Raw genomic sequence first — 144,179 nt, 5'->3', positions numbered from 1 at the left:
AGGCTGTCAGCTATGAATTATTGCTTTAAATCAAAATAAAGCGTGTCACAAAGTTACTCTTTGTGTTGCTCTGGAAATTAACTCTTGTATTTGGCAATGAACCCTAATTTTCAGGATATCTGTGCATTACACAGCAGTTCTTTAATTTGAATTTTGTCTGGATTTTTACATAAGACAACACTACATTTGCAAAATACCTGGCATAGGCTTAAGTGAATACATTTGAACCCAGAGTTATTCTGATGCAAATATCCTCTTCAGAAAAGAAAGTGGGGGCAGAGCTTCCTTAATAAATAATAAGCCTACCTTAGCAACAATGATTCTTGTGATTCTGTTTTGAAGAGAAAACAGAACAATAACCCTGAACAACAACAAACAAAAAAAAAAAAAAAAAAAAAACACACTGATAAACCCGGACAGAATTAGCAAAGAATAAAACTAAATCAAATATTTATTAAAAAAAAAAAAAAAAAAAAACTGCCCACAGCTTTTTTATTTGTGACATATAAAAAAGGACGAGTCAGCAGTTCAACTGATTATTTTTTAAGTATGTGCATTCATGTGTACGTGGTAGGGGTGGGCACAGAGAAGGGTAGTATTTATCTGTTGATTTGAAAATATAATTCCACCACAGGAAGGGAAATCGCTTATAAAACAGAACTATAGGGGGCTCCCGAATGGTGCATCCGGTAAAGGCACTCTGCATGGAGTGTAGGATTCGCCAGTTCGAGTCCAGCCTATTCCACTGCTGACTGTGGACAGGAGCTCCCAGGGGGCGGCGCACAATGTAAGCTGGCTGTAAGCTGCCCAGAGCTGCATTGTCCTCTGATGCTGTAGCTCTGAGGTGGCTGCCTGGTGGGTCTGTAGTGTGAAAAAAAAGCAGTCGACTGACAGCACACACTTCGGAGGACAGCGTGTGGTCGTCTTTGCCACTCCCAGGTCAGTGCGGGAGTGGTAGTGGTGAGCTGAGCATAAAAATAATTGGCCATGCTAAATTGGGAGAAAATGATAAAAAAAACAACTGGCAACTACTAAAAAAATTTAAAAAATGGAAAGCATGGTAAAGCCCAGTGAGGTACGGTAAAGAATATTTTTTTTAAAAATGGCAAATCATGGTAATCTACAGGAAAAGCATAGTATAACCATGGGAAAATCATGGGAAACTGAAAAAATACTGTGATTTTAAAAGGGATATGAGCAATGACCTCCAATATTAGGTTTAATAAAATAAAGGTAAATAGCACAATTTTTTTAAAACAATTATTTGTATTAATTTCCAAATTTCTCCCAATTTTTTGGAACGTCCAATTATTATTCAACCTGGCTCACCGCTGCAACTCCCAAATGAACTCAGGAGAGATGAAGAAGAGCACCTGAACAGAGATGAAGAAGAGCACTCGCATCCTCCGAAATGGGTGCCATCAGCCGTCCGCTTTTTTTTTTCACTCTTCAAGCCCGCCATGCGGCCATAACCAGAAATTAGGGAGGACGGACCACAGTTCTGAATTGCACAGAAGCCGGCCTGCAGGCGCTTAGCCAGACACAGGGGTCGCTGGTGTGTGGTGAGCCAAGGACTCCACAGCAAACCGAGCCCCTGTCCCGCCTAGGCAGCGACAGGCCAATGTGCGCCGCCCCATGGGAACTCCCATCCACGGTCAGCAGTGGTGACCTCTAAGCTATAGAGCGCATCCTGCACTCCGAGAGGAGTGCCTTTACTGGGTAAGCCACTCGGGACCCCCATATTTGCTTGTTGATTGTTTTCCATGCATGAGATACATTTCTTATGATTCACCTTGTGCACCATTGAATTGCTCATTAAGTAGTTTTTTTCCTTTTGTATGTGACTTTTCTGATCTGGGTAGAAAAAGCCATCTCATTGTGTATGGCAGCAGGTGGCTGCTTTTTTTTGGTCTTTGTTATGTGTTTGAGTAGATAACAGAAGAGAGAAAGGCTCATGCTCTGCCCATATATGTGCTGAAAATTATTATTATTATTATTATTATTATTATTATTATTATTATTATTATTATTATTGTTGTTGTTGTTGTTTATTTATTTATTTATTTATTTATTTATTTATTATCAGATGCCCTTACCCAGGGCGACTTACAGTTGTATACAAAAAATACATATGAAGAATTACAATACAAAAGTGCAGACTTCCTGAAGAAGAAGGCATGTCCTTAACGTTTTAAAGCTAATGCCTGAGCTGATGATGTTCATAAAGTAATGACGTTAATATTAGCATCAAAAGGAACGTTCTAGGAAAAAGGCCCAAATACAGTATGATACCAGTGTTGCTTTGTATCTCTGGATTCGTTCATTAGACTATTCTATCAGCTGGTATTATAAGCTTTATCCAGTGAACTATGTGTAATTGTAATGTACTCTGCTTAGATTAAAGATAGACCTGCTAGCTATTTAAAGTCAAATTAGTAGCTTTAATAGTACAGTCACTGTTCCCCGTATGTCTATACAGATTTACTTATATCTCTTCATGTTTCTCCTCTTATAGCACTGATTCAGGGGACACATATTAATTAACACACCCAGATATTTTATATTGTAATGAGCATGACTGACTGCACACTGCTGCACTGGCTGGATACTGTGTGAGGTGACGTCTCAGGACTGCACATTGCGTCGCCAGCCAGAGGCTGTGTGAGGTGACGTCTCAGGACTGCACTCTGCGTCGCCAGCCGAATGCTGTGTGAGGTGACGTCTCAGGACTGCACACTGTGTCGCCAGCCAGATGCTGTGTGAGGTGACGTCTCAGGACTGCACACTGCGTCGCCAGCAGAGGCATGTATTTGCACAAAGGATGCTGGAATTGCTGAAAATTGTTGTTTACGTAAGTACTTGATTGTTATTATTTGTTGTTTTATTGCTCTTGTATTGTTGTCATGTTCTGTTATTGATCGAGAAGGTTGTTTTGTTTCATTGTTGTTTGTCACTGTATTAATGTGGGTTAGGAGAATGTCTGAGTCTTGGACTAGTGGGCTGTCAGCATGCATGAGGAAGTGAGTGAGTGAGAGTGGTTTTAAGTCATTAAAATCACTTTGTGTCTGCCTTTCTTCCCTTGATAAACAAACCAAAAACAGTGACTATAAGCGCCAGCACTGTTACAATATTTTACAACAACCACACACCATTTTCCCATTGTCTTCAGGTCAGTTTTTCTGTTGTTACTCAACAACCTGAAGGTAACTTATTGATTATGTTTGCCCTACTCTCTTAGAACCATCATGTGTCAAGTCTATCTTACCCATGCAGCTGAAAGACCTCTTGCAGATCAAAGACTGTGGTAATGATGCAATAAAGCAATAAAGGTTATAAATATGATTGATTCTCATAGACTATAAAGCTGTAAGAATGCCAACAAAACATGTGTTATTCAGACGCTGCTCCCAAGCAATCAAATACATTCATATGAATATTCAGCCATTATTGTAAAAGTGTTATCAAAATAATTCAAAGCCAATGAATCCCAGCAGAACTGCAGGAACAGCAGCTATGCAGAGGAATTCATAGGCCCTTATTTTAAAATTAGAACAGTATTTTGTATTGAGGATGCTATCTAAAACTGCAGTATTTGGAGTGAAGGGCTGAGAGGCTGAGAATATTGTGTGGAATCATTAATATGCATAATTAGTTGTTTGTATAAAAATAACTGATGTTGCGGTGCAAAAGTGAAAAGCTGTAGGAGGAATAAAATGGCACACTCGAGATACATAGCAGACAGGGACATCGATTTATATCACTGCTGTCCTTCACTTGTATAAGCACCTGTTTAACTCCATAATTGCTATATGGAATTAAATTCTGTGAATATATGTGAATTCTGTTTTGATTATTTGTTATTTTCTTGTAGTATTTTGTTTGTGGATGACTCTAATGGCTTTTTTATTCTTTATTATTCCAGCATCAAACACTGTTTTCCTTCCATTTCTTTTTCTGTATTACATTTTTTTATTTTCTTGTGTATGGCTTTTGTATATGGAACTGTTGTTTGTGTACTGCAGTGTTTCCCAACTGGTGTGCAGTTAGGCATGAACAGATGGGCACTGAATTTATTGAAAAACCGCATGTGAGAAAAAAAAAAACTAAAACCAAAAAATCACTCACCGGATGCATTCTGTACTGTTGCTCTCCGGGTGGACATGACAGACACAACATCACACGACGCTCATATTGCCATTATGGGAGTCACGTGGTGGTCAGAGTTCAACTCTTACAAATCTCAAAAGTTCAGGAGGGCCATTATCCCCGAATGGAGCTTGATGTTGTATTGGAGGCTCTCACGATGGTCCAGTTTGATCCCATACACTCCATAGAGTTGAAGAATCTGTCTATGAAGACAGGCTATGGCGCATACATTCTCCAGGTTCTACCGCTTGAATGTGGTAGATCCTTCCTTGCCTTCAATCGGCACAAGGGTCCTTGAGGTTGCACACTCGAGCCGCTAACCTTGGGTTAGACCAAAAGATAAAAAATAAAAACAACAACACAGTTTCCAGAATTAAAACAATATCCAGTCAGTATTCAAAATTGCAAAATATAGTGCTTTATAAATATGGGGTGCCATATGTAAAAAAAAAAGCGTTAATATTTTTTCCCCAGATTTAACTTAAATCTTGTATTTTTTCCCCAGATTTATATATGTTGTGAAAATAAATAAATATTTTTTTAAATGTGTATATGCAGATATAATTTATAAATCTAATTACAAGATGTAACATTTAGCTAAATATTTAACTGGCCAACTAAATCTGGAGTTTGTATGCAAATAAGCTCCGCCCAGTCAACAATTTTATTCCTCAGTTTGCCTCACGTTTGGTTGCAGGAGCAGTCCTCACATCTTCAATTCATGATCTGAAACATTGTGTTGGATTCTACTTAATAATTTCAAATTGCCATCCCATTCTTGGGATTGAAGTGGACTCCAAGGAAATCGAGGCATGTCTCCCCCGAGACAAATTACATTGTATTTCAGACATCTTTAAATCCTTTCAGGACGTAAAATCCTGTACTAAAAGCGAACTCTTCTCTTTACTGGGTCATCTTAAATTTTGCTACAAGCACCGATGCTGCCCCCTCGCTGGACTTCGGTTTCCAAGTGGTTCTACGGGAAATGGCCCCCCGAATTCTCGTCCCTACCTTCCACAGAACAATCTTCAGCACTGTTTGAATTTTATCCTATTATTGTCGCAGCTGTAATTTAAATGGTCAAAAAAGGTCATAACATTTAAAGTAGCTTTCGTTAATAAAGGCAGATCATCTTCCCCTATAATCATGAAACTTATGCGAAAACTCACCTGGGTTTCAGTGCTGGGAAACTTTAGAATTCAGACAAATCATACCTCGGGTTAAAAAAACAAACAAAAAAACGCTGACTCACTCTTTTGTTTTAATTTCCAGAAATTCCACGCTCTGAGCCCCTACCACATCCATGTCCACAATCAAGGAACTCATACTGTATTAAATCAAGCATCTCCTAACATCCAGATGTCTGAATCTGCAGTCAATCTCATGAATCAATCAGTTTCACCAAACACAAGAGCTGCTTATAACACAGGGTGGCAGTCTTACACCAAATATTGTTCCATGTTACATTCATGCCTTACTTCCGAATCTTCCATTATAGAATTCATCACTATTGTTTTTTAAATCTTAATCTCTCCCTTTCCACCATACACCGATACTTGTCAGGTCTACAGTTTCACTCTCGCTTGCTCGGGATCACTATCCCTCCCACATCTCATCTTCCTCGGATACAAATGCTGCTCCGTGGGATTCAGCGAACTGCTTCCAAACCTTCATCCTTCAAATTGCCGATCACTAAGGAATTCCTGGAATCCATAATTCACACTCTACGCTCAGGCTGCTTTTCCCCTTAAAAGATGCCCTCCTGGAAGCAATGTTCGCTTCGGCCTTCTGCGGATTTCTATGATGTGGCGAGATCACATGATGTAGCCAGTCATTTGACCCATCTTCGGACCTCTCCATAGGAGATCTCCATCGCCAATCCCAAGTCACGTACTCCTTACTTTTAAAACATTCAAAATCAGACAGAGGAAGAAGGGCGTGCATGTTTATTTATCCAAAACACATTGTATTAGTTGTCCTGTTTCTGCTCTTTTCAGCTGTCACTGCGTCCCATGGCCAGCAACCAGGATCTCTTGTTTCTCACCCCAGTGTGGATAGTCGTGTCCAGGAATTGGTTCAGCGACCTCCTTCATCTGCTGCAACTTCTGCTGCTTCCAGGAACATCACTCCTCACCTAATCAAGGCTATGGGGAGATGGTCTTCCAGTGCATACAAACTCTGCATTCAGGAGAATGTCGCAGACCTATTATCGGCACAAAAAATGTTATGTGGCTAACTGGATTAGTGGAGTCATTATTTTAGAACCTGGAGGAAGAGTAACCCTCTGCCATGGATTCCCTAAGGTTTCCCCTTATTTCTGGTGAGTATCGAGTTTTTCCTTACCTGAGCGCTGAGTGATTTAGATCTGCAGGGTGGGTGTGGCTTAGGTTGCCTTGTTCTTTTGGGGAGAAGGTGCCCTGAGTGCCACTTGTCCAGCCAATGACATCCACATTCATCATGCATACATATAAGAACATAAGAACATAAAAAAGTTTACAAACGAGAGGAGGCCATTCGGCCCATCTTGCTCGTTTGGTTGTTAGTAGCTTATTGATCCCAGAATCTCATCAAGCAGCTTCTTAAAGGATCTCAGGGTGTCAGCTTCAACAACATTACTGGGGAGTTGATTCTAGACCCTCACAATTGTCTGTGTAAAAAAGTGCCTCCTATTTTCTGTTCTGAATGCCCCTTTGTCTAATCTCCATTTGTGACCCCTGGTCCTTGTTTCTTTTTTCGTCCCTTGGGTCGACACTGTCAATACCTTTTAGAATTTTGAATGCTTTAATTAGGTCACCACGTAGTCTTCTTTGTTCAAGACTGAACAGATTCAATTCTTTTAGCCTGTCTGCATATGACATGCCTTTTAAGCCCGGAATAATTCTGGTCGCTCTTCTTTGCACTCTTTCTAGAGCAGCAATATCTTTTTTATAGCGAGGTGACCAGAACTGCACACAATATTCAAGATGAGGTCTTACTAGTGCATTGTACAGTTTTAACATTACTTCCCTTGATTTAAATTCAACACTTTTCACAATGTATCCGAGTATCTTGTTAGCCTTTTTTATAGCTTCCCCACATTGTCTAGATGAAGACATTTCTGCGTCAACAAAAACTCCTAGGTCTTTTTCATAGATTCCTTCTCCAATTTCAGTATCTCCCATACTGTCAGTATTAGGCAGCGTTTAGCTCCTTGAACCAGGCAGGACCAAAGTAATAATCATGCTCTATTTCCATTATATCATTCTATCCTGCATTCATCAGTCTGGGCTATTGATTGATCATATAGTTAATTTTACACATTATCAATGGACATTACCTACATTCCTCAACACGGGTGATTGGTAGCTATGCAAACAATTGGCAGCAGCCTTATTTATTTTGGGGGAAGGTGGCCCAATTTGCCACCTGTCCTGCCCACTGGCCAAGCCATTCAAATCACTGTATTGCATTCATCTCAGCTCGGCCAGCATAGGGGTGGCTATCGAGCTCCAATGGATAAGGCCATGGGCCAAAGTAAAGTGAATGTATTATGTATCTGTGGGGTATCATGTTCATGTCGGGCATATCTATTTGCCAATTGTTCATGTGCCATCAGGCATATCTTTCACAACCAATAAACTGTTATTTTTACTACTAAGTGGATGTTTTCTTTCTGAAAGACTGATTTGGCATTAGACAGAATTTTTTAATTTTTTTTTTTTTTTTAAACGCTGGGCTGTGACAGATATTCAGATAAATTGTAACATTGAAGAGATCAGAAAACTAGTGACGGAATCCGAAATCATGTGTGACGCATAAGTGCATTAAGTTATTACATGTATATAATGGGTATTGATTTTATTCTTAATACAAGGGCGGTAAAACGCGACTGACGCGTATCTGGGTAACGCATATCCGACTGCTGATTTTATAGGTATCCTTATGAGCAACCCACTACTTCAGAATAACTATTTATCAAATACAGAGTGTTTAAATGCAAAAACCAGTAAATAAATAGAATAATGAGTGGAATAAAACCACACATACAGTATGCATTGTGTAAGACTAATTATCATAAATGTACTAATTATATAGTTAACCCTAATATTTTGCTAAATACGCAACAACATTTCAAAGCCTATACAGTCTGTACCTATAATGTGTACATTGGACGTTTCCGTCTGTACTTTCCAGGGTTACCAGGGGATATTAAGAATATCAAAGTGAAAATCTGAAGCACTTATAGAGAAATTTGAAACCTAACAAACGCGCAGATTGGGGCTTATATTCTGTTCCTTGAATCACTGTCACTGCCTTTTTCAGAGGGTATTATTACTGAGAAGAATGGAGCTGTGGTTGAGCAGTTGGTTGAACAGTTGGTTGTAATTTATCTTAAGTGGGACTCAAGGGCCTTTCTACCAAGATAATTTGAATGATCTGAAAAGTACAAGCATCAGTAAGTTTGTCAGTGAAAATTGTAACCTATTGAGGTTTACAGTATGAAAACAAGTTGTATTAACATACACACACACACACACACACACACACACACACACATACACCTATATATATATATATATATATATATATATATATATATATATATATACACTGAACAAAAATATAAATGCAACATGCAACAATTTCAAAGATTTTACTGAGCTGCAGTTCATATAAGGAAATCAGTCAATTGAAACAAATTCATTAGGCCCTAATCTATGGATTTCACATGACTGGGAATACAGATATGCATCTGTTGGTCACAGATACCTTAAAAAAGGCAGGGGCATGGATCAGAAAACCAGTCAATATCTGGTGTGACCACCATTTGCAGCAGCGACACATCTCCTTCGCATAGAGTTGATCAGGTTGTTGATTGTGGCCTGTGGAATGTTGTCCCACTCCTCTTCAATGGCTGGGCGAAGTTGCTGGATATTGGCGGGAACTGGAACACGCTGTCGTACACGTCGATCCCTCCCAGAGCATCCCAAACATGCTCAATGGGTGACATTTCTTGTGAGTATGCAGGCCATGATAGAACTGGGATATTTTCAGCTTCCAAGAATTGTGTACAGATCTTTGCGACATGGGGCCATGAATTATCATGCTGTAACATGAGGTGATAGCAGCGGATGAATCCCGCATGACAATATGAACAGTCCCAGGTAGAGAACTCGACTGTCTCTACCTGACGATGGATGGCCTGACATTCTCCTGTAGAATTCTCTGATACAGAGCAGAATTCATTGTTCCTTCAATTATGGCAAGTCGTCCAGGTCCTGATGCAGCAAAGCATCCCCAAATCATGACACTACCACCACCATGCTTGACAGTTGGTATGAAGTTCTTACTGTGCGTCATGCAGTAGACAGGCATCTGTCCATAGAACATTGTTCCAGAACTCTTGAGGATCATCCAGGTGCTTTTTGGCAAACTTGAGATGAGCATTTATGTTCTTCTTAGTGAGCAGTGGTTTCTGCCTTGCTACTCTGCCATAAATCCCATTTTTGCCCAGTGTCTTTCTGATGGTGGAGTCATGAACACTGACCTTAGCCGAGGCAAGAGAGACCTGCAGATCCCTGGATGTTGTTCTAGGGTTCTTTGTGACTTCCTGGACGATTTTACGCCTTGCTCTTGGAAAGATTTTGGCAGGATGGCCACTCCTGGGAAGATTCACTACTGTCCTAAACTTTCTCCATTTGGACAATATGGCTCTGACTGTGGTTTGGTGGAGCCCCAGAGCCTTAGAAATGGCTTTGTAACCCTTTCCAGACTGATAGGCATCAACTTTTTTTTCTGGAATTTCTTTTGATTGTGGCATGATGTGCCTCTAGAACCTGTGTGCTGTTAACTTCACTCTGATGGTAAGGCCCAAAGTTAGTCAGATTTATATTGGGCAGGGCTGGCCCAAAGCAGGCCTGACTGTTAACCATAGTATTCAAACAGCTGACTCTAATTATCCCGTTATTTGGCTTGAGTTAACTAGGGGGGCAATAACTTTTTCACACCTGAAGATTGCATGTTTGATTACCTTGCACACCAAACAAACGAAAGAAGCACCAAACTTTGGTGTCATTCTTTCTCTGAAACTCCCTCTAAATACAACTACAACCCACAAAAATATCTGACCAAATTCAATAGGAAAAATATGCAAAAAATGCAGAAATATATATATATATATATATATATATATATTATATATATATATTATATATATATATATATATATATATCAATATATTATATATATATTATATTCATAAGATAAATTTGAGAGAGGTCTAAAAAACATAAAAATATGACATTATTCTTACTTTTTCAGTTTTAATAAATTATCCTTCAGTTTCCTTTTCATCACTCAGAACAATAGAAATATCATAAACAAAGGGAACATAGAAAGGACATTTAACACAAAATTAAAATGTACTTTCACTGTCTTCAAATATTTAAAATGATGTGACACCTGGAATCTCTCCCCCATAACAAACTACAATGCCCCATCACATTGTAATAACACACAATTAATTGTTTTGACATCTGATGGTCCAGGCAGAGCTGAATAATACCAGAAGATCAATCCTGTTTGTGTAAAGCCATGCAGCCTAGGTCAAAGAGCATTCATTGTTAACAGCACTGTTTTACAAACCGCTGTCCTGTCCTGATAATTCCTGTTCTCTCTGTCTCTGAGACTTATATTCCACAACCCTACTTTCCCTTTCAGAAAAAATGTTGATAGCAGTAAAGGTATTGCAATAAGGTTAAGACACATTCAAAATACTATGTTTTGATTTTTTTTTGAAAACTGCAATGTGGATGAAGATATTTGCATAGCTAAATTAGAATTAACAAAGAGTGCTATGACATTTTAATTATGTCTCTTTATAATCCAGGGCTGGCAATGGAATGTGAAACAAGCAATATGATTGGTTGAGCAAGGTTCCAGCTGTCCGTATATTGGATGGATAAGGACCATTAGAGCCTTATCACATATTCAAATTCACTGCACTACCTCACAGAATCTTAAGTATCGGTAGCCATCTTGCTTACAGTTACAGATGTACACTGTAACTATGAAACTGAGTGACCAATTACTTGCAAAAAATCCCAATAGTAGTAAGTAGACATGTCAATTTGTCACTTAAATAATCTATTTTTAGCGGTTTGTAAACGCTAAAGAAAAACACAAAAATACATTTGTGCACATTATCCACCCCTCTCTGACACAGACCTTGATCAAATTATTGAAATCCGAGACATCTGTTCTGCTCAAACAGTGTGTCTGCACAGTGACAAGAAGAGAAAAAAAATAACTCAGTGGTGTCTCAATGCTGCCCCCTGGTGTATCTTTTCAATGGCAATATGCACAATATCAAAAACAAAGATGGACTTTTTTTTGCATGTTTTAATTAAATTGATTTACTCAACTTAACCATGTGTAGGTCAAAGTTATAAATGGGATTACTTCAATGGTGTAAGGATATTTCATTATTTAAAAAAAAAAAAAATAGATTATAAATGCCGAAAGACACTTCAGGGTGTCAGTATACGTTGAATATATGAACTTCTCGGCGGTTGGAGGAACTTGATTTTGTCTGTATATTTGACATATACGGACACCCTGTCGGGCCTTATTGCATACGTAACTAACAGGTGTGCTTTGTATATACCACCTGTGTTCCAGGTAAAAGCCACGGGTTGCTTCTGTGAATGCATCTACCACATTGTTAAATGTAATCTGCACATTTTCTTTAAATCTAGTAACTGTAGCATAGTACTAGCAAGAGCAATGCTCCTTAACTGCCATGCTTCATTACCTTCTCACAGCTTCAGGCATTATACTTAGAGTGAGAAAAGTAGTTTTATGTAGTAAAAGTTCCAACAAATCTGATGTTCATGTAGTGCAAACTTGTTGAACAGGGGTGGTCAAAGTTGGGCTTTCTACTCCTGGTCTTTGTAAATTGTTTAATTAAACCAATTACACCTCCATCCAGGCCCTGAAGTAGTTAATTATCTAATTTCACCTGTTAAATCTGGAGTGGAATGGCACCCTATGACAAAGTGGCTGAGTGGGAGCAGGTGCAGGACTGATGCAGTGCGTGAAAGAAACAGACAGAGATAATTGTAATAGGTTGGGAAATGTTTTATTTTGGAGATTTCAGGTCTGGCGACCAAACAATAATTCCCTGGCAATACACACCAATGTGTACAGCACAGGGTACATAACAAGAAAAAGATAGACCCAAATAATAAATGATATCCGCCACAAACACAGTCATCAGTCTTGGGTGCATGCAGTAGTGCTTGTGGTGGGTGATACAAGTTTATATTTGTGACAATGATGCAGTGTTGTCCAGTTTAAAGCTGGCCCTTGGAGACAGCTCCGGAACTGTGTTAGCTGCCTAGTAACATACAAGACAAGACAAGACAATTACAAACACACAAAATACAACACTCACTATTTCAGTTTAGGTATTACTTTCACTGTCCCCCTCAGTTCTACTCACATTAAACTAAAGCGAATGAACAGATTACGATTCTCTGTCCCCTTTTATGCAATCACACATGACCCCTTGGTAAACGAGTGCAACCGGCTCTCCAATCTGCGGCTGATACGTCGTTTCCCTTCCGGGTCAATGCATTAATATAACAGAGTCTCGCCCCCTTCCTGGCTGGCTGACTTCCTTTGAACCCTGGGAAAGAACTGTCAGGCCAGCCCGCCCAAGGAACTCTGTTCTCGCTGCTTAGTGCCCCCACAGGTTGGGAGGGTGATTTACAACCAAGAATCATTGTATTTCTGTCACACACCCCTGATGTAGAATGACTGAGGGTGAAGTATTTCCTGCCTCCTAATGAAACTGTTGCAGGGAATGTACTGTATGTTACTGAAATACTTTCACAATATTGACATGCAGTGCAACATATTAACATAATGAGTAATGATATGAATTGTGTGTTAGTGTGACATTAATGGAAAGAGTTTTATGGATATAGTCCTAGGCGTGTTATATTTGGTTACATTTTCTGTTTTTACTGAGAGTAACGGGTTGACTGTTGACCCTGTCTTACAAGGTATAACAGTTTCTTCTCGCTTCATGGTGCTCCTGCCCACTCAAAGTGCTCACAAGAAGATGCTCTTTTACCATAACACACATGGTAAAATGTACAATGATATTATCAAAATGACATCAATTAGACCAACTGCATTGTGGTTTTGAAACATAAATATTGTTCAACCTTGCCAGTCAAATAAACCTCTTAGTTAAAGCACTATCAAGTGAACATTTTGTACCGTTTATCATGCTGAGATGAGAACTAAAACATTATTTTTCTATTGTGTGCTGAATTTACACCTTCGTGAAAACAATTCTCATGCTTTCAGCCACCCAGCAGCTAAATAATGCTGCTGATGTTTGTTATTGTGCTTATTCATGCCAATGTCCTGCATATCAGCCAACATTCTGATTCCAACTAATTGTGTACTGTATATAGCCAAATCAAACCAAGAACAGCCCTGATATAATTTAAGATTATATTTATTAAAAGGAGTTTCAAATGAGCTGCATTCTAATCCTGCATTGCCATTGATTGTATATCCAAAAGAATTATAAATGTGTGCCAATTAATAAGGCAATCAAATGTTCCCACACACATAGCAAATTACAAGATATAGGTATATGCAAATTCATAAACAAGTATCACATATTATACGTAAAGTAGTTAGTCCCTTTGTCGCCTGTCAAACTGACTTGAACTGATTTGTTTATTGGTTCAATGACTGAACTATTGACTATATGTAGCTTCTTTACAGCACAATCAACTGTTTTACATATTGGCACGTAAGAGAAATGGATACTGGCAGCAAAAAAAGGGGTCAAATAAAAAATAAAAACTACAGACTCGATCTTGACCAGTAGATATCAGAAGCTGCTTAATTCTTTAAAAAAATATGAATAAGCATTAATGACTGAATCGTCTTCATTTGTAGTGACTAGTGAAATATATGATGGACATTGTATTAGGCAAGTGGTGTGGCCCTAAAGTTTAAAATATTTTAAATATGTTTTCATGAACAGCTCTGCAGCAAACCTATTTCTAATAGTATATCAATAACTAAGTAAAGAAAAGGGCAAAAGTAGCACATTTGTATCAGTGTATTGAAATAAATCTGCTTCCATTATGTGGTGGCATCAGATAGCAGCACGGTAGGTTAAGGAGGGACTGCACAACTGGATTGTCTCTGAAGATGTTTTCAGTTATTTAAGATGAATCCTGTAGAAGATGTTGCGCTGCGTGTAGTAAAATGGTATGACAATCATTCAGTCACATTACTGAGTTCATGTGTTGTGGCAAAGCCACTTGCAGAAGTACAGTGATGGGGTCGGTTTAGAAGCACGAAGGTTTCAGTACAGTGTCCTGCCGCGGTAAAAGAGTACAACCACTACATGGGAGGAGTACATCTCTTGGACTCTGATTGCTTTTATGCCAGATTAAGATGCGGTCTTAATTGGGATTGCAGTGCAAAAGAAGTACCCAAAGCAGAACAGATGAGGCTATCAAAATTCAGGTCCCAATTAGCAGAAGCACTGTGCAAGACTGGAAGGAGTCTTGAAAAGAAGAAAGAACACCTTAGCACCAGTGTGCAAACAGAATATGAAGCAAAGAGAAGAAGGGACCAACAGCTCAAATTCCTGTTGCTGATATCCGTTTGGATAACACCGCTCACTGGCCCACATTTTGTGAAAAGAAGGGAAGATGCAAGAAACCAGGATGCAGAGGCACTCCAAAAGTAAAGTGCTCAAAGTGTGATCTGTATCTCTGCTTCACACCAGCAAGAAACTGCTTTCTGCTGTTCCATACTGATTAAAGAAAATCAAAAACAATGCATACATTGCACTAATTTACCTCCTGAAAGTTATAAGAAAAAACATTTTTATAGTTTTAAAAACATGTTATTTTCATTATTATTTTGTTTATTGTAAATATTAAAAGCTAAATCCATTCATCTATGAGTATAACTATTTATTACAGTTTGAATATTGTATGTAGTTTGATTTGTGCAGTGAAACAAAGCACTAAAATGAAATGTGTTTGTTTAGTTTGTACTGCCTTAACCACACAGCTTTGCTCTGGAACAAGAAGTTAGATTAATGACGGGGGGGGGGCCCCCCCCCGTTAATATAATATACCGAGAATTGGGGATGTGTGTGTGTGTGTGTGTGTGTGTATATATATATATATATATATATATATATATATATGTGTGTGTGTGTGTGTGTAGGTATATATATACACACACACACACATATATATAATATATATATATATATATATATATATATATATATATATATATTTATATATATATATATATATATTTAACAGGAAAACAGAGGGGAATCCCTTAAACAAGAGGGGAATCATGCAATAGAGGGTTAATGTTATAATAGTTTGAGAGACATGAAAAATCTTTGTCCATCATGTCATGATAACAATTGATGGCTACAGTTTGTTTAACTATCTAACAGAGCTACTTCCCAGAGCTAAGCTTAATGAATCAAGGGAGGAATCATCGTTTTACTCTTTATATTACCTGCTTTCCAACTGATATCCTCTATAATAGATTGTAATCTGCAATTCATATTGAGGTTTCCTCAAAATAGATATTTTGTTGGTTGGTTAAATCCTCGATGCTTATGATTTAAATTCAATTGAGGGAGTGCTGTAAATATTAGACACAAATTTTCCTGGACTGGGTATACGTAACAAGATTTAACTTTGTGCTTTTAAAAATAAGTATCACTTAATTACCTGACATTCCTTTTAAACCTTTTAAACTGCCGAATTTACTGTATGTACATGGCATATTGCTTCCAAATTAATACTGAGGTACCACAGTACAGAACTGTAGACATCTCATTGATTTTGTTAAGAATAAAAAAACAATGACAATCATGTTATAGTATATTTTACGTTTTAGTTTTCAAATGAAATGTTCTCTCTCAATATGGAATCTGTAGCTTTGACAAAATATATTGCTTTTAAGGTTTAGGTTCTGGATTTTAAGGTTAAGGCTCTATTGATTGTCAGATTAATGAGCTTTTTTTATTCATTCGTTTGACCCAGTTGCCACAGCAATATATGCATTAGACTGGGATTGAGGCACAAGGTGAAACACAATGGCCCCCTGTGATAGAGAGTGAATGAATCCTAGTCAACAATCTCCCTCCCAACCTAGGAGGGGGCTGTATAACAGAAACAGTGTGCCCCGGACTGGATGGTTTAAAAGTTTATTCCAGGGTCAGTTGGAAGTTGGTCATATAGAAAATGGGCGCAGCCACAATACCAGAAGTCATTGCCTTAATGCGGTAGGCCATGTGTCAGTCACGGATTGGAGGATATGTGATTGGACTCGCCACTGAAGGGGCCATGACTGAGGGTATTTCAGGGGATATGGTCAAGTGATCTGTGCTTTGTATTTGTGATTAACTGTTTATTTGTAATTATTAGAAGGCTAAGTAAACGGAGGGCTGTGCCAGGACATTGTCTTTGTGTATTATTATTTCAGGGCTGAAACCCTGTATTGTTTGGCTTTGCAATTACACATTGCTGTGTAGTTGCCAGCATTATTATTTAACGGTGCCAGACCATGAAAACAAATTAGAGAAACTGTTTGGACAGTGAACCCTGTTTGTTGTCGTTGTTTGAGCACTGCGTCACCTCTACACCTGCACACTACAAGCCACTTTGCCATACCCCCTTCCTTGTCCAAACAACAGGACATTATTTTAACCTAAGAAGACAATAGTCTTAAGTTTAGGGGGGAGAAATGAACTGTCAGTGAAAAACACATTATCGTGTACATTTTGTAAATGCGAGTCCACGCTTCCATTTTTACTAGTCAGAGAATTGAAATCTGCATTTAAAATTATAATAAATAAAATATCAACCAAGACTTACACATTCCTAGTGTTCCGTGTTTATTTTACATATATTAAAATAGGGGTAAAAAATCGGTAAAAAAAAAAAAAAAAAAAAAAAAAAAAAACTGTTTTAATTGAAACATCAGTAAAAATCACTGGGGGGGGGGGGGGGGGGGGGATCTCAGTATACACACTTTACATGTGAAATATATGATGAGTAGCAGTTCTGGTTTCTGATTAAGTTTAATGTCCCTGGCATGTATGAAGCACAATCTATGCAAGTTGAAGCCATGTTTTCCTCGTGTTAGCTGGTACTTTGCAAACGTTTGGGCAATCGCTGTGCTAATGTAAATAGTATCAGAAGATATGAACATGATATCAGCACAAAACAAACCAGGTTTATTCGCCTTGAAATCATAAAAAGAAAAGAAAATTGACAAAACTGGGTGATGCAAGCCATCAGGAGACGTCCAGTTAAAAAACAAATCCTGTAATTTTTCGTTAAAATTTGGAATAAACTGCAAACGCGGAACACTACACATTCCATATGAATAAAACTGATTTCAAATCTTTTGTCTGCTGCCTTTACCTGTATTACTCTCTTTATATCCATTTTTTTTGAAGAGTGCAACTGAGTAATCTACTTTACAAGGGCTATGATTATTACGCTTTTGTTAGAAAGGAATAAAGGTTGCTGTTTTAAATAACCATCACCCTATTCCATTACTTCCCTTTATTTTTCAATGTACTTGAAAATATTGTTACAGCTCAACTGATTGCTCCTTGCTATATCCATGCGTACTCTGTTCATCAGAACAATGGGTTCCATTTTAATGCTGATTGCTGTTCATTTGTTGCTACCTTGAATGCCATTTCATATCACACACTCCTTATTAGAGGATCTTAAATCACATGTTTTTTTTTTTTTAATAAAATATTCATGCAACAGGTCAGGAGAACAGAAGGACTCTGGCCATTCTCTAATCCCACTGCCAAATCAATCACTCTTGTATGGAGCGTTGATTTTTCCTCTCTAATCCGGGGGTGTGCCAAAGTCAGTGCAAAGCATGGAAATCTAATGGTTTCCTAAAAGTTTTTATAACGTTTCCCCATCTCTCATTTACTTAAATATTAGAAGACACTAAAAAAATTCCCTTGTGAGGCTTGGATTAAATGAAAACCAGAGTAGAAAATGATCAATTATAGAATAATAATCACCCAGGATTGTTTTCTAGGTAAATTAACATCCTCAATACTTACAGAAATTCAATTAAATAATTCCATGAAAATACTTATTTTTTAACATTAGTGCAAAGAAAAACAATGATACGTTGAGTAAAGCAAAGTCTTGGCATCAAGTTAAGCAAGTTGTGGCTCTTTAGGTCAATTCCAAACCAGGGTCTTGTACAGTATGGGCCAATTATACAACTGAAATGGATTAAAAGAGCCATACATTATGTGCCACTGTTCTAGACTACTTGCCACAACATGTATGAGCTTTTTGCACAGATATCTTTTGCCACTCTCTCAGATCAGTTTCAACTGCTCGGTGCTTAAACTATGTCTTTTTTTCCACCTAGCACTTCACCTTGATCCAGAAACGCTCAATTATATCCAAAAACTGGAGGTCTTGGCTATGAACTGAGCACCTTTCCAAACTAATAGCCTCATTAAATGTAGTCTCAAAAACTCATCAAAATGTAGTTTCTGAAATTCACTTGCTAAAAAACAGAACAGCTGATTTGGATGTGCCAGGCTAAAGGTCCAGCTGTACTCTATAATTGTACGACTGTGGGTGTCTGACAGAAAAATGAATCCACATGTGCCATGTTTTTGGCAAAACTGCCACCACCACAGGGCCAAAGCATCATACAATACCTCAAATAACAGGTTGTGGCAAAGTGGTTTGCAGTGCGTAGGTGTAGAAGACAGAAGACAAACAACAAAGTTCATGGTCCAAACAATGACTTGGTGTACTGTAGCTCCGCCCTCTTTCTATATGGCCGACTTCCGCCTAACCCAGGGAATTAATTGTCTGACCATCCAGTTCGGGGCACTCTGTTCCCTTTACACAGTGCCCTCACAGGTCGGGAGGGAGATTTATAACCCAGATTCATTCTGTCTCTGTCACACAGGAATATAAATCCTACATGCAAAATGTGTTGGTGACCATGACGTTGATCTCTCACCTAATATGGCTGCCATATTGAGACCATAGAGCCAGTACACTTTGATTTATTGTCTTAATGTTTGCTACACAGCTGTATTCTTTTCCTTACTTAAGCTCAGTATACAAACCCTTTCACAGACCATTGCTTTAATCTCTTTATTACAGTTTTACAAGCCATTTGATCTTAGATTTTGTCCCTGGCATATCTATTTGGGAATACCAAAATTATTGATGAGAAAGGGATCTTGGTTTAATGAAATGGGCCATAAACGCACATTTCCAGTTATACAAAAAAAGTCAGTAACATTATGTCCCCTCTGGATTTCCCCGGATAGAAATTGCTCTGCCCGTTCTGGGATGATAAAATTCTTTCATTCTTCTTGTGTAACAGCACTGAGTATAGTTGCCACATTTAAAATTACCAGGGGGCAATGACAGAGTGGAGACACTAGACCCATTACATGACTCATCAGTTCGTACCAAAAGATCTTTTAAATTCCTAGCAGTTGGCAGTTGCTCAAAAGTGTTACCAATTGACTCCTAAGAACATTCAATAGCTGTGGATTATGTGCAGTATACGTGGTGCAGAACAAAAATTTGTTTTGTCTGAGTTTACGTTTTTTAGAAGATGCAAAAGTGCAGTTCTCGAAACATCCTTAAGTTTAGACTCAGATATATATATATATATATATATATATATATATATATATATATATATCTATATATATATATATATCATATAATATATATATATATGCTATCTATATATATATATATATATAATATATATATATATATGTATATATCATACCCTAAGTGGATCATAACTTACCTAAATGCCCTAAGTGGATCAAACTACTAATATGATGAATGAATTACCGGAGGCTGTGTGGTCCAGTTATTAAAGAAACAGACTTGTAACGAAAAGTTCCCCAGTTCAAATCCCAGCTCAGTCACTAACTCATTGTGTGACCCTGAGCAAGTCACTTGTTTTGGGGATAACATGTTGTTGTAAGTGACTCCGCAGCTAATACATAGTTCACACAACCTAGTCTTGTATCTTGTAAAGCGCTTTGTGATGGTGGTCCATTATGAAAGGCATGCTATACAAAAACTATTATTCTTATTAATGTTAAAACATGTAATTGAAATCAACAGCATGCTACTTATGTAATAATTGAGGGTGTCAATAATGATAGCCAAAACTAGATATGTGAAAATACATCAATATTAGTAAAATAAATACAACTACATCAATTTTGCATTTGTTTAGGTTTACAGTAATTTGTATCTTTTTTGTAATAGGAATATAATAAATAATCCTTATGGAAAATGACAGTGTTATTACTAAACTACAAGGATGGATATCTGAAAAAAGAAAGTTTAAAGGAATAACTTTCATGACCTTTTCATGTTTTTATCTTGTTATCTACAGTAGTTAATGGGAATACAGCATTTTATGGAATAGTGTCTATTTGAGAAAAAAAATAACATTGAAATCAGATTGTATAATTATATATGTAATTGGGAGCTCGGTTGATAGTTCTGTTGCACGTGGGTGTGAATCCGTGTCAGTGCTGTCTCCTGGTGGTGCTTTTTAGTCGTGACATGAACAGACAAGTCTGGAAAATATTGAGCTGTCAGTTGGTAACTGTGGTACAGTTCAAAGGAGCTTGATTACCTTCATCTTCGTTTAAAACTGTCACTGGTGCATTTGTTATTGATTTGTTTTGGTAATGGGCGTTAACAATAAATTTTGAGAAAATAGTTTAATATATGATCTTAGAGAAAGCTTTTCCTTATATGAAAGCCAAGTGCCTTTGCAGTACAAAAATGATAACGACAACAAAATAATGTTTCCCATACAGTTTGTGTGTGTGTGTGTGTGTGTGTGTGTGTGTGTGTGTGTGTGTGTGTGTGTGTGGTTTGGGTGTTATATATATAATATATATATTATATATAATATAATATATATATATATATATAATATACCAACACAGTTAATAAGTTTTATAAACCCTTACCCTTGGGAATGAATTACGTTGCATTTACAAATGTTTTTATATATTATAACATTAAATATACATATGTGCACCCCTCCCCTCCTTTACAAAATGTTTTTTTAACGTAACATTGTGGGTGTGTTAGTAATTTTAGTTTAGTCTTTGATCAAACACTTGAAAAATAACAGAAAATTGTCTTTTCTTCTGCTACTAATAATAATAATAATAATAATAATAATAATAATAATAATAATAATAATAATAATAATAATAATAATAATAATAATGCGTCCTCGTAACACTCCGTCCACAACCCAGTGAACTCCTTGGTAGGCAAGTGTTCAGATTCCTTGTGTTGACTGACAGTTCTAAGGGTGTTAAAATGTGGAGTAAGCGCGTGAGGTTCAGTGATGCTGTTTGTTTAACTGGGGGCTATTTCTCTAGAGACATTGGCTGGCTCCAGTATAAATATTTGGTGCGAGCATCACTCGGCATCAGTGCAGCTTGAAACTTCAGAGGACTGTTTCTATCCTGTGATCAAAAGCAAGGGTATGTACTATATATATATATATATATATATATATATATATATATATATATATATATATATCGAATATATATATATATATATTATATTACTTGAATACAAAATTATTATTAGTATTATTTTTAACATTGCTGTTTCTCATTAAGGCTTTGATTTCTTATAAATGTATTTAGTTTTAAATAATGCTGTTTTTCAGATGTCAACCTGTGTTAATTCTATTTAGTTTTGTGGTATTGCAGGCAATATTATCTTTTGTATCATTTAATATTTTCAAACAACACCACATAACAATCTGGTATACAGTTTCACTGTGCACAATAGTGTGGTTTGCAAGTCATAATCTTAAATGTGCAACAACAACACACAAAAAAAGAGAAAAAGATTAAACTTGGACCGTACTGTACCAAATAAAGTAAACAGCCTGCATCGGGATTCTTAGATTAAACTTGTAACTCCTTTCACCCAGTAGCAGGTTGAAAAGGAAACATTGCATTATATGAAAGACTTTTTTGTAAAGATATACCATTTACCGATTTTCTTCTCTGTGTATCACCTGTACTTTTCCTTCAGGACATTCCTGAAGATGAAAACGCATTCACGACGGCAATGTTGCATTGTTAGATCAAGCATCCAGACTGTTCCCCTGCGCGTTATCTTTATTTATATATCAGAGCATGGTAAATTAAACAATTTAGTTCCACAGGTATAGTACAGTAGGGTATACAAATGCAAAACTTCCTATTTGTAAAAATAACAAAACAAAACAAAAAAACCCTTACATAAACATCGGGTTATGATTTAGAACCCTGTGGTGTAATAGTGTACTCCGTAAATGAACACGTATTCAATAATTGAAAAGAAAAGAAGCTTAACATGTAACCGGTTGTTTTTTTTTTGTTTTGTTTTGTTTTTTGTTTTTTTAATGCAATGGTTTTATTTTCTGTGTTAGACCATGGCGCTTACAGAAAAGTGTTCCTGCTGGATGCTGGTTCTGAGTGCCTGTCTCATTCTAACCATCCGAGCGGAGTGTGGCAAAGATTGTGCTTACTGTGTCTATCGCCTACAGGGTAGCCATGCAGAAATCAACACTCTGGTAAGTAGAAACTATACATTAATGTCACCAGAAAAAAATGATATCAAAGGCAGAAACAGTACATGCTAGAGAGTTAACCTTAACAGCGGTCTTGCTCCATTATGCTAATTAGCATTTTGAGACATACATGTACGTGTGGAAATTAAAATTAAATAATATAGTTTGGTAGTGCACGCGGGCTGTTTATTTGTTTTGTTTGTTTGTTTGTTTTTAAAAAAGAGAGAGAATAGCGAGGTAAACAGAAGGAAACCTGCACGCGGCTGCTCAATAAGCCAAGCAGCTTCAGGACCTCGGACATCTCCTTGATTACACACAATGTCAGCTAAAAGGGATTTGTTTTAAACGTCAATCTTTAAAACATTTAAAACATCTATTGAATTAGTTTCCGTCAGAAGTATCTGTTACAGTTTTAGAAACACTGCCTAAAATCATTTCCAGTCAATAGTTTGACAATAGCAGAAAACGTGTAACCATCTGAGGCAGGACCACCAATAGAAATCACTGGTATATTATATTTTATACAATATCAATTATAAAATAAAAAATAGTTTTCATTTTCAACTCGTTAGCATTTTCAACAAGTCTTAAACATCGTACAGACATGATTTGGTGGCGACAACTACCATTCACAGAACACTAGTTGCTGTGTTGTAATGTGCTTTGAATAACATAGTTTCCAGTCTGCATTGCTTCCCGTGGCATACTGGTTCATTATAATATGAATTAATATGTACGACGTCGTTTTGTTTTTCCTTATTCACCATCAAGCACTGGAAACCCGAGTTTGATCAATTATCAAATTAACAGCAATGAATTTGAGATGGCGTACGCTATTGCATTTGTATACGTAATAACATGAACAAGTGTGACTCATTATTTTTGTATTAAGACTGCCTTGGTGAAATATGATTTTAGTAAATGGAAGTGCACATACATACATACATACATACATATGATCTACACAAATAAATAAAAACATACTCATTTCAGGACGTTTCAGAAAAAAAAGCCGTTGTGTTGAAAGAAAAGTAAACATGGTGCATTGCGTATTTTTACATCTGTGATACCCCCAAAACATCAACAATTTTAGGAGACTTGCACATTCTTATGTGTATTCCATCTCGCAGAAGAGATACAGTATATTAAGGAAATCTTCATGAAAAACAAATAACCACTAGAGGGCAATGTTACTACATAGTTTATACAAAAACATACGCAGTATGCAGTATATTGACGATCAATTGATGTGGCAAAACCTTTTATTTTTATTTTTTGTAACTATGACAGAAGATAATAACATTTGTAACAAAAAATATTACGAACTGCATTGCATAATTTCTGGTTGCATATTTTGCAAAACATTGCAGGATTTTATAATTTCATAATCAGTTACCTTGTTTGTTTGTTTGTTTTTCAGACGTGCACGTTAGAATGCGAAAGGAAGCTGCCGTCAACAAAATCATGGGAGGTTTGCAAAGATATCTTACAAGGAAATAGGCCTGAAATGTCAAAGGAAGAGGAAAATGACCTAGTTGAAGGTGTCAACCAGGAAAATAATGACCACCAACTTGCAAAGAAGTACGGTGGCTTCATGAAGCGCTACGGGGGGTTCATGAAGAAGACGGCTGAACTCTACAATGTTGAACCAGATGACGAAAATGACGGGAGCGAAATTCTGAACAAGAGATATGGTGGTTTTATGAAGAAAGACGTTAACGGCTCACCGGCAGACACCACTGGAATGCTGACAGAGATCCTAACTGCTGGCGACAGTGAGGTGGGGAGCAATAGTGACCACGATGGTGAGATCACAAAAAGGTATGGAGGATTTATGAGAAGCATCAAGAGAAGTCTAGACCTCGAAGACGGAATCAAGCAATTGCAGAAAAGATATGGCGGATTCATGAGAAGAATTGGTAAACCCAACTGGAAAGAAAACAACAAAAGATACGACACTTTTTCAAAGCAGCCCGAAAACAAAGATTCAAAGGAAATTAATTCCGAAGAGGTTGAAAAGAGATATGGAGGATTTATGGATTCTTAAAATGCAAATCAAAAGACTCTCTTATTAATCATACTTTATGGTTCTACTGTCTTGCTTGCTATGTACAGTTTTTTACTGTCTGGGTAAAGAAGAATTACAAACATATCTTTCTACCCTCCCTATGTGTCAGCATTCGTTGAGTTATTTCTTTATAGTGGCGTCCCTTTTCTCAACAATAGCAGCTGCTGAAAAGTACTTAATTGCTAACTTGTGACTTAAATACAGTTTATAATACAATGCAAACTGGTATGACTGTGTACAAGCTAACAGTCTACCTGTAAATGAGCAATGAGCCATTGGCAAGAAAAGGGATGCGGTAACTTATAGAAAGTGAACAACTATAGGGTGAATTTACTGTAGTTCTTAAAGCTTGAACTGTATTTAGTTATATGCTCTCTATCTTTTTTTTCATTTGAATCAAACCTCTGTCTCCTATTGCTTAGCTATACAGATTATAATAAATTCATTATAACTGCAAGAACTGCTGTGTGTTGCTGAATGTCTGAAACAATAATAATCTGTTTATTTGACTGTTATTTAATGTATACACTGGGGGGGGGGGGGGGGGTGGAGGTGGCATAGTTCCATAGTTGAGGGTGTTCTGACTACAGCTATTGTTGAATTATGTGCTTGTGCTTTATAAAGCCATATTTGCATTGATAGTAGAATATATCAGTTAATACAGCAGCATGTATGTTACCTGCTGAGTCATAGTGCTCAAATCGCCATGGGCAGTCCTGTTATACTGCTCCTACTGTACCTGGCTTAATTGATGTATTTGAATGATACGTGATTTAGAACCAGACACAGCCACAATGCAGGATAAGTGGTCCACTGCAAACATTACTCGTACATTCTTGTGTTCCATTTTGACTCGTTATTTGTGACGTTTAAAAAAAAATCCTTTGACTATCGCAAAATCTTGAACCGAACAATATGGTTCCCAATTATTATGCCTGAATAAAAAAAAAAACGTACTCAATCACCCACACACACGCCGTCATACGTAAATAAGTTATTACATGATTCTAAAGGGTCCTCTTAGTATAAACAGTATTCAGTAGATGTGTTCAATAAACTACTAGAGATGGCCTGTCTGCAGAAAATCAACCGTGAAACAGTGGATGGATGAATCCTGGCATTTTAATAAGAACTGTCAGGTAAACTGTGTGTAGCTAACTTTTCTAGTTCCACAGCACATATGCTGTAGATAAATGTTTCCAAAGCTTTTAATTGGAAACTGTTGATCATATAGTATTCATTTTAAACAGACTGTAATAAAACCCCTATTGGCTGAACAGGCACATTGTATGTGTGCATGCATAAAGACACTGACTACAGACCCTGCTAGGACGGATTCCCCTTTAGCAAAACTGTATCGTGTCTGCCTGTAGTGACGATTCAGGACCAGGGAGAAAATTAAATATGATAAATAAATAATAAATAAATAAATAAAAAGGGTTACAAGAATGAGGAGGATTATAAATAAATATAAAACTGGGTTTTATATATATATATATATATATATATATATATATATATATATATATATATATATATATATATATATATATATATATATTCATTTTTTTAAATGTGTACACACTGCAGTTATACCCCTTTCAAATGTATATGTATGTATGTATGTGCACTTTCACTTTGATCTAATCCACCACTCTGGACAGATTTGCATACAAATAGGCAATCAGATAATCGTATACCCTCGATATTCCCCCACCTTACCCTTATTTGTTCAACAATCCAAGTGTGTAATTCATGACATTACGTTACTTTAACCTTTGATTCCAATCATGAAAAGAAGCATCATTATGGCCAGTGCCTCTTTCAAGTGTCCAATTATGTGGTAACTGGTAGTCTCATAAGTGATCTGTTTCTCATTCACGTGTCTTAAAAAATAATGTATACATTGACAATATTGAATCTAAGTAAAATGAAAGGCTAATCACCTATGTTTCTCATCAAGGTTGTGTGGGAAGTGTTTTTAGTAAATCTGCAAATTATATTTTCTTTTCTGTTGCCTTCTAAAAAGCTTAGATGCTCAATGCACTGAAATATATAGGGACCATTACTTCAATATTTTCTCCTTAGCATGCTTTCTGTTGGTAATACATCTTTTGCATCAAGCTAACTTTTTTTTAAAATTTAGAGAGACCAATTATTATTTTTATTTATTTATTTCCCCAATTTGGAATGTCCAATTATGTTTTTTCTCCTCACTGCAGCGAGTCCCTGTGACAAAAATACAATGAGTTCTGGTGATAAATCTCCATCCTGACCTGTGAGGGCGCTAAAGAACAGGAGAAGTATCTGGAAGGGCTGGCCTGACAGTTTGTTTCCGGGACCAGGAAATGGGTCAGCCTGGAAAGAAGGCGACTCTGTTGTAAGACCGTATTGACCTGAAAGGTAAATGAGGGGCAGCTGCAAGTAATAAGGCAACTGCAACCGTTTACCTAGATGTCATACAGGAGTACATATAGGGGCCAGGGTAACGCTGATCTTTTCCTTCGTTTGGGTTAACGTTAGGAGAGAAGGACTGAGAGAGGAGATCTCAGAGAGTATTTGTGAAAAGTGTTATACGTGTTGTGTGTTATTTCTGTCTGTCTTTGTCGCACTAATAGACAGTTAACGCACACCTCCGGAGCTGTCGAAAGGAAAGCACTATCCGGAGCACCACTGCACTGAGCACCTGCACGTTTTCGACCACCCAGGACTGGTGACCGTGCCGTTGTTTTTGTTCAGGACTGTGCCCTTGTTTTCATTATCCCCATGCTCTACACATTGTTGTGTATTGCAGGGGATTTATTATTTGACGGTCGCCAGACCTGGAAAAAGAGCAATAAAGCACTTATTCACTGAATCACCTTTATCTGTTCATCACTCCTGCACCGCATCACTGCTACACCTGTTCCCCTTACCAGCCATTTTGCCACAGTCCCCCACACAGCACAGATGTTCTGAGGGTGTGTAAGCATCCTTCGATCTCACAAGCCTAAAGACAGAATTGCTTTTACGACAAGCAATCCAGAGCAGAGGTAGGCAGACTACCAATCTCAGAGAACAGAGATCAGCCCTGCTTTTTGTCCACTCTGAATGTGTGTTCGGTGTCTGGCCAGTATGGTGCTGTTGTGCTATGAGAAGAATGAGTCCCTGCCAGTTTCCCACCCCACCCTGGGAGCGTCAGAGCCAATGTGACGCTCACTTCGGAGTCCACGGCAAAATTCGGCCTCTTTGCATAATCGAGCTTGGTGATATTTCTGTTGGAGATTCTTAGTTGTGATTGTTTCCAACACAATCCAGCAGCTGGTCAGCGTGACGTCTCAGAGTTATTTCAAATCCACAGTGTAGGAAACAGGTCTAGATTTGGCACTAAAAACACAGCCTGTCCCACAATAAATTATCTTTTTTTGGCACTTTTTTGTCATTTGTACTATCTGCGACTTCTGGTTTTCTTTTTCAACATGTGACGATATGTCTGGTTTCAGCAGATCCAGTCGTGATCGCAGCTTACATTTAAGAAACAGCATTGCTGGAGGTTTGTTTGTTGTTGCATGAGGATTGTTTCTGTACATGAGTAAGAAGTTAACTAGCTTATGGCTAGTTGTTGCAATTCCCTTTGTAGACTTGAGTGTCTGTTTCATCATTTGGACAAACCATTCGGCTAAACCATTTGTCACTGGCAGGTTTGATATGTTTAACACCATTCATTTAAAATGTTTAAACTCTTGAGATGAAATGTGGACCATTTTCGCTGACAAGCTGTCCTGGAATGCCATAATGACTAAATAGTCCTCTGTGAACAGGTTGGCTGTAGGGGTGATGTCAGGCCAGAAAGTAACACTCACAGACAGTACTGGCAGGTGAAACTGAGACGCTGCGTCACTCAGTGCGTTTATTGCAAATAAAAAGTTCAACCCTTTGCAGTGCAATGTCAGACCAGATCCAACATCATCGAAAAAGCATAAAGCACAGGTCTTTAGTCATTTTTCTCTGGAAAAAGCAGAGATAACCATTCAATGGCCGAGTGAGACCAATAGGAGCCGAATGAAACAAAAAAAAGGGGCGTGTGAGCAATAGCCCTAGCAGCTGCACCAGACAGAGATAAGCAGACATAAACAAAAGAGGTAGCTGCTTCCGCATCCAGCGCTCAAAGAATAATATGGACATTTGCAGAGCTTTTTGAGATGTTATAGTAATAAAATAATGACTTGGATCACATTATTGAAGAGTTTGGTGATAAAGCGAGTGATCAGAAGAGGATTTATCAGTATGCATGTCTCTAAAGAGGTATGTGACAAATACAGTGAACACGGGGTGGGGCTTGGCTGGAGATGCAGTACTAATGTCACTTAGCATTGCAATGCCCTTTAAACCAGTTTTACTCAGAAAAAAATAAAAATAAACAATGCATGTAAAATAAACAGCGCGTGTGAAAATAAATTGGACCTGACACTGAATAAATGGACTGCAAATGATTTGCCTACGTTAACCCAATTGCTTTGTGTGGCACTGCACGATACACACCGTTCACAGCGTTAGTTTTGATCAAATAACATTAGTTTTATCTTTCCCCCTTTTAACAAAATAGAAAGGGGGAAAATTAGTTTTACATCAAAGACTTTAAGTAAACTTTTTTGCCTTGTCGACTAAACCTACACTAAATTTCCAGGTCGACATGAGATATTAACATGCTGACACCCCACAGGGTGTCCGACTTTTTACTTAGAGATACACATGTTTACAAAAAAGCTTCCACCGGCATACAATACCTCAAATAACAGGTTGTGGCAAAGTGGTTTGCAGTGCGTAGGTGTAGAAAACAGAAGACAGACAATAAAGTTCACAGTCCAAACAATGACTTGGTGTACCGTTGCTCCGCCCCCTTTCTATATGACCGACTTCCGCCTAACCCAGGGAATTGTCTGACCATCCAGTTCGGGGCACTCTGTTCCCTTTACACAGTGCCCTCACAGGTCGGGAGGGAGATTTATAACCCAGATTCATTCTATCTCTGTCATACAGGTATATAAATCCTACATGCAAAATGTGTTGGTGACCATGACGTTGATCTCTCACCTAATATGGCTGCCATATTGAGACTATAGAGCCAGTACACTTTGATTTATTGTCTTAATGTTTGCTACACAGCTGTATTCTTTTCCTTACTTAAGCTCAGTATACAAACCCTTTCACAGACCATTGCTTTAATCTCTTTATTACAGTTTTACAAGCCATTTGATCTTAGATTTTGTCCCTGGCATATCTATTTGGGAATACCAAAATTATTGACAAGAAAGGGATCTTGGTTTAATGAAATGGGCCATAAATGCACATTTCCAGTTATACAAAAAAAAGTCAGTAACATTATGTCCCCTCTGGATTGCCCTGGATAGAAATTGCTTTGCCCGTTCTGGGATGATAAAATTATTTCATTCTTTTTGTGTAACAGCACTGAGTACAGTTGCTACATTTACCAGGGGGAAAAGACAGAGTGGAGACACTAGACCCATTACATGACTCATCAGTTCGTACCAAAAGATCTTTTAAATTCCTAGCAGTTGGCAGTTGCTTAAAAGTGTTACCAAATGACTCCTAAGAACATTCAATAGCTGTGGACTCTGTGCAGTATGCGTGGTGCAGAACAAAATTTGTTTTGTCTGAGTTCACGCTTTTTAAAACGATGCAAAAGTTCAGTTCTCGAAACATCCTTAAGTTTAGACTTAACTTGATTTAACCACTTATCTTTGAATCCCTTTTCTTTGAATCTCATTAATATATATATATATATATGTGTGTGTGTGTGTGTGTGTGTGTGTGTGTGTGTGTGTGTGTGTGTGTGTGTGTGTGTATATATATATATATATATATATATATATATATATATATATATATATATATATATATATATATATGTATATGTATATGCCCTAAGTGGATCAAACTACTAATATGATGATTGACTTATAGGAGGCTGTGTGGTCCAATTGTTAAAGAAAGAGGCTTGTAACCAGAAGGTCCTGAGTTCAAATCTCATCTCAGTCAGTGACTCATTGTGTGACCCTGAGCAAGTCACTTAACCTCTGTGTGCTCTGTCTTTTGGGTGAGATGTTGTTGTAAGTGATTGTGCACCTGATGCATAGTACACACACCCTAGTCTCGTATCTCGTAAAGTGCTTCGTGATGGTGGTCTACTATTAAAGGAGCTATATAAAGATTATTATTATTATTGAAAATACATTTTCAGTACAAGTAGATCACACTTGTATTGTGTTTAAGACTGATGATTTTTGCATTATACTAATGCGACTGCAAAATGTTTTGGAATAAGACCGTGTTGACGCGAACATGTGGAAACATGGATTTATACATTTTCAAAAGCCTTTACTCCAGTCTATAATTAAACACATTTTACATAACTAGAATCAAACAAACATTATAATTCAAATATGCAGTCTTGAAAGAATCACATGTTGTATGTAATAAACATGTACGTTTATTTAAAAACATGCACATATCATACCACACCAGGTTAACTAAATCTCTGTTTGCAAGCCATGCTTTCAGATACTGTTATGTTTCCTTTCTTTGGTTGTTTCATCCTGACAGTAAAATCGTCCCAGTTATTGAGGAACCAGTTACTTCCATTATTGACTGACCTGCTTTCAGACAGTAATATGCTTTTACCCAGTAGATAATGAGGAGCTGAAATGACATAGGATATGCAAATGTCACTTTCTTTAACCTTGGATATTAGATACCTAATATTGAAGTGTACATATGTTGGATATTTGTGTTGCTAATGAGACATTTTTTGATCTGGTATAATTTATGTGTCCCTGGAAAATAAGTGCTCATGCATTCACATTTCTTGCATTCTGCTCATTTATAAATTCAAGCAGCATTGCAGCTGTTGGCTTTGCTGAATCTGTGGGTCTTAAAAAAAAATGCTCACTTCAGGAAAAGATGGGATTGAAATCACAATCTTGTGCTCATATTTTATAAATACTGGAATGTTTGATGGCTGCTACACTAAGTGACAATGTTACACTGTTGGTGCGGCTTAGGAAACAAAAATTGCATTACGCTGTTTAGAACTCGGTACCATATTTATATGTGTGTTTGTTTTTAACTGTTTACATAGCACACACATTCAAACTCCATTGACAATGTGGTTCTGACTTGATAAATGCTTTTGAAATTGAACTGAATTCATCAGGTGTACTCATACTTACTATAGACGGAATGCACCTTTCCCTTTAATATTCCGAAAAATTATTACAATAACAATATTTTTTCATTTTGCAAAACCATAAAACCATTTATGAAATCCAACTTTTTCATTGCTTAAAACTAGCAGATTTATTTATTTATTTATTTATTTTATTTTTAAAGCCTGACATTCCAAATTGCTTTTACTTATGTATTTTTCTTAAGACCCTTTATATCCTAGAGTGCCAGTGTATGGTGGTCCAAGAGCCCTAAAGCACCAGCTGTCACCCACACACTGTAGTTAGACGACTTTTGTAGTCAACAGGAATTGCATTGTTATTGTAGAAAAAAAGACATTATGGAATTTTTGGAATTAAAAGACTTTGCCCAAAACATCTACAATTAAAATGATAACATTTGAGCAATTGTGTGTGCTTGTATCAAGATTAGCTCTTTTTTTTTTTTTTTTTTTTTTAATACTATTAGATAAAATATAAATAAAACTTTATTTATTATGATTGATAATTTTGCCTGTCTGGTTTTAAAAATAATTTGCAGGAACTGGGCAACACGTTTTGTTTGGCAATACACTCGAAGCTATAACGTAGGCCATAACAGGTTCTAGCTACAAAGTTTTAACTTCTGATTTAATAAGATTTTTCAAAGTTCAGTATGCATGAGCACAGTGTATCATGCATGTCCCCTCTAATTTTCCATATTTGAAATTCAGATGGCCTTGACTTCCAATTTTGGATACAAATTATACAGCCAAAAAGATTGTAGATGCTATTTTAAAAGAACAAGTTTACTGGGATTGCCAAAAAGCCTAAACCTTACTTTTTCTATGAAAAAGTAAGTTTGGTTTTAACATCTGTTACATGTTATATTATCTCTAAGTTTGTGACACATTTTACTATTATAGTTGAGGTACCCTGAGTTGTACACACACCTAGATAATAACATGTCTAATTTTGTGATAGGCTGTCATTTCGTTAACTTCAGCTACATTCGGTTTCACAGACGCTCAGCAGCTGCTTGCCCAGACTCATAGGGGACAGCGTTCTTCCTAACATAATTCATCATATTGTTTTCTTGGATCAATCTCCTCAAAAACTGATGTTCTTTTTGGAAGGTATCTGGGTGTTTTGGAAAGCATGGATCATTTCAGAGGTCATTCGAAGCATCAGTAAGCTAGTGGTTAGCTTGTTATGAGGGATTTTTAAATGACAAGGAATTTAAAAATGCAGAAAAAATTAACTACCTTTTAATATATCAACTGTAATGCATTTCAAAACAGAATGTAGTTTGGTTAGTAAGACCTATTCATTGTTTAAAACCAGTTTACAGTTTATTTTACATATATAATTAATGTTTTAAGGCACAGATGTATTATTCTATATGCAAAAAGTTTGAATATATATGTGCTTTAAAAAAAAAGCTCCCTCATATTGCACTAGACTAAATTTAAATTTAGTTGCACAAACACATGATATAGTTTTATGCACATAACCTACACATTTGCTTCAAAGAAGATGTAATATTGTGAAAAACAAAGTTGTATGTTGTATTATTGCACATACATTATGTACCCATAATAATATTTAAAGATCAGATTAGTAAAATTCATGTTTTGTGTGTTTCAAAGTAAGTTTCTTCAAATTACTGATGACTTTTAACATTCTTTCCTGTTTGGTTGTGTTTGCCATCATTTTGAGTGGTTATTGGTTCTGTTGTTCCAATCTTGCGTTATCGTTTTCCTCTCAATTTATTATTACCCTCTTTTGAGCTTCCTGTCAGTTTGTCTGGAAAATCCTAATATTCTGCCTTATTGCGGTCATGTGACTTTAAGTGTCCATAATATTGAGCTTTACATTTTGTGTCAATGGGTCAGTTTCCATACAGAGCGATTTACATGTGAATTGGTGATGCACGTACACATTGGGAGAATTACTTGTGAGAATCAGATTTGGGGCTGAAAAATACGGCCAAAGAGAGGGATAGGGTAAATCTCATTTACTCGTGTAAATGACAAAGAACACTGGAAATCCATGACCATTTTCACATGAAAATGTAAATGAGCTAATTTGACATCACTATAAATAATGAAAGGGAAAAGGTCAGTTGTTACTGTGGGTTCCAAGACTGCAAAAAGTGGCAGGTTTTATGGTTAGCAATGGTATATTTATTATTTTTTTGTTATTTGTTTGTTTGCTTGTTGCTGTGTGCCTGTCATGCTGTATATCTCAAGTGGGTTTACAAATATACCTGCACTTGTCATAGAATTAAAGCAACTTCAAATTCCCATTGGATTTTAAAAGGAGAATACAGTGAGTCATAAATATAATTTAAACTGCAGCTCTGTGTATACAGGTAGCTCTAGAAAAGATAACTCCACTTAAAAGAGTAGACCACTCTAGCCTTTTTAAAGGTGCTTAGTGCTGAAATAATTACCTGATTTGTTATATTTCATATCTTTCTTTTACCAGTTACAGGTATCAGTAAATCATTCCCCCAGAAAATGTAAAAGCAAGTGTAAGTAGACTTGTTTATTCTGGCCAGCAAATTAATACATTAGAATGTGGCCCTTGGCTCCTCTGATTTAAAGTTGTTCTCCTGAATATGAAACCCCTGCCTTGGTGTAACAACTTTCTTGCCCCTTTCGCTTGTGTGTAAAAAATGTTAGTTTTCCAGTCTTCATTTTCACTCTGACTCTAGTGATGTCCATTTACATGTCACGACAGTGTAGAATCAGTCCCTGTGCAACGGCTTATAGGACCCCATCTTAAACTCTTTGCTGCACATAAGTGGCTTCAGGTAGGATGTTAATACCTGTTCCACAAGGAGAGAATGTACAGTGCTGTGGCAGGTTAGATGAGCTTAATCTAAGTCAAAGTAAAAAGTGGATAAATAAACTTACTGAAAAATCTTAATTTTAAAATGACCCTTTCAATGTGGCATGACAATTTCTTTTGAAGATATTTTTAAATATAATTACAGCGGAATTATCACTACCAAATGAACTGAGTAAAATAACCTTTAACAACTGGTTCTAATAAGGGAGAAACATTTAAGACACACGTTCGCATAATGCTGCATAATTAAACCTTCTATCAACAACATATTTGTGTTTTGTGAATTCAGGTAAACAAGACCTGTAGTAGTGCTTTCCATAAAGTTTAAAAGAAGTCAGAGATATGTTACAAGGATTAACAGTGTGAAGACTGAAGTAAGTGTAACCCAAAATTGAACGCATAATTAATTATATTCACAAAATACAATTTAAAAAAAAAAAAATCAAAATGGTGTGCTATTGTGTGTAATTTTAAATACATTAAGTAAAGGACTGTGGTCTTTTTTGCATCACCAGCAGAATTTTCGTAACACTAAGAGTGTTTTTATTGTGGTTATTATTAATCATAATAAAGTTTAACCAACGCCTTGGGAGAAATTGTAAATTGTCTTATTAAAAAAAGACAAGAACACTGTAAAGGTCCAAGTAATCTGTATTATTCATCTGCCAATTAAAAAAGTTATTGGAATAAGTATAACCATACTGTTATATATATATATATATATATATATATATATATATATATATATATATATATATATATATATATATATATATATATATAGATAGATAGATAGATAGATAGATAATTTCCAGACAGAGAATTTTAATTAGTTGCCCCAATAATTTGGTGATCATGGGGGAATGTAGTATAAGTTTTGTAAGTTGTGTATTAAGCTTTTTAAATAAGCTTCGAATATTAATCATCCATTACTTCAAAAACACTCAGAATCATCGTTTGCATTCATGATCACGTGTCTTTTAGTAGAAAGATCTAACCCTCTTCTATGTTCCCGCTTCATTGCTCTCACATAGCTGCTGCAGCATTAATGATGGTGTTCACGCTGCTGAAAGCTGTTTTTTTATTTTTTTACAGGTTTTCAAAAAGTTTTTACTTCACAAAGGGAATAAAACAGGCTTGCTGTGAAAGGCTGTTCCGATACCAACTGCGCAATAATATTTATGATGCTGGTACCTCTTATAATATTAAAAGGAAAACCTTTGAAACTAAAATTCAGTTACGTAACAGAAGACACATCAGAAGCAATCTTTGCTCTTTGATTTCTAAAGTCAAAAGTCACCATGAATTGTCTTTTGCAGATGACAGCCTGTAATATAAAATCAACAATGAAACAAAAAGGACAAGTGTGTTTACTAATGTCTTCATTAGTGTTAACCCTCAAACTATATAAAATATAAAATGTTTTTTATCATTAAAGTGATTCAAGTTGTAGATGGGATTATTCTCCAACTGAAATGACTTCAATAAGTCATTAACATGACTATATTAAAAAAAAAAAAAAAAACCTAAAACTTTCCTGATGAATAGGTAGCAATCTCTTGTACAGACTGAAATCACACTGTTGTTTCCATCCTTCCTTGTTGAAAAAGTACAGACTCATCCTTGCTGTTTTCACCCCAGTGTTTTACATTATTAAATCTGATGCCTCAACTCCCACTTGTGATAGCTGTCTTTCTAATCCAAATTAAAATGCCTAATACTACATGCATATTGAAATGAATATTATATAGCTGAATCAGTTCAAATTACTCACTGGTTCAAAGTATACATGGCTCATGAGCAGGTGTGTAATTCTGTTGTACATGCATTTGATGCTGAGCATACATTACTTAGCCAGCAATTCAAACTTTTTAATGATGATAATAAATATCAATATGCACAAAGAGGAACACTATTTTTTACACATTATTAACTATTGTTTTATATGAAAAAACATTTGCTGAACAAAAGTGCACTGGTCCCCCAAATAATAATAATTATGTATCAAAGACTGTGTGGGAAATGTGTGGGAGAAATGCAATACCTCAAATATGGAGCTTGTATACAAGGCTCATAATAAGTAAAATGCACTAAAACTTGGAGAAAGTCGTGTGTCTGTTTCAGCAAATGAAACAAATAAGGTAAAGAACATTTCATTTGTGTTATGTGCAAATAAATGATCATGATTGAATTGTTTTTACAATGCTTCCCTTTCACAGAGTGATACCTGTGAAGATGGGAATACCTAGGAATCTGTTTTAGGGTTTTTAACTTCAAGGACCACTTCAGTGATCGTCTTAAGAATGATTAACCGCAAAGGAAAGCAGTACAAGGAACCAGAGGGATTATCTGCCATCTGGGCAAGATTACAATGTTTTGGTTAAAAGTGGCTGAACTAACATATTAGTATGCTTATCGATATTACAAGACGTTATAATGATGTCTTGTGATCTAAGTATACATCAGCCTGTGAGACAGTTTCAGTTGTATAAGGTTAACTAAGTATGGAGGATAAATGTATTTCAGTACACTTCATACAGCATATCTTGTTGCCTGTGTTCCACACCATGTTGCTTATGCATCTATGTATTGCTACCAGGTGAACAGATTGAAAAGTGTGTACATAAAAAATACCAAACATTTAAGACACACATTTGCATAATGCTGCATAATTAAACCTCCTATCAACAACATGTGTGTTTTGTGAATTCAGCTAAACAAGACATGTAATAGTGCTTTCCATAAAGCTTAAAAGAAGTCAGAGATATGTTACAAGGATTAACAGTGTGAAGACTGAAGTAAGTGTAACCCAAAATTGAACGCATAATTAATTATATTCACAAAATACAAAAAAAAAAAAAAAAATTAAAAAATTTAAATGGTATTATAGTGAGTAATTTTAAATACATTAAGTAAAAGACTGTGGTATTTTTGCATCACCAGCAGAATTTTCATACCATTAAGAATGTTTTTATTGTGGTTATTATTAATCATAATAAAGTTTAACCAACATCTTGGGAGAAATTGTAAATTGACTTATTAAAAAATGACAAGAACACTATAAAGGTCTAAGTAATCTGTGTTGTGATCATATTAAGATTTAGTACGTTACATGTTAGAATTTACTAATGTTTTGTTTTGTTTTTTTAAATCCAAAATGACACAATGTTCACAATCTCTTCTACATAATGTATTGTACAGTTAGTCAATCACACTAGTATCATAGTGTCGTATAATCATCGCTTTACCATGACAACCCCTTGGTCGGTCAGCTATTAAACCTACACAGTAGCTGTACAAGAGAAAGAGGGGGTTAAAGGTTTACATTTTTCTACATTCTTCAAACTTAGTTGGGGCTCAGCATGGATCCATGGATCATAGCAATATTTCCTCTACCAAAGACCACTGAAATATGTTTGTTTAGTTCCAACAAGGTATTTTTGCATAATCAACATTAGAAAAAAGGTAAGAGAGTGAGACTAATTTGATTATTGACTCACCTTCAACACCTGAGCATGCTTCCTTGTAATGGGAAAATGACTCAGAAAGCCCTTGTGAGGAACTACCTAGAAGCATTTGTAACTGTCTTTAGTAGAGAACACATTGAACCTATAGACCATGCTGAGCTCCAAATAACTTTCAAAGATGTAATGAAAAATGGAAGCAATATAAGAATTGCAAATCTAATAAAATAAAGGATATGTGAGTAATATTATTTAATGTTGTCACCCTGTTTATTCTACCTTAAGGGCAACCAGAAAGTCACAGAAGCTACACTGCCATTAACCTGTATAATATATATTTTGGTTTGCATTATTTTCATTGTTCTCAAAACTTGTGTACATGAAATTAAGTTAAACCTTTTTAATTTGTTTTACCACTTTCCATGCAGTCTGTGAGAAATTGGTCAAGTTCATTGTCAGTTACGTAGTCACTGTAATTGATAACTGATTGATGACATGAACACAGTTGTCAATGTCTCTTGAAAGTTTCATCAGAATAGACAAATAAAAATGGCAGAATGATGGGGACAAATAAATTTTCTTTAAAGATTTTTGTGAAAATAATACATCCATCATCAACTGTTTAATTCTTTACAGGTTTGTGGTGAGCTGGAGCCTAACCTTGCAGACATAGAGTGCAAGGTGGGACTACACCCTGGATGGGACACCAGTTGATTGCAGGGAACCACACACAGAGAGCAAGTTAGAATGACCAATTACCCTAAACAGCATGTCTTTGGACTGTAGGAGGAAACCAGAGTACCTGGAGAAAACCCAAGCAGACATGGGGAGAATATGCAAACTCCACACACAGACCTCTAGACCAGAATTGAACCTAGGACCCTGGTGCTATAAGCCAGCAGTGCTAACCACCATGCCACTGTGCCACCCTAGAGTAATGCTATTTTAAATACTTATAATTTTATAAAAATAATAATAATAATAATAATAATAATAATAATAATAATAATAATAATAAATAATATAGCTGCAAGGAGCAATGACCAGGGTCCAAGTGCCAGAACATATGACATACGACCGTATTTCACAGGTGTCATAGTACTAGTCTTTGTACCATATTCAACCATAGATTAATAGTACAATATATGCTGACATATGAGTTACTCATGGCCTCTATGTTTTTGATGCAGCAACTTTAAGCAAACTTCACAGACAACCTCCCTGAGATTAAGTATGCAAAGTTTTACTTTAACTGGCAAAACAGTTTCAGAGAAGACATTTCAATATTTTTAACAAATCCCATATGGCCACCAATGCAGTTGGATAAAGCCCATAATGTTTCCTATGTATGTTCCTTAGTCACCATGGCACTATCTGCACTCTGTAAGTAGTTATAAGCCAGTTTTGCATTTGACCTTTAGGAGAAATAAAAGGTCACTGGCAAAAGTATTTTTGGATAGAATGCATATGGTTTCCTATATGTGTTTCATAGTAACCATGACTGTATCTGCACCCTGTAAGGCCTTCAAAGCTAGTTTTACATTTGACCTTAATGACAAGTCAAAGGTCAATATCAAGGTAATGTTTTTAATAGAGCATACATTAATTCTCATAGGCCTCCATTACTCTGTGAAAATTCAATATATGTAAATTTGTGCAAATTGACCATAGCTGAAATTTGATTAGCTCGCGGCGGCCATGTTTTTTTTACGTAACGACTTGCCTTGAACAAGCTTGACAGACAAGCTTGATAAGACTATGTATGCAAAGCTTCAATCGACATAATGGTTTCAGAGAAGAAGACATTAGAATATTTTTGACAAATCCAATATGGCCTCCAAACATTGCAAACAATCGACTTCTCTTGAACAAATCGAAATATAGGGCATAAGGACAGTCCGTGCCCTAAGTTTCACATCTCTACTATAAGTGGTTTTGGAGATTTTTTTTAAATTGTCCAAAATTCTTGACAAATCCAATATGACCACCAAACCATGTGACCTATGACCTTCATTTTCGTGCTGGTACAACTTCCCACTGGCCTCTACCATCATGAGATTTCGTGCAATGGTGTTGATTTTATAGACATTTAAAAATTTGGTGGAATAATAATAATAATAATGGAGTTCCACAGCGACTTTGTTGATTTCCCCAATAGTAATAATAATACAATGTTAATTATCATAAACTGTCAATGCTACTTGGTCTGCCTGTAAGGTTGATTGCATTTTGTAAAGCCTGTTGGCACCCCCTAGTGCTTTTTGAAATAAACAACACTATTTATTTTTTGCATTGAAGACAAACCACACAATAGTATACAAAACAGAGCAGAATCATTGAACTGTATACAGGGTTGTTTTCAAAGATACAGTATCCCAATTATGTATTAACCCTTTCAGCACTAATCATACATAATTATAAACCAGACAGCAATAGTGTCTGGAGTTGTATAATATTATATACTGTAACATTCCCTGCCAGGAGTTATGAACATGTACAGTACTTAATACTGATTCATTCTGTTTTGGTGGATCCTGTTAGGAGAACCTAAAATGAACAATAAAAGTATCAATTGTGTGTTGTGTTTGTTTACATTAAGATTTAGTAGCTTATATGTTAGAATTATCTCATGTGTTACTTTTTGTCGGTGAGAATACATGATACTTCAATCTAAAATGACACAAAATACAAAATCTATCAATGTTAGACTAAATGTAAGACAGAGAGACTAATTTGATTATTGGCCTCACCTTCAACACCTGAGCAAGCTTCCCTGTAATGGAAGAACAAAACATCTGACTCATTGCATCTCATTAGCAGCAGCAATTAACTCAACTAGCCCTCACAATGCAATCGACAGCAGGGAAGCACGCATAGGGCTAGGTTAGATGAAATGAGTCTTACACTGATGATTCAGACAGCCTTTATGAGGAACTTCCTAGAAGCAGAGAACACACTAAAAATAGAGAACACATTGAACCTATGGACCATTCTGAGCTCCAAATAACTTTCAAATATGTAATGAAAAATGGAAGCAATATGAAAATTGGAAATGTGGATAATATAACTATTTAAGCTTGGAAACCCTATTTGTTTCTACCTTTTAAGAGCAACCACAGTCACAGACGCTGCTGTTTTGTTGGATTCACCACTTCCACCTTTCATGTACCTGGTGAAGATTTATCACAAGTTTATTTAGTTTTAAAGCCACACTGCCATTAACCAGTAAAATATATTATTTATGTCCATAATTTTGCAGTTCTTATAAACATGTGTACATTTTATTATTTCAAACCTACTTTTTTTTTTTTTTTTTTTACCACTTTCTGGGCAGTCTGTGGGCGTTTGTCAGTTATTTAATCAATATGATGGAGAATTGATTGAAGACACATGAGTACAGTTATCTACAAGTCTCTAATCCATTGTTTTGTATTATTTCCAAGTCCTAGGGTCCCTGTTTAGATAAAAAGAAATTTCTAAAAATAAACCCCGTTTTTTATAGTATTAATTATTTGTTTTCATTTGTTAAATAATCACATTTGACAATTCTGTACCGTACAGACATTCCCATAAATAAAACATTTCGCACAACCGTGGTGATCACAACAATTTAATATTATAAATAAAATGACCTCTTTGTATGACTATCTTATCTTTTTACATCCACTGGTGACCATCACGAAGCGCTTGACAGATATAGGCTGTGAACTGTACATTATATGCTCAGTCACTTACATCCGGTAACGAACTACTAGAGAAGACCAATGTTCAGGACCTGAAATTAGTGACCTTTTGTGACGGAAGATTGTTAAGTTGTTAACTTACATATATATATATATATATATATATATATATATATATATATATATATATATATATATATACATAGACAAACATGTGAAAACAGAAGCACAGCAGCTACTAATATGTTTACATTTCATATACATTCTTGGATATCCAAGAATCTGAGTGACCTACAGTAAGTACACTTTCCCCAGACTTCAAGGAAACCTCTGCATGTGAGTAATATTCCTTGAAGGTAAAATGAGCAAAGATTGACAGCCTCAAAGAAGGGATGAATCAGTATTGTCTCAGGGGAATGTGTTTCTTTCTGGCCATCAGGCTTGCTAAATGAGAAATAGTGATCTATTTCTTAGCTAATTTCTTGTTAATTGTTATTAATACTGTAATTATATTTATACCAGCGGCCATTCACTCTCAGTTGACTTTCTTGACAAACTCAATGACAATGTCATACACTACCAAGCTGCTTCCTAATACAGAAAAGGCAACAACCTTCACATTTTAATTAACATTTTACTTCCAATAGTTAATCTTTTTGGGCATTAAATAGCAGTATGTTTTAAATACACATTGAGGGGCTGATGAACGGATACATGCAAGTGATTTGCGGCTCAAAACACTCATATTGCGTGGGACTTCAGCGGTCACTAAAATGTGGCGTATGTAAAGAATGTTTTTCACCTGACATTCTGCACCCACTACCAAATTAGCATTTTGCCATCATTAATCCATTTAAATGATATTGAAATGTATTCAAATAATGAAGAGGGCATGGAATTGGGCAGGGATCTGGAAAACTAAGCAGGCGCAATCATTATATTGAGATGTAAGGATTTAGCCTTGCACTTGGGCAATTGCTGACCCTCCAACAACTTTGCACCTCCTCTTACAAGGTGCAAACCATTGTAGAAGTAATTGCTGTACAAAACCACACACCACCAGAGGCCTGTCATTAGCCTCAGGATGGCTGCTGTGGTCCACTTCCTGATGCAGTGATGCTTGGCTCTTGTTGAGGAGAGGCAGGAAAATCTTCGGAGGAGAAGAGCAAGAGAAGACCCTGCATATTCAAACCTAAGGTCACTTTGTTTAGGATGCCGGAGGTGGTAAGGCGTAATCATCTCATTCTGCAAGACATCATAGACCTAATAGCTGAATTTCACCTTTTTATCACCTGGTTTACTGTTCTCATGGTAACACCGACAGCATTGACTTTCTCCACTATAGAGGACCACATGGCCTCTTTTGTAGCATAACTGATGTTGGCTGAGGCTTTTAAAGTAACTCAATTTCACGCTGAGTGACCTCAGCCATAAGGACTCTTAGCTCCTCCTCAGAAGACTTCTATTTTCTTCTCTGTATATACCCCGATGCACAGGCGGTGCTTATTGCAACCCTCGTTATCATAATTGCTGGTCATTATTTGTGCATGTTGAGTAATTTGCATTGATCTTAAGCTTACATAGGCCACAGTGCAAAATAATTGTCTGGCCACTAGGCAATTTGGATTTTGCATCCGCAATTGTTTGCACAGCGCCTATCCTTACATCCGTCACTGAGTGTGTATGAATATTTGTTTGCATAAACATTAATTACTTGGTCTGATAAAGTCTGCATTAAACTACTTAGACACTTTTGAGATACTCCTGTTTTTCAAAGGATGTGCGAGAATCAACACATTAGGCCACTAAATATGACATAGATATATTTTGTAATGTAATGCATGGGTACATCAAATTCAATTATATACAGATATTTGTTAAATATATTACTATTTTAAAAACAAAGGTAGAGGCATGTTTCTTTTTTGTATCCACCAAACAGCAAGTAGCACACCATGATCTTTAATGTGGAAAACGTTAAAGTTTACAAAATATTTTTTGGTATCAACACTTTGCAGCACATTAAACTGCACTGATAATTATCCCGTATACATAGATAAGTGCCTTCCTTTTACACATTGCATACTGTCACATAGTTCAGTTTGAAATAAATCACAATCACAGACTTACTAAACTAAGGAAAACACAGTTATCAATATGGTTTCCCACCAATAGCTTGTAATATCTGCTCTCTCTACTGGAGCTGGCATGTCAGGCTTTACGCCATCCCTTCTCCTCTGCGTCATTATATTGTGCTGTAAAACGGGACATAAACACAAATACCATCAGATACAGATTACTGAAATTATTGCCTTCCAAGTGGTGATAATAAACTCATACTAAAACTACTGTGATGTCAACACAGGGCTGCAAGAAGCTTTAATTTGTGAGATGCCTGTAAGGCAAGTAGCCAATAACACCCAGGCAGAAGAAATTCCTGGTTTTAGGGATACATATAGCTGGGTATCATCAGCATAGCAATGGAAGTTCACTCCGTGTCTGCGGATAACGTCACCTAACAGTAGCATATATAACGAAAACAGCAAGGGTCCTAGAATGGAACCCTGTGGAACACCACAGACAACGTCCAATAATGCCAATTTTACCTCCCCAATAGAGACAAACTTTCCACTTTACCATCAAATACAAGCCTGGGAAATCAACTTCCAGTGCAGATGGGCTGTCCAGGATGCCCCAAAAAAGCCACTTAGATGGTCACCACCAGTAGGGCTGGCTGGAAGTCAACAAAGAGGCCATTCAGTCAATAATGAATAGCGGCCATGGATTGCAACCACTGACTTTGACCGACAGCGCTCAGCACGGGGAGGTTGTGTCCCTGGCCGCCTCAGGGGACATAAAGAGCATCTCGGGGATGTCAGAAGACGAGCTGAGGCAACAGCAGTTGAGACCCAGCCACAGGAAAAGAAGCAGCCTATGTCAATAAGGGACGACAGCCCAATGATGAGAAGGAAGAGGGCCATGAAGCCCAGAGCCTCATGAAAGAATGGAAGCAGATCAGAATGAACAGAGGAGTTGCTGTACAGACTTTGCCAAACTACCAGAGAACAGTAGACCCACCAGTTGGAGCTCCCAGTGTCATTAAGGCCGATGGTACTCAAGATGCTTCACAGCAATCTTGGTCACTTTAAACAGAGGAACTAATGACTGGGCCATCTTTCAAGAACTAGGGGAGGGTGTAACGAAGGGAAAGTGTACCTGTCATAGCTTCCTTATCCACATACAGAGGAACCAAAAGTTACAGGTTACAGGTTTCCTGGAGGGAAAGGTTCAGGCTAGTATACAGCGCTGTGCGTGAGGAGTCTCGGGCTCTTGCTAAAGCCACCGCTCTCTAGTAAACATTGTGAGGGTTGGTTTTGAGTTTTAGGTAGATACTGCAGTTTTCCCCCTCATGTTACATACTGCCGATTAGGAAAATAAGTGAAAGGGTGTAAATGAATTAGTTTGCCAACAGACTTTATAAATATTTACTTTTATTTTTTTTTATTTTTTTTTTTGAGGCACAACTCTATCCAAAGCAAGAGGACTGAATGTTTGGGTTGTGTGCTGACCCGTTCTATATTGTTGTAATTAATAAACTGCAAATTTGAATGAAAAGCTGGCTCTGAGTGAAGAATTGGGTGAAGAAAACAGATGGAGGCGAGGAGAAGTAAATGTAAAATGGACTAATACAACGCAAAGTACTAATTAGAAAACACAATGCAGAAATAGGCTAACTACACAAAAAAGCAAGCAATGACTAACCAAGGCCGCACACGGGTTTATATATATATATATATTAGAAGTCGGCATGGGTAGAAAATCCAGAACAGAATGCAAGGTGTAGCAGCCTCTCAGCGCAGTGTGACAACCTATCTTGCTGGCAGGCCTTTATAGACTCAAGTGATCTCCACCAATCATGTAAGTCTGTTACAAAATACAGCCCTCCCACACGCTAGTCTACAATGCACGTCACTGAAAGACACCAACATCAGTTAGTCTACTAATTTGAATATGACTGGAAAACAAGAAGCGTGCTTGCAAATATGATGAGGCTTTTCTTGTGTATGGCTTCACCTGTGTTTTTGTGAAAAACGAAGAAAACCCAAAATGCCCAATATGTCACAAGGTGTTACCTAAAGAAAGCATGAAGCCAAATGAATTGTAGCAACACTTGGAAACTCTTCACAACAAATATTCAATGTGCTACATGGCTACATAAAGGACAATGATATCCTGTTCAATCGTTTGGTGGGTTTTTGCACAGACAGGGCGCCATTTGTGGCAAGTCATAAAGGAAGGATGCGTGCCTTAGTGAAGAGAGTTGCTCTGCATGCTGTGTGAACTCACTGCATGATCCTAAGAGAGCATCTAGCAGCTACAAATTTAAGCACAGAGCTAGGTGAAGTCTTGCAGCAAGCCACATCCACTGTAAACTACATCAAGCCTCACTCTCTTCATGCATGTCAGTTTGCAAAACTGTGTGAAGACATGGTCCGATCATAACATGTTGCTGTTCCACACTGAAGTTTCTTGGCTTTTTTTTAACTGAAAGAACTGCTTGCTTATGCAATGGGCTGCAAAAAACTGAATTTGTTGATTTTCTGTGATCAAAATAAGACGTGCCTTCTTACATATGCCACAGACATAGTTACAAAATTGAATGAACTGAGTGCAGGTTTACAAGGAAAGAGTACCAACATCTTTCAGCTGAGCGATCGAATCACAGCATTCGTGAAAAAAATGGCTTTCTGGAAGAATAATCTCCTCCCCACAGCTTTGCAAGTTCCTAGCTGACAATGAAATTATTGAGCCTCCCACACAGGTCATCACTGAGCATCTCAGAAAACTGGAGACACAGTTTGCATCCTTTTTCCCTGACTTAGACATGACATAATCCACGTTTATAACTGTATTGTCATACTTTCTACATTTTCTTTACATGTTCAAATAAATCGATACCCCAGTAGTAAAAAGAGACTTTGGTAGCGTCAAGCAATTTAAAAACCGACAGGTACCTGTGTGCCTATAGAGTCTACACCCCCTTTCAATATGTTCACCTTTAGGGTTGACTTATAGCCTGGAATTAAAATGCATTCAAATAGTTGTTTTTTTTTTTCATTTATCTACACATCATACCCCACAACTTCCAAGTGAAAAAATATTCTAGAAATCTGAAGAAAATTAATTAAAAATAAAAACTGAAATAGCTTGGTTGGATAAGTGTCCACCCCCCTTAACAGTCCTAAATTAGCGCAGGTGTAACCAATTGCCTTCAAAATCACACACCAAGTGGCCTCCACATGTGTTAAATTGTAGTGATTCACACGATTCTGGATAAATGTAGCAGTTCTTGTAGATTCCCTCTGCTGGACAGTGCATTTCAAAGCAAAGACTCAACGATTAGCACCAAGGCGATTTAAAAAGAACTCCGGGACAAAGTTGTTGAAAGGCACAGATAAGGGGATGGGTATAAAAAATATCAAAGGCCTTGAATATCCCTTGGAGCACGGTCAAGATGATTATTAAGAAGTGGAAGGTGTACGGCACCACCAAGACCCTGCCTAGATCAGGCTATCCCTCCAAACTGGATGACTGAGCAAGGAGATTGATCAGAGGTGCTGGTCAAAGTGTGAATGTGACAACAATGTACTAAGCAATCCACAAATCTGGCCTGTATGGTAGGGAGGCAAGAAGGAAGCCATAACTCAAGAAAGCACACCTTGCATCATGTTTGAAGTATGCAAAAAAACACTCAGGAGATTCTGTAGCCTTGTGGCAAAATGTTTTGTGGTCTAACAATTGAACTTTTTGGCCTAAATGCAAAGCGTTATGTTCAGCGCAAACCCAACACAGTTCATCACCCAAAGAACACAATCCCTACTCATGTTATGGGGATGTTTCTCATCGGCAGGGATTGGGGCACTTGTCAGGATAGAAGGGAAAATGAATGGAGCAAAGTACAGAGAAGTTCTTCAGGAAAACCTGCTGCCCTCTGCAAGAAAGCTGAAACTGGGACAGAGGTTCACCTTTCAACATGACAACGACCCAAAGCACTCAGCTAAAGCTACAATGGAGTGGCTAAGGAACAAAAAGGTAAATATCCCTGAATGGCCCAGTCAGAGCCATGACCTCTTGGGGAGCATTGATGGTCAGCAATCTTCAATTCATGGTCAAATATTGCCAATTCTAGGTGTGCAAGGTTGGCAGAGACCTATCCCAACAGACTCACAGCTGTAATTGCTGCCAAAGGTGATTCCACCAAGTATTAATTCAGGGGGGTGAAGACTTATCCACTTATGATCTTTCAGTTTTGTATTTTTAATATATATATTTTTTTTCTCAATAAAAATGTTTTTCTCCTTAACAGTGTGGAGTATGGTGTGTAGCTAAGTGGAAAAAATACTAATTTAAATGCATGAAACTCTGAGGCACTGACACAACAAAAAGTGAAAAAAGTTTAAAGGGGTGTAGACTTTCTATAGGCACTGTGTGTGTGTGTGTGTGTGTATATATATATATATATATATATATATATATATATACACACACACACACACACACACACACACACACACACACACACACACACACACACACACACACAGTTTTAGTCAAAAGTTTACATGCCCCAATGGAAATGTATAATTTCTAGAATTTTCTCAAAAACAAAGAATTTTAGGAAAAACATCTTTTCTAGCAAAAGTTTTGCTTTTGTGGATAAGGAAATGAAGTTACAATAAATAGATGTCTACAATTAATTATTGCAGTATTCAGCAAAGATGCTAATTCAAAAGTATTCATACCCTTTGATGGTATGATAGAATTTTCTACAAGGTGCTAAAAATTTCAATATGATAATGCAGAACCTAATTCGAGAAAAGTCTAGAAAATTCTGGACTGTACATAAACATTCTTAGAGAGTATAAACAGGTTAGGCATAGGATGATCATTGTCCATCAATCAACAGTACAAAGGTTACTCTTGAAATCGGGACTTAAAGGATTTTTTGCAGTACGAATACCTCTTAATAAAGGAGAACAAGACTAAAAGGCTAAAATACGCACATGAACATAGAAATTGGACTGTGGAACAATGGTCAAAGGTGCTTTGGACTGTTGATGGATGGACAACGACACCTGTGCCTTCTGCCACTTCTGTTATCAATTCAATGCTTGTCGTCTTTCTGTTCCTTAAGGATATTATCTTCAAGTATTGCTCATCCATATTAGACAGCTTTGTGGGTCTTCCAGTCCTGGGTTTGTCAATTACAGATGATGTTTCTCTGTACTTGTCGATTATGCTTTGGATACCAAAATATGTTTTTGTTATTTTGTCGGACACCCTCGTTTCCAAGTCGTGCCAGATTAAGTTGATGATCAAACCTGATTTTACGCACCAATTCCACCTCGGTGTCCAGGCTGGTAATTTTTGGGGTGGTGTTTGCCTGCTTTTGTAAGAGTTTTCCTGACTGACAAGAATACATTATTGCTGGTTTTAAAATCGCTGTCAGCAGAGACTTTAAAACTTCTATTGTTAAAATATGTATTTAGTCCAGCTCAGCATTATAAAACTGGAGACTGAATACTGGTCCACACTTGAACTGGCATAAAATTCCCTTAATGTTCTTTAGAGTTTTTTTTTTTTTTTACTTATTTCCATAAAATGAATGTCCATATTTTTTTACCAGCCCATGCTGTAGTTTGTGTTTTTTCAGTCTTTGTTTTCTTCTATTTCATTTAGCTGTTCCTCATCTACTGTTGTGTCTAATCTTGCTGGTGCATTTATTTTATATTTTTCAGGTGGACTGCTGTCTTCACTCAGAAAGCTTGTGTGTACCAGATATGTGGCATTTCATCCCAATATATTAAAGGAAATAGGTGAAATGCCACTCATTTTTGGCTGTGGTTTTGTAGCTAATAACAAATAAAATGTCACTTTGTCATGGAATTTAGAATGTAGTGGTGCAGTGATTTACTCAGTGTGTCGCGGCTCATTAGTATGGAAGCTATATATATGCACGGTCATGTGATGCCGTTTAACCAATCAAAGTTTGTTATTTTTCCAAGCCGTGTCACACATTTTACATTTTCTATGTTGTGTATCTTCATTACGTGTATGGTTCCTGGATGCATAATCTGAGGAATGGAAATAAGTCTCATACTACTACGACAAGCTTGATTAGCCCCAGTCTGAGGGTAACAAGCTCAGGTGAGCCTTATTAAACATATAGTAAAACCAGGATCAAAATGAATGAAACTGCTATGCAAAGCGAGTCTTACTTCCAGCCTTGTAAATTGTTTTACCAACAAATCTTAGTTTCTAATTGTTGCTTCTGTGAAAAAATACAATATCTTAAGGTCTTCGTATTATGGGCATATTTATATATATATATATATATATATATATATATATATATATATATATATATATATATATATATATATATATATATATAGAGAGAGAGAGAGAGAGAGAGAGAGAGAGAGAGAGAGAGAGAGAGAGAGATTTGTAACATTATTATACAAATATAAACCTTCACAATAATACATTCAAAATCAAATTTAACAACTTGTGAACCCTGAACCGTCTCGTGTTTCTGGACACTAGAATTTGTCATTTTGTGACACTTTTTGCTGGTGCACGTTTTACATTGACTCTCAAAAGCCCAAAGCCTACGAAGGAACCACATACATCAGTTACATAAAATTATACTCTGTATAGTCCACCGGGTTCATTTCTAATTCTACAGTACTCCTAAATAACAGTATTTAATGAAAACGTACGTGCAGGGGTAGAATAATAGTACAGCGATTCCTCGCACGAACTGCATTATATTTGTGAGGTAGTCGCCGTCAAGACACTGAAATGCAATTGTGCAGGTGATCTGCTGGATAAGTTTAACGAAGTTCCTTGCACTGGCACATGGTTCCAACCTACCTCTCTCTTCGAAACACTGAAAACTCGAATTATTAAAGTCAAAACGTCATTTACCAGTATAGAACAGCCCCGTTGCAACCTAGCTTGTTACATTTTCCGGCTCTGACAGCAGTAAACACCAACCGCTGTTTTAAATGTTCTACGACTGACGGCAATTAACCAGATTGACTAACCTTGTTTCCAATTGAATACATCGAATATTCAGCATCCACCCGCCTTCTCAAGCACATAAACAGCAGCGGACTTGTGTTTGATTGGCAGTGAATGTCCCAAATCGAGGATTTGATTGGCGGGAGCCTTGCCTAATAGAAATCTCATACTGTTAAAGTGACGGAGCATCCCACAAATCGCAAACAGGAGTGGGGTTGGAATAGAAATAGGCGTGAGCTTTTGGCTAAGCTTGGTGACACCACAGCGCATACACAATGGCTGCTGGAAAGAGGGGAAAGCAAAAAATTTTCAGGCCCGCAGCGTCCAGTAAAAAATATGAGAAAAAAATTATAAAAATTCAGAAAATAGTTTAAAGTCAAGAAAAAGACAGTAAAAAGGATGTTAAGGCTCCCGTGGTGAGTTTGATGTAAATTTGGTGAATTGTTACTGCCTTCTTGAATTAAAATATCAGGGTTATTTAAATTATGGGAGAGGGGTGAGCAAGGGAAGAAAAAAAAAAAAAAAAAAAAAAAAAAAAAACTTTGTGTAAATCAGCCCCTGCTTGGGACCCCAGAGAAAGGGAGAGGAAGACATAAAAAATGAAGAAAAAAATTAAATAAAATGTTGAATGACTTGATTTCACGTCAGGTTACTAAGAAATTCATCTCAGCATCAAGCGGAATTTGTGGAGTTATAAAAAGTTGCTAAAAAGTTTTGGAAAGTTAGTTAAAAACAATAGTTTCCTATAATATAATGACAACAGAGTGAGGAAGACATCCGGCGGGGCATGCAAACAAAAATATTGGAAAAAAAAAATATTTTAAAATTGCATGTTGCGTACAGACTGTTGCACTTTTCATGTAAATGTGTGTTGAAAACACCTTCACACTCATCGATTAAAGACAAGCTGGTATTTTCATGCAGTTGCTAGGAATAAAGTTTTGCACATTTTAGTAATTAAGTGATTAAAGTGATCAGATTGAATGTTTTAAAGAAAAAAAATATTAATTTCAGAATGCATGTTTAGTGTTAGTTTTGTGCTAAAGTAGATCAAGCACCAATATAGAGTAGAACTTGCTTGTCAATATCATAAACAACCAAAATGGAGGGAGAACAGAAGGAAAAAATTGATTAACATTTGACTTTAAACCTATAGTATGTAGTTTAATTCGTTTTCATGGGATAGCTAGTAAAATTAATGCAAAAAACCCCAGAAACTTAAGTGTATATTTTAAAGTTTATGTAAAAATAAGTTCAGGCTATAGATATGTTTTACTTTGTTAAACTCGTGAAAAATCTAATGTGTTGTGCTGAAATGCATTATTATGAATTAATGGTCTTTTTGCATATTGGACATGTGTCATCTAGTTTTGTATTTGCCTGTGAACGTGTCTACGACGAGCATTAATTAAATGCGTATTCTGATACTTGTTACATTTTCTTGTTACTTGTCCATCTAATTTTTGTGTGTGTTTAACAAGATAAAAGCTGTGTGTTGTGTTTATTTTGATTACTTGTTTTAAAGGTGGCTGTTTTAATCCTGACTGGGTTATTGATGATGCCTTAGGGCTTCCTACACAGTAAAATATAAGATTTTCGGTTTCATTGTTTTTATCGCTTGCATTTTAGTTTGTAAATGTTACTAACTCATGAATAAGTATAACAGTATAGATATATTATATATATTATATATATAATATATATATATATATATATATATATATATATATATATATATATTGTGCGCGCGCAAAATGGTATAATTGAAATACTGTTGATGTACAAACAAAGTGCACCCATGGTACCTGCCTCATCTTCCGTAGTTAAAGAGACAGTATTGTTTTATTGCTAATGATTTTACTGGTCCTTTTTAAAATAAATAAATAAATAAATTCACATTTGAATGCTTTCTAAAGTGTACATGTAATGTATATTTAGAATTTATTTTTGGTTTCTAATTTATAATTTAATTTAAGTAGTGGATAAACCACTTGAAGTGGTGGAGTATGTAAAAGCTTCACTTTTAGAACGTGCATAGAGTGGAACGTGCATTTCTGCAAATAACGATTCTAAGTGCGTTTTCAAAACATCCATTTTTTTTTTTTTTTTTTTAATAACAAGCATTTCTGTTTGTCTGCTTTTTGTTTGTTTAAAAAAAAAAAAAAAAAAAAAGACAAGAAAATAAGCTCTTTTTTAAAAAAAAAAAAAAATTGCTAAACAGTTTTTTTTTTTTTTTTTTTCTTTATATATTTACAGTGAACTGTCATTAAACTAAAGGCTTTAAGAGTACATATAAAACATATCATAATTTGGTTTACTTAAGCCTAGTTTTGTCCTCCCAAATGGAAAAGAATGAGAAATGTATTTTGTATTAAATATTTGTGTGTGCATTTTTTAAATTATTATATGCCAGTAGAGAAGCAGCGTGCTTAACTTGTGCATTTGGTAGCAATTAAAAAAAAAAAAAAAAACACACACACACACAACAATTTTGGTGTCAAATATCCCCTGAGATGTTCTGTAATTATATTGATAATGCTTAAGTTTGAAATGTGCAGACACTTCATATGCACTTAAACCAAATTAATTGTGTTACATATTAGAACACATGTTTCTTCAGAATAGGTGTGTTTCTTTTCTTTTGGAGCTTTCATAATGTATATTAAGAGCTATATGGATATTTGTTTTGAAAACCAAAGGATACATTTTAAATGCCAAATACAATCAAGTATTTTTTTCTTAATGTAAAAAACATATTTAAGCATGACTGTTTAATTGTTAAATTTGGACGTTTTTTGTCTGCTACATGTAAACTTTGTGGTCTTATCAGCATGTCAAACTTAATTTTAAAAATACTTTGTTAAACCTTCACTTTATTTTCACTGATTGAGATCGTTTTGTAAAACAAAACAAGTGATATCTTAAACTTACTATACTTGTTTTGCCAGTAACCGTAGATTTAAACACTGTTTTTAAAGATGTCCTACACATTTATGTGTAACGTAAATAAAATGTTATGAATGTTGCTATTTCATAAGTAAATAACTATTTCTGTTTAACATGTAGTTTACATTTAAACTCAGAGATTAATCTTGCTTTTTTTGAGCAGCAATCCCCTGCTAAAATGTGTTTGTTCAATGATGGGCCATTTTGTCCGCAGTTTTAATTAATTGCAAACTATTCAGTGGTTAGTGTGCCTTGTTAGCATTCTTGTTGCCTTTTTCAAAATATATTTTTCATTGTAATTAACTTTTAGAACAAATTGTCAGTGACAGATACTGTCACAGGATTATATGTGAGGTGTGCCTTAATTTCAGGAACATATCAAGTTTCTGAATTAAAGTATATTCTGTGTTGGATTTACATAAATCAATAGGTTGTGACACTGCAGAGTGTTTACTCATCAAAGTGAGTAACTGACCACATGAACGATTATTGTATAACTGACAATACTTTTGACCTTCAAATGAATATATAGTAAAATCTATCCATTAGGTTTTAGTGAAATTTAATTGTTTTCTTTAAAAAAAAAAAAAAAAAAAAAAGGCACTGGGTTTTATGAATTGTATAAATACACTGCTGAGGAGAGTAACACAATGTATATTTGCAGTTTTACAAATGTGCTCTTACCTTGAACACAGGACATTTTAAATTGTGGTACACATTAAAGTTGATTTTTCACACCAAAGCAGTTACTACTTATACAAATTGTTCAGAAAATGCTGACCAATCCCACACGAATCTGTGTCCTAGAGTTTGTGTGTGTCAGTGGGAAAGATGGATGGGGTGTTCTATTAGGTTACAGTTAACTGTGTTGTAAAGTTTTAAAACAAACCACAAGCCATATAATTTTATGAAAGAATGGTCAGCTGTCATTTGTTTTATACCCTGTATTTGTAGCAAAGGTGTGTGTTTGTTTGTTTGTTTGTTTATTTATTCTTTCTTTTTTTATAAAAGATTTGTGAGGTTTGTTGGTATCCCAGAAGAGCAAAGTCTTTAATCTTGGGCAGAGATTAGCGAGATTAACTTGTTTCAATTTTGAAAAGCTGGTGAATGCAGGATTTTATTTAAATACAAGAAACTTCACTTTTCTATTTATTTTTTTTTAATATATTTTGGGGGGAAAAAGTCTTGTAGAACAAAACCAGTAATTATATTATTTTAAACATATTTGAATTTGATTATGCTGATAGTTCCTTCTGCTTGGCAACTAGGCTTTCATGCACTCTGTAGCCTCTTTGCAAACCTTAAAATCTGGTTTATAGAGGACACCAGCACAGGATAATTTCCAAGTCTTTTAAAAAAACAAAACAAAAATGGGTTCCATATTATTCATTGCCAAAATGGGTTTCATACTATTAACTGCCTTATTTGTGCATATAAGACATCCTGATTTAAAAAAAAAAAAAAAAATGCCCCTGTGTATAATGTGGCATAGTTCAAACTGTTGGTCAGAATAAACTGTCACAGCATTGGCAGACATAAAGCTAATGCAGAAAATAACAATGTGAATTGAAGACTTCTGTCCAGTGTGGCCTGGCCCCAGAGGCAGATAGTTAAAGCTGTTCTTGTTCACCTGTAGTTAATCCATATTTTAACCCTGTAATGCCCATTTCTGTATCACTTAAGATACAGTACTTAGCCACCCCTTTTATTACTTTAAATCCAGTCTCATAAGCCAGAATTTCACCTGCAGTGCGTTGTGTACAGTTTGTACAAGAATCGGAATTGAGTTAATTAAATACAGTAGCTTTTCTCATTTCAGAAATGCTTGGGCGTTACAGGGTTAATTGATCCCTACCACCAGACATAACTGCAAACTGTACATTTTGGAGAACAACACTAAGCATGGCTAATCTCTGTGTTTGCCAGATTTCTTGGGAATTTGTAAAATTTGTTTCTGTATTTCCCCTATTTTGTTTTCTTAATATCTTAAATGTAAGCTGCTATTTTTTTTTTTTTTTTGATGTGTTAATCGCTTCATCTAAATTAAAAGCATTCATAATAAATTGCTCAAGAAAGCGGTTCTCTTCCAAAATGTGACTTTACTGAATTTCACTTGCTTTTCCGATAGATGTTTGCTCTAAAAAAATATTTATAATTCTACGGTATTCTTGAGTATCCATATGTCTTGGTTTCTACTGAAAATGATTTGCTAACAGAAAAAAAAAAAAAAACTGATGACTGGAAAAGATTGTACCAAAAACACATGTTTTTAAAGTCTTCCGACGTGTCTATTATGACCAAGATGAATGCAATTAAGAATTGCTTGGGTATGTTCCGAACACATTAAAATTGCAATCCAGAGTTAGTTACTTTTATGCTTTCAATGCTTAGTCAAGTTAATCAGCTCTCACACAAGTATGCATTCCATATTCATGTAAAATGAAAATGTATACTTTTCATTTCTTACTATTAAGATTGAAGGTAGGCCACCAAGCAAAATCATGTTATTGTTAATACAGCCTTGTAATCTCTTCCAAGATCAAGGTATGTCTGTTGTATCTTATCCTATAAGCACACTTAAGGTATATTACTTAATGTGTTTAGGAGTAAAATTTTAGGATGTTATATTACTTTAACAGCTGACACAAACATAAAATATGAATATCCTGTCAATGTAACGTGTTTATTTTTATTTGTTTAGGTTGGTTTTTATGGTTTATCAGAACTGCCTGGCCACCAATTGATTGATTTCCAAGTGATTTTTAGCTAACAAAGTTATTTAATAAATCTGAGCCATTTTGCACATCTGTTAGTTAAATGTGTCTCTACATGTCATGATAGGACACATTTTACTGATATCTGGTACTGATACATTTAAAGAAGCTCCCAGTTTCAAAGCCTTGTTCTCTTGGCTTCTCTGTTTGGATTTGCATTTCCTGAGTCATTTCACCTCAGCTTTGTCTTCTGGATGTTGTAGGCTGAAAACATGTTAATCAATAGGGGAAGAAGTTGATTAGTTATTCTGACAGGAGCGAAGCCAATGAAGAGAGTGCAGGTGAAATTACTTAGGAAGTACAAGACCATCTAAAAATATGGCTTGTAAACTTTTAATCTGATGTAGTCCCAGATACCATGTTTTAAGAAAAACTGCTGTAACATGTGTTTCTTTCAAAACTGCACATCCACAATGAATGGATGTGCATGATGGTGACATTTTATGGAACTTATGTAAGCCACAGTTACTTTAAATAGAATCATACATTGGAAAGTTTATTAAAGTGTTTGAAATTATTCAACTTTGTCATTTGTCCAGATACAATATTTTTAAATGCAATGCAGCCATAACAGTAGGTAAATGTATTTTTGGTTTGTATGTCATTTTCACTAGACTGTATTTCAGTTTTGTAACCACATCAGTTGTAGTCAAAAGTTTACATACCCCAATAGCAATGTTATAATTTCTTTAACAAATAATTTTAGGGAAAATCTTTTGTAGCAAAAGTTTTGCTTTTGTGGATCAGGAAAAAGTTACAAGAAATAGATTTACATTATTTATTACAGCAATTTGTTTTTGCGAAACTCCAAAAATACTAATTGAAAAATATTCATACCCGTTGATGCTATGATTGTATTTTCTACAAGTAACAGAACCTAATTCTATTCTAGCTTGTAAGTGAACAATCTTAGAGACTATAAAAGGGTTAGGCATAGGATTGCTGTCATTACCAATAAGTCAATATTGGGGGGGGGGGGGGGGGGGGTAAAGAGTTCTGAAGACCTTATACTGAATTATTTATTGCTGTAAAGCTGGAGAAGGATACAAGAAGATTTCCAAGCATTTCAGTGTCCCAATTTCAACTACTGTTTCTATTATCAAAAAGATTAAAACTCAAGGTACTGTCGAAGTACTCCCTCGGTCTGGAAGAAAAAAAAGCTTTTTTCACCAAGAACAAGTGGAAGGTTAATAACAATCTGTTTTGACGTCCAAAGTCATTCAAAGTGAATTGTCTGCAAGTGTGACTGGGGTTTCCATTTCAATCACAGGGCGAGTATTGCATGGTGAAGGTCTCAATGGTTGCAGACCAAGGAAAAAGCCACACAGGAAAACATCTCAAGGACAATTTGCTTAAAGTTTGCAAGGAACAGCGATAGTCATTATGTTTGGAGAAAGCCTGGTGAGGCGTACAAAGAAAAGAACACCATACCTACTGTCAAGGATGGAGGTGGTAATATCCTTCTGTTTTTCCTCTAATGCCACATGACATGTAGTTTCAGTACATGGTAAGAAGGATTCCGTAGCATACCAAAAGATACTGGCCAATCATCTGAAACCCTCCACTACAAAACTTGGTTTAAAGCGCAACTGGACATTCCAACACAACAACGGTCCAAAGCACACATCAAAATCTACTTCAGAATGGTTAAAGATGAATAAAATCAAGGTTCTGGATTGGCCTTGTCAAAGTTCTGATCTAAATCTGATTGAGAATCTTTGGTATGAGTTGAAGGCTGTGCATGAGAAGTCCTCTGAATTTGAATGAACTGGAACAAGTTTTGCATTGATGAATGTTCAAAAATCACTGAAGAATCATGCCAAAAAAAGCTAATTGACAAATATCCTAATACTTTAAAAGAGGTTATTATTACTAAAGATGTCTCAACTAGCTACTAATTTCATTTTCCTTGTCATGGTAGGAATACTTTTGAATTAGCATTTTTGGAGTTTTGCACACAAAAAAATAATAATAATAATAAAAAATGCTGAAATTGTAACCTTTTTTTTTTGCCTCATCCACAAAAGCAACATTTTTGTTATAAAACATGTATTCTATAATTGTTTGATTTTGAGAAATTATAAATTTCCATTGAGTATGTAAACTTTTGACTACATCTGTATGTCTATAATATGTTTTTCTTTACCATCTGATTTAACGCATGGCAGTAAGACATTTTTTATTTATTGAAAATACAACTGAGAGAAATATATAGTCTTTCAAACATCAGACATATTTCACACAATGCTAGATTCCAAGTAGGAGTAATTGTGCAGTATTTTGTGGTGGTACTGTAATAAGTAAATGGCAAACACGAAACTGATGCCTCAAAGATGACTAGTCAGAATGTGTACCATTATGTAACAGTGCAACCAGAGTTTGCACCAAACATGACAATTCTTTGATTGGAACAGTGGCCAAATTACAGTAAATGTTAATTTAAACTCCTTGTTTGTGAGGACAACATGATAAACCTATAACATGATAAACTGTGTTATGAATTAAGTTTGTTTGTATGGGAGGAACCCCCCCTTTTTTATTTATTTATTTATTTTTGTATCTTTGCTTTGCAACGTACTGCACTTTTACTAACAGAACAGGCAATGCAGAGCGGTCTAAATGTAAAGAAAATGCTTGTTTACAACATACAAAAAAAAAAAGAGAAAGATTAGTGGAGAAATTAACAGGAGTAAAAAGCGAAGTACATTTATTTTATAAAATACGCCATGTACAATGAAAATTGAAAAAAACCTAGAATTGAAACTGTTCATAGCCATTTAGTCATGTCTATTCGATGGAAAGTGTCAACTGTCCCTCATCAGCTATATAAATGATTGATTTTTCAACCAAAATTTGAGAACTTGTTGGAGATGCTGGCAACAAGGATAAATAATGTTTTACACAATGTATTAAGTGTGTGCATGTGCTGTAGTATATTTTACACATTAGGTTAGTTTTACAAATGGGTTGTAATGGCTCTATTCAAAACATATCCTCGAAGACATTAACGTTCAGTAATTTATTTTTTATGCTGTTAATCTATCAGACTTTTAACAGCTTCCTACCAGAAAGCATTTCATTGAGCAGTTATCCCTTTTTGGATCTGTGATTAACTTCAGGTTGATACCTGTTTTTAAAATGTTTGTATTGAAGAATTTGCTACTAGAGCTGTTAATAAAACAAATAATGGACTGTATAAAGGTGTTTTTTTTTTTTAATTGGTGAAAAATCTGAATTAAGCAAAGATATTGTATCAAATGTTAAGGCAGTGCCAAACTAGAGAAGCTGATGACTTGTAATTAAATGTGATAAAACTACTGTAATAGAAATTCAATGTCATTTTCTAAATAAAAACAACTAGTCCTGTGTGAACTTTTTCATTATCCCTCTCAGTATTTCCTTTTTAACAAATTGTATCTGTAGAAACACAATTTAATGGTTTATTTAGGTTAGTGAAATATGACAAATTAGTTTGTACTGTTCTATGATAATATATGTACAATTTGAAAAGTACACCATAATTACCAAAACAAGTCAGCTTCAATAATGTGTTCATATATTTGTTTAAACCTAGATTTACAATCAGTAGTAAATAGAATGAAATTGTTTCTCCTGTGCTTTTTGATTTAAATAAAGTTAAGGAAACCAAAAACTTCACCTTTTGGGAAGCAATCAATGATTTCATGTTTTCACAATTTGATTGCTATGTAGCAGAATTGTTGTCTTTGCTCAAAATTCTGAATACATACTGTCCATGTACAGTATAGTGCATCACCTATACAAGTATTGAATGATGGGGTTATTGTCAAAGCATGGTAATTTCATATTCAATAAATCTAATGTTCTGGAACTAAAGGCAAATCACACTGCACATTTATTTAAAAAATGCAACTCAACATTTGTCAAAAGCAGAGCAGATTCATGCTTTCAAATGATGAAAGTGAGTAACAGCTTGTGTTTTTGTTTTTTTGTTTTTTTTTCCCCAATCATAGATCGCATTAATCTAGGATAACCTTATCTAAGGTACAGTTGCTAGTCCGTTAATGAAGTGTATACAATAGAGGTGTAGATTGAAAAAAGAAATGACAGTCAAGCTCAGAATTCCACTAGCTGAAACTAGAAAAACAATACAACTTTCTTGTAAATAAAGAAAGCTTTAAGGGTGCAGCTGAGGGCATAGTTATAGTTTAGCGATATGTACAGATTTGAAGCTACTGAAAGTAATAATAAACACTTTCATTCTTTTGTATTTCTTCATCTTGTGATTTATTGCCTCACAGAGTTACCACTACAGTGAAGTCTGAACTGAAGGATCACCAAAGGGGCTTGCCATTTGTGTGTGCCATTTGTGTGTGCAAGTTCAAGGTATACTCCTACGTTGTCCATGTACTGTATTGGTGTTTACTGGCTGCTGAGAGCAAAACCAAACAAATTGATATTCTTTGTTGCCATGTATTCAAATATATATATATATATATATTATATATATATATATATATTATATATATATATATATATATATATATATATAATTTTTGTGTGTTATGTAACTACTTTTTTTTTTTTTAAACTGGTTAAGTGGTTCCTGGTTTTAGTCTGGTTACCATGTATTACATTTTAATAAATATGTGTTTATCGTGTTTATTTTGATTGTTCTTTATACCTTATATCTAAAAGAAAGTGAAGAAAACAAATGCTCCGGCTTGTACACCGATGAAAGGACTGCCGGAAAAGTGGCTTCCCAAAAAGCAAAACCAATCATTGGAGCGTAGTAGAACCTGCCTCTAATGTGGTTAAACTGTTATAGAAGGAATATTACTACCCTTATTTCCATCAGGGAAGGTGATCTACAGGGAAATTTGAAGGGGTGTTTGTTCCCTGTGATTTCAAAGTGGTAATTCCAGGGCAAACGTTTTCTTGTGAAACGTCAGTTAAATGTGTAAGTGCATACCAATGTGGTACCCTCTTTGAACTTGTGTGAGATCTGTTGTCTTGTCCAACATGACTGAACAGAGTACATGTCAAGGATTACATTTGAAAATACAAATAAACCTTGGGAATGACCATTAACAACAGAAGCATGTCCTTGATGAGCTTTATTGTTCATTATAGAGCTTTGCTGCTGAAACGAGCAGGCAAATAAAACTTTACAGAAGTTAATGAGTTTCATTAAATTATATTGGATTAAAAACATCCTCCATACATCATCACAGCTATTGTACCACACAATATCAAATTGTATACAGTGCAATTGTATAATATTGGAAATCGACTAAGCAAAGGCAAGTGTATTGCAAATCAATATAAAGTTATGTTAACTGGACAATAGATTAGTTGTGATAAGATGAGACATGCTGAACAAAAAAGAAAAACGGAGGACATTTCCAGTCATGAAACAATACATTTTGTTTTGGTTACATAAACATTTGGAAAAGAGTGGGATTTTCTGTTTCCAAGCCACCAGACTGTGTTACAACATGACATATACTGAGTCAGGAAAGACACCATCTGTTTGAGAGCAACTACCCACATAGAACATATTTTGTTGGTTTTAATCTCTTGGGAAAACCATTACTTGTCTCTGCAATTTTCATCCATTTCTTAAATTGGTTTTGGTGGTTTTGGCTCTATGTTTTGTTTGAGTCGCTTTGTAATCTTACATGATTGCACACCACGTGTTTTTAAGGCTTTGTTGTGCACTTAAATGAAATGTGAGGATACTAGAATTGCTCCAGCTTTTCCAGTCTTGCTGCAGTTTTGGAGTAAAAGTTTAATGTAAGGCAGTAGATTTTATCAGAAATTGTATTGATTTGATACCTGTTTGTATATAATATTTTATATAATCCATTTAAAAATTGTTAAAATTGTCTAATACTTGCTCCACTGAATCATTTAATGCATATTTGAGTGTAACTTGTTTTTTTGTTTTTTTTAATAGTTATGAAATTGTTCCACCACATCTGCAGTTTGCATATATAGCTGTTTTTATACAGAACTTTAAAAAGTTGATCTTTCTGAAAAAGTGTTGCTTCTCAATTTCCTGTTGCGTTGGCTGTTTTTGTTTATGAATACAAATACAGTTGTTCATACAGATAACTGTCCTACACAAGTCAGCCAGGCCTTAATTATATAAATATCGTAACTTTCTTTTAATGTTTTATTTTTTTAGATCCTCAAAAATGAGAAGTAACACATTCTGGTCACCATCAAAAGTGTTTAGTGGAACTGGATAAGACCACAAGGAAGAGTGCATTGGTCTTCCATCAGGTGTGAATTAGCAAATGGTACTATAAATAAAATTAAGTATGCAAGCTTTTGTAGCATTGTAGTGAAAAAATAGTCATTTATAGTCATTTATTCAATATTCATTTGTAGAATGGTGAAATATAGTAAAACTTCTTAAAGACCCTATAGTGGCACCAAGAATATACATATCCAAATCCTGGACAAAGCTTTTCATCTAATGGGGGAAACAACTGAGGCATGTACAAATACCACAGCCCTTTACCTCTTGATCAGTAACACTGGTCTTTTATATGGACATTTGTTACAAAAAGTTACTGCTCATTATTTTGGTTGTGCAAAGAGGATTGTAAAGTCACATGACCGCTTTACTACAGTGCTGTTGTATTAAGAGCAGTGGAAGCCAGAGAATTTAGCAGCCCATTGTTCGGTACAGTATTCTCATCTGGAAAGTTGCATTGTTGTGCAGTAAATTAGTTTGTGTGACTTTTATAATCAGTCTATACGATCTTGAAAGCAATGCTAACAAAGGATTTAAAATAAATATTCTTGCATATTTTTAGCACTTACAATATTATTGCTGGTTATCCTTTGTGTTTTATACAGTACTTCTATTTGCAATATACAGATATTTCAGAAACTGCACTATAGATGAAAAGTTGCTACTGTTTTGTGGTACTTGTAAGTGAGGTAGTTCATTATAAAATAGCATGGGTGAACACAGCACTCTGGCAGAAATAAGTCCAAGAAAAGTTGTTCTTGGACAGCAGAACAGTGGTTTAATCTCTTTAGCCTTATTCCTAAATTTGTTTTCTTACTATTTTTTTTTTTTTCTGGAAAGGACCATTTTAATCTCAATAAGAATATTTCATGGTGTCTATTTTCTGTTTGTTAATTTTGGATAATTCTGAAGTAACAAGCAAATAATTATGACTATGCATAATGATGGCCTTGGTTAGCACACCTTTAACAGTAATGGATGACGCTTGGTTTAAATAGATAGACTTTCTCTCTTTAATGCATTTTTATATATTTAACATGTGCACTATTTTCTTTCTTTTCCAGGCCCTTACTAACTGTGTTGAGCAAATGAAACAAGGGAACCCACCTAAAGCTAAAGCATTTAGTAGAACTGGGCCATACGCAAGTGTCCAACGAGGAGGCCTGCCTTAGGCTGCAATGGCCACGATCATACCCGGTGATTTAGCAGATGTTAAGGATACCCAGAAAGTCCTGGCAGCAGCAGGGAGGCATAAGCGAGGTGAAAGCAAACCCAGAAAAAACTTTCTGTGCCAGCTGTGTGATAAAGCCTTTAACAGTGTTGAGAAATTAAAGGTGCATTCATATTCTCACACAGGAGAAAGGCCCTACCCATGCTCTCAACAAGACTGCACCAAGGCCTTTGTTTCTAAGTACAAGCTGCTAAGGTATTAAATTCTCTTTGAAGCTCAACTAAAACCATGTATTCGTATATAGCTCTATAACACTTCAAATGCCGTATATAACTAGATGTAAAGAATGTTTTTTATGTTTATCTATTTATCTGCAGTTGAAAATATTTGTATTCCATTACTTCCATAAAAGTAATAATTTAGTAGAAGTACCACTTTATTTAAGTGTGTTTTTAAGTGGTGCTGTAAGTCACTTTGAGGTTGACATAAGAAATCCTATTTAAAAATATGTTTTGTAGTATAAGATGTATTAGATCAAAATGTTTTTAGTTCTTCTCAGTATCTGGAGTTTTAATTACTGTTACATGGAACAGTTACTTTTAACAAGCAAACACAACTTCACTGCTTTTCTTGCAATTTTAATGCTGTCCAGTTGGAAAGTGATTTAGTATCTCCATATAGCGGTACTGTCATTTGCCAATGGATTCCAGTTTAAGTGCAGATAGTGTATATTGATTTATTTTGGTCTACGGTATATCTATAAAATACATGGCTACTCTTTCTTTGCCAAGTTTATCCTAATAGATGAATTATTGTTAAAATATATAAATGCTTACAGAATATATCTGTGTTTAAAGGCATATGGCTACTCATTCTCCTGAGAAAACCCACAAGTGTAATTATTGTGAGAAAATGTTTCACCGCAAGGATCACCTAAAGAATCACCTTCATACACATGACCCAAACAAAGAGGCTTTTAAGTGTGAAGAATGTGGCAAGAACTACAATACCAAGCTTGGTTTCAAGCGTCATTTAGCCTTACATGCTGCAACCAGTGGTGACCTCACCTGTAAGGTCTGTTTGCAAACGTTTGAAACCACAGGGGTGTTGCTGGCACACCTGAAGACCCACGCTGGTAAGTCTTCAGGTGGGGCCAAAGAAAAGAAGCACCAATGTGAACACTGTGACCGTCGTTTTTATACTCGCAAGGATGTTCGCAGGCACATGGTGGTGCACACTGGGAGGAAGGACTTTCTCTGCCAATACTGTGCACAGAGGTTTGGCCGGAAGGACCACCTAACACGTCACATGAAGAAAAGCCACACGCAAGAACTGCTTAAGGTCAAAACAGAACCACTGGACCTTCTCGATCCCTTCTCCTGCAACCTTTCTTTACCAATAAAAGACGAACTGCATTCAGTGATGTCCATATCTTCTAGTGAACTTGCTTCTAAGCCATTCGCCAACACTTTGCAGCTAAACATCTACAACACCCAGATCCAGTCAATGCAGAGTGCAGGACCTGCACACCAAATGGTCACCACATCCTTGCCTTTCGGAATGACTTGTCCCTTCGACATGGAGTCGGCTACTCACCCTCCCCACCAGCTTTCTTTAAAATATCAACTTGGTTCTACCTCATGTGCCATTTCTATGCCTGAAAAAGAACAGCCATTAAAGGGAGAAATAGAGAGTTATTTAATGGAACTAGAAAGCAGTATGCCATCTTCATCACAGGATACTCAAAGCTCTGCTTCTAAGCTACAATTGGAACCCCAGATGGAGGCACTGGATGACGTACCTGGGGATGTTTCACTCTCAAAAAGCTCTGCTTCTGCCAGTGACCCTCTTCACTCATCTTCATTAGACTTCTCTCAATTATTTAATTTCCTTCCTTTAAATGGCCCTCTATATAACCCGTCTGTTTCAGTTGGAGGCCTGGGAATAAGTTACACCCAAGAGGATGCTCTCTCCTCTCTGCCCCAGCTCCCCTCACAGTCCCAAGAGCCACAAGACCCTGGGACCGGTGTGGGCATAAGCCACTTGCAAGGATTGCCTTCAGCCTTTACAACCAGCCTAAGCACAACTACCACCCTGCCTCGCTTTCACCAAGCCTTTCAGTAGGATATGGGAGTTTCTTACCAGTGGAAAGCTAATGTATCTGCCAAACGTATTTTTTTTAATATATTCGAAAGTATTTTCAAAAAGCCAATAAGAATTGAACTTAATTTTAGATTAAAAGTGTAGACTTCTTTGGTGGTAATGTGGTTTGGTTTTTGATAACATCCACAGGTGGTGTTTTGCCTTATTCTGAGCGAGTGAACTTTACAAGCAGATTAGTTAAACCAACAGTTTTGAAAAGCTGCCATTTTATTTTTATAAAGGTAAATTCCAGCCTTTATTTTTTGGAGAGGTTTCCTGTAATGGTGAATGCCCCTAATGATATGTGATTACGTAACTTAAATAGTGTTGTAAGTTATAGTAGGGTCCCCTTTCTTACAAAAGTTTGGTGCATTATAACAGTAAGCACGGTTTACATTTCTAAATAAACAAACATATAGCACTTAGCAAAAGTTCAGGTGTATGTATGCTTAAAAAAATTTCCTGCTAAGCATTTGCAATCGTTTTAAATCCATCAGTTTAGTGAAATGTTGAACTGCTTATAACATGTAATGGTACTCATTGCAAATTGTAAGCTATCTATGCCACTTTGAACTATATGTAGACAAATATAGAAATAACACAAATTCAAATCCTTAAGCTAACTAAAAATAATATGAAATGTATATTTGCCCATGTCCGTGGCGATTCAATTTAAACAAAGTATTTTTTCTTATATAAATAACTACTATTAAAATGTTTACTGCAGTATAAACAGCTGGATGTTTGAAGCGGATACACCCTGTTTATCCGATCTTTGGGTATTTACTGCATTGTTAAAAACTTTCAGTAAATAGCAGTTTCTGCCCTACTGTATTGATGATTAGAATTGTATTTACCAGTAAGTCAAGAATTCCTGTTTTTTTTTTTTTTTTTTAAGTTGCTTGGTTCCCATGCCATTTGCCAGTGTCTTGGCCACAGATAAAGGGAGAAGGGTTTGCAGATAAGTAACAAAGAAGGACCTCAAACACAACTTTGAACCTCATTTCACTTTTTGTGTAGTAGCACTGATCATGCGATCATTCTGTGCTTTTAGTTTAAGTGAAAGATGTTGGCAAGTTTGTTTTGTTTTGTTTTTTCTGCTTTTTAGTTTGGCCTTATAGATCACTGCTAACTTTTTGAAAAGTTTGCAACCTTAAAATGTTATGTGGTGATTAAAAAAAAAAAAAAAAAAAAAACCTTGGGAAATAATGTTCTTTAAAAAACATGAAAATGAGCCACATCTGTAGGTTTTATAGACATATATTATTGAATGTTTTTTTTTAAAAAGTTTATTGTTAAAATTGGTTTAAATGTGCTATAAGTGTATTTTGTCAAGAGTTTGTGGTTTTACATTATTGCTTGATCAGCCTCCATATAAGGCGTATTTAAAATATAGCACTTTGTAAAATCAGAATCCTTTTAGAGCAGAACAAAAGCTCTTGAAGGATTTGCTTTAAGAAAGGTAATCTTTATTATTAACTTGTGTTACATGCCATTAGATTTCATATATTTAGTCATTTAGAAAGTTAATCTTTTGTATATAAATGTTTAAAATTTGTAAGTCTTATACAGGTACAATATTTTTACAGTGTTTTTGCTATCAGTGTCATTTTGCTTTACTTGCACAAGACTTCTGTGTCCCTCACTTGAAGCTTTCAATGTAATTAAACTACTTTTCAAATACATTTATATTAAACATTCACTCTTCTAGAGAAAGCATGCGGCTCTTAATACATTGCAGTAATTTCAGTATGCCCTGTTTTGTTAATCCACCACCACTGTACTTCCAACTTATCTACTGTAGAATGTACTTACTTTCCATCAAATTCAGTGCATGGGTCTATTTTATGATTATGTGGTGAAGTTGGAGTATAGGTGTAAAAATATTGGTCCTGTGACCATGTAGTTGTATCCTATAATTGTCTTGTTCTGCATACTGTAAATATAGTTTATGGTGACCTAATATTTTACAGAATGTAATATTAATTGGCTGAATAATGACAGATAAGGTGTTTTATTTTTTATTGGTGCTATCTGCTTGCCCACATTTGACAAAGGTAAAGAAAAAAAGACTGCATAACATTCTTTGACATTCAGTTATTTTTCAAGTTTTAAAATCCATTCCCCTAAATCTGTCAGTTTTCATACTATTGTCACTTTTACTAATTGAGTACTACTCCAGAAGTAATACAAACCCTAGCAGCCCCTGTCTCTTCCCTTGCTGTATTCCTGCTCTATTGGTATTCAGTTCCTCCAGTGCTCTATAATTTTACAAAACACTGTAACTTTAAATGGTTATAAGTACTTTTAGAAACCTTTGTGTAAGTCTAAAAAAGGGGGGAGCGACTTATACACCAGTGTGACCTATAGGCTTTTTCCAGTTGTCTCAAAAAAGGGGGGTGGGGGCGGTTTATACACCGCTTTTTACTGTACTTGCAAAGGGTTTTATTTTAAAATGAACATACAGGTATATACTATCAGTACTAGATGTTTAATTTAAACATATGTCATGCAAAAAAAAGAATGAAGTATATTGGCTACAAATTAAGTGGAAAGGAAACAAAAACTCATCTCCAAGGTAATACAAATTAAATTGCAAGCAAGTGTAGGGGAGCAAATGGTAATGAGAGTTAGTACATGGATTTTAAAACATGTAACCCTTTCATCTGAGTGAGAATTTCACAGCACACCTTTCTTAAAAAAAAATATGGTGTTTAACATGTAATGTAGAGCCATTTTGTTCTCCTCTTGTTTTGTGAAAGGGCTTGCAAGCCAAGTGAGAGACACAGAATTTTGCAACTCAGTATCTTTCAGTATAAGCTTCAGTGGTACAAGTAAACCATATTGAATGTGTATCTTAAACACTCCTGCAATATTTTTGTATTGGATCATGCTGCTAATGCACACTTTAAAACTGCTCCTCATGGTGCTACAGACCTCTCTTTCTAAACAGGTTTTTAATTAAATTGAGCACAGATACTATGCTTAACTATCATCATATACTGTATTTTTGTACTGTGACTTCTTTTATTCTTTCATGGACTTATTTTTTTTCCTGTACTATCACAATGTATTCTTATGCACTTAAGAGGAAGCCTGGGGAGTACCTCCTACTGTTCGGGGTGTCTAGGAAGTGGAGTACATGCTAAAAGCAGTTTTCTGGAAGGGATGAGACGGGCATTTGTTTTTAAACAAATATGAAAACTTCACCTAGATGAAACACCTGTTTTGGAGTTTTAAAGAATGATTAAGTGAGTTACATAGGAATGGATTTGTAGGAGGGGAAACTGCATTCCAGAGGAATTTTAATATTCATCGCATTTCAATAATGCCATCCTGTGATAATGGACTATTTGCTAATCATGCCTATTTTACTTAATATCTGTATTTATAAACTACTGTTGTATTGTATAAATATAGACAAAAGATTTGCGCATATATATATATATATATATATATATATATATATATATATATATATATATATTATATATATATATATTAACACACACATACGTGTGTGTTGTGTGTGTTGTGGCATATAAGCCATCGTAGATAGCAATTATAGTATACCGCTGAAAAGCTTTTTAATAAAATATCCTAGGTTTTATATGTCCAAAGAGACAGATTATTTGTCCTGGAAAATAACTTTTTTTTTTTTAAATTTATATATATATATATATATATATATATATATATATATATATATATATATATATATATATATATATATATATATATATATATATATATATAGATAGATAGATATATAGATAGATAGATAGATAGATAGATAGATAGATAGATAATTAGATATATAGATATAGTACCTTGCTGCTGTTTAACAAGAGTTGCATTCTTACAGGCAACAGTGTTGTCACTGTTTCTACGGTATATGAATTGTGTAAATAAATATACAAGAAGGATTTAGTTAATACTGCGCGGAAAAGTGAAATCCTAGATTGTGTAATAACCCATTTAATATGATGTGTGTGTGTTTTTTTAATATGTGTCTTAACCTTACAGTACACCTGAAAAAGATCCCCGGAACACTTCTCTATGGAGAGATTTTGGAAACGGATCCAGCTGCTGTTCTTAGATATATTTTTATTAGAAAATAAATAAAGCCAAACCAAACTTGAACGATTACTAGAACTCATGAAAAGGTATTTGGGTGGATAGATTGGATTTGTAATTTATTAGAACATTTAACACCAGGTATGTTTAAGCTCAGAATATCTTATTGTAGTAACAAAAAACTAGGTATCTGTTATTGTCTTCAGTACGGACACTTTTTATATAAATATATTGATGCCATGAGTACCGTTTGTTACATGTTTTTATTCGTTAATGAAATTTAATTCCGTGTGATGAAAAGGTGGAAATGGCAAGTATGTCATAAATTACAAACCCAATAAAATGAGTGTTGTATTTTTTTTCTATTAGAATTGTCCATAATGTTTTAAAATGTATACATTATGTGTATATTTCAAATGTAGGGACAATTATACACAGATCAAATACTTCTTAGAATTATATACATACTGTAAATGCCAGTATTTAAAAGTAAAGTATTTTCATAAACCTTATCCATACTTGTTGTGCATTTCAAGTCATTGAAATTGAAATCAGTGATAACATTATCCAGATAAGATGTATAATGAAACACATGCAGTTTAATTAGAAATAGTTGTTCACTTTTTTTTATTTTAACTAGGTACATCAAATGGGAAGAAATATGCTTTTTCTGTGATAACTATTTATTGAAGAAAAAAAGTAGGAAAAATAGGTAAACTATGAGTTTATAGAGTGGTTATTTTAATCTTGTACCAAACCTGTTGTCTTTAGTGAATGTACAAAATCCAACCTTTTAAAATAAGCCATACACGATAATATTGAGTATGGGCTTTTTATGAAATCTGATGCAGCTATACCTAGAGGTAGGTCTGTACAAAAAAAAAAAAAAAAAAAAAAAAATCAATTGTAACATTACATTTCTAGACCCTGGCTGATACTTGCTTATAAGTGGGAAAGAAAAATGAAAATAACACATCTGGTAGCACTATTTGTGTCCATTAAAGTTGTTTCCAGTAATTAACTGTTCTTCAGATCCAAATGCTCAATTGTTATTTTACTATGGAGAATAAAAGGTAACACTAGATCAGCACATACATATCTTAAGAAATGTCTGCAGACAACATAGCACATTATAGGAAGACAATGTAGGTTCTGCCTGGCAAAAAGTTATAAACATGCTTTACATTTTAAATTGTATAGGGACAAATTCTTATTTCCTTCACTGCTCAAAAGAAAGGCTTCAGTATATTATTGGTGGCCAAACATGGCAGGGCCATCACAATTAGGATAATAACGTTTACACTTTGTGAAAGCTGCAAAGGGAAATAAAACAATTGCATTGATATGAAACTATCAATAAACTATAATGAACAATTGTGGTATCTGCTACCATTACTTTACATAGACAACATTGTCATAGCATTGACACTGTTTCAGCATTAACTACTTAATTATTCAAGTCTTTCCATCGGTTCTAGTTAAGGGTGTTCGATTCCAAAGTTTTTGGAGTCGATTCCAGAATCGATTCTTAAAGCCATTCCTGACGATTTTGATTCCAATAAATAAGAGATAAAGAAACTCCCACATACTGCTGTGTAAACAAGCATAGTTATTGCATCACAAAACTGTTTACAATTTGGTCTGCTTTTTAATTTAAAAATAGTAAAAATAAAACAAAATTGGAAAAAAAACAAACAACAAAAATAAAACCAAACAACCTTTGGCACGTTATGGTGTAAAAACATAATTTAAAATAAATAAATAAATAAATAACAAAAAAGTAGTTGTCCCTTTGTCCCTTATGGCAGGATAGTGTAAGAACATCGCCATTTTCATTTAAAAGCAACATTTGAGGTATTTTGTACCCAGATAGTCTATGTCAGGGTCAGTCCTGTGACACTGTACTATACATTATAATAATATTATAATGATATTAATTAATATAATACTAATATTAATAATAATTCTTAGAATATAAGAATGTAAATAAACTTAAATGACCTACAAAAGTGAGCAAATCGTTGAATGAATACTTATATATATATAAATGACTTATATATATATATTATATATATATATATATATATATATATATATACACACACACACAGTGCCTATAAAAAGTCTACACCCTCTTGAACTTTTTTCACATTTTGTTGTGTCAGTTTCATGCATTTAAATGAGGATTTTTTCCACCTTGGGGAGCATTGATGGACAGCAATCTTCAAGTCATGCCACAAATTTTCAGTTGGATTTAGGTCGGGGCTCTAACTGGGCCATTCAAGGACATTTCTCTTTTTGTTCCTTAGCCACTCCAGCGTAGCTTTGGCTGTGTGCTTTGGGTCGTTTTCATGCTGAAAGGTGAACTTCCGTCCCAGTTTCAGCTTTCTTGCAGAGGGCAGCAGGTTTTCCTCAAGGACTCTGTACTTTGCTCCATTCATTTTTCCATCTATCCTGACAAGTCCCCCAGCCCCTGCCGATGAGAAACATCCCCATAACATGATGTTGCCACCACCATGCTTCACGGTAGGGATGGTGTATATTTGGGTGATGCGCTTTGTTGGGTTTGCACCAAACATAACGCTTTGAATTTAGGCCAAAAAGTTCAATTTTAGTTCCGTCAGTCCACAAAACTTTTTGCCACATGGCTATAGAATCTCCTGAGTGTTTTTTTGCATACTTCAAACAGGATTCAAGGTGGTTTTTCTTGAGTAATTGCTTTCTTTTTGCCACCCTATCATACAGGCCAGATTTGTGGAGTGCTTTGGTTATTGTTTCACATGAACGCTTTGACCAGTCTTTGCCATAAAAGCCTGTAGCTCATGCAAAGCTGCCATTGGCCTCTTGGTAGCCTCTCTGATCAGTCTCCTTCTTGTTCATTCATCCACTTAGGAGGGACGGCCTGATCTAGGCAGGGTCTTGGTGGTGCCATACACCTTCCACTTCTTAATTATCATCTTGATCATGCTCCAAGGGATATTCAAGGCCTTTGATATTTTTTTATACCCATCCCCTGATCTGTGCCTTTCAACAACTTTGTCCCGGAGTTCTTTTGAAAACACCTTGGTGCCCATGGTTGAGTCTTTGCTTTGAAATGCACTACTCAGCAGAGGGAACTTACAGGAACTGCTTTAGGATTGCTATTACAAGGGTGGGGGGACGATACTTATCCAACCAAGCTATTTCAGTTTTTATTTTTAAATAATTTTCTACAGATTTCACTTGGAAGTTGTGGGGTAGGATGTGTAGATAAATGAAAAAAAAAACAACTATAGTAATGCATTTTAATTCCAGGCTATAAGGTAACAAAAGGTGAAAATTTTGAAAGGGGGTGTAGACTTTATATATATATATGCAAATATTAATGTATCAATATTAATACTACCTAGTAGCAGTAATAAGGGAAGCAATGTTACACATGTAAATGTAAACAAAAATAAACATACCGGTATCAGTGTAAATTTTCAGATGTTTCACCATCAGAGAAGTTGTTTGAATTTTCTTGCACATTTAACATTTCACCTTTTTCCTTTCCTCGCCCTCAAATACAAAATATTTCCAAAGAGATTTCACTTTTCCTCCTCCACTTTCTGCCATTTTTTTTCTATGCCCTTTCACAATTAAAAAAAGTGACCAGTTCAAGAGTAGAAAAAAAAAAAGTAAGCAAAACTATGCCTAAAATAGGGGTGTCTAGAATACTGTTTTCATTCTATGTAAGGAAATGTTAACTTTAAAACATACATTACATTGGTTTAGACATGTAATCATGATGACAAAAAGCACATTTTAGTAATATTGTTTGTGACTGCAGGTCGGCTTTATGCAAAACACACCCCCCCCCCGTGTGTTTTGCAACTCGACTCCCACCACTAGTTGTAGTCCTTGGCAGAAATAGCGGTTGGCTCCTTTTTTTTTTTTTTTTTTTAATCTCTTTTATGTCCTATATCTGTTTCACAGATTTACTCCAAAGGCAATATGCAGCAACCCACTGAGTACAAGGCTACAGGTTTTTTTTCTGCTTCCTATGTTTCAACCAACTACTTATCCATTTGCATGTACTTCCCACAGGTTTCAACTTTAGAATTCAGATTACCCTAATCTCATTTTGCTGCAACATGTTATTTTGAATCTTCCTGTTTAATTCAATTCAGATAGGTTTTAGCTTGAGGATTCCCTTCCAAAAATACCCCAATGAAGATTAAAAAACATTTGTATTTTGTGTCTTAAATGTTAATTGAACTATTTTTTACTGTGTTTTGTGCTTAACTAGATTCATGGCCCTCAGAGGTTAATTGAACAGAGTAAAGATAGCTGATGTCCTTTTTTCAAAATTCTCTTGATACAATACTTAAAGGAAGGTTTTTAAACCAATCAGCTGGTGTGTACTGCTACTGTGGAATTTTTTTTTTTTTTCAAATTGAAGGACATGCTTCCTTTGAAAAAGCTGTATTCTACTGTTTTAAAGGAGACATCAAGCGCTCTTCATGAACAATAGGGGCCAGACCATGTTAAAGCAATAACCCTTTGTACAGAATGTGGATAGCATTCAGTGCTATCTATAACTTGTAGTTACTCAGTTTCATTGCTCTGTATTGCATGCTTTTTCCACAACAGCAGCACCAAATGGGCATGTGACTATATATATATATATATATATATATATATATATATATATATATATATATATATATATATATATACATATATATATACACACACACACACACACACACACACACACACACACCTCACCTATTGCATGAGGCAGGCTGTTGTCTACAGTGCATATATAACCACATAAGTGACCTCTGCCGTTATTCCAGTTTCATTTGTTTTTTTTTTTGCAATTGTAAAAAATAGCACCTTTATTGTAGAGTAGTTTTTAAAGTATGTCAGCTCACAGGATTGATTACAAAAGATTTAGAAGTGAGTAGTTTTTCGAGATTATACTGTAAATCTCAAAAACTACTCACTTCTAAATCTTTTGTAGTCATTTTTGTATTACTTTAGTATAAATACATGTTCATTTGGATTCATATGTTGTTTTTTTCTGACTTTATGTGAAAGAAAAGACACACATTTGCCCATTTTCCCATTGGAAATAGTGATATTTTGAAATATCACTGTCCTGGTCACAAAAGCAAAGTTTGTGGGGAATAATAGCCATTTTCTATACTTTTGAGGCATAAGCAATTAGGAAATAACACTTACTACCCAGGAACAAAAATAAATAAATAATTGTTACACAGTGTTATGAGCGGTTTAATAATTTTAAGAACAAAATTGTTCAGACTTACATACTGTAGACTAGAAAAATGTAATTGTGAAAACTTTATATTCTCCTGAATGTATTGAACATGTTTAAACAAACCAGATTTGGAGGTATGCAGACTATATGCACATGATATACATGATATATGATATAGATTATATGATATATGATATAGACTATATGCTCATAATATACATGATATATGATATATATGCACATGATCATTTCCCTTTTCGGGAGGGGGTCTGCATACCTGAATCTTTTTTTTTTTTTTTTATCTTTGATGCAGATTATTTGAGTTTTTTCAAAATATAAGTACGGACATCAAAAAACTGTTCACATAAATCAAATCATTGGAAAAAATCTTACTGGCTAAATGATGTTTGCATTGACACCCTTCAAAAATAAAAAAAAATAGTTTGCTTTTAGGCGATACGTTAATGTATATGACATTTTCTGCGCGATACTGAACAGTGGCCAAGTCAAATATTATTTTATATTATATTATGTACTTGGAGGCAGAATTTCAAAAATGCTAATTATATCATAATTTCATCTTGAGCAGAACTCTTCAATCCTGGTCCTAGAAAGCCCCAGTCCTGCAGGTTTTATGTCATCAATAGCTGAAGATATGGAACACCTGTTAATCTTGACTAATTAAGCCAATAATTGGTGCAATAAAGTAACTGAGAGTTTGGTTGAAACGAAAACCAGAATACCCTGTAGCTCCAGGACCAGGAAAACCTGTTGCGTACCAAGAGGTGCAAAATCAAAAAGAAAACGGTAATATAGGTACACATACATGTGAATAATAGAAATATCAATTATATCAGGACATTTCGGACTACAAGTCCTTCAGCTGGATGGAAAAAGCAATGCTGTAAACAAACTGTTATAAACAAGTTGTCTTTCAAAAGGAAAGTTCTGGAGGATGATGAATTGATTACTTCAGAAAAGAATGTTAATTACAAATGCCTAATTTGAAAATTAATTTGAGTTATTTTTGTTTCCTAGCTGCATTTGTTTCATAGCAGTGATTTATCCCACAAATTTATACTATATATATATATATCATAAATATCAGTGGTTGGAAATCCTGACCTGTGATTGGCTAAAATCTCATCATCAAATAGATTTAACTATTTCCATGACATCCTTACACCACCAGACAATAGTCTCAGTCTGTCATGTGATTGGTTCACATTACTGTCAGTCCCGCCCCTTTTCAAAGGAACACACTTCGCCCCTGCACTCACAACATAAGAAAATGAATTACAAAACATACTACAAAAGAGAGCTGCTCCAAATACTAAAATGGTGGTTAAAACGTCATTGGCACTGTTCTCTGACACGACGAGGTAAACAAATATGATGGCCAGGATATAAACTGGATTACGTTGCAGTCAGCAAGCCTCATGGAGAGCCAAACAAACTTGTATAACTAATGTATGCGGTATTTACTTCAATCGTGTTTTCTGTTGTTTATTTATGTATTTACTTATCCTGTATCAGCTCTATATAAAGTCGCATTTACTATCCAACATTGCTTCACTTATTTTCTTCACTGATTCATATATTAAATATATACTGGAGACTCAGCCATAGTGGAAAATTAAATACCCCTGCAGCTTCGGGCATTATAGTCCCCTGGCAGTAACAATAGTCTTCCCTCGGGTCAATAATTAACTACTATAGCCTTCCTTTCCAGTCCATATTTACTAAGCCACAGGCTGAAGGCATTGCACACTGGAGGTAACAATAGTCTTCCTGAGAGATACTTCATTTTCCACTATAATAAGCTGAGTCTGCAGTACATATTTAATATATGAATCAGTCAAGAGTGAGGCAAGGTTGGATAATAAATATGACTTTACTTTTTTTGTTTAAATATAGCTGATACAGCATACATAAATAAGTATTGACTTATAATACATGGATGAAGGCTATATTTGCATCCTGAGCCATTCGAAAAAAAGGCATAATAGCACAGTAGTGATGTCAAAATGTCATATTTCCTCTAGAGGAAAATATACTTGAACTTTGACCCATTCGACCCTTCAAGACCACTTTCAATTCAAACACAAAATGTCTCGTTCTCAATCACTCGACAGTAGAGAAATGTTACATTTTACATTTTACATTTTCTAAAAATTGATGTAAAGTTGGTACATTTGTATCTCAGAGAAACTGGAGAGGAATAGACAATTAATCAATGGTGTTCAAAATTTCAATCGCTCGACAGCACCCACAATTCATGTTTTGTGGGCACTTTTAACAAATTTGTCTCTTTGAAGATTTACAATCTTCAAACACCAACGGGACCACCAACCAAGTGAGCAACACAAATCTTCAACTCTGACAGCAGCTAATTAAAAAAAAAAAAAAAGCATACCCATTTGAAACACATTTTATTACAGATACTAAGTTTATAAACTACTCGACTTAACGGTCTTGTAGTTCATGACGTCACATGAACCCTAGATGGAATTAATTAATTATGATACAGCATATGTAAATAAATATTGAATTATATGTATAGTTTAAATAAAGTTGATACATCATAAGTAAATACATAAATAACATAAATAAATAACAGAAAAAAGTTTTATAAGTTCATATCGCATAGTTATCAAAGTTTGTTTTGGCATACTGCTCTCCATCTGGTTTGCTGACTGTTGCATAATTCAGTTTATATCCCGCCTGTCATATTTATTTATTTATGTTGACCTGAAGTTGTTTGAATTTCAGAAAGTCAGAAAAAAAGTGAGTGACGTTTTAGTCACATTTTAGTGTTTGGAGCATCTTTCTTTTTAAGTAAGCTTTGTAATTATTTTTTTTTTGAGCCACAGAATCACTATTCAGCAGTTTCTTCACATTCAGCTTTATTTTCTCTTGCTGTGAGGAGTGGAAATGAAAGGAGTTCCTAATATATATATATATAGTCTTTCAATAAACATCGTTGCATTAGTACACCATCTGTTTTACAAAACAAAGACTTACGAAGTGCTGTTATATCATTCTTAAAAGTCAATAAAGCACTATTTTTTTTTTAACTTACATTTTCTATATAAAGAAATAAAAAAGTTCATTAAAGACTTCAGTAAATGCTCTGAAAATGTGCTCCTATATTCTGCCACAGGCTATGAGAAGTCATATAACTGCAGTATAAAATAAAGCTTGCAGCATTTTAAACAGAAACAAATTACAGTATATACAGTCAACAGCTAAACTTTTACTAAACTTGTGTTTCGTACAGTGAGTATAGTGTTCTTTTGGAACTATTTTAGACAGTGACGGGTAAGGTATGAAAAATGCATTTTACCATAACTGATGTAAACTGTCAAATTAATTAACTCTTGTGCAACATTGTTTTGTTTTTAATAATGTGTCTTCAAATTTCCCACTACAATATTCAGTGAATGCGCAAATGTAGAGCAAAAGATTAAGTACAAAGAAAATCATACAGCAATTCAAATATGTGTTCATTGTATCTGTTAATTGTAATAATAATATTTTCATAGACATAATTTCTTAAGGATAGCAAAAACTAACACTGCAATATTCACGGTCACTCATTAATACAGCTACTGTTTGTTTTGTTTTGTTTTTTTTCTTGAGCAAATTTGGAGATTTCGTTCTTCTTCCTAAACTGTGACTGTAATTCGTTTTGAAATATTGGTGTTCTGCTAAAAACAATATCTGCCAGTTTTCATGTGGGAAATGTTTTGTTTGTATTTAATATAGTTATACATAGGTATAGCTATACAGTAAAGAAAGAAAAGAAAAAAGCTCTTTATATTGCAGTCATTCATTTTGAAATGTGGATGACTTTTGAGGTTCTGCATACTGCATCTGGTTTCATTTATCTATGTTAGAGGGTTCATTATTACCCCAAACGTCTGTGCTGTTGTTTACGCTTTAAACTTTTCTTATGTGGGTTTCCAAAAATAACTTTCATTTTACCACTAAAGCACAAAGGGGTGTTTAAAATAAATCATAAAAAATAAATGGTACATGTTTAGAATATACCAAAATAGTTTATTGCTAAGCTATAAGTACCAAAATCATTTAATTATTTAATGATTATATTATGCAATACACTCATTCATGTGAATGAAATGTTATTAGTTGTAAAAAATATAATACTAATAATACTAATACTGAGAGGTCACACATTTCTGGTGCTCCTCATGTAGCATATAAAAACATTAAAACAGTTATTTAAACCCTTATATTTTCAAAATATTTGTATATATCTCTTTTTCTAAAGTAGTAGTGGACCTTTTTTGTTACAGTTAGGTGTTTTATTTTTATTAAAAAAAACACAATTGTTGTCTTTTTCTTTTGCTCCTTGCACTTTTTTCTTAAATTATTTTCTTCTTTTTTAACACTTATTTTATGTATATTTTATTTTTACCTTAAAAGTATTCAGTTTTAGTTTTTACATATTTTAGTTTTAGACACCAAACTGTTTTTAGTTTGTATTTAACAATTTATTTGTCTTTTAACCCCCATTTCTGCTGTGTGCATAGTGGGGGAGGGGCAGGCAGGCAGGCAGGCAGGCAGCACAGGCCTTGTTTGGCTCCTGCCCTTTTATTTATTTATTGTTTATTTATTTATTTTGTTTAAAACTATTTTTATTTTCAACTTTGATTTATTTGTTATTTTCCTTTTTAAGGAATAATAATAATAATAATAATAATAATAATAATAATAATAATAATAATAATAATAATAATAATAATAATAAACTGCTTGTGCTTGTCTTGTGTTTTTGTGTGCCTCTGCAATAATTGCAGTGTAGGTGTTTTTTTGTTTTTTTGGTTGTGTCTTGTGTTGTCTGTTTTTTTATGCAATGCAGGAGAGTTTGTCTCTTTGTTTGTTTCTAAAATAAATACAAAATGAAAATACTAATACTATAATAATAATAATAATAAATAATAATAATAATAATAATAATAATAATAATAATAATAATAATATGTTAACCCCTGGTAACACAATGGTTTATGTATTTACTTAACAGCCTGTGATTCTAAATTTAGAAAGCACAATTAAAATGACTAAGTACAGACAGAATCTGTGCTATGAGGAATAATGTTGTAGTGTGTATATTTAACTACGGTGGGTTCCATAGGGTGAAAACACCGTGCCCAGTCGGGTCTTTAAAAACGCAACTTAATTGATTGCCCACAATACAAAAGCGAACTGCTTTAATGAGGCTAACATTATACGAAAGGTTGCTGTCAGAATAGTTTGTTTTGGATAGTTTTTTTGGGGTCAAAGTATTCCATCGTTTACCTTTCATTGACAATTATGGTTGATAAGCATCAGTTAAAACATTACCGTAGTTAATTGTTGCGGTCTGTGTGAAAAGGGGGAGTGTCTGGTTATTAGCTCTCCCGTTAAGAGGGGCTGATTGAAAATAAGTTATTTTTAGACAATGCTTCACATCTGTTCTAGTCTGATTCATCAGCTTCGCCGTGCAGCTTTCAGGTGGTGCCAGTAACGCGCAGGTGTAACAACATGTATCTTTTCAAAGTTAAGGTGCAGGAATAAAGTATTTTGTGAAGGCATCCACAGCTCGTTGGACACACTTCAAAGAAAACTTTCTTCATGCCGAATCTCTGTATATTTGAAATCCACAATGCCTTCCCCTATTCCAGTAAGCCGCCTGCTGCCCAGAGAGTTCTGCCCTTCTCCAAACCTGGGGCCTTATAGCAGCCCGATACACCGGCATGGGAAAGAAGCGGACATTATTTTTTCCAGGCAATATCCTAAACCACGGATTGAGCGCCGACGTTCTTGTTGTGCAATTAATTGGGAACATCTCCAGCTGCTTCAGCTTTTGGGCTCTGGGGGCTTTGGGTCGGTGTACAAAGGCGACTACTATGGAAAAACTGTGGCAGTCAAAATGGTTAAGAAGAGCACCAAGAACAAGCTAGCGTCAAGACAAAGCTTTTGGTCGGAGTTGAACGCAGCCCACCTGAATCACGAGAATATTGTGAAATTTTTTGCTGCAACCACCTGCATCCCCGAAAACCTTGAAAACCAGGACAACCTTGGCACCATAATTATGGAATACACCGGGACAACCACTTTACATCACATTATTTACAACAGCACAGACGCATTGGGTATGGATACATGTTTCAAGCATTCTTTGGATATTGTTAATGGGTTGGCTTTCTTGCACTCGAACAACATCGCGCATCTTGATTTAAAGCCAGCTAACGTATTGGTTACTGAAGACGGCGTCTGCAAAATTGGTGATTTTGGATGTTCGCAGAAATTGGTAAATTATAAAGATTTGCTTTCTACAGAGCCCCAGATTTGCCACGTGGGAGGTACGTACACTCATAGAGCTCCAGAACTGCTAAAAGGCGGAATTGCAACTTTGAAAGCAGACATTTACTCGTTTGGCATCACTCTTTGGCAACTGCTGACTAGGGACCAGCCATATACAGGTGATCGCCAACACGTGTTATATGTTGTGGTTGCGTATAATTTACGCCCTGTGGTCACAAAGAACGTTTTTAATGAAACAGTTTTAGGACAAACTTGTAAATCTGTTCTGGACGGGTGCTGGAATGCTGACCCCCTGGAAAGACCCAGCGCCAAACATCTGCTAGACAAAATTGGCATGATGCAGGACATGTACAACATGCTGTAAATATGTTATTTAAACTATAGTGTGTGGTTGTTTTATATATATATATATATATTATTTTATCATGTGAGTTGTTGGCTATTTAATATGCACCTGTATTTTGTTTGTGTAGGCCTATGTTTTGATGCAAAAAAAAGTAATTAAATAAATCTTGGGTATCAAATGCCTCATGTTTAATAAAAGTGACACTTTTTTGTATTCTGATTTCTAACTTGCCTATTAAGTTTAATCGATTTTGCATTATTTTGTTTTATTGGCTCCATGCTGTATAAAATATGTAGTGCACGACTATATTCCTTTACGGAATGGCCTCTGGTCTTTTTAATTATTACAAAAACAAGGCTATATTCAATGGGTGACAGCGTTCTGCAGAACATAACCGTATTGTGTAATGCTTTTCCTGGACCGATAATGGACTCCGAGACAACATGGGTATTTTTAAAAAGCACGTTTATACACTGCCATTTCCTAACGGTTCTATCTCTTGCATTTTAATGCCTGTCTTATTTTACTAACTGTATAGTGTTTTGCAATGTTTGTACAAAAGTGTGTTATTATAATGTATATAACAGGAAGTAAAGTTAATTACGACAACACCTCCCCAACCCGTTTTTATTTATTTAATTTTTTCTAAAGTAGGCTTAAAGCAGGCCTAAAATCTTCCAGCAGAGGGTGCAGTCAGGGCCAGATTAACCTTTTGTGGGTCCCCATTTGTGGAACCATTATAAAAGACAGACGATTGACACAGAATTTGTCTGACACATCCCGTTTTTGAGTGCCGCTTCATTTTATTTGCTTAGTCACTAGTTCTTCGGCTGTGGTTACTCTCCCGCTCTGCCTCTCACCCGCGCATTAACCAATGATACACGCAGGTGTAGTGATTTTTGAAAAAAGAATAGGAAAATAAAATTAAGCTATTGTTTTTAACTGAATTTAAAGTGGAAAAGTGCGACCTACCCTGTAGTTGTAGTGCTATTTAGTGCCAGTAGGGGGATTACACCGCATGCTCAGTGGCATCCAGTGCACCAGCTGCCCAATGCAGGTGGACAAAAATTCAACTTGGCACCCTCTAAACAAAAGGGGCGCTAACAAAGACTGGCTCTAACTCATTTTAACAAAAGACCGGTTTTAAAAGGACTGTAAATTATATGGTCAAAACAAAAAGGGTGGGGGGGTACAGAGCACGCCACTCAGTGCCCACTGGTCGACAAAGGCCGACATGTCACCAGCAGACTCCACGTGGGCATGCTCTAACTTAACCCGGGACCGAACCAGGGCCCTGAATGTGGCTCCGCAGTCAAAGAGACCCTCACCGAAGACCCTTACGCTTCCTGGTCTTGTAGATGGCCAGTCTATCAAGAGCCAGGAGCAGATTCACCAGGAGGTCTCTTGCCGTGCTGGAGCCACGAGCAGGATGCCCAAAGATGAGAAGGGTGGGGAGGAAATGCAGCCAGAACTGCAGGAGAATGTTCTTTAAGAGCACAAAGAATGGCTGCAGCCTGGCGCACAGAAAATAAATGTGGACTACTGACTCGGATTGACCGCAGAAAGGGCATGCGGCATCTGAGTTGGTAAAGTGACGCAGGATCTCTCCTGACACGAGCACTGCGTGCAGCACCCTCCATTCCAAGTCTCCAGCTCCCCTAGGGACCAGCGGTGAGTACAGGGCCTCCCACTAGGGACCGCCGCCCTCCGGTGGTCGGAGGGGCTCCCGCCAAGCAGTGTCTCTGTGGGAGATGAGGGCGAGGAAGTGGAGGGTGTGGAGCACCATCGCGTACAGGGTCCTCCTCGAAGCAGATCGCAGGGGGGTCGAGGAGAACTGTGAGATCCTGCTCAGGTTGTTCTCGAGGGGAGGCCGAGGGGGGTCCCACGCCTTGAGTTCGATCAGCAGGACCGGAGAGCCGGGGGTAGGGGGGGAAGCTTGCTCTCCGGTCCTGAGGACCCCCTCGAGATACCTGACAGAGTCTGGGTGCAACGCTGTTTTGCACTCCTGGATCGCTCAACGGGACGTTCTGACAGTCCCCTAGCTTTTTGTGCCTTGCAATTAAACGTATGACTTTATGGTGTGGGGAAATGAAAATTAAGATCATCATATACCTGTCATATTTTTTGAAAATACTAAATCTCGGGGTGGGGGTGGGGGGGTTTGCAATCCGGGATATTTTTTTATTGTTTCCCCTGGATATATCCGGGAGAAGGTTCGAAAATACGAGAGACTCCCAGTGAATACGGAAGAGTTGACAGGTCTGTCATGACTAATTAAATGCTATTAATTTGGATTTCACAACCTGTGTTGTTCCAGTAAATAAACAAGTGTATTTTTATTACCAATGGAAATATTATCGATGGAAAGGTCGATTCAGAAGCGTTTGCATTCTTATAAATAGAAACAAAATTGATGGACAGGCCCTATCTGAAATGCAAAGTGCATGCTATTAGCGAAAGGCTATATGGAAATGCTTGCAATCATTTCTGCAGAAAATTCTAATCATTAAAAAAATAGAAAAAAAGAAAGGGATTTTTGAGATAAGAATTTGAGATTTAAATAAATGCCTATTTAATAACATTGGGACTGAAAGTGTGAAAATCAAATGACATTCTACAGATTTAAAAACGTGTAGAACAAAGGGAAACGTTGAACAAGAGATTTAGCTCTATTTTCATACCTTTTGAGGTGTTGTCTAGGAATTCACTGCAGTATTTTTCCCCCTTTCCTAATAAAATATTGGAAAGTGTACCAGATAAACGGAAAGAATCTAAAAAATAGACTTGAATTAGTATCATAAAAAATAAGATCACAATGGCCAACACGGACTATATGCTATAAAATCCCCAAATAGATGATATCAAAACGTATATAAAACAAATACACAATATTAGATTAACTGTAATAAGAACCACTCAAAATCATAAAAAAGGGTAACAGGTAAATTATTCTTTATATGGGGGTGGTGCGGTGCGCCTGAAATATTGATTTAAGTACCCTATCTTAAGCGTTAAACCAAGTGCACACATTTGGCGTTCTAAGGAAATGTGTCAGGTATTCAGTTTGCAAAACAAATTATTTGGACAGCCATTTAGAAAAAAAATAAAATAATAGTGACTAGAAATAGCTTAATACCACTTATTTGATGCCAGGCACATTGTCTAAATTGTAGTCAAAAAAAAAAAAAAAAAAAAGAGAAAAGAAACGTGGCCCCAAAAATACTGAAACAATTGCTGAAAACACGTAATTTATACGTGTGTGTCTATATATATATATATATATATATATATATATATATATATATATATATATATATATATATATATATATATATATATATATATATTGTGTGTGTATGTGTGCAATAAAATAATAATGGTTCAATGAATGTATTTTAAGAATCCATACCTCCAACGACTATATTTATTTACTAAATGTTGCACCCAACAATACATACAACTACAGTATCTCTCAATTTAACGCAGCGCCAGCAGAGGTCTCTGCAGATTCGTTTCTCTGGAACATCGCGAGATATTATTGGTTCTGTCTTTGGAGCAAAGTTCGCCGAGTACCCGTATGTCAGATATATAAAGGCGTCAAGGCCGCATTGCCTTCTTTTTGTCAAGCGCCCTTACTGTGAGACGGTGTTTTGGATCCTGGCTCACCGCTGTTCGCTTGATTAAATTACGAATAAGTCGGCCGGGACGTTTAATCATGGTAAGAGACTTTTGTTTCACTGTATTTCATGTCTGTCATTTAATTCTTAATGTTTTGTTAAATTCGTATGTACGTATTTCCTTAAAATGATCAGGCCTGTTTCAATACACGTGTGTGCAGTGCACGATTACTTCCAGATAATAATTATCATCGAATACAACTGGGGTTTAACGATCTATGAATTACAAGCTTAAAGAAAACAACTAGGTTTATGCAGGTTGTATTCGTAGTAACGTGCTGTTACCGGTAATGATGCGACCTGTGCAACGCTAGTTGTATTGAACGTTCAATGTACGACAATTTTTATTGTTGGTACACGTTAAGTAGAATTTGCAATGCCTAATCTTTCACTTTTGCATAGTTTTTATAACGGTAATTTCTGCATGGGGTGTCAGGTAACTTGAGTAAACGCGCTTTACCGTTGGTGCAATTTATAGAAATATAGTCTCGTTGGTCATTGTGATTAATCTGGCTTTGCTGTGAGGATAAATACGTTGAATGTAGTTGAAATACAGTAAAACGCAGCGGACTGCAGTGAAACAAAGTATGTATCCTATGATTCAACTTCTACAAACCGTGTGTTGGAGGTGCGGCTGCACCGGTGTGCAACGACACCGGTCGAGCTTTGTGAGATGACTGTCATGTGCGTATTTATAGAACTTATTATGATTGTGTTAATCATTGTGTGTGTGTGTGTGTGTGTTTTTTTACAGGCATTTAAGGACACTGGCAAAGCACCTGTGGAGGCTGAGGTTGCAATCCACCGCATTAGAATCACCCTGACCAGCCGCAATGTGAAGTCTCTGGAAAAGGGTAAGCATCTTTACAGTGAAGTGCTTTGTTGGTGTGCTCCTACTTTACTCGGTGTATAGCTGGATACGGTGTTTGAACCGTCTGTAAAGTTGACACAAACTAAACTGTTCTGGCAGTGAGGATATCCTTTTGAAATGAATGTCGGTGATTTATTCTATACGCTATTCTGAGCTGGTTCATGTTGCATAGTTTACAATGTGCAGTCACACAAGACCCTCTTAACCAGCTGGTTTTTCCTTGTTAGTTTGTGCAGACTTGATCCGTGGTGCCAAGGAGAAGAACCTGAAGGTGAAGGGACCTGTCCGCATGCCAACCAAGGTATTTGATGCAAATACTTATACCACATGTGTATGGGAACTGATTTAATCTATGTGTTCTAATACCAGAAGACAAAAGCATTGTGGTTAAGAATGAGATTCTGTAAACTTTTAATCTCAATCATCTTTTAACCAAATCATTCATTTGTATGTAGGGAGATGCACTTCTAACATGTGCCTACTGTTTTGCTGGCAATGAGGATGATATTTTAAAATGAATTTGTGATTGGTTTTATACGCTATTCTGAGCCACATTTCATGGTATATGCAACTAATTATATTTATAAACCCCACAAATTTGTTATGGAGTTATTTGGTAAACCAGAAAATCTGAAATGGCACTAGATGGGTATTTACAGACATTTTAGGTATGACATTTGAAAAATCAGTATGGGTTTTGAATAAATCTCTCCTAGACTCTGCGCATCACAACCAGGAAGACACCTTGTGGTGAAGGTTCCAAGACCTGGGATCGTTTTCAAATGCGGATCCACAAGCGTCTGATCGATCTGCACAGCCCATCCGAGATCGTGAAGCAGATCACTTCCATCAGCATTGAACCTGGTGTAGAAGTTGAGGTTACAATTGCAGATGCATAAATTTTGTATCGAATGTAATAAAAAAAATGAAACACACTGGCTTTTGTTTTAAATTGATTTCTTCTGCCATCTCTGCTTCTATATTTAATTTGCGTTTTTTACATTAGCCTTTTCACAAGAAAAAATAACGAGTGGAAACGGTTGGTATCAAACACAGGGCTGTAAACTGCTATGATGTCCTCTGTTGCTAAAAACATTGATCAAATAACTTCTCCTGGAACCTGCATGCAGTGTTGTTTCATGGTAGCTCTTACAAGTCTGACACCTGCGGAAGCTGGTCTTTTGTTTGTTTTGGGTTTGGCCCCTGTAGTTCTCGTTTGATGCAAAAGTATACCTGCCATTGTGGGCTGGTCTTTGCCAATCACCCAATAGTGATGAAAATACAGTACAATATATTACAGGCACTGTTGCATGTAAAGCTCTGCCATATTTTTGAATGGGTACAAATACATGATTTCCATTACATGATTAGATGTTGAAATTCATGGTAATTTGAACTTGGCTCTTGCCAAGATAAGCACAAACTAAGATTTAGCTTTGCAGTAAACTAATGTGATCCATCTGCATCTCCATCCATTTGCGTTTTTTTTTCCATTTGATGTAGATATCCTTCTGTCTGGTGTAGATTGCTGAAGTGTAATGCTGGCTACAGGGATCAGCTCATTTTGCCTCCCCACACAACGGCTGCAATGCTGGCTTCAGAGATCAACCCAGTGTGGTCTCCCCAGTGCATTGGCATGACAATTGTCTGGATTGAGCTAAGTAGGGTACATCTCTGGGGTCTTCAAGTGGGTACCTTCCATCCTCAGTGTTTTGTTGACTAACCCATTACACTTCCAAGAGGGCTCAACAGTGATTCTGGCACCCCAGCATCACCCCCTCCATCCCCCACTCCGCTCAGCCCAGCTTACGTACCTGTACATCAGCGATGCTTTCTATTGTGCTTGAGATCCCCGTCTGCTGCCTACAGAAGTGTGTTGGGTGGGATTGTAGTGTGTGTCATTTGTTTTGTGTATAAATCACTTAGGTATGTGCACATGGTAGTTCATTTTACTGTAGTTCCACATGTAACAGTGATTAGGGAAACAATTTACCAGGACATGTTTTTTTCGTAAGGATCACTTTTGTGCTGGGAGAAGGAACCATTTAAAAACCGCAGCCCCCAAGGATCTTGGTTTCTCACGGACAGCAACTGGTGTGGCATTTCAGTGTTCAAACACAAATATTAATTTAAGATTTTGAGGTTGTTTCAGCCTGACAAACTTTTTTTTTTTTTTTTTTTAAAGGGCTTTACAGAAATTCACATTAATTAGTTATTTAGATAGTGAGTTTGGTGGAATCCATGCCAAAATATAAACAAGTTGCTCACGATATCATGCAAAATCTTCCACTCCCTGATGTGAGAGGATTGTATTTTCTGCAGTTACTGAGATGACTTTAATACAAAGTTGCACAGTCAATACTAAAACAAATAAATGGCACACAGTTTTATCTGCAGATTTCAGGAATACATTTGTGGAAGAGTAGAATACCACAAGTGCTCCTAGAAAAAACAATAAGCAGTGTCAATTTAGTTAGAGATTACTTTAGCCACATGTCCTCTGTGAAATGTTAGGCAGTGGTAGACTGATGGTGACCCTGAGAATGCAGAGGTGATGAAATCATCCAATTCTACCATCCCAAAAAGCCAAGTGAATTTTGTACTAAACTCTAGTAACAACATGCCCCCCCCAAAAAAAAATTGTTTAAAGAAAAATAAAATACATAAAGTTTAATGAATTGTTAACAGTTAATTATAGTTTAACATATACATCAACACTGCATATAGCCCATAGGCTGAAATTGTATCTGTTTTTTGGTGACATTAAAAAATTGCTCCCTCCACATAATTACAGCCTTATTGCAAAGTTGAATAACATTATACATTTTTTTATTTGTAACAATTACACAGACGTTTTATTCTTTCAAAAAATCAGTTACTTGGAAAGTGCAGATTTTCTTCTACTATATTCACATAGCTCAAGTTTCGAATCTGAACCATCAGTAAATCAGTCCGCACAATCTCTTGGTCGTAACACTGCTGCAGAAAATTGATCAGCTGGGTTTAATGGGACCTGAATGAGACTCAAATCTACTTCAGTCTCATTTCACTCCATGCTTCGTAGGCGGGTTCTGATAATCTTAAATAAAATAGGGCTCAAGTAACACAGACCACCACCAAATCATCCCAAACAATTTATTTCTCAACCTTTATATAAAAATATAAAATAATGGACACAAGGGTGCTACAAAATGATCTGCTGATCTTGGGCAGGTGTTGTGACTCTTGGTCTCCCAGTTCGTGGGCCTGTCATTGACAGAGTGTGTCTGGTTATACCATCTCACCAGGTTTGAAATTGCTGGTTGTGAGCACCCGAGACTGCGAGCCACAGTATGCTGCCGTAGTCCAGCCACCAACATGCTGATTTACCAACGCTTGAGAGTGTGATTACCGTGGATTTTATTTTTAATTTAAAAAAACAAATTTCAGAAAACCAAATAAATCAGCCAAATTCAGTACTTAAAAGCAGAAGCAATCTACGACCTGTCTCAGAGAGATGAGAGAGAAAATGGCTATGTGCTACTGTGAGGACGTCCCTCTTCAACTTGAGGTGGGAAGGACTTCTCCTCTCATAGCAGGGCCTTGATAGGGCAGCTTTTCTATATTTGCTCAGAGATTGATGGTCAGAGAGGGTTTTCCTATTCGGTAATGGTTGTCATTCAAATTGAAAGGGAACGCTGGTTGAGCCGCAGGTTTAAACTTTCACAAGACAATCCCAATAAACTATTGCACATCTTAAATACTTATGCTTTAATTGCATTCCCGTCTCAATCTAAAATTAACTAAGTGCACCTTGGGAAATGTGGCCCCGACAACCTCCTCGTTTAATTTATGATTACCATGAGATTATAAAAAAAAAAAAAAAAAAAACTAAACTAAGGCAACGTAAAAAAATATCATAAATAGTAGGTAACAAAGACAATTGGGGTAGTAGTTATTGCCGCACCACCTTTTGATTTTTATTTGGCCTCAAGATTTGCTTGATTGATTCTAAATGGTATTATTAAGTCAAATATTTACTGTAACTTACATTTTTGGTAGTAGAAATATCAGTTTTGGACTTGCATGCCAGATCTCAATTGTTTGGCAATTTTGATTTAATTGTGTGTGTGGTCCCTGTAGCAAACAAGTTGAATAATTAAAGGAGAGTTATGAAGAGGAGCTGGAGAACATTTCTGACGTGCACAAACATGCCATCACAACATGCTTATCAGCGCGCAATGGAAGATGTAGAGGACAACTATAGATGAGTTTCTTGCTGAACAAGAAAAAGTTGCGGTAGGGGTCTCCTATTTGTTTTTATAATCAGTTTACTTTCAGATGTTGATCTTTTTAATGTCGTCTTGATAACATAACAGCAATATTGGCTTTCTTTCTAAAATTATTAATCGGACTGTCTGTACAGGAGTACTTCCTCACTAAAACAAAAATGTTTTATACAACAAGAACTTGAATAAAATCTATTCTGTTCAATTGACAAATGGCTATACAGTTTTCAAGTAACAATTATCCCGTTATGTAAAGCGGTAGTGTTTAAACAGTCTACTGAGCAAGCTCCAAAGGGGTGTTGCTATAGTAACAAGCCATCCTTTTGAGGCAAGGAAGGATTTGACTCAGGGATCTTAAGTTCTTGCATTGAGAAGAAACTGACAAGAACTGTATTGTTAGTTTGGATACCTAGTGATAGAATTATGTACATTACAAATTTCGTGTAAACAATTGGGGATTAGCAGTTTTATTGCAATTAGGCAGACCAATGTTACGTAACAAATGTAGAGTTAAGGGCTCAGATTGTTGCATATGAATATCAGTGTTTACATGTTTTTTACTGGCATTTCTGTTATGGATATATACTGCTTTTTCTGTAACTTAAACCTGGCTAGTCTTCAGTTACTGTGTGCCTCGCCTGTAGAAAGGTCATGAGCTGCACTGTGTATCTTATCACTTTCTGAAATTTTAATTGTAGGATTTCTTATTTCTAGGCGAAATAGTCAATATTGAGGATGTGTTTTTTTTTAAATTATTTTTATTTATCTTTATTTGAAATCCAGGAGTTGGAAGAGAAAAAATACAGAAATGGAGTTGAATCTAAAAGCCTTTCAGAGAAAACCCTCTGAAGCTGAATCTATGGATGGTGCAAATTCCCTACAATCTGCCACACTTGCACACAAATCTGGTATTGTATATTTAAACATCCCTGTGAGGGGATTTTATGGTGTAGTAAATCAAACCATTTCAGATGGCTCCATTTTTCAGTGTTATGAAATCTTATTTGGCAAAATTTAATCCATACGCTTCACTTGACCCGAGATCAAGTGGCCCTCATTGTGGTCATGTGATTTTTTTTTGTTTCTGGATGGAGCTAACGCTTTGAGCTTCAAGATTAGTACACATCATCATATAATTCAATTTTTGCCCCTGTATTGATTGGCAGTCATGGGAATTGCACGGTTCATCTACATCAAACATTGTGTGTTGGATCATCTAATACTGTAAATATTCAAAATGTCATGCTTTTAGGATAAAGTGCACAATTTACCATAATATTGAGCATATCTGCACCTCCAAACCTGGTTTATAGCAATCCCCTCTATTATAACTTCTTTACTGCAGGTGTGTTCATCTATGTTATTTTTAAGAGGTGAGATACAAGGAACTGGGAGGCAAATTCATCATCTGAAAAACTGTGAAGAAAAAGGACAGGTATAACTTGTCAATCAATCAGTCAATCAATCAGTCTTTATTTTATATGACGCCTTTCATAGTGGACCATTATCACAAAGCGCTTTACAAGAACTTGTTTGTGTATAAGTTAAACATTTATAAATAAGCAGTTATTCTTTACTGGAAGACGACTGAATGCCTTTTTAATGTATTATGTTGATGTCTGCTGCTGATTTGAGCGGAGAGAAATAATTGCATTGAACTGCCCTACTTGTGTTCCGTGTATTATATGAACTCTGAAGTGGAGCTTCATTTTAAAAGGATAAATGTCCCCTCATTCAAGGTTATAAAATCTATGGAGAAGAAGATTAAGTCCCTGAATTAAACCATCCAGGAGGCTGGAGAAAAAGTGGAGGAGAATAAGCATCTTGAGGAGAAAATATCTCAACAGGTACATCTTCATGAACTGCAAAGCAGCTGTCTTGTGTTCTTACTCATAGAAGGGTCATGCAAACCTGTGGCTGGTGAAACTTGGCACCTGAATCCTTTTTCTATCCCTGTAACTGAGATTGTGTAGGCGGTTGTACATATGTCACATAACTGCTCATCCAGTTGTCATAAAACTTGGTGTTTAACATTATTTAGCATGTTGTTGAATATCGGATACTGTAGATATATTGAGGTTGTCCGTTTTTATTTATCAGTCTGTCACGCTTATATTTTTTAATACATCTGGCGCTTTTTTTATATTAAAAAAAAAATGGCTTCTCCTGCTGCTTAACTGATAGGTCATTTTCACAGGAGGAGGAAATGAAAGAACTGCACAAAAGCTGTACTGCACAGGAAGTGTTGATATTAGAGCTTCGGGTACAACTTTAAATGAGCAAAACATGCACCCAGGGAGGCACTGGTGAACCTAAAGCTAAGAAAGGCCTACTTGCCAACTTAAGAGCCACTGTTGGCGCGCCTGCTAAACTATTCAAGAAATCTGTTGCTGGCATACCAAGCCCTACCAGAAAGAGGGGCATGTTCAAATGCATGTTGGTAATATGTGTATACATTTTGTTTTGTTTTAATGTTTGTCTTATTAAAAATGCAATAATGGTTTATTTAAGTTTTGTTTGGTTTATATTTCCACAAGATCGGTCAACTTGAAAAATGTATTTTTATTTTTTTAAAACAATGGATCTCCTCCGAATGGCCGAGTTACTAATATCAGTATTTCCTCTCGAGTGAATTTGATTTCAGGTGATTAGTAAGCTCGTCTATCAATTTTGCACCATCACCTATAATAAAGATTTAGACCTCTTATTTAACATCTTGTAATAAAAAAAAAAAAAAAAAAAAGCCATACTAGTACAGTATTTAATGTTAGATGTTCAATGCAACAGGTTTCAATCAACTATGATACAAAATTTGTTAATTCTGTAGGGTAATACTAAACCTTTGGCCAATCGAAGGAAGCTAAGCCTAACAGCGGCAGGTTAAGACAGAAGTAGAAAAGAATAACTCTGTATTGGACCACTGAATGACTGCAGGTACTGTATCATGAATTAGTAAAGTGGCATTTGAAGCTTCTTGCTTTTTTTTTTTTTTTTTTTTTTTTTTTTTTTAAGAATATAAATGCCTGCTGTCAAGTATTTTATTGGAATGTTACTAATTTTGAACTATTAAGGTATCCTGAAAGTTTGGAAAGGAGTATTTTTAATGCTACTCTAGTTATGCAAGTACTTTTTAAAACTGTATATATTATCCCTTCTCCACTGGCACATCTGACCCGGTACGGTACGCTATGGTTCTCCACTGGCTTTTTTGTTGAGCGGAGCGAGATCCAAACCGTGAAAGTCCTGGCGACCTCACAAGACATCTGTATCCAGCTGGGTTTAGGGTTTTTATCATTGCATTGCATCAGTCAGTACACTCTACAAAGGCAAACAACACGCTGGACAGCGACTGATGAGAGAACTACAGCCTTGGGACGCTGATAAGTGCAGGCTCTAGTTTCTCTATAGGCAGATAGAAGTTTTCAGGAAGCTCTGCAATTGTGCATCATGAATGAGAAAGTTTATGCCAGGATTTTTGACAATTTCAAGCAAATGGGCATAAACCATGGGTGGTACACTTAACTCACACACTCAGAAACCCCACATTCTACCAAATTTCTCATCCTTGACCTTTATTATATTAAAAGAATAGAAAATAAAACATTTATAAACTTTACAAAAATACAGTAAAACAAAATACAACTGTACCATACATAAAACTGGCTCTCGTTGTGCTCAAACACCATTTGTTTGCACATCTTCTGGCAAATTGACTTGATTAATAACAACAGTCTTTCATTGTGTGTGACATCAGTAACAGAAAAACAAAAAAACAACCCAGACACTCCTTAACTGCACCGTGAGGGCTCGGTACGCCCCCGACCCACCTCGGTTGTACAGTGGAAAAGAGATAACATTTTACATAGGACACTACACATATGATGTACAACTTATAGGTTGGCCTCTTACTATTTATTAACCAAAGAAGGAATACCCAAAAAAGATAAAATAAAAATAAATATTAACCAATGACATTCATTACTATCATGAGGAAAAGGCCCTGAAAAAAAAGATTCTGAAAGGCATGAGGATGCAGCATTAATGGTTCGAGTTTACAGGAGAAAACAACAATTGCAATTTAGAAAATAGAAGAGGAGTGAACCAAATTCTCATCTGATAGTTTGGAATTTGAACAATGTGCCAAGCATTCCATACAGTACCTGTATTGCCAGTCCCCACTGCTGAAATGTTCAGATGTATTTGGAATTTTAAGAGGTCTTTTGAAAAGTGCTTTAAATCCATAATGATAATGTATTTTACAAAGGCCTCTTTATTAAATCAACTGGGTCAATTTTCCTAACCTGAAGCCCCAACACATATTGCACTTCAGCTCAGTACACAGTACATTACATATTAATATAAAGAAAGACTAGAAACTTTATATACAACATACAGTGCAGTATATATACTATTTATATTCCATAAATAAACAAACTAAAAACATTTGTACATGTATTGTTAAAATGATCAGTTTAAAATATATTGTGCTGCATACACTAACTAACAAGTTGAAATGTGCTAATCAATGGAGCTGTAGGATAATAGGCATCAACTGTTAAGAAATGGCAAAATAAAACAGAGTCCAATATGCACACACTTTACCAACGCTGCAAGGGTTCACTGTTTTGTGGTTTACATAAGAGATGTATGTTAAGCCTGAGCAATATATCTTACATTATCATTAAATTCAAGGGATAGAAGGGTTCACAACATTAAGATTAACATTGCTCTGTCTGACAGGAGAGTCCATGCCCACAGCTCAATGGACAAAATGCTTGCAAGGCACCATTTGTCTTTATTTTCAATCAAACTGGATCAACACAATGTCAGGATTCGGTAAGTAACCATTTATGTTAGCATCCTAGCACCATCTCTTGCCTTAGATGTTAATTCTCAGATCTACAGTAAGACTTGTCTCCCCCAAAATACAAAAAAAAAATATTTCTATCCATTTGGTCTTCTAGATAATCTTTGCAATCAAGCAACATATTCCTATTCTTTTGATATATATATATATATATATATATATATATATATATATATATATATATATATATTTTTTTTTATCTATACTAAAAAAAAAATGATTTCAGAGTTTCCTTCACTACAAATCGCCTGTTTCAAACATTTAATTGTTTTATTTTGTAAGCACAACAGGCTTAATGTTTTCATCATTATAGCATTATGAATCAGAAGCCCCTGGCCATCTCCTTGTTTCTGAAAGTCTTCCAAACAGTGGCCATCCACGTTTTTAAGCAGTGTAAAATTTCCACTGTCCTTCAAAAACTATTCCTTGCCGTAAATTTGGGCCCAATGCGCCAGACATGCAGGGGTGGGGATTCAAGATGCTAGTGAAGGATGAATACATGAATGTACATTAACCATATCATCGTCATTTTACATGGGCGTATCATTAAAATCGTTTCAAGCAGTCACAACAATAAAAGTTTCTCCTTTCTCTTAAGGTTGCTGTTGATATTGTTCTTCAGTTGCAGTGTAGAAGTCGTCCAGCACGCTCTGCAAATAGTCAAATGTGGGTCTGTCCTCAGGTTTGCTCTTCCAACAGGAAGTCATGATGTCATAAAGCTCCGGTGGACACTTATCAGGAGAAGGCATCCGATAACCACGCTGGACTGAATTCATCACATCGGCGTTGCTCATTCCTGCATAAAATAAAATAAATTAGGAAAATGTATTCGAATTTTCATTTAGTTTTACACATCTAGACTAGTAGTACTTGTTTACCCTAGTCACACTAAATTACTAATGCACAACTATCATGTTTTGTGAACCTAATTGTGAACACAGTGATTGGCAATCATGTGGTTTCAATGCCTGTTGATCACACATTATTTAGGTACGGGTGGGGAATTTTAGTTCATTCCAAACCGGAGCAGGTTTACTCCTTCAAACACTTGGGGCTCTGGACTGTTCAATTCAATAATTAAATGACATTGGTGGAACAAGATTCTGGATTGAAATAGGTACCACTGCTCTAGACATTTAAGCCAACTTGGTGTTATAAAGTACACCTGCATTCACGGCTGGATTAACCTATCACGGACCCAGGCAAGCATACACTTGTGGGGCCCCTACCCCTGAACAAACAGCCACAAACACACACACACTACAGCCTTTATAACTAGCCCTTCACCCTTTTACAACAGGTAGAATTCTCAGTTTGATGTTATTATGAACGACTGAATGAATCTGTCAGAAAATTAAACTGTAGGGGATGTGCTAAATACATTTCAGAATAAAACCAGAAAAAAACTGAAGCCTGCGTTAATCCTGTAGCGCAGCTCGACAACGACTTTCCCCGATTTACTGAAAAGGCAACAGTTCAAACAAACAAGGAACACCACATGAAGTTGAAAGGTAATATATAGAAGGGTGCTTTTTTCAACTAACTCCACAGTAGACCATTAAAATAAACAGTAAAAGAAAAACAAATATGCCTGTACATTGTTGTGTAGTCAAATACATTGGTTTAATGTACGCAAAATCGTCAATAATATTGCCTTGATTTTTTGTTAATCAGGTGGGTTTTGATTTGTTTCATTAAAGAAAATGCCTTTCTCAAGAGCAGAGAAATCAGCAATGTTTTGGCATACAGGTAAGCTCAGGTGCTCCCTATGGTAGATGTCTGTACAAGCATGGAATAATGTGGGGATACAGAATTCTGTGGGGTAATGTTACAAAATTCTCTGAACACCTGTCAGAACAATTTGATTTTGAGATACATACCTTGGTTCGAATGTCAGCGAGTGAAGTTTTTCTAGTCAAATATATATATATATATATATATATATATATATATATATATATATATATATATATATATATATATATATATATATATATTGTTTTTTCACACACACACACACATACATATATGTGAAAAAACAAAACAAAACAAAAAACCTCACATAGCCGTTCTCGGGTCCCCCCTTGATTTCGGGTCCACGGCACATGTCTAGTTTGCCTATGCGTTAATTCGGCCCTGTCTGCATTCCATGTGCACAACTACCAAGCAGATAAGAGTACTATTTTTTAAATAAATGCCTTTTTACCTTATCCTACCACTATGTGGTACTCAAGGACTAAACTAAAAGGTTTAAAATGAACAGCAGTTTGTGTTGTCCTTTTACATGCTTCCCATTAAGGTTTATGAGCTATTTACATAAATTTTAAAGTATCAATCTTTATATATATATATATATATATATCTATATTATATATATATATATATATATATATATATATATATATACACACACACCCACACACAGTGGCTTGCAAAAGTATTCAGACCCCTGACCAATTCTCTCATATTACTGAATTACAAATGGTACATTGAAATTTCGTTCTGTTTGATATTTTATTTTTAAACACTGAAACTCAGAATCAATTATTGTAAGGTGACATTGGTTTTATGTTGGGAAATATATTTAAGAAAAATAAAAAACTGAAATATCTTGCTTGCATAAGTATTCAACCCCTGTGCTGTGGAAGCTCCCAGTTTGCACCGATGAAAGAAATTGCCCTAACGAGGACACAATTACCTTACCATTGGCCTCCACCTGTGAACCATTAAAGTTGCTGTCACATTTTCTAGATAAAAACCCCACTGTTGAAGGATCATTGGTAAGGCTGTGAATCTGAAGGAAAATTAAGACCAAAGAGCATTCTACAGAAGTTAGAGATAAAGTAATACAAATGCATAGATTAGGGAAAGGGTACAAAATAATATCCAAGTGTTTGGATATCCCAGTGAGCACAGTTGGATCAATAATCAGGAAGTGGAAGCTGCATCACACCACCCAGGCACTGCCAAGAAAAGGCCGTCCCTCAAAACTCAGCGCTCAAACAAGAAGGAGACTTGTGAGAGAAGCCACAGAGAGGCCAACAATCACTTTGAAGGAGCTACAGAGTTCAGTGGCTGGGAGTGGAGTAATGGTGCACCAGTCAACCATATCAAGAGCTCTGCATAACACTGGCCTGTATGGGAGGGTGGCAAGAAAGAAGCCGTTACTCAAAAAGTACGTCTGGAGTTTGCCAGAAAGCATGAGAGTGACCCAGCTGCGATGTGGGAAAAGGTTTTGTGGTCAGATGAGACCAAGATAGAGCTTTTTGGCCAAAACTCAAAGCGCTATGTGTGGCGCAAACCTAACACTGCCCATGCCTCAAGACACACCATCCCTACAGTGAAGTATGGTGGTGGCAGCATCATGCTGTGGGGATGCTTCTCATCAGCAGGGACTGGGCATCTTGTTACAATTGAAGGAAGCAAAATACAGGAAAATACTGCAAGAGAATCTGCTTCAGTCCGCTAAAAAACTGAAGCTTGGGAGGAAATTCACCTTTCAGCAGGACAATGATCCCAAGCACAAGGCCAAAGCAACATTGGAGTGGCTCAAGAACAAAAAGGTGAATGTCCTACAGTGGCCCAGTCAAAGTCCTGATCTCAATCCCATTGAGAATCTGTGGCACTATTTGAAAATTGCGGTCCACAAGCGTCGTCCAACCAACCTGAACAACCTGGAGCAAATCTGCCAAGAAGAATGGGTCAAAATCACTCCGACACTGTGTGCAAAGCTGGTAAATACTTAGCCCAAAAGACTTAAAGCTGTTATTGCAGCGAAAGGTGGCTCTACCAAATATTAATGTGTGGGGGTTGAATACTTATGCAAGCAAGATATTTCAGTTTTTTTTTTATTTTTCTTAAAAATATTTCCAACATAAAACCAATGTCACCTTACAATAATTGATTTTGAGTTTAAGTGTTTTAAAATAAAATATCGAACAGAACGAAATTTCAATGTACCATTTGTAATTCAGAATATGAGAGAATTGGTCAGGGGTCTGAATACTTTTGCAAGCCACTGTGTGTGTGTGTGTGTGTATATATATATATATATATATATATATATATAGAATATATATATATATAATATATAATATTATTTATATAAAAAGAGGACTCCTTCATGATATGAATTTATTATACTTAAATGCTGGAAGTATTTTTGTCCAACTGGTTACAGCTTAATATTACAAGTATCCTCTCATTAAAGTTAATTCTGTTTATCAATAACAAAAGCACATAGACCTAAGGATTTGAGCTTCAATTACATTTCTGACAATAGATTATGCCAATAAGCATTTTAGGTACATTTATTCTACTTATTTTGATACTTTACGAATAGCTGTAACAACTTACACAGAAAAAAAAAAAATCTGGCATAACAACGTTATGCAAATGTTGTGTTTTGTGTTAATTATAATTTGAGTTTTTTTTTTTTTTTTTAATTATTACTAGTTTCACATGTGGCACAGCTACAAAACTTCTTTCAATATCCACCATTTGTGGTGCAAATTAATTTTGTATAATCAATAAATCGATGCATTGACATTTTATTTTTCAAAATATAGAACAAGCATCAGGGTTTTCTTTCTTGTTTTTTTAACAGAAGATCCAAAAACTAAAAAACACTGCTGTGCATAATAGTTAAACAGAAAGGCACAACTTGCATTCAAATTAGAACACAAATATATAGTTTTTAATAACTAAAAAGAATATGCGTGTATCCGCATCATATGACTCTTTAACATTGTACTACTAATAAAATAATACTATATTTTAACAGAAGTAATTTCTATCTCAATTATGGCTGTTCATTACCGTTAACATTAATGTCCAAAGCAAAGCAAAACATAATCTCACAAATCCTGACTAATTTAAACTACCATACTAAATTCAAGTAATGTTTTATATAATATTGCTATATACTCCAAAACACAACATGCTTTGTAACAACAGAAGGCAAATCGGTAGATTCAAAAACACAAAAAAAAAACCCCAAAACATACAGGAACTTCCTAGCTAATCAACTGGACAGCTAGGCTGTTTACTAGCACAAAACAAAAAGGTTATATTTTAAACAGAACAAAAAAGTTTCACACTACCCTTTTCAATACGGTCGTACACACACACACACACACACACGTTTCTTTACTCCACAGCCCTGAGAAGACTGTCTGCTGCCCTTAAATATTGGCAGCTGGCTAACTTACAATGATGAGCCAACTGCCAAAACAATTAACAAATTTGCATTTGCACGTGTATTTGTCAGGAAGGACTTTACCCCCCACCGCCTCTACCCTGTTACTCTACAAATATACAAATTACATTGTTGCAGTTTGTTATAGTTACATTTAAGTAGGTACTTTATTGTTACAACCCCGTATTTTGTACTTTTAACAACATCAACCCAATTCAATGGATTTGCACAAAATATTACATGTGTGGTCTCATGGGTTGGATCTCTTAACGTGGCCAATACCGCTCCACTTGGATGCGAGGATTCTGAGATCCAGATAGTGACTTCTGGTGAAAAAATACAAATCCGTTCCTAAGTTATAAGGATTTAAAATGTTTGGTCTGATAGTGCTCAGAACAGGTCTTCAGGTAAGATGTTCAAATACGAAAAAAGAATTGGCCTTGCAAAAAAAAAAAAAAAAAAAAAATTGTGTCGTGAGGGTCCACTCTTTTGTGAGGAAAAAAAAAAAAAAAAAAAAAAAAAAAAACTGTTTGTGAGGCGGCCATCTTGTTTTTTATGTTTTTCTGTAAAAAGGACTAACGTTATCTTTCCATTTGCAGACCCTAACATTGCATGTCCCAACTTTTGCGTTTTAATATCAACCCTAAGTGATGCATTAACCATTTGCGGTCCAACGTCGGACCCTGTCCGACATCATCGAAAAGACGTAAAGCACAGGCCTCTAGTCGTTTTTTCTCCGGAAAAAGCCAAGAAAACCGATAGGAGCCGAATGAAACCGAAATAAATAAATAAAATAAAAAAGGGGCGTGTGAGCAATAGCCCTAGCAGTTGCACCAGACAGAGATAAGCAGACATAAACAAAGGAGGTAGCTGCTTCCGCATCCAGTGCTCAAAGAATATCACAGACATTTCCAGTTTAAAGTTTTGATGAGACTGCATGGGTCGAGCTCATGTACCCACATTTGCTTTTCGTTGGTTCTGTGAGCCCACTAGCATAACCTCTGTTTAATTTGAACCAATATAGGACAAGGCCAGATAATACCACTGTGCTTTCAAGATGATTCAGTAGGATGGAATGGTCTACAGTATCAAAGGCAGCACTTGGATCTAGAAGAATTAATACTGATGGAAAGCCCGAGTTAGAGCTTATCAGCAGATCATTCATAACTCTGACAAGGGCCATCTTGGTGCGATGTGCAGCACGAAAACCAGACTGAAACTTCTCAAATATACCACTACAAGTTACAAATTTTTTGTAATTTAACTGCATGTCTCAAGACTTTAGGGTCCAAATTGTGTTTCTTAAGCATAGGCTTTACTACAGTTACCTTAAGAGCTGAGGGAACTATACCAGAGGAAAGTGAACCATTTATAATTTTAAATGTGTGTATTAATAACACCAAGAACATATTTTAATAGTTTTGTAGGAATACGATCAAGAGAGCATGTAGTAGCTCTCATATGTTGAACTAGTTCTGTCAGTTCTTGTAAGGTAATCAAAGAAAACGCTCCCATAGTAGCCTTAATAGGTGTAGTTTAGTTAAATTCTGCTGGAGTCCTCCATAACAGAAGTGGAATCTCATTTCTGATACCTACTATTTTATTTTTAAAGAAATGTAAGAAGTGATTGTAGCTGAGAGAGAGAGAGAGAGATTGTAGCCAACGTCAAGGGTAGGACTATTAGAGGAAGGATTAATTAATTTATCTAGGGTAGCAAAAATAAATCTAGGATTATTTTCATTTGTTTCAATTCAACTAGAATAATATGATGATCTAGCCATGCTAATCTAAGTCTTCCTATATTTAAGTACAAGGCCCTTACATGCAATGTAATGCACATGCAGTTTAGATTCCTTCGTTCTAGTTTATGACCCTCATATTTCATCTTATGAGTTGTATCATTAAACCACAGTGACTGGAAAGAACGGTTGTTCTGTGAAAATGTGTTACATTTACTAAAAGTAAAAATAAAAATGTTTTTTTCAATATAAATTTAGAATCTCCAATTATTTTAAAAAAAATTCTCCAAATTTGAATTGCCCAATTATTATTTTTCTACTTCACCGCAGCAATTCTCCACACAGCACAGGGACCCGAGGCTCAGCCGGCGTCCTCCGATCCCACGAGCCAATCGGCGCCTTTTTACATCCAGGAAATTGACAGCGGATGTTTGCCACTGGAAGACAAAGACCAGCCCAGCACATCTCCGCCCCCAAGCTCACTTGGCGCCTGGCCTGTAGGGGCCACCGCAGAGTGGTGAGGAGAAACGGTCTAAGCTGGATCCTACCTCCACAACCCAAGGAGTGCCAAAGCCAAAGCCAATTGCAAGTAATGATTTGATCAAGTATTTCTTGACATGGTAAAAAGGAAATAAAGCCCACTTTTAAGGGGGTGATGAAGAATGTCCTAAAGTTCTAACTTGACATGAATATCACACAATTGTTGCCATCAGGAAAAAATGCATTTGTATTTTAATCTTCAAGAGACCCTTAATTTAATTTGCCAACGCTTCAAAGATTCTGCAGTTACTACTGAGGAAGACGACTCCATGCCTCTCTCTCTTAGGCGACAGTCGCTTTCACAGTTACTAAGGACAAATTGCTTTTCTTAACATCAACAGCACTCAAGAGCCACCAGTGCTATTGAGTAGTGTTTCATTAAAACACAAATACAGTAAAGGGGAACCTACCAAAGTTAGAACTTGAAAACAAGAGTTTTATTATTATTATTATTATTATTATTATTATTAATACTAATAATAATAATACTAATAATAATATAATAAAGTGTTCTCCCCCATCATTAATGGTGCGTTCCAATTATGACCATGATTACACAAATAGCATGCAGGCCTTTTGTTAAGTATATTTAGGGCTTCTGTTTTTCAGGTTTTATTAATTGTATTTTTTTGGTGCTTATTTTTTAGCTATTTTCGAGTTTTATGTAAATAGTTTTTTTCAGGGCTTTCATTTTTGATATACTAGATGAAATTAGTGTTTTCACAAATATGGAATTCGTAAACAGAAGGGGAGATATCTTTTTTAATGGATTTCCTGTTTCTGGCACTGATCATTGAACAGTATAGTTAATATAATAATTTATTGGAATTGAATATATTGTTAGATTATGTAATTAAGCTGTGTTTTTTTTTTTCCTATTTCATTATATGTTTGATGAACTCTAACTTTAAGGCTAATCCACTGTATATGATCCACTTGTCCCATACAATGCATTGCAATCAGGAGAGTGGAGTCACCAGGTGGATATTGCGCTCTCTCAAATAAATGCTTTTTGATTTTGTTGGTGCATCCCTTTTTTTTTTCTAAAACAGCACGTCTCGATTTAAGCTTTTTCTTTAAATGTATCCATTTTTAGAATGACCATAATTATCCAGAAATGAATGTGTTGATTCCTTAATTATTCTTTAGATCAGTTTATCTGGAGTGGCTATACAGACACCTAGTGGTTTAGGACTGAATTGCAGGTTAGTCATGTTTTAATTCACCCATGAATTTTGCAAGGCTTTACCCATAAGTTAGCAATAAAGTATGTGCAGTATTATTGAAAGTACTCGTGACTTCGAGGTAATGCTACACTCATCCAAAATACATTTTACTCAGTGTCTAAATTGGAGTGTAATTTACTCAAATGACCCAAAATCTTATCTGGAGCACTGCTTACAACTGTGTGTTCAATACAGTACTTTTAAATTTACAACACTTTTAATTATCCTGTAATAAAAAAAAAAAAATCATATCACTGTATAACTTGAGTAAAAACTGACAGTATGCATTCGGCTTCAACTTCTGCAAATAAGAATTACTGAGAAGGCTAATTTTTTTGCTGGTCTTTTGAAAGTCGTACTAATGAGTTGACTATATTCAGTTCCATTGCTCTACCAAGATAACTCAGATAAAATGTGTTCACACTTTTGACATTTTGTCAAGAGTCTTACCTGGATATGGATTTTTTCCATATGTAACAATTTCATAAAGGAGAATTCCAAAGGACCACATGTCTGACTTGATAGTGAATGATCCATAGTTAATAGCCTCCGGAGCAGTCCACTTTATTGGGAACTTTGCACCTGTGATATACCAAAATATTACATGCATTGGATCATCATTGTATAAACACAGGAAAATGCATATCAGGATTAATTTCTCATTCATACCAATATAGCTCTGTGTAATTATCACTCCAGCTGGAATTGTAAAGGCAAACTTGAAAATCTTCTCCAGGTCACAGCTGCGTACATGTGTTTTTGTGAATAATCTGCATAAACATCTGTTTGTACTTTGCTTGTTGAAAGTTGCCATTAAATATCATCAGAAGGACAACTTCTAGTTCACAGCTGAATACTAAACACGGAGCTCCACAAGGTAATTTGGAGATGTTAAGTGTAAGGTACTTTAGTTGTCAGGAGCTTGATTGACTTTTAGAATTGCTTAGTAACCAAATCTACTGGCAACTTTAGTGCAAGGCAGTTCAAAAACACAAAAAACAGAACATGAAGTTCTGCCACAAAAATAATTTATACCAATGTGAAATCTTAGGGGAATTTTTAATCAGTTTATAAATATCTGATTGATGTTATACAAATAAATAAATAAATACATACTTAATTGTATTTTTTTAATTATTTATTTATTTACTTTCAGCCTTTAATCTATACTGGTAATCTATGTTTCTCATTCTCTTATTACAGTCTAGTGATCGCATGCAGTGATAATTTTCATTGTTTTCTCTGGATCATACTATTTGTCTTTATTGGTAGACCAAATGGTTGAAATCAAGCTAAAGTTTTAGCTTATACAATAGCTGAACAAATACTAATAATAATAATTTAAAAAACAACAACTGATAATCACAGATATTGTGAATAAAATTGGTAATTATCTGCCGTTTTTATACTCATACATTCTGTAACTCTTAGTAGAGGGTTTTTTACCTTCTCGGGCTGTGTACTGATCATCCTCAATGACTCTCGCTAAACCAAAGTCAGCAATTTTGCATAACAGTGACTCTGAAACAAGGACATTTGCTGCTCTCAGATCACGATGTATGTAGTTCTTTTTTTCAATGTAAGCCATACCCTCTGCAATCTGCAACAGAAGCACATATAATGTAGGTTCAACATTAAATTAAATGCCTTTTATACAAAATTATAATAATAATTACAATAATAAAGTAATACAAATAGATTACAATGTTACAAAAAAAACACAGTAGAATTTGGTATTTTGGAATTGGTCAGGTGTCCTCATATTTGTACATTCTCAATAACGTAAAAATGTAAAACAAAACAGGAAAATATCTCAACATAAATCAATAAAGAACTGTGACACACAATATGTCTCTACTATTTCAACAGCCCCTCAGTGGGAGATAAGCACTGTGATGAGATCCAGTACATTACTGTATATATCACATGGCATTAATTATGCCAAGTGCACTCAAACAAGCCAAAGTACTTTTTTGGCTGACAAATCCAAAGGTAAAATGGGTACTCTAATAATATTAGGAACTGTTCATAAAGGAGAACTTCCATCAACACTTGGTTTCATTCCTCAGTTAAAAAAAAAAAAAAAAAAAAAAAAGTTGTAGATCCTCTTTCCGTACTCTTCAACAGGAAACTCAACACCATTAGGCAGTGTTCTAGGTATCCGCAGTTACTCATCAACCACACTGGTCTTTGCTACCCTGTTTCTTTCTTTTTTTTTTTTTTGTACATTTACCATTTTTTAAGCAAAACCACCCCTGGAGCAGCTGATCCAGTGTGGGAACAGAACCATGCACTGTGCATTATCCTGTTGTTATGCATTGTACCTGAGCTCTACAGAACAGAAGTAATTGAAATCCACAAAGGCCATTAAGCAAACGCCTATGAGTAAGTACCAAACCACAAGATATATGCTTGTGAAACTAAATAAAGCAGAACTATATACTGTGTGAAAATGTATGTACAGTTCCAGCTGTGAAAAACAAAAACATTTAAAAGCTGACTGGAGGAGGCATTAAAATGAGGAGAAATGTTCCTGTTATTTCACATTGTCTTTTAAACTTTTTTTTCATTTCAGTATCCACATGGTATGGCACTGGAAATGGCGGACACAATGTCAACACTGACGCAGAGTCTACTGTAAAGCATTTACTGTATTTTCATACTCTTTAATATATCAGTGAATGTTGCAATAACACATCCACGGTTGGCTTCACAGACCCCAATTAGCACTATTTTTGGACTGCCTAATGTTACCTTAGGTTCGGCACACAGATTAGGGCCAACCAGGGCTTGTGAAACCAGCTGCTAGTCAGAAAGTGACTGCAAATAAGCACATTTTATGTTCCTCTTTTTTGGTTTACCAATAGACATTTTGACATTTATTTCTATTTTTGTTTGGTATTAAATAAACCAACTGTGCTGAACATTTTGAGAATGGAAAGCCTAGAGATTTGTTTTAAAATGTTATTTTTAAAACACTTATGTATTACAACTTAAACATCAACTTAATGTATTATTATACGTGGCATTAGAATTGTAAAAGAACACCTTTGCTTACCTGAGCTGAAAAATCAATTAACTTTGGTAATAGTAGCTTGTTGCCTTCTTCGCTTTTTAGGAAATCTAACAAACTACCTGCAAGACAAAAGTTTTAGGAGGGTTGTTATTCACTATAAATGAGTAAGCTCTGTTGTTGTAGTGGGTTTATCCCAGGTTTACTGTTTAAGCTGTGCTGTTTCAATGTTTCAGTGAACATGTGTGTGTGTGTGTGTGTGTGTATATTACTAGAAAATATTTAATCAAGGGGTTATGTGACATCATAAACTGCAATAGTGAAGAACCCCGAGATTAAATATTTTCTCGAAATGCACTTCAGCCCATGTTATTTTTTATATTACATGGATTTTAAAAAATACATTGTTGTTCAAGATATCTATCAATACTACTCAGAACAGAACATACCTTTCCGGGTTCATCTCACTGCCATCTCTCTTCGTTATGCACAAATAACAATAGCACGTGTTGAATTCAGAATAGTATTGTAGCAATCTTTAAAAAAAGACACCATCTACCAGGTCTATAAAGGAAAGCCAAGGCATATAGCTCAAGAAAATGTAGCTAAATCCCCAAGCTTACAGTCTGACCTGAGCCTCTGGGGAGAGCTCAGCCCACTATGTGCACTTTCATACCCACTGCTGTCTTTTTTCAAGCTAATATTGACCAACAGTGCAATCAAGTGCAATACAACTTTTTTTTTTTTTTAAGCATGGGCAACAGTGTAAATATAGCTACTATATATATTACACACACACACACACACACACACAGTAGAGTCAATTATCCGATCTTTGACCAGCCGTACTGTCTAATCAACCAAACACACCTGTGATCACACAATGAATTACATGTGGTCGATTACACACACACCTTCTGCTGCTAAAACAGCTGCCAAAAAAAAAAAAAAAGGATCAGTAGACCAAGGCAAAGTTACAGAATTATTCAGACCACCAAAACCTAAGATGGAGCATTGTGTGCTTTAAATGGTTGCAGTTAAGCAAACTAAAATACTCACTTCATTCTTGAGTTTTCTTCTATTTCGTCAGTAAGGGCTGGAGATCCTGTCTGTTATTGAGCAGCTAAGAACTTTTGTTTTACTCATTTTAATTGCACGCTAATACAATTCCTTAACAGCAAGTATCAAAGTATAGAAAGTTTTTAGAGAATTTTTGAAATTTAATGATTGCAAAAGTTCTGTAATGTGTCAAAGTTGTACTGAGTTGTATTCTTTGATGATTCTCAAAGTTTGGTACATGGTACGTTTAATTACAGTATTTCATTACCTTAAGTGTAGTTGTTAAAATTTTACTGAATTGCATTAATTTAATTATTCGTAAAGCTTTGTTATTTTGAATGCTTAATGTGATAGAATAGGTTACTAGCTATATATCATCAGTAGGTACTTGTATACTAAGTACAGATGAACCCTCTTCATGTTTGCCTATGACAGCACATTACAAGAGCGAGAAAAAAATAAAGAAAATGAACGGTGAATTAAAGTGTTTTAATACTGTACTTTAAATTGTTCTTTATATATGTAAATATATGCATAGACAGTAGTTTACTAAAGGACAAATAGGCCGACACTTTGTATATAACTGGAACGAAACAGTTTGTGTCATTATCTAAAAAAGGCATCAACTGTCGACAGATGAGAGCTATCAATGAGGTGTTGCACTTGGTGTTGTTTTGTCTGCATTTGTATAAGACTTACTATGTTAAAGACAACGTTGATGTTTTTTTAACTAAACTGTATCCCGTTAAGACCGCCCACGCACCATTTGACAGGCTGCACAAAATGTCAGTTTGTCAGCCAGCATGTTTATTGCTTGTTAGCCACGTAGAAAATTAAGTATATCCCGTGTTTACTTAGTAAAGCCCCGCCATGCAGCTTTTGACAGGCTACACAAAATGTGACAATAAGCAGGTTCGTGAGATGATATTAAGAGAGGTAATTTCCGAGTGACTAAAGAAAAACCTTGATAATAAAATGGGGTATGATATAAAGCAAGGTGACATAAAATGGGTTTATCTGTAATTGTTATTAATGCCTGTTCGATTATCCATACAAAATCGATTATGCAAAATAGAAAATCGGTCCCAATTAGTTTGGATAATTGACTCTCTATTGTGTGTGTGTGTGTGTGTGTGTATATATATATTAGACACACACACACAGGTAGTGGACAATAATGGAAACACCTGGGTAAATGAGGGACACCAAGTATATTGAAAGCAAGGGCTTCCACGCAGGTGTGGCTCATGCGTTAATTAGGCAAATAACATCCCAGCATGCTTAGGGTCATGTATAAAAATGCTGGACAGGCCTGGTTGCCTATAATTATGGCCAGCATGGCTGCAAGAGGAGACCTCAGTGACTCTGAAAGAGGGGTGTTTACTGGGGCGTGTTTGGCAGGATCTTCAGTGATCAAGACAGCTCAACTTGCTGATGTTTCATGAGCAACAGCGTCCAAGGTGATGTCGGCATGGAACTCTGAGGGAAAGACATCATCAGTAAAGGGCAACAGTGTGTGGAACAGCATACTCCAGGATCGTGATATCCGTGCATTAATTCGAAATGCCAGGCAAAACAGGCGAGCAACTGCAGATCAATTGACTGCAAATTGCAACCTGGGGTGCGAGCAGCCAGTTTCATCAAAAACGGTCCGCTGAGAACTCCATAGAGCGGGATACCATAGTTGGGTTGTAGTGCATAAACCGCTCATCACACCTGGCAACGCACATTTGCAAGTCCAGTGGTGCAAAGAGCACATGCAACGGACTACTGAGCAGTGGAGAAATGGGATATGGTCAGATGAATCATTCTTCACCATGTTCTCGACAAATGGACAAGTGCACGTGTGGCGCCAACCTAAAGAACTCTACAGATCTGAGTGCTTGGTTCCAACAGTGAAGAGTTCTGGTAGCCCCGTAATGTTGTGGGGCACATTTTCCTGGCATGGTTTGGGTGCACTCATTCCTTTATAAGGCAAGGTCAATGCTAATCGCTACTTAATGGTACCGAGTGATCATCTTCACCCCATGTTGCAGTGGGGGGGGGTCTTCCAGGATGACGATGACAATGCCCCCATCCACAGAGCACGTGTGGTGGTCGCCCAATGGTTTGATGAGCATGACGTTGATGTCATCCATATGTCATGGCCTTCTGGGTCACCAGAACTGAACCCAATTGAGCATTTATGGGATATTCTGGAACGACGCCTAAGACAGCGTTTTCCACCTCCACCAACCAGGCGTGACTTGATTGACTTTCTTGTGGAAGAATAGTGCCGCATCCCTCCTGCAGAATTCCAGAGGCTGGTAGACTCTATGGCATGGTGCACACAGGCCGTACTGGCTGCACATGGTGGCCCAACGCCCTATTAAGTGACTTTACATTGGTATTTCCATTTTTTTGTCCACTACCTGTGTGTGTGTGTGTGTGTGTGTGTGTGTAGTGGTGTGTGTACACACTAAACAACTCACATGACACTACCACTAATGGCACCGCTACAATATCTGAACTAATCGTCTCTGTTCAATAATAAACTAAGGTTGCTGAACAGTCAGTCACGAGAAACAAGAGTGTCAAATAGATCAGACATGTGAAACGACTTTAATAGTTTGTATCCCTTCAGTACTAGTAATAAGTATCAAGTTACGAGTAAAGCGTGGCGTTTTAAAGTCAGGATGCAGATATTTTATATGGAGAATATCCAGGACCAAGACTGTCGAATTAAGTGAAGGTGTCAAGTTATCCACCTGTCAAGTAAACCAAGGTTGACACACATACACACACACACACACACACATATAAGAAATGGTAAGCAAGACCACATTTGTTATACTGTATATCTTATTTCTTACTGATCGATTGCTTACAGTGCATCCAAAATTATTGCAAAGGGACATGTCAGTGACTACATTCCAGTGTACCAACTGTAGATGGTTTTTAAGATAAAACATGTCATCAGGATGTGATAACTAGAACAGCAATGACTGCTCTTTAAGGAGTCTACAAAGCGTGAATGGTAGGTTACTGACCTGTGCTGGGTGTCTTTGTTAATATACAACCTGCATCAATGACAATACAGACTCCCCTGCTTGTGCAGTATGCAATATTGTTTTAGCTTAGATATTAAACTAGCATATATACCATTTGCCATGAATTCAGTGATGATGTAAATGGGCTCCACCTTGGTGACCACAGCGTACAGCCTCACCAGTCTGTCATGCTGAAGGGCTTTCATCAGGTTGGCTTCTTCGAGGAAAGCCTGCGCTGACATGGTGCCTGGTTTCAGGGTTTTCACGGCCACTTTAGTAGAGTTGTTGTAGTAAGCTAATGAAGGAAAGCATAGTAAATTAACTGAAGGACTAGGCAGCTGCCAAAGGCCTTGTTCAGAAAAAAAAAGCGTATTCATTGGTTCTGTAATAGTTGACTTTCAAGGAAGATCTCCGAGTCAAATATATCTTCTTTATGCCAATACCAGCAGAATATACCCACTGTAGAGGAGATGGTGTCAGTGTGAAAGGGGCTTCCCTTAGGTTCATCAAAAAACAAAATGGCAACACTACAAATCATACATATACTGCATGTACCAACAATAATTAGGCTTTCTTGCTTGTGCATTAAGATGGTTGAATACCATAACAGAACTACTGAAACACTGTAGCTATTGCTCAGAGTAATAAGGAACACAGAGGTGTAGTTAATAATGTGGAGCTAATTTACTTAAAAATCTTTTAGTTTATCACTACATTAAGACCTTTACATGTATTTTTTGTATAAACATTCAATTTAAAAAACAAGTCAATATTTTGTTCACAAAAAAAAGAAAGTTTTCTGATCATTCTATCTTGATTTGCACAACCAAAGCAATGTGTTATGCTAACTATATTACAAGTGGATGTGTGCATATGAAATTAACATGTATGAATCAGTTGAAAGCAACTGCAGATCTCATACAAACATCATCTTTTAAATCAAATCAGAAAACTCAGCTCCTCAAAATGATGAGCAACACAGATTAATGTGAACATTATCAGGCAGACCCCCGTTATCATGAATTTATTCTGAAAGAAATCTAATTTTACTATTCGATTTGACCTAATCATTTTCGGAAATCTTTATGAGAACTCAAGTTTATACCCACAGTATCGGTAACAGGCTTATATTCATTTTTAATTTTTAGACATATCTTTGCATAAATATAAATACAAATTAAACAAAAGCATATAATATATTATAGTGCTCTGACAAATATCTGAATATTTGAACAAATATTTTTTGACATGTATTCAGATACAAAAATCAGAAATTCGTATTCGCTAGAAATGACAAAAATATCTTGCATATTTACTGCCTCTGCAGAAGTTTAAAAAACAGCAAAATCAAAGCTCCGTGTGATGTGATTATATATATATATATATATATATATATATATATATATATTATATATATATATATATATATATATATAATATATATATAAAAAACAGGATCAACACAGCAGCTCGAGTCTCTATTTAAAACTTTAGACAGCAAAAAGTAAACAAACCAGATTATGCACTCACACGCACAATGATCTCTATGGAATGCCATCTGGGTCAAGAAAGTGTTGTGCTGCTTTAGAGCGAGTAAGAATCTTATGGGAGAAAAAAGGCAAGCGCGTCATTCTGAAATGCCTTGTTAAACAGTGTCCAACTTGATGGAAATGCTGTGTATTGATTTTTGTATAGACTGTATATGTTATATATTTTTTTATGCGACTTTGTTATGTGTAGTGTAACAAACGAGAACCAAAACGGTGAGTTGTTTTTCCCTCTTAGTTTTACAACGCCGTTTCCATGTTTGTTTTATTTGAAATGTTTGAACTTAAATGTCAATCTTCTTGCTTGTTCAGCCACAAAACGGCACAAGTAAACATCATGTTATTACTTTATGAAAACGTGTCGATAGCGGGAATTGCAGTACACAAACATAATTACATGAATCACTACAATATTCTTTACTCATGGGATATGTTTTTACTTTAACATGTTACCTAGCATTACGCCTTGCCGTAAAATAAAAGGCACACACACAGTGGCCACGCCCCCCTGCTGCTATGCTGTCTCTGCCTGCGTTCTGAGAATATCCAAACGAATATTTAAATTACAAGCGAATACCTGAACATGAAAATCCTGTGTTCGTCCCAGCATTAACATATTATGCAGAAGATTCTGAGTATTTCTTATTTCAAACAATTCTAAGTTGTAACATAAGCTAAGGTTTACAGTTTTAAAAAGGCAAACTATGAAGGCATGAAACAGAGACTAATAGAAGCAGATTGGAGTAAAAATCGAGAAACATCCACAGAGAAAGGATGGCTATTTTTCAAAAATGTAATACAAAAACAAATACATCCCAAAAATAGACAAATCAATTTAAAACAAAATGGCCAAACTGGTTTAACGCACTTTACAGAGCGTTTAAAAGAACAAAGTGCACAGAAAGAGTTCTTGAAACTGCAAGCTCAAGTCAAAAAGTAAGTTAGAAAGGCCAAGACAGTTAGAAATGAACATTGCCAATTGGGCTAAAACCAATTCCAAAAAGTTTTTCCAATACTATAACAGCAGAAGAACATTCAAGGAGGAAGTAAAATGTCTGAGATACAAATGGCGACATCACAGATGAAGAGAAAAAAATAGCAAATAGGAACTCTTAAAATAAACAAATCCCTGGGCCAGATGAGATACTCCCATAGTACTCAAAGAATATTAGTACTTAGTAAGTTATTTACAAACCGCTAATTAAGATATGCAATAGACTTGTACCAACAGCCTGGATAATTGCAAGCGTAACACCGATCCACAAAAAGGGAGACAAAACCGAACCAGGTAACTACAGAACAATAAGCCTGATTCCTATTACAAGTAAACTTATGGAAACTATAAGATCATCTAAAATGTAAAATTACCTACCGTACCTATAGAAAGTCTACACCCCTTTTCAAAATGTTCACCTTTTGTTGCCTTATAGCCTGGAATTAAAATGCATTCAAAATGTTGTTTGTTTCATTTATCTACACATCCTCCCCCACAACTTAAGTGAAAAAAATATTCTAGAAATCTGTACAAAATGTAGTAAAACTAAAAACTGAAATAGTTTGGTTGGATAAGTGTCCACCCCCCTTGTAATAGCAATTCCAAATTAGCTTAGGTGTAACCAATCGCCTTCAAAATCACACACCAAGTTAAGAGGCCTCCACCTGTGTTAAATTGTAGGGATTCATATGAATTCAGCAGTTCCTGTAGGTTCCCTCTGTTGGGTAGTGCATTTCAAAGCAAGACTCAACCATGAGCACCAGTTCAAAAGAACTCCGGGACAAAGTTGTTGAAAGGCACAGATCAGGGGATGGGTATAAAAAAAAATATCAAAGGCCTTGAATATCTCTTGGAGCACTGTCAAAACAATTATTAAGAAGTGGAAGGTGTATGGCACCACCAAGACCCTGCCTAGATCAGGCCGTCCCTCCAAACTGGATGACCAAGCAAGAAGGAGGATACAAAGAGGCCAATGGCAACTTTGCAAGAACTACAGTCTTTTATGGCCAAGACTGGTCAAAGTGTGTATGTGACAACAATATCCCAAGCACCCCCCCAAATCTGGCCTGTATGGTAGAGTGGCAAGAAGGAAACCGTTACTCAAGAAAGCCCACCTTGAATCCCGTTTGAAGTATGCAAAAAAACACTCAGGAGATTCTATAGCCATGTGGCAAAAAGTTTTGTGGTCTGACTAAACTAAAATGGAACTATTTGTCCTAAATGCAAAGCATTATGTTTGATGCAAACCCAACACAGCACATCACCCAAAGAACATCATCCCTACTGTGAAGCATGGTGGTGGCAGCATCATGTTATAGGGATGTTTCTCATTAGCAGGGACTGGGGCACTTGTCAGGATAGAAGAGAAAATGAATGGAGCAAAGTACAGAGAAGTACCTGGGAAACCTGCTGCCCTCTGCAATAAAGCTGAAACTGGGACGGAAGTTCACCTTTCAGCATGACAACGACCCAAAGCACACAGCCAAAGATACACTGGAGTGGCTAAGCAACAAAAAGGTAAATGTCCGAGTGGCCCAGTCAGAGCCCTGACCTAAATCAAATTGAAAATTTGTGGCATGACTTGAAAGATTGCTGTCCATCAACGCTCCCCAAGGAACTTGACAGAGATTGAACAGTTTTGTAAAGAAGAATGGTCAAATATTGCCAAATCTAGGTGTGAAAAATTGGTAGAGACCTACCCCAACAGACTCACAGCTGTAATTGGTGCCAAATGTGCTCTCCTCCAAGTATTAACTCAGGGGGGTGGAGACTTATCCAATTATGAGCTTTCAGTTTTAATATATAATTCTCAATAAAAACTTTTTTCCCCCTTAAGAGTGTGGAGTATGGTGTGTAGATAAGTGGAAAATATTCTCATTTAAATGCATAAAACAACAAAAATGTGAAAAAAGTTCAATGGGGTTTAGACTTTCTATAAACACTGTATATGGTAACAGTATCCTTGGAGACAGCCAGCATGGTTTTAGGAAAGAGAGATCGGGTCTAATTAACCTGCTTGACTTTTTTGAGGATACAACATTGACAATGGATAATTGCAAAGGTTTATTTAGATTTCCAGAAAGCTTCTGACAGTCCAGCATAAAAAAAAATTAAAAATTCTCAAAATGAATGCAGTAGGGATTCAAAGAAATGCATGCACATGAATTAGGGAGTGGTTAACATGTAGAAAACAGAAAGAACCGATTAGAGGAGAAACCTCAAAATGGAGTGAGATAACCATTGGTGTACCACAGGGATCAGTGTTAGGTCCTCTTCTTAATCTACATTAATGACTTAGATTCTGGTACAGTAAGCAAACTTGTTAAATTTGCAGATGACACACAAACTGGAGTGGCAAGTACCGTTGCTGCAGCAAAGGTTTTTCAAAATTATCTAAAAAGCATTCTGAACTGGGCAGACACATGGCAAATGATATTTAACATAGAAAACTGTAAGGTACTGCATGCAGGCAATAAAAATGTCCATTATATATACCATATGGGAGACACTGAAATTGAAGAAGGAATCTATGAAAAAGGCCTAGGAGTGTGTGTGGACTCAGAAATGTCTTGATCTAGACAATGAGGGGAAGCTATAAAAAAGGCCAACAAAATGCTCAGACATAGTGAAAAGTGTTGAATTTATATCAAGGGAAATTATGTTAACTTTACAATGCATTATAAGACTTCATTTTGGATATTGTGTTCAATTCTGATCACCTTGTAACAAAAAAAGTATACTGCTACTCTAGAAAGAGTGCAAAGAGAGACCAGAATTATTCCTGGTTTAAAGGCATGTTATATGCAGACAGGCTAAAAGAATTTAATCTATTCAGTTGTGAACAAAAAAGACTATGCGGCGATCTCATTCAAGCATTCAAAATTCTGAAAGATATTGACAATGTTGACCCAGGGGACTTTTTTACCTGAAAAAAAAAAAAAAAAAAAAAAAAAAAAAAACACAAGGACCAGGTGTCACAAATGGAGATTAGAAAAAGAAAACGAGATGCACTTTTTTTTTTTTTTTTTTTTTTTTACACAGAGAATTGTGAAGGTCTGGAACCAACTCCACAGCAATGTTGTTGAAGCTGACACTGTGGGATCCTTCAAGAAGCTGCCTGATGAGATTCTGTGATCAATAAGCTAATAACAACCAAACAAGCAAGATGGGCCGAATGGCCTCCTCTCGTTTGTAACCATTCTTATGTTCTCATCTTCTACTTGCAGTTTAAGAGCAGTATAATCTAACATGGGGATAACATGGCCCGCTTTTACTGCATAACTGATGAGACACCACCTCAATTTTGTGTTAATTTACTACAAGTGATTATCAGAACGATTTAGTGGTTAGTAACATCTGACTGCTGATGAAAGATCACATCAATATGTTTATAAAGAGTTTTGTGTTGCTATCGTGTGTTATAGCTTTCAATAGTACCACATTCTGGTATATATATATATATATATATATATATATATATATATATATATATACACACACACTGAGTGTACAAAACATTAGGAACACCTTCATAATATTAAGTTGCACCCCCTTTTGCCCTCAGAACAGCCTCAATTCGTCGGGACATGGACCCTACAAGGTGTTGAATGCGTTCCACAGGGCTGCTGGCCCATGTTGACTCCAATGCTTCCCACAGTTGTGTCAAGCTGGCTGGTACTGGATCTCTACGCCGAATAGCTCGTTCCATCTCATCCCACAGATGCTCAATTGGACTGAGATCTGGTGACTGGGCAGGCCACTACAGTAAGCTGAATGTTCGTGGAACCATTCCTGGACAATCCTAGCCTTGTGGCATGGGGCATTATTTTGCTGAAAAAATCCATTAGCAGATGGATATACTGCTGCCATGAAGGGATGCACCTGATTGGCAATGATGTTCAGATATCCTGTGGCATTCAAACATTGCTCCACTTTTATTAAGGGGCTCAATGTGTGCTTTGAAAACACACCCCACACCATCACACCACCACCACCAGCCTGCAATGTTTACATGTGGCATGAAGGATGCATGTACTCATGTGGTTTTCTCCATACTCTAGTCCTCCCATCAGCGTAAAACAGCAGGAACCGGGATTCATCAAACCAGGCAATGTTTTTCCAATCCTCCAGTGTTTTCGTTCCTTAGCCCACTACAACCGCAGTTTCTTATGTTTTGCTGAAAGAAGTAAAACTCTGTTAGGTCGTCGGCTGCCATACAACATTTGTGTCAAGGCAAGACGAGTTGTGCATTCTTTTATGGGTCTTTCGGCACCAATGTTGTACTGGACTGTCAGCTGACTAACTGTGGCCCGTCTGTTGCTCTGCACAATTCGTGTCAGCCTCCTTTGGCCTCTTTCATCATTCAGCCGTTTTCGACCACTGGCCTGCCGTTGGCTGGATGTCCTTTGGTTGGTGGACCATCCTTGATACACAAGGGAAACTGTTGAGCGTGAAAATCCCAGCAGCGTTGCAGTTCTTGACACACTCAAACTGGCGCACCTGGCACCTACTACCATACCCTGTTCAAAGGCACTTAAATCTTTTGTCTTGCCCATTTACCCTCTGAATGGTAGACATACACAATCCATGTCTCAATTGTGTCAAGGCTTAAAAATCCTTCTTTAACCTGTCTCCCCTTCATCTACACTGATTGATAAATAAAAGTGTATTTAACAGGTTACATCAATAAGGGATCATAGCTTTCAGCTGGATTCACCTTGTCAGTCTATTTCATGGAAAGAGCAGGTGTTCCTAATGTTTTGTACACTCAGTGTATTTTTGTAGTAGTAGTAGTCGTAGTAGGCTTTTATTCTTAATTGTTTAAGACAAAAATGTTAATTCTATTTCCCTTTAAAATACATTTCCCAAGTAATACTATAACTGGTACAGTCATTTTCATGTTTCAAGTGAAATATTAGAACCACACCAATCAGGTTTCTGGTCTTAATTTCAATGAAGTTACTGCAGATGTGTTTAGGAACATGTTCATGAATGAATCAACCAGAAAAGCAGCCAAATTAATTTGATTTAAAAAGACATCCAGGACAAGGAAAATCACTTCTGAATTACAAATTGCATTCAATATAATTGTTCATAATTAGACTTGCTACTTTTCGATATTAAATCAGTGAAGCTCATTAAACATCAAATTCTTAAAAAATGAGTTTGACTGAAATAAATTTATATATGATAAAAACGTCGGTAAAACCACTTGCTATGTTTTAATTTCTTACCAAAAATAATCATTTAGAAATCATCTCTAGTTTGGGTAGTTTTTATACTTGCTGTCTGTTCCATCTCCGTTCCGCTCTGAATGGCTGGGGGTCACTGTCAGTCATCTCAGTGGTCCGTTAGTACTGTAGTTTCACCCTGTTCTGACAGATCTCATTGATTGAAGCAGTGCTACAATGCTCCGATTTGCCAGCTGTAGCACCTATCATTCAAAATGCCTACTTTGAAATTAGCAGGTTAAGGTGTATGTAAGCTTTTGTTTTAGGTATATGGTGACAGTTACTAGTTTGATTTGAAAATGTAGCACAAGAGAATAACACTTAATGAATATTGTACACAATACCCTGGCTGACGGCTGAAGTCTCCGCGGCAGGACAAAGCGGACCAGTCTGCCTTGCCTTCCAGTAACTCTGAATCCAGCTGTGCTGAAGCAGGAGAGGATTCAGAGGTGGAGCTCAGATTCCGAATAAGAAGTGCAAGTTAGTTCTGTTCAACAATCTAATGTTTTGTTCTGTGGATACTATTTTTACTCATAAATTTATTATATAAAGGTCTGTTTAATATACTTTTATATGATGTGTTTATTACAGTTTATTTGAGATCATTTTTAAATGTATAGCTCTGCTGTGACCAAACGTTATTTCAGTTAGAATGTTGGTAACCATGGTTTTGTTGCATGTTGAATATGATAAAGGGGTTTTGCTAAATGAAATGTTTTTCAAAATGGCATAAAAAGTCTGTCTGTTTTAAAGCATAAAAGTCGATTTCACCGGCTCTGCTTGAATTGAAAAATAAAGATAGAAAAAAAAAATAAACGTTGATATTAACCATCGATTTGGCAAAAAAAAAAAGTTAATCGAATAGTAGCAAGCCTATTCATAATGCAAAAAACTGATTTTACATGTATATGCAAGGAGGCCAGAAATTGCATTGATCCCTATTGCTAGGGCATATTAAATGTCTCTTGCTTTTAGCACTGGACCCTTCAAACAGAAGCAAAAAAGGAAATGTGCTGTGCTGTTGCATGGTCCAGCAGGTACACCACTGTGTAACAATTACCAGAGTAAAGCATTTTACTATAGGTCTAATACAGACGTCAAGAGGGCCAAACAAACAAGAGGAAACATCTTGAACCTGAAACCACCTCCAAAACATTTTTATATTTGCAAAGCTAGTAGCTTTCGTGAATTCACACCCTGCACATGGACATCGGAGCACATAACATTTTATTTAGTTTGTGTATTACAGAACAATGAAATTGATTCTGCGACCCCTATTTTTACAGCCTTTTAACTGCTTTGGCACATAAGATTAACTTACTATGATCTTGCTCATACAAGGACAAAAAGTAAGTAATGTCAGACAGCTGCAAATGCAGTAATATGGCAATATTCCCAAAATAAATAATATATTTTACTTCAGTATCATTATACAGCAAATATGCCACTGCACCAGACTAACATTAAAAGTGTTTTCTTTTTCTTATTACTGGTCCTCAAATACACACTCCGGGTATTATGACCAGTTAAATAATTGAGGGTATAGGTTGATGTTCATTAAACTTATTAGAAAAGTTGAACTAAATACTAAAAAGGGGCAGTGAAAAGGACACTGAAGCTAGCATTGAAAATGAAGTAGTGAATATTGGCTGTCTTAGTCTGATTTTTAAATAAAAATAAACAGTTTGGTAGAATACACATTTTAAGCCATTTGTTACCTTTAAGGTTTCCTAAATTCATGTCTCTTGCCACTGAAACAATTTCCAGCAGACATACTTATTAAAAGAAAGCATCCTCATTCTACTCACAATCAACCTATTTCTGATGAAACTTAATCAATCATCGGCTACAAAATGTACATCACAAGGTCATTATTGCAAAGTCACTCACCCAACCACACTTCCCCAAACTGCCCTGCTCCCAGTTTCTTCAGCATTTTGATAGATTCTTTGGAAATCTCCCAGGCATCTTTATCCCATGGCATCTGGGCCTTGGGTTTGGAACACGGCTTGTCCAGGCATCGACATAGACCATCTGATTGTTCTGAACAGCAAAAACTATTTTATATTACCGGTATATAATAAAAGCATGTACAACCCCAAACATACATACAAAGAATGCTTTAACAGAGTTTTCATCATATTGGAAAAATGTCTATAGGTAAGTGTAGCATATGTAAAGTCAGATGGACAACCCTCATCTTAAACAGTTTAAATGTATAGTAAGTGTGGTTTTTGTACATACAGTACAGGCTCCTTCAGTGCACCCTTGTCTAGTCAATAGTGATGCAGTGAGGAACAACAAGAAACCAAGCAATGAAGTAAAATAAATACATTAAACTTATTTGAGTTTCATAAGGGCTTGAAGAATTATAACATGGTTTCAATTAACATTGGTCTGTTTGGATATTTACACACACACACACACATTCTATAAGCTGAAACCATTCATACTTAAAAACCATCACATTTTAAATGCAACTTACTATGATAATGCTTCAGCATTTGAGGAATGTCAGGAAATGTAATTTTTGGGGAGATGTAATAGCCACCATTGTCCAGACTTCGGATCTTGTAATGCTTGATCACACTCATTCCCTGCTGGTCAACGTCTCTGATGGACAGTGAATAGCTACCTAGAGAAACATCAAAAAGAAGATTAAAATAAGGCTTGTTCTCATACTTTAGTTGTATTCAGGTTTACATTTGTATATCACAAAACAATGTCAATGAGGTATGTTTACCAATTTTAGAGGTAAATTAAAACTGCAATGCAGCATGCAGAGATAAAGACGTACAGTACAGTAAACACAATTAAACATGTACTGGCCTGTGAACAATGTAACAGTATTTGCTCTGTCAAACAGGAGCAGACAACAATATTAGATAAAATTGCATGAAAGCGACAACAATTTATATACACTGGAAATCACTTTGATTTAACTTTTGTATAAGATAAACCTCTTTGTGCAAATCCCAGTTTGCAGTTTAACGTTTCATTTTAAACAAGTAGCATGTTATGGTAACCATAAGCCTACAGTAATGTAACGTGTGGAACCAAGCAAGGCGTGTAAAGCCAATACCAATAATATTAATAATACAAACTCAGTTATGTTAGAAGCATTTTGGATACAAATGGTACAAATTAATTATTTATTTTACAATTTAAAAAAAAAAAAAGTATTAGTGTAAATTAAAAGTATAATCTATGCTGGTTATTTTCTAATAATCTTAGAGGTTGTAAGGGAAACATCCTGGCTTCCCTCTAGCACTTTCAAAGGGTCCTCATAATCCTAAAGTACCCATTAGGGATAGGTTGTAACAGTTAATACCAAAAATCATTTATTACAAGTGTAACATTGTTTAGTGAGGACCATAAAAATATGCTTTCTTGCACACTTACCTTTTGAAGTTTCACTTTCTCGAATAAGGAATGCCCCCAGTTTATTTATTGGTGCTAGAAGTTGCCTCTCAGCATCTTTCCTTGTGATATCTTTGAAGAACCATCTATATGAAATATTAAAAACATTTTTTTAGATGACTCCACATACAGTGGCTTGAGAAGAAAACAATCTAAGACAGTACATTGCAAATAACCTACTCCTCTGTTTCCAATGTGTTCACTTGTGCCACGTAGTTGCTGGGAATAAACCCTTCCTTCTTGCTTGTAAGAGACACGGCTTTCCACCATTCTCCACACCTGAAAGAAAAAAATATATAAATGCAAATTCAAACAATGGCTGCAAATTCAAAAGATTAAGAATGTCCTATTTTGCAGTGTACTTAGCTAAATATTGTCCATAATGTTCTTATTATTTCAGTTACAGTCTATATTTTTAGGCCAATTTAAACTGGAGCTTCAGTAAATTAAAAATACTTGTTGCAACAACTTATGTAGAAAGCATCACTTTTACATGAAAAAGGAGACCCCCTTTATATACTGTACATTCAAATAACAGTAAAAGATTATTTGCTTGCAAGACAATAAAATGCAGGTTTATTTGAAAGCCGACAAAAGTTAATGCCAGTGTCAAAGCTGTCTAATGCACAGCTACTCCAACCACTCTTTAGTACTGGGCACTCGGAACATAGAAAGTCATAGAAAACATGTTTTGGCAAGATCTTAATACAAAGACTCATAACAGGTTAAAGTTGTGGTTACTAACAGTGTATATAAAACATAAAGGCAATGTTAATGCAAGTCAAACCATACAATGCATTCTATATTCTGCAGTTTGTTACCCAAAACTTCTCACACTTAGGGCCATAAGCAAACAAGCAGATAGGTAAAAGCATAATGTAAACCCTTTATGACTGAGACACTTATGAAATGGAAAGTCACATAAGCATCTATAGTGATATCACCTTTATATTACATGAATCAACTTCAACCAATGACTGATTTAGATTCATGCCAGGAAACAAAAACAGTGATGCTACAGTTTTCTAGTTGGCTCCATACTCGCAGCTGCCTATAGCCAAAAAGCCATGCAAGGCAGACAATACACATACCCCTTGATTATGAATCGCTCAATAATTTAAGCTAAATCAATGTTCTCTAAGCCATTCTCCATCAAAATGCAAAACTTTCAAATGGCATACATAAAAAGACAGACAGGAAAAAAACCTCAATGTAAACTGTTATGTTATGATACATTTAAGAACTTCTGCTAAAGAAGATCTATGGTTTGTTTCATCAAAATAGGAGAAGTGATTCTCTAGATAAATGCAAAACCATCTCCGTGTCAATGAAAATGGTAGTCATTCAATTAGAAATTGTTTTGTTCAGTTTTAAATAACTGCTTTGACAGCCTAGTTGATTACTGTATATATCCTTATTTAGCCAATAATTTATGCACCATCTTGCCCTTATAAATCAGTGATTCAAAATACTCAAAATACGTTAAAGAAACACCAATCAATACCATTAATACAACTATTCAACCCTAATAAAAATACCAAAACCATTAGCCACAGCTAATGATAATCTAATTTTCAGCCATTGGTTATCAGCAAAAATTATGATGATCAGAATAATCTTACATCATGTTTAACCACCATTAATTTGTGACTCTCTTCCTTGTTGTAGTTCTGTCTCTTGCACACACCTTTTAACTTTTTCTGTTTGTTTTCTTTTTGCACTGTCTTCTAAAAATAAAAACATACTAGTGCTTCCTCCCACAACAGAAAGGCGAGTTTTCCCTTGCCAAAAAATAAATGATACAGAACTTAAAGAGCTGCCAGAATGTCTTCATGGAGAAATGGCCAATAAGCAGGTTGCATAAAGGAAGAGAGGATGAAAACTCAAAACAGTGTCGCTTATCATTCTTAGCTTTTGATGACAGAAACACCATTATGTGATTGCCAATATTAATTTCTTAATATGTACACACTAAATATTCAAGACACAAATAATGATTAATACTGCATGAAGCAATTACTGGTTAATAAACCCACTGTGGAACTAATTTCTTGCCATTGTTCGGTGTACAGCATTGCACTGAAATGGCACTGTAATGGGAAAAGCTTTGCTCTTGTAGATTCACAGATCCCTTGTAATTATTTTCTCATAAAAACCAACAGCAGTACTTACTCCTCAATAACTCGCAGTTTTTCTCCTTTCTTGAATCCCAGATCATTATCATGGACACCTTCATATGGGTACAGGGCGATTACGATCTTCCCAGGTTCAGACTCTTCTGTTTCCAAAAACAAAAACAGCAAAGTTACATAATGTTTACGAAGTCAACAAATGCTATGCAATATTAAACAGAAACTAGATTATTTTACCTCCCAACTTCAGGAATCTCTGGCCTGGCAGTAGTTGACTCTCTTGAGATGATGTGTTCTACAACAAAACATTTTAAAGCGTAGAATCAGTAAGTGTTTCATTTCCAAGATTAGCAGCTTTGGCTGCAGCACTCTTAATGAATGATCTTGTAGGACGACATCTGTGATTTAATTCACACATCGTAATGTTACCAATAGACAATCTCAGACTCGAGGGGCCTTTTATTGGGGTATAGTACATGATGCTAAATATGGGTAACTTTACACTTGCATTAACAAGAAATCCATTTCAGTTCAGGTGGTACTACTTAAATAAAAGATAACCGCTGACAGATGCTGTAGATTATTTTTGTTGAGCAGCATGACAAGATGCATTATTGTATGTGTGACAGCCTCTGTTACGTTGAAAGCAAGTTAAGTTAAAGCAATCAGGGTATGATCTAGAAATCCAATCTTGCAAATATTTGGACAGATCAGGAAAGGTATTGAGAAACTGAATTAACTATACAGCTGAGAGAGAAGGGGTCGGAGGTTTGGGTCCATTGGAAAAATGTGTACCATTCCAAGCTCATGAACTCAGATATGCATGCCCGTGTACTGACCCTGCTCAGTAAGGGCGTGGCAGAGAGGACCACCACAACTAACTACTTACTATTACCTGTTGCTTATTGGACGTTGGATCCCTCACATCTATAGTTCGGTCAGTACGTACTGGTTGCTGTTTCTTCAGATCAAATGTATCTCCCTTCTGATCGCCTATCAGCTTGGATTTTTTACATCCCATATTTTCTGTCAGAATAACAATAATGAATCTTTAGCATTGCTTTGCTATAAATATAATCTATATATATATATATTATATATATATATAGATAGATATATATATTATATATATTTGTATTTATTTGTTATTCCAATAATGGATACCGAGGTCAGTACAAATTTGCAGATTTTATATATATATATATATATATATATATATATATATATATATATATATATATATATATATACATACACACACACACACACACAAAAAATATGATCTTAAAAGTAAATAATTCTGCAATATTGTTTAAATAAGATTTAATTCACAAAAAGAAAACAAGTTGTACCAAGATCTTCCAGCGTTAACATTATTAATTCTTGATTTGGGTTTAAATGTATTGCTTTCAGACTTCTATACATTTTCCATACTTAGACAGGGTTAGGTAACTAGATATGGTTAGGTCAAATCCAACAATATTATTGTTCAATGCACAATAAAATGATCTTTTTATATATTTTTTTTGCAGCATACTTAATCCATAGGATGTTAAACTTGATATATAAAAGCTACACAACAAAACCCATGAATAATTAGAAAAAAATAAAATGTGTATTTTTATCGCTAAACATTTTATAAAACGTCTGGCGTTGCACTAAAACAGATTTGCCAACTTTGCTCATTACTTAAACCCTCGTGAGCCAAGCAATAAATAAGGCACTGCTAAATATACTCGCTACTAAAAAACCGAAAGAGGAGGAGTCACAAATATCAAGTAAAACTTGCTTCAAGTACATATTTACATACAGTATTTGCATTTTATCAGTTTCTTCAAAGTTGTAATGCTTGAGAACACTTGCATTTTACTTTGAGTAATGAAGTTAGTGTGTGATCACTAACTCTGGCTGTTTGCCAGACAAAGTTTACAGTCAGCTTGTTTCTTCTGTAGTTTAGGTTTGCATAAACCTTTAGTGTTGGTATAGCCTGTGTGGTTCACCATTTTGTAGTTTTCTGTATCTTCGCTTGAAAAAACTATTCTTTTTTTTGCAGTCAGGCTGGTTTGATAAAACACATGTTCCTCTGGAGACCCAGGCAGCGATGTCAGATTACAGCGTTTTTGAATATGCTATCCTATACTATACTATCAGATCAAGGTTTAGACTTGGTAGCCTACTCAAAAACCTTTGGACTGGTGTTTATGTGGCTTCTTTGGTCTTAAGACTAATGGTTTAAACAGTCCTTTCTAATTTTAAAAATAGAAGCGTGCATGGTTGCTGAAGTGCCCCTTCTGGTGACAAGTTAGATTCACAGGTTTAAAAAGCCATATATTTTTCAAGTGTTTCATTCTAAACGTTGTAAAGTTGACCCATTAATGCAATGAAAGCTATAAAACCTTTTTGCCCACTTACCCACAGTACCATTGATTGTGGTTGGCGGTGTGCATTTTACTGTTGCAACTGATAAGTAGGTTCAGTGTTGTTTACACTATATAGCTGCTTGGCAACTAGTGACTTGCATAAAGTGTGAGTGATTGATGTGTGGTAAAATGGGCAGCGGGAGCAATTATCATCATTTATTTTGTTAACAGTAAAAGTTAATATTGTCTTTCTGTGTGATATCTGCCTGTAATGAGAAAGTAACCAGTTCAAAAGGGCTGAGGGAAAATGAAGGGATTATTGTTTGTGCCTCTCCAGCACAGTGTCTGTTGCTTTTCTGTTACTCTAGCTGGCAGAGGAGACCCTATGGTTGTCACACACACAGCAGATGATTTCTCCTGTTACACCTTGTCTGTTTGCAGACATTTGCTTCATTAGAACATATAACTGTTACACTAAACACATACAGTTTTGGTTATTTTATCTTTACAATGCTTTAAGTGTCACAAAACGGTGCACGTGTGGATGTGTTGGTGTGGGGGAATAATAGATTGTCAGGGAGGGGGTGAAATTTCAAAATACGTGGGAATGTGACTGCAACTGTGAACTGAATAAATGATTAAACGATTAATTAAGGCTCCAGTCACAGGTGTATAAATCGGGTGAACACAGACGTTAGGTAGAGTAATGATTAGAGTTGCCATTGTCGTAGTGCCCCACACTGATGCCAGCATTGCTGCTGTCCGTGCCTCCACTACCGGAGTGCCCTGTGCTACTATCAGCACTGCCACTGTCAGCACCACCACTGCCGGAGAGCCCTGTGCTACTATCAGCATTGCCACTGTCAGCACCACCACTGCCGGAGAGCCCTGTGCTACTATCAGCATTGCTGCTGTCAGCGCACACACTGCCGGAGAGCCCTGGGCTACTATCAGCATTGCCGCTGCCGGTTCCACCACTGCCGGAGAGTCCAGCCCCACTGTCTCCAGCACCACAGGGTTGAGTACCGCTGTCTCCAGTAGCAGCATTGCCTCTGCTGGCTGCACGTTCAGAGGAGCCAGCATTCCCGCTGCCAGCATTACCGGAGTGCCCTGCACCACTGTCAGCAATTCCGCTGCCAGCGTTGCCACGGCTGGCTAACCTGTCCGGAGGAGCCAATAAGTCCACCGTCAGTGTTCCCACTGCTAGCTGCAGGTCTGGAGGAAGCAGCATTTCCACTGCCAGAGTGCCCCGCACCGCTGTTAGCATTGCCACTAGCAGCATTTTCGCTGCCGGAATGCCTTGCCCCACAGTAAGCGATGGGGACACCTCCACCACAGCCCCACCCACAAGGATCCACATGGGGAAAGAGGGACATGAAGGGAGAGGGTTGGTTTTAGGGAGGAGGTGGCCGATGAGACTTCATGGTGGTGAGAGGTGGAGGTTTCTAAAAGCTAAAATTGGCTGTTGCTTCTTATTAAAGATTGACTTTCTTTAAGGCCCTGTTAGTTTCAAACCAAATGTTGTGAACAGTTAACTAGGACTGATTAACCTTAAATTCCTGAGTACTGTACTTCCTGCTTCTACTTTTCACAGGCACGATTTACTGGAACTGGGATTTCCCTGTACTGTATCTTCCCCCTACGATGGCGCAAGTTCTGAGGTTTTGTCTGCAATATTAATACCTTTAATAAAACTGGCTAAACCAAAAACTTAAAAAGATCAAGTCCTTATACAAAAAAAATAAAATAAATAAACCTCCCCCTCTTTTGTAAAGCATGTACATTTTTGGGAGTTGATCACCCACCATCACTTGGCCTTGGCACCTCAATTCACAATGAGTCCCGCTTGTCTGAACTGTCTTTCTATACTGCTGTATATCAAAACTGTTTCTCAGATTTCTAAACAGGTGAACAAGTGGGTTGTATAAACAGTCTAACAAAAAAAAAAGGAATATAAAGCATTCCTTAAAGTAGGTAGGTCAGTAGGTTATTTCCCCATATACATTACACTATGTAACACAATTTTTGTTCCTGGGTAGTAAGTGTTATTTCCTAATTGCTTATGCCTCAAAAGTATAGAAAATGGCTATTATTCCCCACAAACTTTGCTTTTGTGACCAGGACAGTGATATTTTGAAATTTACCTATTTCCAATGAGAAAACAACATATGAATCCAAATTAACATGTATTTATACTAAAGCAATACAAAAATGACTACAAAAGATTCAGAAGTGAGTAGTTTTTCAAGATTTACGATTATACTGTAAATCACTTTCACGAATCAACCCCCAAATGTAGTCTCCCATCATGTTCACATTATACTGTCCTTGGTAGCGGCGTTCAAAGTCCAGTATATCCTGGTGGAAGCGCTCGCCTTGCTCCTCCGAGTACGCTCCCATGTTCTCCTTGAATTTATCAAGAGGAGCATCAAGGATATGGACTTTGAGGGACATCCTACAGCCCATTATGCCGTAGTTCTTCACCAGAGTCTCAACCAGCTCCACATAGTTTTCGGCCTTGTGATTGCCCAGGAAGCCCCGAACCACTGCGACAAAGCTGTTCCAAGCCGCTTTCTCCTTACTAGTGAGCTTCTTGGGGAATTCATTGCACTCCAGGATCTTGTTTATCTGTGGTCCGACGAAGACACCGGCTTTGACCTTTGCCTCAGACAGCTTAGGGAAGAAGTCTTGAAGGTACTTGAAGGCTGCCGACTCCTTATCTAGAGCTCTGACAAATTGTTTCATAAGGCCCAATTTGATGTGCAGTGGTGGCATCAGCACCTTCCGGGGGTCCACCAGTGGCTCCCAGTTGACGTTGTTCCTCCCCACAGAGAACTCGGTCCTCTGTGGCCAGTGCCGCCTGTGGTAGTGTGCCTTGGTGTCCCTGCTATCCCAAAGGCAAAGATAGCAGGGAAACTTGGTAAAACCGCCTTGGAGACCCATCAGGAATGCCACCATTTTGAAGTCTCCTATGACCTTCCAGAAAAATGCAGATATGTATCCACTTAGGCAGCTGGAACTAAACTGAACTGGTGGGCTTAAGGCCCCTGTATTTATACTACTATTTATATTACTGGAAAGTTCTAGAAGTTACTCCAAGTTTACTCAGCACTGAATCTATCTGGAATGTTCTGGAAAATAGGTAAATTTCAAAATATCACTGTCCTGGTCACAAAAGCAAAGTTTGTGGGGAATAATAGCAATTTTCTATACCTTTGAGGCATAAGCAATGAGGAAATAACACTTACTACCCAGGAACCAAAAAAAAAAAAAAAAAAAAAACATTTGTTACACAGTGTTATCTGAATTAGGCTTGAAATTTGTTTTCCAGTGATAATAGGAGGAAACTTCAAGGCTGCACAAAATAAGTAAATGGTAACACAGCCTAGCAAACTGAACAGCAACTATAACTACAGTTAAACAGCCCAAGACAACAATAAAAGCTACAAATAAACCTATTTGAAATACAGACTTACACTAGGTGAAAAACTAGCTCACAGATCTTTTATGCTGTTTCGATTTGTAATTATTTTACTCTCACAATCACTACAACTAATCATTACTCATCCCCTAAACTTGTTAAACAGACAGAAAGAAAGATATTCGATGTAACAGTACCATCAGTTATCTGACAGTTATAAAGGCTGATGTCTCACCACTCATGGTCCTCCTCAGCTAGTAATCAACAATTCAACAAACGGAAAATATGTCATGAAAAACCATGACATACAGTATTTGTGACATGGGCGGACGCGGTTCACCAGCCATGACAACGATACTGTATGTCACATTTCTTCATGACATTTCTAGTTTATTCCACAAATGTTTACATTTTCTATAAATAAGATATCAATATCAGATAGAACAGTGTCGCTATTTTACATGTTACTGGAGTACAGTAAGGGATTTTCACTTCCGATAGATGTGCTGGATGAGCTACACAAAATCTGGATAAAAACGAACTTGCATCATAAAATATTTGGTATTTTTTGAATGTCTATGTTTTGTAAACAGTTTATTTTAAACACAAGCAGTCTGCTTAGCAATAAAAAATTTATTTGTGCTACAGTAGGCTGTATGTTACAATGACAAGGCTATATGTGTACCATAAAAAAAAAAAAAAGTTACCGCATGATAATAAAATGATTTTAGATTTCAGTCTGAATAAATGTTTTAAGTACTCACCAAAATATTTGTCTATTGTTGTCTACTGTCATTATAAAATCAACACCTTTGGGTAAAAACATTTAATTTAAAATAATTTAAGATTAAATACTAAAAAGTTACTAAAAATCTCAAAATATATTATACTGTTATCCAATTACATATTTGACCCAAAGTTTACTAAATTACAATCTTGTATGTTTGCTTTAAATTTCATTAAAAAAAAAAAAAAAAATAGAAAAAATAATTGTTGCTTTCTCTCGTAAAAAACAAAAAAACACAAAAGTAGATTATTTTTTATTTATATGTGACAGATGCCCTGGGGCGTGGGGGTGGCGAGAAGTTCATTAGAGGGTAGGGCTAAAAAAAACTCCATTAGTTAGTGTTGTTGCTTATATTGGTACAACATTAAAATGCACACATTGAAAAAATGACAGTCACTTTGCCTGTAAATGTGGAACTGTAACAGCCGAGACCTTATTTTTAGATAAGTGCCAGGAACTTGGGCAATGGGGGTTGGCAGAGGGAATGACAGATTATTGCGACATTTTATAAGTGACATTTTTTTACTTCCTCCTTTGACCAGAACTTGCGTTACAAACATTAAAAAAAGGGCAGACAGGGACACAGTGCTGACATTACACAGTATATCAGCGCCATACAAACCCTGCTCCCTGTCCTGCTGTAACTTCTCTATTCATATTTACAGTCTTTTTAGAAAACATAAATGTGGCTATGTTTCTATACACTTCTCTACACCCAGCTCACCTGTTAGAAGGGGTGAGCTCCAAACTGCCAACTCCGTACTGCCTTGTAAAAACTAATAGATTATCAAGAAATACCTTCAAGCGAGTTCAGGTACCTACAGAATTCTTCTGATATTTATAGAAAATGTCAAATGTGGCCTAAACAAGATCTGTCATGGAAAATCACGATGGTATTAATGTCATGGCAGTGTGCAATGGAATATCAAACTCCAAATGACATATTCTATTCAGCCAAAGCAGCATTGGCATCAGGATTTGACTATAGCTTTAACCAAGATATCTGAAACCCACCCAATTCACAGAGACTTAACCGTGTCACAGAATCTTTGTGTAAAGGAGCTCAACAAATCCTCGAATAACGTATTCCACAACTCTATTATTGTTTCTGTATTAAGAGTCATTGTCAGAGTCAACTATTAGGTAAAAAAAAACCCATAGAAACCCAGTAAATAAATAACACATTCTATTGTGGTTATAAAAGCAAAATTCACAGTTTGCTCATTGTACAACCGCGCCAACAGGATGTGGACTTGTTAAAGTTTCCCCCACAAATAAATTAACATCCTAGTGCTTGTAAAGATCTGGAAATCTACTATAAGATACACTGAATCAAAATGTGTACCAAACAATAAAATTAAAAAGAAAGTGTACTGCTTTCATGTGCACTGATCTTAATGCTGCTGCAAGCGCACTTACTGTGACTGTAGTAGAAATAGATAAAGTCCATACATTTGTGTTTAATATGACCAAATATGTGTTCGGTGAGACATACAAAAAAATAAATAAATAAAAGAATTTACAAAAGATGATTAGTGCCTCCAATACTGTCTACATTTAAAAATAAAAAGTAACCAATAAAAAACAGCTGCTGACAGTTTACAATAAAAAGGTCCAATTACACAAACTGCATATGTTGTACATCACATTAATATTAGTGAAACTGAGTTATAATGTTATAAAAAAAGAAAAAAATGGAAGTCTGGCTGCTCTGATCTCCTGTAGGGTGGATATTAGCTATTAGTAATTACACCCTATGCTTCTACATATAAGAACATAAGAAAATTACTAATTAGGGGAGACTATTCGGCCATCATTACTCGTTCAGTTCCTAGCTACAGTATATAATAAAGTTAATAACAATATGGATCTACAGCTATGGCCAAAAGTTAAGCTAAGATTTGAGGATTGAGACATAATAAGATAAAATTTTAAAAAAAATTCTTGAACATAATTTAGATGTTTTATTTATCATTATGTAATCAAAGAAACTACAAAATGATATTGCAAAAGTGTACCAGAAGCCATAATAGTAGTACAGTATTTCATGTTAGATTGCAAAATGTCAGTATTGGTCAGGTTTTTTTTTGCAAGTGTATGGAAAACTACAAAGCAGTATGTAATTTAACATGTTTAAGTAACATTATTGAGCAGGTTTCATTCAACTTTATGAAGCAAAATGAGTTAATTCTATAGGGTGATTCAACACTTTTGGCCATAGCTATGTACTCAGATGAAATGTACTGTAAATGGAGATACAAAATATTTAAGTGTACTATCAGAAAAAAAATAAAACATGATGTTCTTAAATGACAAATTGTACAGCGGAATTCTTATGACTACAGCTTAGAGTAAAACTAGTCTTACTAGTGGGTGATACTGTGTTTATGTGTGTATTTTTTGTAAGATGCTGGGGTCGTTTTTGGTACAAGTGTCAAATTATGAACCCACCTGGGCAGCTTTGTTGTCAGGTTAAAAACACAAACAAACAAAAACAAAACAAAAAAAACAAACACGAGGATAATTCTACGATTGCCTCATTGCACAGTAGTACTGACTACTGAATGATAAAGAACCAGAGCAAAAATGGACATTACAGGCCAAAGTCTTCACAATGGTAATGTGATATTAAGTTGCTTTTATTTTTATCCAAAAAAACAGGAAACAAAACTGTAAATAATATTCTTTCCTTGATGTACTCATACATGTTCTAATGCCTGTAAACATTTACGTTTGACAAATAGGCCTAATGCATTTCTGTTACTAGGAAAACCACAGAGTGCATGTATATGACAGGTGTTTCCACCGCTGAACGCAGATATGCAGATTCTTCTTTTTTTTAATTTTTACAAATAAATCAAGTTCATAGTGATTTAAAAAGAAACGTTATCAACAAATGACTGCAAATGTGTCTGATTTTGGAACCTGGAGAAGGTTTGTGTCTGTTGCTTTTGAGACAGGTGTAACATGTAAATCAGCACAGATTCATAGTATAAGACTATGATTATATTATCGCAAGGACGGCATTGATGTTGTTCAGTAATCAGTAAACAATAATCACGCTATTTAAACTGGGAGAACAAGAAGCCACTTTGTTCCTTAGATCTTGGTTTCAGGAGACTAGTTTTCAGGCCACTGAATTGCACACCTGAGGAGACTTGGGGTTGGACACAGAAAAGTTTCCTCAAACTATGTCTCCTGCAACCAGGTTTCAAGTCACTGATTTATGCTACAAGAGTAATATATGCTCATATTGCTTGAACAAACATGGTAAAACTGCATCTCCTAATCAAACACACATCTAGAGTCCATGTAATGCTACTTTGTGTTATTTAAAGTTTCTTTTTATTTACGTGGACATAAAAGTATTTAATGTTTGTAATGTTTCAGTTAGTGTGCCATCCAAAATTAATTACACCACAAATGCATTTGATTCAGATTTAGCTTGAATATAATGGTTTTAAAGTTTTCCATTCAAAAGGAAGACTTGTTTTAATGCCAGTGCCATCACAAATTCTACAGGCTACAATCGCATCACAACCTTACGGAGACTCACACTTATTTAACAGATCATCAGAGTAATTTAGAATAATGATAATAATTGTGTTTTGGTTAATTATTACAATAATGCAAATACAACTTTAATTTTTTGTTTAAAAGGTGACTGATTTGTAAAAATAAAAAACCACCACAGGCTTGTTTTATAAAGTCTGATTTAACCTTGAAACTACTTTACCTAAGGTAATAGTATGTCCAAGACTAAGTACTACAGAACCCTTTAACTGCAAGATGGTGCTGAAGGCATTGCCCAGCTGAGGCTGTCTGAAGAGGCAGGAGTTGCCATGAAAAGGCCGGGACTCCGGGAGCCCAGAAGTAAGTTAGTTTTGGGGTGGTTGATCCCAAACAGTGTATAGACAGCGTTTTCGTAGTGTAGAAGGTTCCAGGAGCGGGACGTCTCTTTTAGCAAGGCTAGTGCTGGCCTTAAGTGGCAAATTTTTATTTTTATGTTTTGTTTTCTTTATTAAATCTGACACTAGGCCTACCATTGCTGTTACCCTAGTGTCAGCACATGTGTTTATTAAATCTGCGCACCTGTGCAGCGTGCCAACACCCAGTGCTCTGTGTCTGCCTCAGTATTGTTCAGTGACGACTCATAGGGGAATCTGTTACAGGTACTTTAATCCTTGCATCATCTGGGAGAATACTGCTGTCTTCAAATTACCATTCAATTTCACTATAAGTCCTTTATATATCAAGTAATAAGTATGTGTAGGTGTCTAGTTTACACATATTACTCTAGTTTACAGATTCATTTGGGTCACAGAAGGGAAGCTGGTGTAACCTGTAACGTCTACACAAATGTGACACCAATGAGCCTGCAGGTAATGGAAATATTAAGCGATACTACTGAACAGCATGATCCATTATAACCTTTAGGCCCAAATTCTATAAAGGAAGAAATACTGTCTTATGCAATAAACAGAAAATTCCACCAACTACAGTACTTGTCTGGCAACTAGCTATGAATTGGGAATTGGAACAAATAAGCCTATGGTGCCTTGGCTCCCAGCAGGTACATTAACCAAAATGTATTTATGGATTTTTTTAAATGGATTTTTAATTTTTTTTTGGATCTAGCTTACTAACTCAACAAGATTAAAGTATCCTGAACCAGTTAGTCCTGTTGATAGTCGATAGAACAGTGCTGGTAATTCCTGTTATTTCCGTCAGGGAAAGGTACAGGTGCACTGCACTTAACAGATCCTGTTAGAAGGGAGTTCCGTTTCAAGGTATTGCAAAAGGTATGTCCCTGCCAAACAACATGGCCTTTAATGGAGAATTACTCTGGTTAAAACAGATTCGTTTATAATATAGCTACTATTTAATACGTACAGTTTTCATGTGCCACAGGCAGGTCTTTTGCGTTAAATACGTACTGTACAATACATACAGTACTGTTTACGTAGAGTTTTCCAGTTCCACAGGCAGATATTTTCAGCAAATAAGGTACTTTTATTCTTCTATGTTTTTGTTGACACAACCGTTGTACAGTTACGTATAACGTATGCAATTTAATTACATTTAGCATAAACATAAATTTGTAAAATAGTACTATGTACTACATTGTACGGCCCACATGAGCGTGTTTGGTACAAATAATAAACTCCAGTTCTTTGGCAGTTAAGCTTTCTTGCGTTTATATTGTAGCGCTTTCGCGGTTAACGCAGGCAGGCGCATCACGCAGGACGAGGCAATCCACGCATAGGTGGAGGGCGGGCGCAAACCCTAGAAGAGGTCCCGGGTACAGTATTTAAGGTAAGTATGTCTGCAGTTACATACACATGTTGTTTATAAAGTTCTGATTTCCATTGTCCCTTGGAGTCCGTTAGAAATATTACGTTTTTGATGAAGCCCAAAGGCAGTTGAACAATAGCAACATACTGGTGGGCAATGCAGCTCTACAATGCCCATTTATTAGTATGTAAATATTAAATCTAAATCTTAAACACAGCCATGCAATACAAACATTGCATTATATCACAGTTTGTGTCGAAAGTACCGGTGTCATGTCAATTTATACTACCAATGAAATGTTACTACTTTGCCGTGTACTGCGCATGCCCACACTAGTTTCACCCTGCATTGCGCAAGCTCAGATTTTTCCATAAAACCGAGTACACATCAAAAATTGCTACCTATTTTCTTGGGTGAGAAAGTACATGCTTTGTAAAGTTACATTTTACTCAACATGTAATAATTAGTTTTATATTAAACACACACAGCTGGTGTTCACGAACGGTAAAGTATACTATAGAGCTAGGCACGTTTTTGTAAGCAAAAGATAAAAAGGCAACTACAGCTGACTGCAATTTTTTCACATTGAAGCGGAGAGTTTTCTTTACACTATAAGTTACCCTTAAGTACTGAGGAACTTTTTTGTTTTTGCATGGCACAAAACATTTGTTACCATTAATCCCGGATAAAAGTGTTTTGCAAAGGTATAGGGCCTATAATTATCATAGTGGTTAAAATGTCACCTGACCAAACTACTTTTATATAACCACCAAGATTGCTGGTTGTTCTAGTTTGACCCAACTAATAAACAAATAAATAAATAAATAAACAAATAAATAAATAAATAAATAAATAAAGTGTATCGTTACAGATTAAATGTTAGCACAATTGGTAGATTTTGTCAGGGTAGCAAAATGTGACGTTTACGTGTCATTTTGCTACTGATAGCAAATTTTGACGAAGTATTAAAAACTGACGTTATATCTGTTTTAAATAAATACATAAAACATATTACACTGTTTACACCTACTTTCCATGTAAACTCCATGTGTTACACAATGCGAATTATTTTAGAGCATGATATCAGGCGCTATTCCAACTCCAAACTGTTGATAAAATCAAATATGTTCTTTTAAAAGTTTAAAACTAACTGAAACTTTTACCACGGCACGTACGTGGTTACTAGCGGAGATAGCCATCATTCACAACCATACTAAAGGACAGGACTTATAAAACATACGCACACTTTGATAGAATAATAATAATAATAATAATAATAATAATAATAATAATAATAATAATAATAATAATAATAAACTTACATTTTTACTGCTTTGGTCCAGTTCCCAGCGCTAGAAAATGTTAGCACTACAATTACGATAATTCCTCATAAGCTGTGTTTTAACATTTATTGGTTTACAAAGTTGATGCGAGCAGTCCAGCTTGTTTCAGCCCTTGTTAGATCCAGAAACTAAAAAAACAAGAGGAACTGGCTGACCCGTTTCGTAAGGACTAACTTCCTGTTACGCACGCACATTGGACAGTATTTACTTTGTATTTGCATAATTACTGCAAAGCCGAAGGTCTAATATCAAGACGGTAAAATAATTAGCATTATGATTAACGTAATCGACGTGTTTTGATTTGTAAGGCTTGAAATCCGCAGCAGAAGTACAACTCCTGTCAGATACCCTCGGTAACAATTCAACTGCAAAAATGTGCCATTTGCCATTCTAATGGTGCTTTCAAAATGCTTCACTTCAATTGCCTGAGCCAAACCAGCAAAACACGTTTAGGAAATTAATCTAAACCAACCAGTCTGTGACTCATATGAGGGAAACTTGCGTGCTTGTTTAAATTGCTTGCAGCCCCCTTCTGTTGGTGATTAATGCGTGGCATTTGGTACATGGGTACTTTTTATGTGCAAAACTATGGCCAAATGTTTTGCATCACCCTGTATATAAAACTAATTTTGCTTCATAAAGTCGAATGAAACCTGCTGAATAATGTCACGTTAGCAGTGAATTACATACAGCTTTGCTGTGTTCCATAAACCAGGGCCGGCGACAGGTTTTGTGGGTACCGGGCAATGGAGTGCCACTATCCCGAAATTTAAACTGCATGTCTGGAGACATGAATTAAAAAAAAAAATATATATATAATAAATCTGTACAGTCGGTCTATACAGTAGTAAAATCAAGTGAATACCTGTAGCGCACTTTATTTTTATTTTACTGGTGTAGTGTTAGAAAGCGGTACGTGTACCAAAACATGTAATGTCAGAAAGTGTTACGCTGTCAAATTGGAAATTGTACGCATCAGATTTTGGTACAGGCGCCATCAATTGCGATCTGATGGGTGTTTTCCTATTGTCAGACAGGTAAATTTACAATTAATTATACATTATTTTTTGCAAACTTAAACTGGAAACAGAATCAGTTTCTCAAAAAACAAACAAACAAACAAAAAGACAATTAAAAGTTGCACAAGTTAAAAAAAAAAAAAAGTACAAAACCCAATGTATTGCATATGATACTATTTTCTTAATGGAGGAAAAATATGATATGTTAAAAACGGAAAAGAATGGAAAACAAGCTAAATTCGATTTAAAAAGATGCAAAAGACAGAAAACAGCACAACGTACCAAATTTGAACAGGCGCTTTTCTGCTTTCTGAGCTGAAGTTGTTTTGGCATTAGGCATTCTCGAGCAAGTGCAGTTAGCTGCGTTCCACTTTTTACAACGTAACCATACATGCCAGCAGTCCCTATAGGGTCGGGACACTGCCGGTCCCGATATTTACAAATAGAAAAATATCATTTATTTAGTTGAGGGGATACGTGTATTATTATATTAGCGTTTTTTTCAGTATGACGCCTCTCATGTGTATGACACGTATAACTGCACACATACAATGTAGTTTAGTTCAGTGAAAACTAAACGTTTCTTCCCAAAAGGCTGCACGATTACGGTAGTACATTTACTCATACTTGTCAATTTTATTTCTGTATGTATGTGGGCCCACCTCTGGCGTCGGGACCCCAGCTGCCATACTCTAACATTAAATACTATCATGGCTTCCGGTAGATTTTTGCAAAATCATTTTGTAGTTTCTTTGATTACATGATGTTAAATAAAATATCTAAATTATGTTCCAATCCTAAAATTCTAAGTGATGCAAAACTTTTGGCCAAAGCTGTCTACATCGAGCACATCATGTTACTTGGGCCAGTGGTTTGGCTGAGAAAAATGAATGAAGCATGTTAGGTGATACACGTTACAAAGAAAAATAATATATCATCATGACCTGTCCAAATAAGCGTCCCTGACAGGGCCATGCAGGGGCACATACCTGACTATTATAATGTGTTATGTGCCATTCACAAAAAAATATAAATAAAACAAAATGTATATATCATTTAAAAAGAAAAAAAAAATCTATTTACACTTCCCAGACACTGTCAAAACAATATAAAATCATAAATTGATCAAACTGTATGAAATATATGCTTTTGCATGCTATCATTATTTCACCCTGATTTGGGCATATAAACAAATACTTGTGTAGCTCTGTTCAGTTGTACTTGCACTGCAGGCAGTAAGCCCTGTGAAACCTGCATTTGATAAAATGCCATGGTCTGTCCAGTGAGGAGTCAATTTGCCCTCAAGGATTGCTGCTCTTGTGTGTTTGGTGAAATCTTCTGTGTCACCCTGGCACCATTCTAGTTCCATTCACTTTGCAAAGGCCAGATGTCCTGCTGTACATCAAGACCACAAATATCTCTTCTGTGACTATCTAATGCTATGGCTAAACTAAAAATCCTTGTGTCCATAGGGAACACTGACCACACCACCCATCCAGGTCTTCTTTTCACAAGTAGAAATTATGAAAAAACTTCTTTCACAGGGTGCCAGGGTGATATAGAGCAGGGGTTCTCATCCTTTTTGCTTCTGAGCCCCCCTCTCCCTATAAAAATCCCACTGCCCAGCATACACACCCACACACACACCTCTGTGCAGACCCCAATGCAATTAGTCCAGCTGATTTCTGCTGAAGTCATAAAATCATCAACAGTTTGAAAATATCGTGACCTTCTTGTTGTCTTGAGCTCCTTGCTAAACAAAGTCTTCCTTTATTCCCTTATTCCACACATACCGAACATAGGCGAGTAAATGGGACATTTTAGAAATGTCTGGATTTATCGAGTCCTATAGCAAAATCACTGTCATGCAGCCGATCAATGCACTGCAAAACTATGGCCCTGTCCACACTACATAATCGATCTCAAGAACCATACTCAAAACCATTCTAATTAATCCAGCTCAATGCGTACCATTTCACGTTGTCAGGCTTAATGTGTCCACACACTATTAGAATAGTTCGGTTACAATTCCTAGCAGCACTATAGACTGTGGAAATTAATACGATAGTATCCCACCACCCACTGTATTTTATTTTATAATAACGTTTTATGCTTCATATTAATAGAGGTGCATATTGCTAAAAAGAAATAAAACGTTTTGGAAAAAGTAAATGCGAACACACACACACACACACACACACACACACACGTAGGGCTTGAAGTTTTCGGGTTTTATTTTTAATCAGGTGATGTCCCTTTAAACAAACCAAGCTGATTCTGTTTTCGTAACTAAACTCTAAAAGCTGTTAATTATAAAACAATCTTTGTTTTTACTTTCACATCTTGCCTTAGCCTAATTCTGGTCCCCTTAATTTTATTTCAAATAGAGCTGACAAATTATACAAATTGTTCATCCCCGATCCTACTTTTAACTCACATTTCATTTTTGCAGTCGCCTAATTTAACGTTGTGCTTTTGTTATTTTCCCCACTAGTTTAACAGAGATGCTTTTCATTACTCACACCTGTTTTCTACCAATTTGTGAACAGTGGTTCTCAAAAGTATTCACCCCCTTGGACTTTTCCACATTTTATTGTGTTACAACATGGAATCAAAATAGATTTAAATTAAGAGGTTTTGCCACTGATCAACACAAAAAAGTCCATAATGTCAAAGTGAAAAATACAATCTACAAATTGTTTTAAATTAATTACAAATACAAAAAGGAAATTAATTGATTGCATAAGTATTCACCCCCTTGAGTCAATATTTGGTAGAGGCACCTTTGGCAGCAATTACAGCCATGAGTCTATTTAGATAAGTCTCTACCAGCTTTGCACATCTGGACCCTCCAATTTTTGGCCATTCTTCTTTGCAAAATTGCTCAAGCTCCGTCAAATTGGATGGCAACCTTTGGTGAACAGCAATTTTCAACTCTTTCCACATATTCTCAATTGGTTTGAGGTCCGGGCTTTGACTGGGCCACACCAGGACATTGACCTTTTTGTTTTTAAGCCACTCTAGTGTGGCTTTGGCTGTATGTTTGGGGTCATTATCCTGCTGGAAGATTCATCTTCTCCCAAGTCCCAGGTCTCTTCCAGACTTCAGCAGGTTTTCCTCCAGGATTTCTCTGTATTTTGCTGCATCTATTTTGCCCTCTATCTTCACAAGCTTTCCAGGCCCTGATGCAGAGAAGCATCCCCATAGCATGATTCTGCCACCACGCTTCACGGTAGGGATGGTGTTCTCAGGATGATGTGCGGAGTTAGGCTTGCGCCAAACATCGTGCTTAGCGTCACAGACAAAAAACTCCATTTTGGTCTCATCAGACCATAGAATCTTCTTCCACTTGGTCTCAGAGTCTCCCACATGCCTTCTGGCAAACTGTAGCCAATATTTGATGTTGAGTTTTTTTTTTTCAACAATGGCTATCTTTTTTTGCCACTCTCCCATAAAGGCCAGTTTTGTGAAGCACACGGGCTATTGTTGCCGTATGCACAGTCTCCCCCAGCTCAGCCGCTGTAGACTGTAACTCCTTTAGAGTTGCCATGGGCCTCTTGTTGGCCTCCCTGACTAGTAACCGGATACTCAGTTTTTGAGGATGGCCTTTTTCTAGACAGATTCACAGTTGTGCCATATTCTCTACATTCCTTAATAATAGACTCTACTGTTCTCCAGGGGATATTCAATGCCGTGGAAATGTTCTTATATCCTATCCCTGATTGGTGCTTTTGAAGAACCTTATTCTGGATTTGCTTTGAATGTTCCTTCGTCTTCATGATGTAGTTTTTGTTATGAAATGTACTAACCAACCGTGGGACCTCCCAGAGACAGGTGTATTTAACCTGAAATCATGTGAAACACCTTAATTGCACACAGATGGACTCCATTCAACTAATTATGTGACTTGTAAAGACAATTGGTTGCACCAGAGCTTATTTAGGAGTGTCACAGCAAAGGGGTGAATACTTATGCAATCAATTATTTTCTGTTTTATATTTGTAATTAATTGAGAACAATTTGTAGATTTTATTTTTCACTTTGACATTATGGACTTTTTTTGTGTTAATCAGTGGCAAAAACTCCTAATTAAATCCATTTTGATTCCATGTTGTAACACAACAAAATGTGGAAAAGTCCAAGAGCAGGTGAATACTTTTGAATGCCACTATCGCTTGGCATGTCGACAAATATGGGGATCCAATCTGCATTTCCTATCTGTCCAAGCTGGTACTGTTTGTTATAAATGCTGAAATTGTAAAATCTTCTGTTCGAATTCCTCAGGAAGCTAACAATGCTTCTTTGAAAATGGCTGCCTGTGAGTCATGGATGATTCAAGATCTGGCAGTAACGTTTTGGTTCATCTTTTCTTGGCAGTAAGTCACGTTGCTGCTTGTGTATTCGGGCAGTGATGTCTTCTGTTGGCGATTTTAACACTTCACTATACTGTACTAGAATTTAAGATGCAGGCTATTTTTGAGAAGAAAAGTGCATCTTAAATTCAAAGGAATATGGTAACTATGGGTTACCGTGCCCCTAAGGGCATTTGTTCTTCATTGCAACATTGTATTCCCCATGGCGTGTTCAGTGCAAGTACCAACAATCAGAACTCCAAGTCAGATAGATCACAGCTAGTCTGCAAGCTAAG

At 36.1% G+C, this 144,179-nt stretch overlaps 5 protein-coding genes, 1 long non-coding RNA gene and 2 other non-coding genes across 10 annotated transcripts; 7 read left to right on the top strand and 1 right to left on the bottom strand.

Moving 5' to 3' along the window:
* Positions 1–21,705: 21,705 nt before the first annotated feature.
* Positions 21,706–25,375, top strand: LOC121308684 (proenkephalin-A-like). Its single transcript, XM_041241247.1, has 3 exons — positions 21,706–21,767; positions 22,715–22,858; positions 24,276–25,375. The coding sequence occupies exons 2-3, from the start codon at positions 22,718–22,720 to the stop codon at positions 24,900–24,902; spliced, it is 768 nt and encodes a 255-aa protein (XP_041097181.1). The 5' UTR covers positions 21,706–21,767; positions 22,715–22,717; the 3' UTR covers positions 24,903–25,375.
* A 26,125-nt stretch (positions 25,376–51,500) lies between these two features.
* On the top strand, positions 51,501–69,897 carry LOC121313444 (zinc finger protein PLAG1-like). Of its 2 annotated transcripts, none has more exons than XM_041245973.1 (4): positions 51,501–51,631; positions 63,105–63,202; positions 64,244–64,605; positions 65,208–69,897. In XM_041245973.1, exons 3-4 carry the CDS (start codon positions 64,358–64,360, stop codon positions 66,472–66,474), a joined length of 1,515 nt encoding a protein of 504 aa, XP_041101907.1. In that variant the 5' UTR covers positions 51,501–51,631; positions 63,105–63,202; positions 64,244–64,357; the 3' UTR covers positions 66,475–69,897. The 2 variants fall into 2 exon arrangements, with proteins under 2 accessions (XP_041101907.1, XP_041101908.1); XM_041245974.1 differs by having other exon boundaries at positions 63,105–63,219.
* An 11,533-nt stretch (positions 69,898–81,430) lies between these two features.
* Positions 81,431–82,514, top strand: mos (v-mos Moloney murine sarcoma viral oncogene homolog). The gene has a single exon (XM_041242379.1). The coding sequence runs from the start codon at positions 81,489–81,491 to the stop codon at positions 82,512–82,514; it is 1,026 nt and encodes a 341-aa protein (XP_041098313.1). The 5' UTR covers positions 81,431–81,488.
* Positions 82,515–86,103: 3,589 nt separating this feature from the next.
* LOC121313443 (40S ribosomal protein S20) lies at positions 86,104–87,979 on the top strand. Its single transcript, XM_041245972.1, has 4 exons — positions 86,104–86,214; positions 86,928–87,027; positions 87,272–87,345; positions 87,761–87,979. The coding sequence occupies exons 1-4, from the start codon at positions 86,212–86,214 to the stop codon at positions 87,941–87,943; spliced, it is 360 nt and encodes a 119-aa protein (XP_041101906.1). The 5' UTR covers positions 86,104–86,211; the 3' UTR covers positions 87,944–87,979.
* LOC121313726 lies at positions 87,138–87,204 on the top strand. The gene has a single exon (XR_005950036.1). It is a non-coding gene; the product is annotated as a small nucleolar RNA U54 (small nucleolar RNA).
* LOC121313727 lies at positions 87,535–87,599 on the top strand. Its single transcript, XR_005950037.1, has one exon. It is a non-coding gene; the product is annotated as a small nucleolar RNA U54 (small nucleolar RNA).
* A 2,335-nt stretch (positions 87,980–90,314) lies between the features above and the next one.
* Positions 90,315–93,763, top strand: LOC121313442. Of its 2 annotated transcripts, XR_005949985.1 has the most exons (4): positions 90,315–91,322; positions 92,096–92,747; positions 93,052–93,159; positions 93,510–93,763. It is a non-coding gene; the product is annotated as an uncharacterized LOC121313442 (long non-coding RNA). The 2 variants fall into 2 exon arrangements; XR_005949984.1 differs by having other exon boundaries at positions 93,052–93,763.
* Positions 93,764–96,411: 2,648 nt separating this feature from the next.
* Positions 96,412–138,863, bottom strand: lyn (LYN proto-oncogene, Src family tyrosine kinase). The gene is made up of 13 exons (XM_041245971.1): positions 138,492–138,863; positions 126,202–126,332; positions 125,544–125,601; positions 125,347–125,452; positions 123,355–123,453; positions 123,157–123,260; positions 122,240–122,389; positions 121,645–121,797; positions 112,095–112,277; positions 107,940–108,016; positions 106,328–106,481; positions 105,332–105,463; positions 96,412–96,975 (listed from the first exon to the last, which is right to left on the bottom strand). The coding sequence occupies exons 2-13, from the start codon at positions 126,325–126,327 to the stop codon at positions 96,773–96,775; spliced, it is 1,545 nt and encodes a 514-aa protein (XP_041101905.1). The 5' UTR covers positions 126,328–126,332; positions 138,492–138,863; the 3' UTR covers positions 96,412–96,772.
* Positions 138,864–144,179: the final 5,316 nt, after the last annotated feature.

Source organism: Polyodon spathula, chromosome 3, assembly GCF_017654505.1.
Source record: "Polyodon spathula isolate WHYD16114869_AA chromosome 3, ASM1765450v1, whole genome shotgun sequence".
NCBI classification, from domain to species: Eukaryota; Metazoa; Chordata; class Actinopteri; order Acipenseriformes; family Polyodontidae; genus Polyodon; species Polyodon spathula.
This window is presented reverse-complemented; position numbering and strand designations above follow the sequence as displayed.

What these genes read in the sequence shown, in the direction of transcription:
- lyn (XM_041245971.1), bottom strand. Translation starts at nt 126,327, where the DNA reads ATGGGATGTAAAAAATCCAAGCTGATAGGCGATCAGAAGGGAGATACA. An exon ending in AACACATTGGAAACAGAGGA is followed by an intron (nt 123,261 to 123,354) that starts GTAGGTTATTTG and finishes TATTTCATATAG; the next exon opens with ATGGTTCTTCAAAGATATCA. An exon ending in AATGCTGAAGCATTATCATA is followed by an intron (nt 121,798 to 122,239) that starts GTAAGTTGCATT and finishes TTTGCTGTTCAG; the next exon opens with AACAATCAGATGGTCTATGT.
- LOC121313444 (XM_041245973.1), top strand. Translation starts at nt 64,358, where the DNA reads ATGGCCACGATCATACCCGGTGATTTAGCAGATGTTAAGGATACCCAG. An exon ending in TCTAAGTACAAGCTGCTAAG is followed by an intron (nt 64,606 to 65,207) that starts GTATTAAATTCT and finishes CTGTGTTTAAAG; the next exon opens with GCATATGGCTACTCATTCTC.
- mos (XM_041242379.1), top strand. Translation starts at nt 81,489, where the DNA reads ATGCCTTCCCCTATTCCAGTAAGCCGCCTGCTGCCCAGAGAGTTCTGC.
- LOC121313443 (XM_041245972.1), top strand. An exon ending in TGTGAAGTCTCTGGAAAAGG is followed by an intron (nt 87,028 to 87,271) that starts GTAAGCATCTTT and finishes TTTCCTTGTTAG; the next exon opens with TTTGTGCAGACTTGATCCGT. An exon ending in CTGTCCGCATGCCAACCAAG is followed by an intron (nt 87,346 to 87,760) that starts GTATTTGATGCA and finishes AATCTCTCCTAG; the next exon opens with ACTCTGCGCATCACAACCAG.
- LOC121308684 (XM_041241247.1), top strand. Translation starts at nt 22,718, where the DNA reads ATGGCGCTTACAGAAAAGTGTTCCTGCTGGATGCTGGTTCTGAGTGCC. An exon ending in ATGCAGAAATCAACACTCTG is followed by an intron (nt 22,859 to 24,275) that starts GTAAGTAGAAAC and finishes TTTGTTTTTCAG; the next exon opens with ACGTGCACGTTAGAATGCGA.